The sequence below is a fragment of the Diuraphis noxia genome, unplaced genomic scaffold, assembly GCF_037042655.1.
Source record: "Diuraphis noxia isolate RWA-SAM2 unplaced genomic scaffold, SU_Dnox_SAM2 contig0003, whole genome shotgun sequence".
Lineage (NCBI taxonomy): Eukaryota > Metazoa > Arthropoda > Insecta > Hemiptera > Aphididae > Diuraphis > Diuraphis noxia.
The window spans coordinates 8,253,222-8,397,400 of record NW_028301713.1 but is presented as its reverse complement, the minus strand read 5'-3'; the positions used below and the strand labels follow the sequence as shown (position 1 = coordinate 8,397,400).

The following is a 144,179-nucleotide window of genomic DNA, read 5'->3' as shown; positions in this document are numbered from 1 at the left end:
AAATTGTCGGAAATTAAAATTTAGTAATATGAGTGTCTTTAACGCGAAAAGTTGCTTATAAATTAGGTATAAGCTATCCGTAAAAAATAAATCATTGTCTTGTTGAGGATAAATATTAACTATAGATACCTGCCCTAATATATATTTATTATTGCACAGCTAGGGCTGGAAATATTTCATTTTACTCTAAGACTTTTTTTGAATACTACCTGTATCCAGTAACACATCGAAATACATACAAAGACGTTCGGTAAAAATGAATGTCACGCTACAATGATTTATCTTCGAAGAAGGTTTGATTCTCGTGGAAATCTAGTAAATCAGTGAGGTATATCTACTTAAATTTAAAAATTAAATTAAAATTAAAGTATTTTATTATCCAGACAAGGTTTTTAGATTCATGTCTACGATTTATTAATTTAAATAATTGAATAACCCTGAATTCTGGTTATTTAATAAGTAATAACGGAAGAGTCATCTACCGACTTCGTTTTATTTGTTTTACTCGACACTCGAGCGTTTGTCCCTAGATAGCGGCGAATGGTGATGTTGCAGCAAAATATTTTTCATTTAATTTTTAAATTTTAATCAAGCGATTCAAACGGCAATTATAATTTATGACAGTTGTGTTCATACTATTTTTACTTATAATTTAAATCTTATTACTCTTCAATAAAAACGTTTTGTTTATAATTATATTATAATTTCTGTTTTTATGAAAGTTTTCAGCATATCAAATGCCACCTTATAGTTTTAGTCTTAACACACCTAATTCACAAATAAAAACAATTTAAATAATTTGTAGACTGTAGTAAACTAATAATGATAAATAAAGATGATCGATACTGCGGTAAACTATCAATAACATAATATATCCACTTAAAAAATAACTTAAAACTTAAAGATCAAAATATCAAATAATTAACAACAATGTAAGATTAATATCTCATGAAACCATGAAGGACATTGCTGTCTGCTGATATATACAATATATATACCTATATATTTCAAATAACGACGCAAAGCCAACACGAAAGTTTCGATAACATGACGTACAAATGCCACATGCCCACATAATAATGTTATTATTGTTATTTTTTTTTCATAGATAATTAATTATTATTAACCTTATATGACGTTGTTGACTTGTGTAGACTTCCGCGATTAAAATAATATCTTATTAGTTATTATTGTAGGAGATGGCCACAATCGACATTCGTTGTCAGAATGTTTTAAAAAAAATAAAAGAACAAAATTAAATATTTTGAAGCATAATAACATTATAATATTATAATAATTCAGCGTACGCTCCGAACAAGGCAGGCGGCTAAGCGATAACGATACATCAATCTATTAATAAAATAAAAATAAAAAATTGTATAATATTTAATAATAATAAGTGGTTGTCGTGACGGTCGGCCCGACGCACGGCGCGATAGAGCAACCAGACAATATGTAATTCAGTACATTTAGATATAAATGATATAATTCGAAATTCGACCATTCTATAATGGCTTATTTTTATACCACAAAACAATAAAAAATATTTTTTAATAACAAAATATTTATTTTGATTTCAATTCTAAAGATCGTAATTTTATACGAAAAAACGGAAAATGTTCGGGGGGGGGGGTCCATGGGGTCTGGGCCCCCACCCCCTGGATACGTACCTACAGAATAATATTATGATGTGAGTCACATGTAACTGTAATCTGTATGCAATGATTCATACTATTCATAGTTAGTACGTAAATTCGCACGTCGTTCTCACAAAATATATCGACGTCAAATAAACACAGCAGAGTTGACGGTATGCGATATTACTGTTTTACTGCAGTGATGTTACTATAATTTTTTTACGAGGTTAAACTACGCTGAAAAATGCCAAAATATTGATATTTATTTTTTTTTTTTATGATAAAAGTATTGAAGCTTTGTGCGAGGTTTAATTTGCAACCAACAAATTACAATTACAATTTTAATACATCGAAACAAAATAATATTTAAAAACGAATTACTTAAATAAATGATTGTACATACACAATGACGGGAAATACCACCGGCAACGATTGTTGTGAGATTAATTTTTGTGTAATATTTAATATTTTTACATATATCTCAATATCTGCATTGTTTAAATATACAATTGTATATTTAATCAATGATATCTGTATAATATACTTAAAAGTACTGGTCAATATTATCCGTGACTTGTTATTGAGCATTGCTCGACGTTTTAGTAAAAACCAATTTATTCCTTACAAATTACGATTAACCCTAATTAATATCAAATAGTACCTATTTAATAGGTACTACTTAGATTTCAACTATAAACAAGTGTAAAAAAGTTATGTATTTTTTTTTTTTTTTTTTGGTTTTTTTGAGAGCACGCCATACTATTTTTATATAAAACACTACTGTGTATATTATAATAAGTTTATTGCTTTGGATAATTATAAAAATATGTTGTAGTGTTTATGCTACATTGGTTTTGGGCTGGATAGTGCTGGAAAAACCTCGAAAATTTGGGCTATTTGCATTTCAAATATCCGTGCACTATCGATTCGGTTATTCCTATCGTTTTTATGTACGAAAACGCTCACGCGCCTACAAACCGTGCGGGTCGACACTTCGACAGACCATCAGAGATCAGCCGCGGTGGACGAGTTGTATTATCCTGTGAATATTGTGGTCAAATCGCAAATATTGAGATATCTTAAAAAATGCGTTGGTCACTGGACAGAGTTGTATCCAAATTCCAAAGTCGTGATGATCTAAATTTAGAACGTGTTTTACGACTGCGGTATTAACACTATCAGCTGCCGTCGACCGTGAAGATGATAACGAACACGTAGTTTATTCTTCCACGGATGGTATGATAAGCAATATCAATCTTTGTATTTTTTATTTCCGTTCGCTACGGTTTCCGTTTTATTTTCTCCGTTGTTCTTGTGCACCGTTACATGTGTAACTGTTTGTCTGTGATTTGCTCAACGACACTATCTAGTATCTAATTGAATTTTGAATTTCGAACTACCCGTAAACTGCACGCCTGAAATCTGAAAACAACCGATCCGCCGATCACTGGTTGTCGTCAACGTTTATTGGCGCACGCTGCCGAACACTAAGGTTAGTGGACCATAATTTATTGAAAGATTTACTTATCGATGAAGATGTTAAAACATACTCGCGATCAAACTTCTCGATACTTCGGTTTTCGCAATATTTTGCCAACGAACTTGAATGTTTGGACGTTTTTTAGATGGGCACACCAGGTGACAGGGACAGTGACAGCCCCAGTCCAAATGCTCTTGGTGATTTGCGTTCGTTCAGGTTCATCAAGAAGCCAAATTTCAGTCACGAATCTGCCGCGTCTGGATCAACAGAGTTCGTTGACGATTCCCCAGGTAATTATTTCTTTATAATTATTTACTAATCGTTATAGTAAATAGGTTTTTTTTTGCTAATTACCTCTTTACTTTTCATCTGCATTAATAAATGTTTAACCTAATTATTTCACAAATTATGAAATAAGAACATAGTTAAAAATAATAGAAATTGGTATTATTTATGGTTCCGATTTAATTAATGATAAGCTAGTTTTTTAATTATTTTACCTAAATATTATTGAGTCAATTTTAACTTAAAATAAAAATTTTGTTTTCTATGTTATAGTATTCGTTAGACAGAAAAAGTTTCATACCATTATATTGTCATCAGACGATGAAGATAATGATAACAAAGACTCTCTCTTAAATGGAGATGGATCTCATCTCATTGAAGAAGTAACTATAAAATCATTATTAATCATTCTTAGTATTCATAAGCTTATTATTATGTAATATTGATTTGTTGAATTAAGCTTGAATTTGAAGATACTGCAGGAGATCATAATGTATCTAGTGATGCTAGTAGTGATCATGCACCAAACAATGTCAATGGCTCAGTCAAGTCTTTTAACAATTTAAATCCAAGTACAAGTAATAAAGAATACATGAAAATAACAAAAGTTGAATCCATAAAAAATAAATCAAAGGCTACTCCACCACCACCTGTTGCAATGCCTTCTAGAAAACGTTTACAACCACAAACTAAAAGTAAAGTCAAATAATTTAATACTCTCTTATTAAATGCTTTGATATAGGTGCCAGAAACAGTTTTATTTATTGAACGTTGAATATTAAACCCTTTTATCAATTTGTTTGTGGGGGGTTACTTTATAGGTTACTCCATGAACTACTTAAAGTAATTATTGCAATTTTTATACGTTTTAAACATTAATTTTATTCTTATTATAAACATTAAATGTTAAAATTTAAGAATACCTTATGTTTTGCACAATAGAATGGTTGTGCGAATAACATCTGATTACTTAATTGCTATGCTAATATTAGTTATAGAGTATAACTTTTTTAGACATATACTTAGACCTAGATGCCTGCTAAGAATACTGTGGCCAATTAGGATAAAATACATAAATTATGTACTAACAAATCCTAGTCATAAGGTTAATAGTAAGATTCTTGTACTAGCAAAAGCTGGTTGATCCATAACAGAAAATTAATAAAATGTATTTACAAAAAAAGTTAAAACTCAGTTATAACTAATCATAAGTATAATTATAATACAAATTAGCTTAAATTACTGATATTTATTTAAATTATTTGTAAAAAAAACTTATTTATTTGCGCTAGGTATATAATGATTTTGGAACCTACTACTTTATAGTAAATTTTGATGCTAAAAAAATTGTGTGTTCCAAATTCAAATATTTCCATAAACATACATCAATCTATTTCTTAACTTTAATTGTTATGTGGGCAAAGACTAATTGCACGCTAAAATGTACAATTGTACATCCAACAATTGGAATTTTCTTAAAAAAATTATACTAAATAATAGACAATAGTATATTGTATTTTAAAAATATCAATCATTTGTTCTAAACATATTATAATCTTATAAATTATAATTTTAAAACAAAATAGATTGATGTTAATTAAATATATAACTTAGATTAACTTCAAACTTTAATTTTTAAATAATTATTTAATTTTATTTATTAATATTAAACGGCAATTCACAGTTACATTGTAATAAGTAGAGCTTACAGTAAGATACAAGTAATGTTAGTGATAAGAAGAGATTTTACAGCGGAAAACAATGGTGAAACACAGTCTTAATTCTTAAATGATAAAACTTAAAACTAAACAATAATCTATCATAAAGAGTAAACATATTAAAGGACTATACAACTAAAAAAATCCTAATTTTTTTTTATTGTGTGAAAATTTAGTGCTTAAAAAAAGCAAAATTTTAGTGGTATAAAAATTTTTGTCGGACAATTGCTTCGGTGTTTATTTATAAGTCACGTAAAACGCGTGACGTCATAAAATCACACCGTCCGCCGGGCCTTATCTAAAATACACGCGTTGTAGTTATTTCACTCGATTAAAATAACTATAGAGAAAAATTGATTTAAGGTATAAGTTACCAAAGTACATTTATAAAAAGGTTATAAATTTCTTTAGATGGTCATATTATTTTTTCAGTGTTAAAATTGGTTTCAGGGTAGTTTACAAGAAAGACAAAAAATTAAAATATAAAATATATTATATTAAATAATATTATATAAATTTTAATATTATTTAATTAAAGTTTAAACAAATGTGTTATCATAATTTATAATTTATAGTTTAAGAACTAAAATAAATATGTAAAACAAACCTCACAATAAAATATACATATAGGTACTAATCCAAATAAGGTAGGTTCATAAAATTGAATACAGGTAAGTATATAGTATGTTTATACTACAATAAAACAACTTACATATTTGATATTATTTTTTTGTATAGTATATTATTAATTATAATGTTAAATGTCTAATGGATTGTATTAAGTAATAGATTACACGAATTACGCGTTTTGAAAACCAACATATAATCCGTTCTCCTTAGGATAAGTTTCACAATTTTTTTTTACCACGCATGATGGAATCACGATTCTATTCCCTATAGACTATAGTATAAAACAAACACAATAAAGAATAAAATAACTGGAAACATGGTATAATGACAAAAATTATCGAAGAAGCTGAAAAAGAAATTTTACCACTGCAATTTGACGTACAAAGAGAATGTAAATATGTAATACTACATCCCAAAAATTTTTATCATATTTATCCAACACTTTACCTTCCTTATGAAGAATTAAAATCAAAGAGATATTAAAGATTTCCTTGAAAATATAATTTAATTAGCTAAATTAGCTATTATTATATATTATAATAATTCAATTATGTATAACATACCTATGTATTTTTGTTTGAATTAACATATTTTATTGTGAGGTTTTTTTTTCATTTTTATTTTAGTTCTTAAACTATAAATATTATAATAACACATTTGTTTAAACTTTAATTAAAAGTGTATAATATTATTTAATATAATATATTTGCTATTTTTTATATTTTAATTTTTTGTCTTTCTTGTTAACTACCCTGAAACAAATTTTAATACTGTAAAAATAATATGATAATCTAAAGAAATTTATAACCTTTTTATATGTACTTTATTAACTTTTACCGTTATACCTTAAATCAATTTTTCTCTATAGTTATTTTAATCGAGTGAAATAACTACAACGCGTGTATTTTAGATACGGCCCGGCGGACGGTGTGATTTTATGACGTCACGCGTTTTATGCGACTTATAAATAATCACCGGAGCAATTGTCCAACAAAAATTTTTATACCACCAAAATTTTTCTTTTTTTAAGCACTACATTTCCACACAATAAAAAAAATTAGGATTTTTTATTTGTATAGTCCATTAATGAATTAAGACATTCATATTAGTTTTCTGTTACGGATCAATTGGCTTTTACTGTCATGGTGTGTAAAAAATGATTTTAGCAAAAGACCAAATAGAATTATATTATGCGATTGTGAATTTTGAGATCAATCGGGCTAATTAGTTGGTCAAATATATTTACAAACATCTAATATGAATACTTAAAATAACAGTAATAGTGCATTGTTTCAAACAGTCAGCATTTTATTAATAAATAATTTTAACTTTAATTAGTTTTATACTCCTAATTTATTTTGAAATATAATTTACTTATTCTCTCTTATAATATTCATATCTAATATGATATCATGCTTTTTGATGATACATTATTTTGAATCAGTAATATAATTTTGTTTATATATTTTTAGGAAGAAAGCGTATAAAAACTTCTGATGGTGAAAGTGATTCTGATGCTGAAGTTGATGATGAATATAAAGAGTGTGTACATTTTTAAATATAACGCCTACATTTTATATAATCATAATTTTTATCATTCTTATTTCAGTGAAAAAAATTTTGTAAAAGACAGTTCCTCAGAAATGCGTCAAAAAGCTTTAGCTTTGTTAAACACATCCAATGAATCAGAACTTAGAGTAGTGAAAGGTATGACGACTAAAAAGTTTGAGGCTATTGTAGCTCTTAGACCTTTTTCAAGTTGGTATGATGCTGTAAGTAGAAATTATGATAATTTGCACATAGTTGTAACTAAATTATAATAATATATAATTTCTTAAAATAGACATGTAAAGCGAAAAACTCTCGCTTAATTGGTGAACAGACTTTACAAAATGTGATGCATATGGTCTCTTGCCAAGAAATTGTCACACAGTTAATGAAGAAATGTGAGATATTAGCATTAAAAAATGGAAATTCTATTACTACTACTAACATGCTTATAAAATCGCAACCAGAGAGTTTAAATAAGGAGTATGATAATTTTTATTTATTTTATAGTAATGTTGTTAAACTAACACAAATGATAGGTTACAGCTTGCAGGATACCAGATGATAGGGCTTAACTGGCTCATGTTAATGAATACACAAAAGCTCAATATGATGTTAGCCGATGAAATGGGTTTGGGTAAGACTGTGCAAGTAATCGCATTCTTAGCTCATCTCAAAGAGACTGGTCGCACACATCCCGAACTGCCTCAGTTGATTGTTGTACCTGCTTCAACTTTGGGTATTTTGCTTGTAAATTAATTATTGTTTTTCATGATTACGACATTGTTTTTCTCTATTTATAGATAACTGGTACCAAGAATTTAAAAGGTGGTGTCCTACCATGGTAGTTGAAAAATATCATGGATCAATGGATGAAAGAAGATACCTGCGAACAAATTGGATTAGAAAAGGATTTGGTAACATTGATGTGGTATTGACTACGTATGTTTAATAATTATTATAGTTTTTAATATTATTGCATATTGATTCTTGATGTTACTCTGTATTTACAGTTATAGTTGTGCTGCCAATTCTCCAGAGGAAAAAAAGTTATTTAAAACAAAAGAATTCCATTACATTGTATACGATGAAGCTCATAAGTTAAAGAATATGACGTCACAAACTTTTGAAATTTTCTCAAATTTCAATGTAGGACATTATTTAGTGTTTTTTTTTTTAGATATTCATCTTTAAAATTATTGATTTTGTTATAGGGTAACTATAAGATATTGTTAACTGGTACACCCCTGCAAAATAATTTATTAGAGTTAATGTCGCTGTTAATATTTCTTATGCCAACATTATTCCGAGGAAAAGTCGATAACATAAAATTTTTATTTTCTAAAGGAACAGTAAGTACCTATGGAAGCAGTTTGAATATCCTAATAAATGCTATCCCTTCATGCGTTTTCTTCGTCTTACACACGTTTGACATCGACTAAGCGTGTTTATGCAGTGTGAATAGAACTTTCTCAATTTCAGTTTGAGAGTAAAAATTCTGTATTACAAAATTAAATTGTGATAATATTTTCGAGAGCAAGGCGGTGCGATTTTTCCATGATTCCCAATATACTGTTCATTATATTGTTTATAAATAGCAAAAATATCAATATTTTTAATGACCTTTGACTTTATAAAATTTAAATATTTTTAAAAAAAAACACCGTCTTGCCCTCAGAAATATTATGATCATTTAACTTTGTCATAGGTATTTTTATTCTAGAACCAAAATTGAGCAAGTCCTACTCAGACTGCGTTAACACATTTAGTCCATGTTTTACATGTGTAAGACAGAGAAAACATATGCAGATGTAGCGTCCTATTAAGTCTAATATATTATAATAAAATTATATAAATTTAAATAAATCAAATATAGAAAAATACTGGTTCAAAATATGAAATGCATCGTATTGAACAAGCAAAACGTATCATTGAGCCATTCATGTTGAGACGTTTGAAAGCAGATGTATTAAAATCTTTGCCTGTAAAAACGATGGTTGTGAACCATGTTGTCATGACTGAACATCAGAAGACTCGTTACAATACATTGGTAGATGAGATTAAAGAAGCAAGCAGAGGCAAAGAGGTAACAGATAACAGTCATATGATGTGGTTAATGATGTTGAGAAAATTGACTAATCATCCACTTTTATTGAGATATCATTTTGAGGTAAGTTCAAAGTTGTTTGATAATGTTTATTCTGCTATTTTCTAAACATCAATGTTATTTATAATTTTAGGATGATAAATTGTATAAAATGGCCAAGTTATTAGCGATAGAACCAACATACAAACAAAAAAATGAACAATACATTGCTGAGGATTTATCATTTATGTCTGATTTTGATTTGCACAAAATGTGTACAGAACATATGGTATTTCATTTTTAATTCTCAATCTTTATTGAATAATTATTCTTTAATCTGTCTTACAGTGTCTAAGCAAATTAGGATATGACCTTCCAATTCAAATGTTTTTGGATTCTGGCAAGTTCAAAATGTTAAATGATATTTTGCCCGATCTCAAAGACAGAGGCCACCGTGTGCTCATATTCAGTCAGTTCCTACAAATTTTAGATTTATTAGAAATATATATGTCACATTGTGGCCATTCATACTTAAGGCTAGATGGTTCTACTCAAGTTCAAGAAAGGTAATAAAATATTTCAAAATACAAAAATATAATATTTGTTAGAAATGGATGTTAATGCACATATGTTTGATAAATAGACAGTTGATGATTGACTTATATAATATGGATGAAAGCTTATTTGCTTTTTTGCTATCAACCAAAGCTGGAGGACTAGGAATTAATTTAACAGCTGCTGACACTGTCATAATTCATGATATTGACTATAATCCGTACAATGATAAACAAGCAGAAGATCGGTGCCACAGGGTTGGGCAGACTAAGTGAGTTTTTAAACAAATGTTTTGTTTGGCTTTTTTAGTGCCACCTCTAGACTAATTTTATTGATTGCTCCCTCTATAATATAAATTTCCAATTGTTTTACAGTGTCCTATCCTAAAATTTAATTGATTCTATTTCTGTTTGATTTGGTTTTTTGATATTTTCCCATTTATTAGCTGGTACAAACTGTTAATGTAATCCAACTGATTCTCTTTGAGTTTTTGGTTATTCAGTCATTTCTTTAACTATTATTAACAATAATTCAAATATTTAACATTAAGACTTTTAGACAAGCATCTCTAAAAAACTATTGTTTAGTGTTGATTTGTTTGATAGATTTTGATATGAGTATAATGTAGAACATCAATATTGTATACTGCAAAAAAGCTTAATTTTGGGGTGATATTTTTTTTTTGATTCTTGGTTGTAGTCCAGTATTTTGTTCAGATATGTTGCTTACATGTAATGTAATTATTGTATGCATTTTTTTACCCCTTTAGTCGTCAATATTCATTTAAAAATTTTTTTTTGTTTATATACGACAAGAAACTTCACAAAGTTGTTGAGATTTATAGTCATAGCTTGAAATAAATGCTGAAGTGTGTTTCACTGTATTACCTTGATAGACTTAGCAAAAAATAAAAGATGACTTATCACTTATCAGTATAAGAAAAATCTAGCGTATAAATAAAGAATCTAACAGTATAGTCAAATAATAGTTATTTTTTATTTAATTCATAGTTGTAGATGTTACTTTTTCAGCCATAAGTTGTTTAAGCTTCTCAAAAATGGTAAAAGATAAATATGAAGTTCATCCACTCCTTATTTCCGTGTTTTGCAATACATTGAAACATAAATAAATTCTATTTAGTTAGGTAGCTGATAAATATTAACTAGGTTCTACTGTTATAAAGTTATGAATATTTTCGATACATTGGTTACATCCTAGGAATAAGCCAGTGATGACAATGAATACATAATATTGTTACTATACTCCGTACCACGAGAGAACGCATACGGCTGGCGCATCCGAAAGATTGCGCTCCGTTACGTGCTCCGAGGCCAAATTTCCCCTACCATACCACCAGAGAACGCATACGGCAATCAGCTCATGCGCGAAAACGACGAGTTTTGGTCGGCCGCCGTATGCGTTCTCTCGTGGTACGGAGTATATAACTCCAGTAACTTATTAGTTCAATATTTATGTGCTGTTACTTGTTTCTCTATGTGATAAATTACAAAAAATATTTTTACTATACATCATAATCAAAACACTTTTTATGATAAAAATAGTATGCATGAAGCATAACATTTTCCCAGCCATCAAACTTATAAATGCTAGTAGACTGAATATCTTATCCTATTATACTTGTCTTATCCTAAAGTTGTCACATTGACTGCTGTTAACTATACAATATGTTTATTGACACCCCAAATATATATTTTTTTGAAATTCATAATTTTTATCTACTATTGTAAGAAGTTAAAACAATATGTTTATAACATCAATTGAATTATAATTCTTTTTACTAAAATATTACTACCATGCCATGGAAAAGTTAAATAATTTAAATCCATATTCATTTATCACTGCCAGTCATGTGGCATGGTAGTAATAATCAACTATGGGAGCCGGCGGTTACAAAAGTATTCAATATGAGTATTACAGATCTGGCAGTCACTTTGTGTCAACATGTTAAATGCATCACTGAATAAACAGCTGCTATATTTGTATTTTTCAGACCTGTCAAAGTTATAAAATTCATTAGCAAAGATTCTGTTGAAGAATCTATGTTCAAAGTAGCACAAGATAAATTAAATCTTGAACAACAAGTAACAGGAGGTGGAAATGGTATGGTTAATTAATAATTGTATTTTGTATTTCATTCATCCAAGAACATTTTTTATGTTTTTTTCAGATGATGAAGAGCCTGATAAGAAAACAATGGCTCAATTATTAAAAATATCTTTAGGAATTGAAGATGTATCATCATGATACAATTTTTATTTTTGTTCAACTCATAACTTTTGTTTATTACATAAAGCTGGTTTATAGTGTTTATGTACGCTTTAAGTGTACTTCTGCCAACTTTTACTAAATAAACTTAAAGTTTTTTTTTATGATTTTAAAATTTAAATTGAATCAATTTTGTTTATTTTTTTTAACTTAACATCTTTTTATAATCATATTTATAAACAAGTGTACAATTTATGTTATGTATCTTATAAAAAAATGTTCATAGGCGGCATTGTCATTGGTGAATTGGGATTTTTAATCAATGTTATTTATACAAATATTGGTCATATTAAATTCTAAGCATTAAAATTATGTGTATATACATCATATTATGATTAAATTAATATTAAGTATCAAATATTTTATAATAACTTGTTTAGGACTAATTAAAGACAAAATGCCAAACTTTAGGGAGTGCCAGTAGAACTAATTTTGTTTTTTTAGATGTAATATTAATTAATAATTACCTATAATATTAAAGTAAAAAGAAATTGTAGTAGCATAGCTTAGCTAATTATTAATTGTGTTTTAGTTTTATTTATATCATCTTCTGAAAAATATCAAGGCTGGGCAAGTTAACTATTTTTTTAAACTCTTTAAGTTAAGTTAATTTGGAAAAATGTAAGTTAAGTTTAAAGTTAAAAGTTACTTTTCTTTTTTATTTAAATTGTTAAAGTTACAAGTTTGTTGGAAAAAAAGTAACTTAACTTGGTTAAAAATAAGTTACTTTTTTTTCATTTAAAACTTATAATTACACCATTTACACCTAATGTTAAAGATTTACAAATAACATAATATTATAATGTAGGTCTTTATATCTTAAAAAAATGTATTTTGCTGTAGATTCTTATAAATTATGAAATCCAACATATTGCCATATTGGGTTTGGATAATATATGTTTTTCATTTCTAAATAATAATTACCCGCATGCCACTAATCTTTAATATCTAGACATAAGTACTATATTTTGTGAATAAGAAATAGTATAAAATATTATTCTTTATTTCTCATAAGTCGTTTACTCGTTTCGTATATTTTGACATTTTGTAAGTTCCATTAACTATAAGCATTAAATATACAGTAACTATAATATTATAATTTATTTAATCAATGGTAGGTCTCTACTTGTATTTAAATATGTTATTTTAAAATCCAGACATAGTGCAGAACACATCGACAGTCTATAGTATTTAGAATACAAGATACCTAAATAATAATATATAGCAGAATAATTTATATTTAACATAATAATTATTGTTATTATTATTTTTATTTTTATTACACAAAATGCTATAATAAATCTTAATGGTTCGTACAAAGAAAAAAAATAACAACGTGACTATAAAATAAATTAACGCGTTAAGTTAGAAGTTACTTTTAAAAAGCGGCTAAGTGGGTATCGCTCTGCTGTACATTGAGGGTTGGGTGGACCTCTGACTATGGTAGGTTAAATTTGAATGCAATGATAGATATCATTGTATACGAAAAACGATTCTGAATGGAGACGGTTTATCTGTCTAGGATATATTATAAATTATTCAAAATTTTCAAATCTTAGATTTAAAAAGAAAATTTTTTATAAATTTCTAGCTTAAAATAATTTGCGAATTTTCGTGATTTTTACGTATATTGTCAAAATTAAAATTTAAATGCTTGTAAAAAAAAATGTGACTATACATTTCTTTTATTTTTCAACTGCTATTGTAAAGATATTTTAGGAACCTTGTATTAAACTTTCAAATCTTAGGTATAAAATGAAATTTTTTTATGAATTTCTAGGATAAAATAATTTACGAATTTTCGTGATTTTTACGTATGTTCTCAAAATTACAATTTGAATGCATGTAAAAAAAAAATTGTGGCTATATATTTCTTTTATTTTTCAACTGCTATTTTAAAAATATATTATGAGTTGTATTAAATTCTCAAATTTTAGAATTTAAAAGAAAAACTTTTATGAATTTCTATCTAAGATAATTTGAAAATTGCCGTAATTTTTACGTATTTAGTCAAAATTTTTAACTGTAAATGCTAAAAAAAAATTTGTGACTATATATTTCTTTTATTTTTCAAATGCTATTGTAAAAATATGTTAGGAGCCTTGTATTAAATTTTCAAATCTTAGATATAAAAGGAAAATACTTTATGAATTTCTAGTTTAAAATAATTTGCGAATTTTCGTGATTTTTACGTATTTTGTCAAAATTCAAACTTTGAATGCTTTTAAAAAAAAATAAGCATATATATTTCTTTTATTTTTCAACTGCTATTGTAAAAATATGATAGGAGCCTTGTATTAAATTTTCAAATCTTAGATCTAAAAAGAAAAACTTTTATGAATTTCTATCTAAGATAATTTGAAAATGGCCGTAAGTTTTACGTATTAAGTCAATATTTGAACTTCAAATGCTAATAAAAAAAAATCGTGCCTATGTATTTTTATAATTTTTTAATCACTTTAAGAATAACTTATGAGGAATTTTGTGTTAAATTTTCAAGTATTTTGATAGGGCCAAAACAATTTTATCGACACTTCAAAAAAAATTTTTCAGAAAAATTGTAAATTTCAGTTGTCTATAAATACCTAAAAAAAAAGTCAAAATATTTTGAAAATTAAATCATGTAAATAAAATGCCAATATAAATAACTGGTAAAATTTTCAAGTATCTATGACTTATACTTTTTGAATAATAATAAATGTTTAAAATTAAACTGTATATACATAGATAACACTAACATAAACATTTGGTAAAAATTTCAAGTATTTACAGATTTTTTTGAAAACTGTTGGAAAATGTTTACTTTTGACCTCTATAATGCACCAAGGATATTCACTTTTACATCAGAAACCACCCCCAAAGTTTGAAATTGAAGGATTATTTTAACTAGTTATGCTGTACACAGACACAAAAAAAAAACACCATTGTAAAATCAATACATTCATCACTTCGTTCAGAATTTAAAAAAAGTAACTCGTTAAGATAGAAGTTACTTCTCAAAAAAAAAGTAACTTAACTTTAACTTTTTTAACTCGTTAATGCCCAGCCTTGAAAAATATGTATACCTTATCCTATTTTTTTTTTTTTTTTTTGCTACTCTAAATGATAAAACACTTCTTTTTTCGGAAGGTGGCCATGGGATGATCATAACATAATAACTAATACTATAGTACTTATCATCCGTTGGTCGAAATTCGACCGTAAAACGATAATTATTTATTATTATTATATTAACTGTAAAATCAATAGGCTCTAAAATATTGGACATCCTATCACACGCACAGCATAGGCGCAACTATAGAGGCCAAACACTGGGGGTGCTAAAATTATGTAGATGAAACAGACCCGTGGCCCGTGGGGGTTACGCCCCCACACCCCAAGTTCCTACTTCGATTTTATAATTACTATAACCAATTTTAAATGCATAAAAACATAAGCACACAAATATTTACCTCATAAATACATTAGGTATGATATATTATACCTATATTATTATTTAGGTGATTCAAATAATGACCTAGTATAAACAGATAAATAATATTATTTTTTTTAATAGCTGATGTCAAAATAATTATACAATTTACATTTTTAGCGGTCACTTACATGAGGCACAATCATCTCAAAGATTAGGCAATAATACTATGTTTACATAATATACAATATTATAGGTCCATTTCAATGGCCCCCCCACTTTAAAAATTTGAACTTCTGATCTAGCCAATCGTTTGTGCATCGTTTGTGCAGAAATATGCACCAGGTCCCAACGTTTGTGCACAAAAACCCTTGGCGTTATCTCAAAAACAAAATGGGGGGCTATTGAAACGGTAGCCCCCCACCTTTGAAATTTGAACTTCTGACCTAGCCAATCGTTTGTGCATCGTTTGTGCAGAAATGTGCACCAGGTCCCAACGTTTGTGCACAAAAACCCTTGGCGCTATCTCAAAAACAAAATGGGGGGGCTATTGAAACGGTAGCCCCCCCACCTTTGAAATTTGAACTTCTGACCTAGCCAATCGTTTGTGCATCGTTTGTGCAGAAATGTGCACCAGGTCCCGACGTTTGTGCACAAAAACCCTCGGCGCTATCCCAAAAACAAAATGGGGGGCAATTGAAACGGCACACCCCCCTTTTGGAAATTTTACATTGTATATGCACCAAACGTTTGTGCATCGTTTGTGCAGAAATGTGCACCAGGTCCCGACGTTTGTGCACAAAAACCCTCGGCGCTATCCCAAAAACAAAATGGGGGGCAATTGAAACGGCACACCCCCCTTTTGGAAATTTTACATTGTATATGCACCAAACGTTTGTGCATCGTTTGTGCAGAAATGTGCACCAGGTCCCGACGTTCGTGCACAAAAACCCTCGGCGCTATCCCAAAAACAAAATGGGGGGGGGGGCCATTGAAACGGCACACCCCCCTTTTGGAAATTTGATATATTTTTTATGTTAGTAAATATTATTTAGGTAATACTGCAGGTTACAGGATTTTTATATAACCATCTCATTTCCTAGAAATAAAAGATATATAGTATTTTTTTAAATGTTGTGTTGTATGAATTATATGTTTTAAATATTAGTTTGTTTGAATGGAATATAATGTACTAATAATGTTATTAAAGTTTTGTAGAGGTACAATATGCAATGTGATCAAAATAACATAAAATAAGAAACAATGAATTACAAATAAAAATATTTAAGTCAAAGTAAATACCTATTTATTTACTATTATTATTTATTGTATTACGAGTATATTGCTTTTTTAGAATTTTATGGCACTCGTTTAGATATTTTTTTCGATTTTACAGGTCTTTGTTTACGTAGCCACGTGGCTATACGCATCACACATAAATAATAGAAGAATAGATAGGATAGGATATTAATATGCATATACCAGTTTCATATGGGGCCTTGTAATTTTTTGAAAAACAATGAACTAACAAAGTTAGTTTAACAGCTGATTCTGAAAGTGATTTCAATTGCCATCTGATATCGCTTACACCATAGCCCGTCAGGCAACCATTATATCTTTAATCGTCCCTTGAACACTGGATCCAAGGTGGGCGTGAAATACTGAATAGTTATCGATAAACAAGCCGACCACGTGATGCGTACCCTGCCTACGAAGCAGTAAACGCTTGCATAATACGGGTGACCTTAGCTCTAATATTATCATGTAGGTGTGGTAAACGTTTCCATGATTTTCGGAAGTTCAGAGTCTATTCATCTATTGCTGAGCATTATTTTGACCAATCCGGATTACGAATTACAATTAATTAATCAAAATTTCGGATCCAATCCGTTGATCCGGATTTCGGATTCAATCCGTTGATCCGGATTTCGGATTCAATCCGGCTTCATTGTTTTTGAGATAATCAGCTATTTTTTCATTATTATCAACCTAAATAATACGAATTACGACCTCAGATCTATTGAAAATTGACTCATTTATAAGACCGATAATAGGAAATAGGTACACCAGGGTTTTCGAGTTTTTCACAATTTATTATTAGACATCTACCTATGCAGTAGGTGAGTAGGAGCTAGGATTTAGAAAGTAACAAGTTGGTATTTACTATTTTTATTAATAAAAAATGAATTTTTTATGTGTGGGTATAGTATGTAAGCAATTCATATCTAACGCCATGTGGTTTTGAAATAAAAAGCAAAGGTGTTTAAGTTTATTTTATTGATTTGTCTAATAAATTAATATTATTTTCATTTTTCAATAGTTACTTTTAAGAAATATATGTATGTTTCACTTTGTAATATAGATAATATGTAACATTGGGTTTTAATCAAAATTATAAGGAGGTCCCAAACCTAACCTAACACTCAACAATCAACCATATCATACAAAAGCATTGGTCATTATCATGCTCACACATTTAGGAATCCGATTAATTCGTGGCAATTGTATGACGACACTAAAGACATTGTAAAGCAGATAAATGAAAATACAAAAGTGAATCTCCAAATTATATTGTACACCAAGTAATTTAAAATATGATTTTTTTTTTTTGTCTTAGATTAAGTTTTTATTACTAAGGTAATTATATTTCTTTTTTATATATTAAAATAACTATGAAAATTATTAAAATTTTAAAGATTTTTTATAATGTTTTTATCTTTGTGATAACTTATAGTATTAATAACGTATTGTATATTATGTACTTTGTATATATATATAATATATATAACATATAATATTTACAAACAAGAGTTACGAAGAACTTTATTTTATTTTTTGAATTAATGTATAGTCTATTGAGTATTTTTTTATTTTTTTTTTTTATTATCACGTTCGTAACATAATTATTATATTGTATAATTTTTTTTTTTTTTTGTTTTTATTTTTATTTTTATTTTATTTTTTTTTATTTTTATTTTTTTTATAATAACGTTATAATGTTATATGACAAGATTTTGTATATTATGTTCATTATTATTTTTTGGTTATTTGAACAGTTTTTAAAGTTTTATTAATAAAAGAATACAAAAGCAAAAATGCAAATAAATAAATAAAGTGTTTCAATAATATTATATTCCATTCAAACAAACTAATATTTAAAACATATAATTCATACAACACAACATTTAAAAAAATACTATATATCTTTTATTTCTAGGAAATGAGATGGTTATATAAAAATCCTGTAACCTGCAGTATTACCTAAATAATATTTACTAACATAAAAAATATATCAAATTTCCAAAAGGGGGGTGTGCCGTTTCAATGACCCCCCCCCCCATTTTGTTTTTGGGATAGCGCCGAGGGTTTTTGTGCACAAACGTCGGGACCTGGTGCACATTTCTGCACAAACGATGCACAAACGTTTGGTGCATATACAATGTAAAATTTCCAAAAGGGGGGTGTGCCGTTTCAATTGCCCCCCCCCATTTTGTTTTTGGGATAGCGCCGAGGGTTTTTGTGCACAAACGTCGGGACCTGGTGCACATTTCTGCACAAACGATGCACAAACGATTGGCTAGGTCAGAAGTTCAAATTTCAAAGGTGGGGGGGCTACCGTTTCAATAGCCCCCCCATTTTGTTTTTGAGATAGCGCCTAGGGTTTTTGTGCACAAACGTTGGGACCTGGTGCACATTTCTGCACAAACGATGCACAAACGATTGGCTAGGTCAGAAGTTCAAATTTCAAAGGTGGGGGGGCTACCGTTTCAATAGCCCCCCCATTTTGTTTTTGAGATAGCGCCAAGGGTTTTTGTGCACAAACGTTGGGACCTGGTGCACATTTCTGCACAAACGATGCACAAACGATTGGCTAGATCAGAAGTTCAAATTTTTAAAGTGGGGGGGCCATTGAAATGGACCTCAATATTATACATAATATACAATACACTATTTTACACTAATACTATTTTTCTTTTATTAGTGGAATTGTAATATAATTCCAATATTTCTGAAGAAGTAATTTTATTAACAACATATCTTTCAATATTTAAACAACCTTACGTAAAACAAAAAAAAACTTTTTCATATAATTTTTCCATTTTTGATGTTTTTGACCTAACCTAACCACCCCCAAGCACTCCCCTAGTTGCGCCTATGACGCACAGTTCGTCGGTACTTGTCGACGTTTGTTGATCTTCTCATTTTATTCGTAAGAACGTTTTACATTGGTCAAACGTGTAATGCGAATCTTATAAAAGAAATAAAATTGTTGAGACTATATACAATATATGTTGCGTATTGTTATTATTTTTACAGTTGTAGATTTTGATATTATGATAAGTATACGTATAATCGTATATAACATATTCATTTTCCAATTCACCGTATAAAGCCAATATTATATTACGACGGATATGTAGGTACTTAGTATAGTTATTTTGTTAATTATAATACAAATTATACCTTTTTATTTTGACTGGTGTCCCAGGGGCATCATTGCAGGTTTTTTTCGGTGTGCGAAGTTTCAAGCAGGCCATTTTGAAATTTCACCAGGCCGTATATAAATAAATATACATACGTATATGTGTATATTATCCTGCATTCAAATTATTTCCATGCATTAAAGACCGGTTATTACAATTTGATTTTAAGCATATAAAATATAATTGTGCATTCGTGGCTCGTGCATTATTTTAGGCTTCAGCAAGGCGCAGGCCAATTGTAACATTCTAAAAGTAAGGGGTGCAACCGCACACCCTGCCACCCCCTCAAATGACGCCCCTGTGGTGTCCCAGCCAGACCTAGCCTATGCCCATAATATTTTCATACCTAACGATAAAGACTTGAAGCAATTAATGGTTACTTATACACGTGGGATGGTTAAGTCAGGAATCCACCGATAGCCAACACACAAAAACTGTTTTATTTGGTGCCATGTTATTTTAGAATACCTAAAATCAAACATTGCGTGCAAAACCATTAAATATCGACGTGATCATAAATGTATCTAGATTCTAATTTCTAGATAGGTGTTGTATTTTATTGTGTTGTATTTTTGCATAGATCAAGGGTGGCGAACTTTTTTTTGATTTAGTGCCAGAGTTTTCCGATCAAGGGTTCAACAATTTTTCACGTGATGCCCAAAGTTTGTAAACACTAAATAGAACATGCAAAATATAGTGATAATATTTAGCAACATAATCAATTTTACATATAGGAATAGGAAATTATGACTTTTAAAATGAATTTATTTATTTGAATTTTTTACAAGCAACATTTTAAAAATAGCATAATTTTTCTCAATTTAAATTTTTGGCGTGCCATTGAAATTTGACAAACGTACCACTTTTGGCACAAGTACTGTATAGGTAGATGTATTTTATTAATATTTCTGGAAAAAAAACCGTACCACCAAGTAAGAACTTATCTTGAGTTATCTTATTAGGTCATCGACACTGCCACACTGGTCGTTTTTCCCTTGCCCCTTTCACTGGGTGTAATTTTCGATCGGAAAACAGTCGTCGAGAACTCAATAATTATGTGTAGAGAGTCCATCGGCCGTCGGGAAAATTCTCGATCGAACCAAATCGCTAAATATGTTACGTCACTTGTCCACAGTGGCGTAAATTGGGTGGGCGGACATTTCCAGTTTCCAATTTGTTTAGTTTTTTTTGTATGAATGTCAATAATATTTTATTTTTTGGGTAAAAAAGATTGACAATTTAATAGAAAGCTCCTAATATATTGTTACAAAGGCAGATGAAAAATATTTAAAATATATGCAGTCACATTTTTTTTATAAGCATTTCAAGTCTTCAAGATCAAATTAAAAAAAAAAATAATAACCGTAGATTTGTCTGATAAATACACGCTTGAAACTTATACCGAGTGATTTTTTTATCATTGAACACTCATTATTTCAAAAATTATTATTGTTTTTTTTACATTGTTTCAATAAGTTGTTTCGCTTGTCTAAACTTTAAATGCTTATAACTGATTAACTACTCGTCCTAAATTCGATTTTTATGAATCAAAACACTTGAAAAATATTCCGCTTTGGAATATGAAATTAAAACTCTATGTTGTAATTCAAAAAAGTAAAATACTTAAAAAATGATAAGGATAAAAAATATTTAAAAATATAATTTTTTAATAAAAACGTTCGTTTTTTAACAACCTGAAACTATGTAAAAAAATATTTTCAAAAACATTAATAATTTTTGAAATAATGAGAGTTCAATGATAAAAAAAAATCACCCGGTATAATAAATCTGTTGTAGTTAAATTATTATCTGCGTGTTTCATTTATTTTTATATTACTATTCACGAATTAAGATATATATCATAATTCGTGGTACTATTGGCACTATCTACTTAAGATAGTATCTAGGAATCTAAGATAGTTTATTCAATTATAATTATAATAACAAGAAGTTAACTAGATATTCAAAATTAAATCACAAACACTATTATTTAAATACCTACACCATCACTTTGCCAGCAACTAAAAAATCATATTTTCCTTGGTAGGTACCTTATTATCTTGTTTAGTGTTAAATAATATACATATTGAAGATTTTCACACAGTTATAGCAAATATGATGTATGTATATTAATTAATTAAACATTACACGAATTAAATACAATTTCTAAATTTTTTCTTTTCAAAAACGTTACTTGAAAAATAACAATATTTCCTTATATTTGTTACACTAATTTCTGAGTACAATTAGGACACTAGATTACTATAGATAGGTAAACAATTTCATGGCACGAATTTCTAAAGGAATTTAGAGTATTGGTGGTTAGGTACCGAAAGTAAAATATTTCTTTGCACCACCAGAAATTGAGGCCAATTTACGCCACTGCTTGTCCACATACATTTTTAGACAAAATAAAATCATATTCGCAGATTTACAGTTTCAGGACGAATGAAGGACCGAGGACGTATTAACGTTTATGATGGCAGTAAAGGTCTTCGGAGGCAAATTGATAGATAACCTTTATCTTTTATCATAGGCTTATATCATATGAGGGAAAAGGTAAATAAAAACGCTCAATTCAAAATTTACTGAATTCTTACAAAATATATTATCTAATAATAAAAAATAATAGGTATATTACAATATTTATTATAAATTGTTACTTAAAAACGTAGTTTCTTCACTACATAATAATATACAGTTTAGTTGGAATAAAAATATATTTTAATTATTGGTACATATTTATTTTTTTGTGTATTTATACAACAAACAAGCGCATATTATAGGTCATTTATATATTGTTAAATTAGATACAAATCATGCGTCGAGTTCGTGTATTAAACATTATACAAGAAGCCGTTATAATTTAATGTCAAGACCGTGTAAAAAGAGCAAAACGAAACAAAAGTAAAATCGATACAAACATTTTATAGTACATACTATATGTTTCCTATTTTTGACTTTCATTCAAAAAAATAAATAAATATAAATATATATATATCTATCAACGTGTATAGAATGGGTGAAATCGGTTGACCCGGAAAATACGTCATTAACTACTGTTGCAATAGATATTGTTTATGGTCATCATTATTATATATAGGTAAAATTATTGTCACGCGCGGACGAGGAGGACCGGACGCGGCAAAAGTGACGACTGCGACGACGACACGTTTTTACAGGAGCGTCAGTCGGACAGGCCTGTTGAAAATCGGCTTGTTCTGCAGCGCCCGGACAGCCCGGGCGGCGTCCTGCGGGTTCCTGAGGTTGACGCGCGCCTCGCCGGTCGGCTTGCCGAAATCGTTGAACCGCCGGATCACGTTCTGGCTGTGCAGTTCGAATCCTTCGAAGAAATCCACGATCTGCTGCACGTCGGCCCGGTACGGCACGTTGTCCAGGGCCACCACGCATCCTGGCTGTCCGAAACCGTCGGGACCGGTGTTCGGGCCGGGTCCGGGACCGCGTATCCTGGGCGTGTAACCGCCGCCGCCGCGGCCGCCGCCGTTGTTCATGTTGAACTGTTGCTGTTGCGGCCGACCGCCGTACGGGCCGCCGCCGTACTGCTGAGACTGCGGCGGTCGTTGGTGCCTGGACGGCGCACCGCCCCACGACATGTCCTGGTTGTTGCAGAGCTGCTGCATCGGCTTGGTGATGGCCTGGATCATGAGCGACCGGTTGATGGGCTCGATGCACACGACGTTCTGGCCCATGTAGCACTGGTTCTTGGCGAGCGCCGCGTTGGCCTGTTGCGCGTTGCCGAACTCGCAGTACGACTCGCCGGTCGGACGGCCGTACTTGCTGAGCATGATGTGTATCTTGTCGGGCAGTGCCGCGCCCGAGAAGAACTGAGTGATGTCCGTGTTGGTGACGTTCGTCGGCAGGCCGTACACGTATAGACAGTTGGAGCGGGTGACGGGCGGCCCGCCAGACACGTTTGGAGGCGGCGGCGCCACCGGAACCGGCGAATGTTGGTGGTGATTGCCACTACCGCTGTGGTGGTGGTGGTGGTGGTGGCCGCCGCTGTGGTGGTGATGACGGCTGCCGCCGCCGCCGCTGTTGCTGTTGTCGCCGCCCGAAAACCGCCTGTCGTCGCCGTCCGATTTGCGCTTGATCTGTGAATACTCTTTGTAGGTGCACCGCAACACGGGCACCGGCGTCGAGCCCAACAAGACGCAGTCGTACCGCTTGAGCGCCGATTCGGCCGCTTCAGTGCTAGTGAACTCGAGCGCGGCGCCCATGAACTCGCCGTCCGGGTAGAAAATCACGCGGCGCACGTCGGTGCCGCCGTCGAACTCGTTCATCACGTCCTCCTCGGTAACCGTGACCGGAAGCTGTTTGAGTTTCAGATATTTGGTGGGCGGATCCTTCCGCGGCTGTTCGTCGCTGCCGCCTTCGACCGACGCCCCGTCCTTGTTCGCGATTTTCTCGCACACCACCAGCTCGTTGTCGTTGTCGCTTCCTTCGTCGTCGTCGTCGTCGTCGGTTTTAGGCTTGTTGGATTTCTTCTTGTCCGACTGGTGGTCCCTTGCCGCGCCTTCGTCGTCGTCCTCGTCGTCCACCAAGTCCACGTGATCAACGATGTTCGGCACGGGCGCCGCCGTCGCATTCGGATACGGCCGATCGTCCGTGTTGTCCCGCTCGTACGCCTCGTCGTCCAAGTGTTTGACCACCACATGGTTGCCCTTGTATGCGGTGCCGTTGACCTTTAACGCCAAATTCTTGTTGTTGTTGCTGTCGAACCGGACGAACGCCACGCCCTGCCGGTGCTTTTGGATCTTGATCGCCGACCCGTCGATGTGTATGCCTTCGAACAGTTTGCGGATGTCGCCATACGAGAACGGGTTGGACATGTTGTTGACCTCCACGCACAGTCCTTCGGCGTGAGGTACCTGCGCGTTCCGTACGTCGTACCTGTACCGGTCGTTGTACCGGGGCGGCATCCTTTTGCAGGAATCGTCGAATTCGGCCGACCGCCCTTCGTCATTGTCCGGCCGGTGTGGCTGCTGTAGTGGTGATACTTGATTGAATCTGGACGGTTTGCCGTTTTCGTTGATCGAGGAGAACCTGGACGGTCTGCCTCGGCCGCCTCCGTCGGGCACGTTGTGGCCGCCGTACCTAGGCGGCTGTTGTTGCGGCTGCTGCTGATTGTTGAACCTGTGCCCGCCGCCGTTACCGAACTCGTCGAACGGTCGCTGACCTCCCCCGCCGCCGCCGCCGCCGCGATTGTGCTGACCCACGACAGGCGGAACGATCTGTTGCGGTTTGTGAAATCTCGGACCTCCCCGGTTCGACCCGAACCCTCGTTGCTCGCGGAAATCCTGTCCGGGCGGCCCTCTCCTCATACCCGGGGCGGAGTTTTCATTGTACTTTCCGTGGAAATTGTTGTTGTCAAACTCTGTTTGTCGATCGTCCTCGTCATCGCTACCACCGCCGCCGTATACGCTTGCGCGAAAATCATTGTCGGGAACGTACGGCGGTTGTTGCTGATTCGAACGGTTTCCGCCACTCGGCGTCCATACGTTATTCATCAACGGCGGCGGCGGTTGTTGTTGTTGTTGCTGCTGCTGTTGTTGTTGCTGTTGCTGTTGTTGCTGTTGTTGTTGATGACGGAAAGAGGAATTCTGAGGAAGAATGACGGGGATGATGGGCGGCTGGGGAGGAGTCCTGAATTGCCCGAACCCGCCGGGCATTACGTTATTGTTCATCATCGTGGCTGCAGGCTGATGGTTTTCTGTCACCGGCTGCTGTTGCTGCAAGTTGTCATATTGACAGTTCCACGGGTTGATTTGAGATTGTTGTGCGGCCGGCAGCGCACCGTCTGTCGCTCTGTTGACGATCGGCGACCGCGACCTTTGCGATTTGCCTCCACTACCCCGGCTCGACGAGCTCCTGCCATCTCCGCCGCGATACCTGTCCCTGGACCTGTCCCTTCCTCGGCTCCTGTCCCGCCGCCGCCGGTCTCTAGACCTCGACCTGTCCCGTCTACTGCCTCCACTGCGAGACGACTTTGAACGCCGGTCCCGGGATTTCGATCGAGACCGGTCACTACGTTTGTGACTCTTGTCGTCGCGATCTCTGCTCTCCTGCAACGATTTCGGAGACAAAACCTGTTGCTGCATCTGCAGTTGCTGTTTGTCTTGGGGCATAAGAACCGACATGTTGTCGATTAAAGTTGGCGGCCTGTGTAACATCTGTGCACCCTGTCTCGCCTGTTGTTGTGGCTGTGGTAACACCTATATAAATATGTGACAGAAAAAAAAAACATCGACATTATTAGCACTTGCTCGAAAGAGCAATGTTTAATTCGTCGTCGTACAGCTGGGTTGTCATTGTCGTCATTCGGATGCGAATGTACGCAATTATTATATACCTTGGCAGTCAACGGTGGCAACGACCCGACTATGGGGATTTGTGGCTGCTGCATCAGATTTTGCTGCATGTAGGCGTTGTATAAGGTTTGTTGTCGCGCGGCATCGATGACCTTTTGCATTTCGTTACGCGAGCTCAACAGCAGTCTGATCTGCACGTCTTTGATGCACCCGCCGTCCGAAAGCATGGCCTGTCTAGCGTCTTCGTCGGTACTGTAAAATGTTCGAAACGACAATTATTATTAGAATATAGGTACAACGCGATAAAGCCTAACGCAGCTAATAATGACGATTCGCATCACTGTGCGTCATTGACACGATCGATCATACGAAAGTTTACCTGAACGAGATGAAAACATCGCCCTTTTCACCGCCGACGATATGAACTCCACCTTCGGGTATCGACAATCCTTGGAAATACTGTCTGATATCCGCGGCGTTGGCCGCCCAAGGCAAATTTTGCAATCTAATTATTACACTCATGATGATTACTGAAAAAACACAAAAATTGCCGTTACAGATATAATATGCCGTTTGAAAGCAATGTCTGTAGAATAATACAATATTTTATTTATCTGTTACTAAGACTTTTTTTCCTGATTACCTACTATATAATATAATAAACAATAATTTTGTATCTACACATTTGCTTATATCGTAACGAAAATAAAATAGATTTATTTAAACGTGGTAAATGATAACACTGAAATTGCAATTTCGCAAATCATTTAAACCCAAGTACTACCAAAATATTAAGCAACGACCGTTATTGGCACAATATAGCGTTTGAGTTTAACCTGCAAATTACAATACACGCTTAACTGTGTTAATTAATATCACATTTTTTTTGTACATTTAATAATTCATACTCAGATCAAAATTTTAAAATCAACATAATTCATGAAATATATTTTCCATGATTCAATAAAATTAAATATTTTTTTACTGCAAATTTAAAAACTAAATTTTTGTTATGAATTGTCTATACTTATAATAATATATAACTACTGTACTGTGGTGAATCGACGAACTATAACTATAGTGATACCTATATAAGTACCTAATGTTTAATTTTCGAATTTAATACCACAATTTATGCTTCATATCAAAAATGTATTTTTATAGTTTAACTAATACGAAAAATCAATATTGTTGCTTATTATAGTTAGTCATTTGTTTTAGCAAATAACTTGGAAACAACGCCATATAAATGGATTCGATAAAAGAATAAACCACCATGATATATTCACGTGAGTACCTATACAATATTGTTTACTATATATTTGACATAAATATTATAGAAATTTGAACACTTTTCAATAGATTGATAACCAGCGGATTACCAAAATAATCAGTTTTAAGCATCGTGCGTCAAAAATGACCAAAATTTGCAGGCGCAGATTTTGTGATGATGCGAGTCTTTAGTTCCCTATTTTTGGACATTTTATAAATTGTGTATTGAGCTTTGAGCCCATACAGGAGTAACAGAAAAAACTAACGAATGAAATAGGTAATTTTTGTTTTAAACAATATTAAAACATTTTTTACGTACTCAATCAGATTACAAATGCGAAATATTTATATCATCGGTATATCCTAAATTCAAGGTCAATACTAAAGCAGATTTTGTATCTACGTGTTAAATAAAAAAATGTGATTGTTTTTGAATTGTATTTCAATATAAAATTAATAATTAAAAAAAATATTTCATACAAAATTAATCATAACAATATAAAAGAAAAATCTTCAAAATAAAACAATTTACAAAGTAGCTGGTAGGTATTTAAAAAAAAACATTCATTTAGCAATTTTTAATAAAAAATAAAAATAAATAGTATTAAATATTTATAGATATGTATTGGATTTAAGAGCGTTGTCGTGTCATTGGATATGTCTGCTCTTAAGTGAAAAAACAAAAATCCGTAAAATTAAGACAGTGGTTTCCAACCTTTATTTTTATTATACGCATTCCTGGTAAATTTTCAAAAATCTCTCCCCCCCCCTTAAATTAGAATTTTTTTTTAATTTGCTTTTTATTATAAAATAATTATAGCAAAGAGAACAGTAAATCATAATTAAAAATGCCTTTTTTGTTTTAATCATACGAAATAATTATTTTTTTAATATAATTAACGACATACATTTTTTTATCCATTATCGTTATCAGAGGCCGACAAATAGTCAACGAATCAATATTAGATTAGATTATTATATAATATAATGTTGTACCTTTTAATATTACATTACTTGCATAGCTAATTTATTTCACGTTGGGTTCCATCTCTGGTTGGCCTCCCTCTTCATATCATTCCAGTTAAACATGTACATAAATTGTCCAATTTACTTATTGTGATGTTAAACACAGATTGTAAATATCATTATTAAAAAAAAAAAGCTAATTTATTGTTTTCAATTTTATAAATAAAATATTTCTTGTTATTTCATCATCACTAAATTCCCCCCTAGGGGGAATCCACCGCGGTTGGGAACCACTGAACTAGGATAAAATTTTATTGGTTGACGCCTAGGGTTTAATTAATCTGTTTATTTTACCAAAGAAGTCTATGTGAGTAAATAAAATGTATTGTTTTTATTTTACAACAATACCTAATAATATTAATAGGTACGCCATTAATTAAAAACTATACAGCTGAATAAATATTTTAAAATATATAGGTCTACAGTAAAAAAATTCTGTCGATTTGTTAAACATCGTGACAAAAGTTGAACGTTTAGTATAGGTACATTTACAATTTTACAGTCCCTATTTGATCGCACAATTTCGTAAAACTCCGGTTTGAAAATCGAGACGTCTGATGAATAATGACAATTACAATATTGTCATATTTATAGACTGCGCAAGTTTTCGAAATATACTAATATTTATAAGATCTTGCTTGAATATGATTTATGATTCAATCTATAAGCAATTTTCAAAACGCTTTTCGATTTTTTTTAACTGCTAAGATTTTGATCTGTATGATGCCTTTATATATCATAAACATTTGTAGCTCGGATTCAATAGTGTGCGTAAGCCAATTCCACTTCTTTCAACTTATGAAACATCATAAAATCATCACTTTAATTTTATGTTTTATTGCTAACGAAAATAGTGGCAAATAGACAACCCTGCGTGTGTTTCTGACATCGATCAAGGTATAGGTAAGACCCAAAAGATTGATGAGTTGCTCGTAACTCGTAGTCCAGAAATCTCCGACCAAATTTAGACATAGGTTAGATTAGGTTAGGTTAACCTAATCTAACCTATGTCTAAATTAGGTTAACCTAACCTAACCTTCCCGATGGAAAATTGACAAATATGTATGTACCTAATAAATTATTATATTATTAGTAATAATTAGAGGTCGGATTTATAATCTCTTAAAATCCTTAAAATATGATGTTTTTATGTCGCATAAATTAGGCAATATATTCTCTTAATATTCTTTTACAATACCAGATATATGATGTTTTATGTCCTTAAATATGCAAAATATTCTTTTAATATTAAAAAAAATTCAGTTTAAATTTATTTTGGCTAACAAAATAACCTACGATTAATTTTTATTAAAACCCAGAAATTTATTATTTATAAACAGAATTATTTGGTGAACATTATTATACCTATCAAAGTGCTGATAAACGTGAAATATATTCATTATATGCCGATATTACTAAAATATTCTCAAATATTCTCTAACCCATAAAATATGCTTTTTTATGCAAAATAAATTTTTTCCTATGAATTTTGTGTTTCATGAATCGTAAAGATTTCTCACTCCCATTTAACTGCATAGACTAGAAACAAATATGTAAGATCATAAAAATCCGACCTCTAGTAATAATATAATATTTATAATAACTGTATTTCTCAATTTTAGATAAAGCAATTTGACATTTTTTAATTTATGTATTTAAAAATACTGTAATATGAAAACAAAATACATATATTTATATATGTGTGGAGACAGTTATAGGAAGTTATAGGTTTAGATTATGAGTAAAATTATTGGAAGTTATTCCTTTCCGTCAAAATAAAAATATTGGTTTCCGGTAAAGTGAAAAAAGGTTTGATTTTTGTACTCGCTATTTGCTATAGATATATACATATATGCATAGAAATGTGTCAGGTGTCAGGTAATAGCTATAGTTATTGTTTTCATAAATTCCATACGGGTAATATTGTTACTTTTTAGTAACAAAACTAAAACCTGCTAATGCCACTGATGCATAAATTAAACGGCTTTGAAAAGGTATTTATCATATTAATTTATATTTTTTTGAAACGTTTATTTGTTTATGTACATGAGTTTGAATATTTAAATTACATTTTTTTTTTTTAAACATCAATATTAGAATGCGATTTGAAAAAATGTTGTAAGATATTTTATTATTACTGAAATTGAATCACACTATATATATGGGTGGAAAAAACATACTAAATTCGGTCATTTATACTTAAATAATTTCCAGAATTTAATTAAACAACAATATAAAACCAGAATTATGATTATTATAGTGGTTGTCAATAATAAAATATTAGTTAATATAAAATAAGTATTCCTATCAAAATTTTAATAGTTAAAAATGCATTTAAATGACCACAGTACTCTAGATCCAACAGCACCCCTTGTGGGGCCAAGGTAACACCACTGATCTAGTGATATGCACTGTATATCACTGTAATGCACGTATTAAATTTGAATAGAATAATATTTATTTTTAAATTAGTATAATACTATTGATTATAATTATAAATAATAGTTGTATTAATTTTTGCCGTAAATAACACATATATTATGTTGCATGATATTTACTTTAATATTATGTCACATATATTGCAATTTGTAAGTATTATTTTACCGTAACAATATTTTGTTCCCAACAGAATCGCATATATCGCTTAGTATTACTAGTTGTAATTACAACGTAATAAATCTTTACTTATTTAATTATTTTCTAATTTTCCTATCTGTTATCACACAAACTGATGTATTATTATCTTATAGTTTGTTTTTAATCGCCGTTTAAGGTAAAATCTATAAACAAATACTGTACGTACCGTAGTGAAAACGGTGTAAGTACATAAGTTAGTAGTATAGATAGGTTAAATTTAATCTAAATATATGCCTACTTACAGAAAATAATATATGAAATGGTAAAAATACTAAAAACATCCAAGAACCTACGATTACTGATGTGTTTATATAAAAAAAAAAACGGGAGAGTGGATATCGCTATACAGTAGGTTACAAGTGGGTTACTGTAATGGATGGAATTAAATTTGAATCCAACGATATTATATTATTGTATACGAAAAACGATTCTGAGCGGAAACGGTTTATCTGTCTAGGACATATTATTATTAATACTTCTTAAAATATTTGACTTTCCGGTGGACATTTTTTTTTTGTTTTTTGATTAAGGTAGACTGCACACCTTTAAGGAACTTGAATTAAATTTTCAAATCTTAGATTTAAACAGAACATTTTTTTATGAATTTCTATCTAAGATAATTTGAACATTGCCGTAATTTTTACGTATTTAGAAAAAAATTTGAACTTTAAATGCTTATAAAAAAAAATCGTGCCTAGGTATGTTTAATATTTACTCTTATTAAAACAATATGTTGGAAGCCTTATATTAAATTTTGAAGCAATTTTATTGGCATTAATAGAAAAAAGCGGGTAAGTCGTGGATGCCGCTCTGCTGTACAGTAGATTACTGTAATGGATGGGTTTAAACTTGAATGCAATGATAGGTATCATTGTATACGAAAAACGATTCTGAATGGAAATGATTTGTCAGTCTAGGATATATTATATTTAAATATTGTCATATATTCTATTTTGAAACAAATATTGTATTTTTCAATTAAGACGCATTTTGCATAAGGCATGGTTAATCATTTTTCCAAAAACATTGCATGTAATACTTTATATTATCATAGATATACCTGGTTTGAGGATAAATCGTTATCATTACGCGATTTCATAAAAATTTAAAACTCAAACGCCCAAAACATTTTTCCTATATTGACGCTTCAAATTTTCTCTATAGCTATTTGAAGCAAAACTTATGGAAAACTTAGTGTTAAATTTTATAACCTTAGATATAAATACAAACAATATTATAAATTTCGAACTACAAAATAATTTGCAAATATTCATGGTTTTGACGAATTTTTGTCAATATTTGAAATTCAAATGCTAATAAAAATTTAATTTGAATTTCCGGTGGACATTTTTTTCTGATAAAGATTGACTAATTTGTAAGGAATCTTGTATTACATTTTCAAATCTTAGATTTAAAAAGAAAATTTTTTATGAATTTCTAGCTTAAAACAATTTGCGAATTTTTGTGATTATTACGTATTTTGTCAATATTCAAAATTTCAATGCTTCTAGAAAAAAATTGTGACTATGAATTTATTTTATTTTTCAACTGCTATTGTAACAATATGTCAAGAGGCTTGTATTAAATCTTCAATATTTTCTACCCAAAAAATAAATTTTTATCGATATTAATTTAAAAAAAAACTAATAATAATTGAAAATTACATATGCCTATGAATAGTACAACATAAGTCAAAATTTTTTGAAAATTTCATGGCGGATAGAATATACTAAAAACATTCAGTGTAAATTTCATGTATCAATGGTCATTTGTTTTAAAGTTACATCAATAATCAAAATCGATTTTGTCGAAAACTGATTGTGAGTAAAATTTTCCGTTTTTCCCTTAATTCTTAGTTTGTTTATCCCGATTATTTAGAAAAGTATAAAGAATTTATATTACCAATGTATATTTATTATACCAACTAGATTCACTTTCTGATCGAATAAGGTACTGAAGTCAAAAATCGAAGCACTTTTATTGCCCTATACGAGATGACAGTCACAAAAAAAAAATATTCATGGGTTTTGACGAATTTTTGTCAATATTTGAACTTCAAAAGCTTATAAAAAAAAATTGTGCCTATGTATTCTTATAATTTATTAAACACTATAAGAATTACTTATGAGAAACTTTGTATTAAAATTTTAAGTATTTTGATTGGGCCAAAAAAAATTTATCGACACTTCAAAAAAAAATTTTCAGTAAAATTGAAAATTTTAGTTGTCTATAAATATCTCAAAAATATCAAAATATTTTGAAAATTAAATAATGTAAAGAAAATGCCAATCTTAATAACTGGTAAAATTTTCAAGTATCTACTACATATACTTTTTGAATAATAACAAATATTTAAAATCGTTTGAGGATAAATCGTTATCGTTACGCTATTTCATAAAAATTTAAAATTCAAACGCACTAAAATTTTTTCTTAAAAGTTTCGAGTTTTCTCTATAGCTACTTGAAAGAAAACTTATGGAAATCTTAGTGTTGTATTTTTAATTCTTAGTTATAAACAAAAAAAATTTATGATTTTTCAACTTCAAAATTACTTGCAAATTTTCGCGATATTTCGACAGATTTCGTAAAAATTTAAAAATTTGAAATATAAACGCTTATGAAAAAAATTGTGACTTACGATTTTTAATTTTTTTTAGCTACAATAAGAACAACTCATAAGGAACCTTGTATTAAATTTTCAAGTTTTTTTGGTCGTCCAACATAATAAATTGAAAATTTCAGTGGTCTATAAATAACTCAAAAAAGACAAAAATTTAAAAATTAAAAATTTAAGATTAAAATTAAACTGTATATATATACCACTAACATAAACATTTGGTGAAAATTTCAAGTATTTATAGTGATTAGTTTTTGAATTACAACCATATAAAAAAATCAATTTGGGCGAAAACCGGTTTTGCGTAAAAATTCCCGTTTTTCTGTCATTTTTTTTTTTTGTTTTTCTTGATTTTTTTGTAAACTTTTGGAAAATGTTTACTTTTGACCTCTATAATGCACCAAGGATATTTACTTTTACATCGGAAACCACCCCCGAATTTTGAAATTGAAGCATTATTTCGACTAGTTTCGAGTAGAAAAAAAAACACATCATTGTAAAATCAATACATTCATCACTTCGTTAGAATCTAAAAAAATGTTTAAAAATTAAAACGTCAGAGTAAACAGCTCAAAACTAATCAAAATATTTTGAAAATTTTATCAAATATAGAAAACGCCTATATAAACATTCAGTGAAAATGTCAAGTATCTGCGGTAATTTGTTTTAGAATTAAAAAATAAATGCGAAATCTTGTGAAAATCCAATGTTGTAAAATTTAAATTTCAAACGCTCATAAAAACTTAAATTGACTTTCGGGAGGATATTTATCTTATGAAAAAGGTTGACAAAACTTGTAAGAAATCGTGTATTAAATTTATGAATTTAAATAATATGCGAATTTTCGTGATTTTTACGTATTTTGTCAAAATTCAAACTTTGAATACTTTTTATAAACTAAATTGTGACAATAATATATTTCTTTTATTTTTCAACTGATATTGTAATAATATGTTAGGAGCCTTGTATTGAATTTTCAGGCTTTTCTATACCCAACAAATAAATTATGGATATTAATCTAAAAAAACTAATAATGATTGAAAATTGCATATGTCTATAAATAGTTCAACTTAAATCGAAATTTTTTGAAAATTACATGGTGGATAGAATATACTTTTAAAAGTCAAAATATCTATGGTAAGTTTTTTTAAAGTTACATCAAAAAACCAAAATCGATTTTGTCGAAGATTGATAATGCGAAAAATATCCCGTTTTTTCCTTAATTTTTAGTTTGTTAATCCCGATTATTTAGAAAAATATTGATTAAAAAATGTTTACTTTTGACACTTAGTTCACTTTCTGATCTAACAAGCAACTGAAGTCGAAAATCAAAGCATTTTTAATGCCCCAAAACGTGATGACAGACAAAAAAAACACACATTATGGTAAAGTCAATACATTCCTCGCTCCGCTCAGAATCTAAAATATAGATAACTATTTAATCTTATTTTCATTTTAAATAAAAAACCATAAATATTTGTTTCACTCCATCACATTATAATAATATATACTTACTTTTTCGACGGTTTACTTTCCCCTATACATACATAGGTTTGTCTAGTTGACAAGATGCTGCGAAAAATCACTGTGTGGTTTTTTATAATAATAATACGCGTGTATAAGACGTCCAGAACTGTTAACAGTCTCGAGCCTGTAAAAACGGGGAAAAATTTGCTGATGGTCCAAACGGACGACATAATATATATCATACCTATTACAAAAATGCATGTACAACATATAATATATACATCGATATAAACGGGTATCGGTCGTATCTCGTATCTATAATATTATGTATAACATTTCAGGACATTTTTAAATTATAATACACACTCATACTGCAATACATCATTCTGCTACGTTATGTGCAGTGTTCTTTGTATTATTGATTAAAATATCGTCATGTATAATTAAATTCAACGTTTAGTTACTAGTTTCACAGCAGACTGCGTCTATAACTTAAAAATAACCTCATTTAAGTGCGATCAACTGTTAAGTTGTCTATATATTATGATCAATATCGAACAACATAATATAATCGTTTCATGAAACAAGTCTGCAGACAGCTTGTCTTCGCCCAGCAAGTTCCGCCCCAGTAACATTGGTTAAAAACAAATTCCGTTCCCAATAAGAAATACAATTGTACCGATGCATACTCTAATTGAGTCCTATACCTGAACGAAGGAAAATAATATCCTAGCTGAGCTCCGGTATAAAAGAAAAAAATATTTACAAATCGAGTTAGCCAATTGGAGAACAATTTTATCTCAATTAGTCTCAGTAAAATAAATCAATTGAGTTTGTTGATTTTTTTACTTTTAAATGTGTATATTATGGATTTATATCATATAACTATAGTTCTATAGTTGGAATAGGAATACCAATTACCAACACTATTAATTAATACATTAACCGAATCTAACCGAAATAAATTATTATATCATAACAAAACAAAAACCAGCTATTACAATCAAACAAATACCAAGATTTGAATACAAAAAAGGGCATCGTCAAGTTTTTATTGTTACCTAAAAATTACAATAGATATTAAGAGGACTTAACACGGACATTAAATGTCGTCTTCGTCTTACAAGTTCGTAACGTAGAAAATTAACACACAGTAGATCACATGCAATTTCACTATTTTAAAAATTTAAGTGAATTCCTTATGAAATTTGATGGTAAGAACTTCTGAGTTTGTATTATGTATAGGTTCTTTTTACAATAATTCAGTTTTTAAGTGAGTTATATGAGCATTTATAATTTATTATATATTATATACATGCGAAACTTGCTAAAAAAATTAACCATCGTAAAAAATCCACACACATAAATAGATAGTGTTCTTACTATTATGTTTCATTGTATGCTGACCTAACCTATGTTTCACTTTAATTTTTCAAACGAAGCGCTACACGTGATCTGCTGAGCGTAAATTTGCTACGAGACGCACTTGTAAGACGAAGACAACAGGTGCCAGTGTTAAGTCCTCTTATATGCCTTCATTTATTATTTTACTCAACTAAACTAAATAATAAGTTCAATACATTACAGAAATTTGTCAAATATTTCCTAACTAAAAATTTTTTTTTAACCATACCTGCATGTTTTTTTTTTCAAAGTTTGGCGAACTCAGTTACTATTAAAACATAGACTGCTTAATGTAGTTACATGGGCAAGATGGGCATTGCTCCATCCATAGTATAATGTATACGATATACCTTAGATGTATCTGAATAAATTGTAGGCAAATGATTTTTTGTGTTCAACGTATCGGCTGACATACGTACCTACAAACGATACGGTTTGCAACGAAGCAAGTCTTCCGTTCATTTTTATATTATTATGATTTAAGGACGGCAGCGAAGTATTACGCAATTAAATTCCGTACAAACAAACCACACTGCAAAAATATATATTTTACACTCGGGACAAAATTGTGATAAAAAATCACAGTGGCCAAAATAAACTTTATGCACGCGTGACACGATGACGGCGTAGGTGTACTTATATGTTTTTTCTGTTTTGCGCACTTCGCAATAATATTGTAAATTTGTACAGTTAGTATACAGTTATTTTAGCTGTAGACATAGGTACCCACAACCTACGCGCTAATAGTATGCAATGTGCATTATTATTAGCAAGAAAACGATCTGTATGTACATAACATGATAAAAACTTAACGTGCATTAGATACTCAAACGTTATTAATCTCATTTAGCATTGTAATCAAAATATCATATTTGTACCATACATGAATACATAATTATTACAAGCGTCAGATTTTTCAAATACGACAAACGCATGACGAGTTCATTACGTTTTTGTTCATACAAGACGTATATGTGACTAAGTATTAATTCGTATATTTCAAACACTGCATTATTATTATCATAATCAGCGTTTTAATATTTATATATAGCACTTATGTAATATTACACAACTTTTAATTTATATGTCTACAGCATGAATATTTTAAAAGTTAACTTTTTTTGTCTACTTATATTAAAATATTTATGCCGAGTTGCGTTAGAACAACCATTTATTTTAATTATTATAGTGAGCTAATAATTTTTATAAAGATAATATACTGCAGGCCTATAATTGGTCTGTTTAATTTTATTGAACCATTAAATTAATTATTAATTTTCCATGTCGTCCGGTAATAGCATATAAGTAATAATTAACTCAATTGGAAGCAAGTTCAGAGGTCCTAGAGTCCCCTTCTCCGAAATTTTTAGACGTAGAAAAATGTTAGCAGTGAAGTTCTATATTTTTGATAAAGCAGTAATAACGAGAATACCTTAGAGTATTCATATTTTGTATGTTAAAAATGATGTGCGTATTCCAATATTCATAAAGGTAAATATTTAACAATTTTGGACCCACTCATGAACTTAGTTTTTAGTGAAAGGTTTGAATTAGCTGTAAAAAATATAGATCAGTTCAATAGGTACTATGTATCATAAATATACGTAGAGGCACACTAAGGTTTTTTATTGAGGCAATTGACTTAAATCTAAAACAGGTGTGTGTGTGAGTGTGTGAAAATTTTATAAATACTAAAAATAAAATTTAGTTTTTATACTGTATACAAAAGTATACATTTAAGACACACAAATTCATATTTTGGGTAGGTCGGTTCTTAATTTTTTGTTTTGACTTCATTGTTTTTATAAACAATATTATGCGTTGTATATTTTATGAGCTAGGTTTTATTCTTTTTTGTATTATCCTATGATTTTTTTTGTCTGTATTACCTTTTGATGCAGTAAAAATGCTTTGATTTTTTAATAAATCATCTCTTCTGGTGAAAAAGCGAATCTAGATTTAAGATGGTACTACTTTGGAAGGTAAAAAGTAAAAAATTCATAGTAGTTTACAAAAGCGACAAGAAAAACAAAACAAAAAAAAAAAATTATGAAAAACGGGGATTCTTACACAAACAGATTTAACAAAATCGATTTAGTTTTTTTTTTAGTGTAACACAAACCAACAACCGTAGATACCTGAAATATTCACATTATAAATGCCAATTTACAAAATAAATATTTTTTTGAGCTATTCATTAGATCTATTTAGTAGAGGTACTTATTTTAATTCTCATTTAATATTTATGTTAGCATTTTACATACATCATACAATTTACTAAACATTTTGACTTTTTCTCCTATAAATATCAATAAAAATTTGATTGTTTCAAATAGCTTGAAAGTTGAATATATAACAGCATTTATAAAAGGTAAGCGGACAGATTTTTTTTTTTTTGCGTCAACATAAATAAGTTGGAATTTCAAATGTAGATGATAAAATTCATCGAAATCACTAATATTTAATAAATAATTAATACTAAGAACAAAAAAATCTAAAAAACGTAAAGGTAAACCTATTTTTTTTTTACAAAAACATTAACTTTAAATTATATATTTAAAAAAAAAATGATTTAAGTCCTTTTTTTTAAACTTAGAAATATTATTCGTAAATACCTACTTAAACAATAAAGTATTTATCCTTACTAATAGTAAAACAAATTACTCAAATAACAATATAATTTACTAGGTTACAATATAAGCTAACAGATTGTCTTCATTCAGAATTGATTTTCATTAAATTTATCATTAAATTCAAATTTACATACTGTACAGTGACTTAGGTACTCATCGATTTAAAGGTATATCCAGAATTACTCTACAGCAGAACAAGTCAAGTTTCATCAAATCAAGAACTGTTTCCTCTTTTTGTTTTGTAGGAGTAGATAAATGACATAAATCTTAAACACAGAGTGGTAAAAGGTTGAAAAAGCTGGTACTTTAGAACTTTGAATTAAAAAATAATAGGAAAAAAACGGAAATATTCAGCAACACCAGTTCTGGAGAATTTGGTTTGATTAATATTTAATATATATAATATATATATATATATTATGGTTAATTTACGATGAAGGTAACACAAAATATTTCGAACCCACAATCCAGAATTTCATTTGGGATTTTATTTTACCAGAGGAAAGATTAGATACACATATTTTGAAAAAATGTTATGCAAATGCGCATTCATGTTATCATAATGCACTCCGTTTTTTTAAGTTTGAATTTAAACTACTTTAATATTTTCAAGCAACTAATAAAGTTTTCTTCTACACTATTATTAAGTGAGTTTAAATTTTAGATTTGTTTAGGTTATTATCCAAAATTGTACACTACGCACTGAACCTATGAATAAATAATTTAATCACACGAAGTCTTCCGTAAAAGACAGCCGACGATAATTTTATATAAATAATGTTAGTTGAACTTTGGTAGATTGAATATGTCAGCGTACCATAATGTATACAAATCTAAGTACCTATAATCAATAATACAATTTAATAAAAATAATACTGCAGTTTTTTCTCGTAAGAATAACACTAAAAAAATTCAATTTATAAGAATTTTGATTGCCCAATGACTAAGTATCATAAATATTACATCCTCGAAAATACAACTAGAGTACCTCTGAAAATTATTGTACGTTCATAAAAGTTTAAACAATTCACTGTCTTAAAGCAATATAACAGTACTTCTCAGATAAGACTGTACACTTATTATTATAGAAAAATTATTTTAAATTGTAATGTTCGTCAATAAAATACAAATAGTAAAATCCCTAATCAAAATAATAGTATAACGAATAAAATACATTTTGGTTATGTCATTATATTAATAACTTCCATATTACGAAATCACAAGGCCACCTTCAAAAAATAATCGAAATATAGAAATTTTATTTTAAATATTAGAATCTTCACTGTATTACCTATAATAACTTATACATTAAATTATAACCCATTATAAAATGTCACACAATAGTAGTGAAAAACTGATGTAAATCAGTATTTGAGACATGGGGTATTTATTTTATATATTTTTGGTGACAGGTTTCGTTTTTTTTTCTATACATAATCTTTAATTACAATTTTCTGGATATGAACAATTGGTCATTTACTATTTCTTTTTGAGTTTATATAACGACTTCATCGCGCGTAGTCGGTACACGTTGTGCGTATTGTTTCTTACAACACGTCGGCGGTGATGTCTGCTGTCTTAAGCCTTAACTGAAATCCTAAATTAGATACCAGTAACGGCAGTAACGATGGGTGTTACAATTCAGGTGGTACGTCTATTACCAGTTGCCATTTCATCGAACCATCTTAATTATCGATCGGACTGAGTATTGTATGTCAATATTTTGTAGATCGGAGTCCACACTTAATAAAAACCTAGGTTTTTTTAATTATAACATTTTTCAATTCAAAATGTATAAATCAAAATACATTTTTCAATTCAAAATGTATAAATCAAAATGCCACTTCAACTTCTAAAAATACAAACTACACGCGTGCCTGATGATTTAGTCTCCGATTGATTACTCGAACTGCTGCAAGAACTTGACGCCTGCACTGCTCCAACCTTCAGCGCGTAAGACGTTATTTAAATGCAATATACGAGTATCGAAGTATCTATTTTATAACAGTGCAATCATATTATTATGCACTTGAATTATGATTTCTGAAAATATTTTGATTTGACGTTAAACTATCGTTTTGCTGTGATGCCAATTTTATTATTACAAATATTAATTTGTAATAAAATATAACATCAAGTAGAAAGTTGAAAACACTGAGCCACAGTTTTTATTTAATATAAGTTGTTTTGATATAATACTATTTAAATAATAAAAAATGATTTTCCGCTATAATAATATAATATACCTATAAGATAGATAGTGTAGTTTGAACGATGCAATTGAACCAATAATATTTATATTTTATCTATTAAAAATTCATAACATAATAGTCCATATCCTATATACATAACCTTCCTTAAATTAAAATGCTTGATTAAATTTTTTTGTGATTTTAAATAATAAATATAATCAAACACTTGAATAGGTATAATATTATAGTACTTTCAATAAAAAAAAACATTAGCTATTGCAGGTTAAAAGATGAAACGAGAAAAAGTATTGATATTTAAAATCAATATTGCAAGACCAAATGAAAATACTATTAGTTAATAGTATACTTTTTGTTTGTTTATTTTAATACTCAGGGTAAATCTTACATTTTTCAGCATACATACTGTGGATTTAAAGCCAGTGGTAACATATTTTTACCAAGTAAAAAATTAGAGTAATTACTTCAAATAAACATATTATGTTCATAAATTTATAATCTAACTAAAAGCTGTTTAATAACTCATATAGGAGTAATAGCTGAGTCTATATGGATGATATTTATAAATAAAACCTTAGTAATTATAGTGAGTTAATTACTAGCTACTACTGAATATTAAAATGCATTATACTTAACAACAAGGGAAATTTTATGTACTATATCTATCAGACTAAAAACTATTTTGAATTAGAAAAATAAAGGTTAGGCATATACCTAAATATATATAAAAAAACAAATTCATATAATTAATATATGCTGATTTGTACCTATGAATTGAGTTAGCTTACACGTAGTAAGAAACTATTCGATTGATATATATTAAATGTATTAAAATTGATAAAATTTTCAATTTAGAGAATGTTTGAAAATCACAAGTATAACCTTTATTTATAATTTTTTTATGTCTATGTATACCAATGTGATACCATGTATACCTAATTTTATAGTCATATTTGTGTAGATGGTTTACAATAAATTACCTCATCCATAATTGATGTTAGTTTCTATGCATTTTAACTTGAGTAGAACAGTAGAATTGGTTATTGCTTATTACTTGTTAGTTGTTAGTCATTTATGTGTTCTAAATCGAATCGTAATACTTGGTAGAACTACACCTCAATTAAAAATTAGTCATCATTTCATCAGTTAATAATATAAATAACCAAATGATTGTTTAAAAATATGAATAAAATTTATAATTATTATTTTATTAAATATTTACTAATGTTGTTTTTGAAACATTTATCATTGAGTATAGTAAATTATAAATTGATTAAGGAAAAAAATATTGATAATAGAGAACAATTTGAACACAAACCAATATTAAAATTTTATCTAATTTATATAAAAACAAAAAAATGTATATAATCTTTAATCAAAAGAATGTTTGAAAATCACAAGTTTAACTAATTTAATAGCACAATGAAAATAAGTAACTATTTTTAGGCAAGAATCCACTTAATGCACAAAATCACAAGAGAAAATTAATAACAACTTTATTTGTTAAATGAAAAAAGTAGATATGTATTGTATTAATATATTTAATATTTTAAAACCTAAGTAGATGTTTGTCATTTTTAAAACCATAAAATGTCTAATAATATACATACAACGCACATTAAGAACATGATCAGTTGGCCATATAAAATCAGTATTATCCCATTTAATCAGTCTGTAGTACGTGGAGTATACGAACGAGATTTAAATCAATATTTCAAGTTACAAAATAGAAATTCGATAAAATAAACTTAACATTTCAATTTTAAAAATTGAATAATGTAACCATATATAAAATAATACAGTATTGTCTGTTAAACAATTAATTTTAACTTAGTTTTGTCACATACTCTAAATAAACAAAGAATATATCTAATATTTGGCTTAAAAATAAACTTCTTATTTCAAAAATGACAAACAAGTTTAAAAAAATTAAGATATTTAATTCTATCAGACATCAGCTATATTTTATTAATTTATTTATTTTTTAAATGGAAACCTTTATTTTGAATTTTCTATAAAATGTTCATGTTTATAGTTTTGTTAGGCAGGATAGCAAATCATGTTTATGTATATAGTTTACGATAATTGACCTATATCTATATTTTGATATTAGTTTCTATTCACTTAAGCCTAATATAGATTAATAGATTTGCTTATAAATGGAACTAAATTTAATTTCAATGTTTGAAATAGGTAGACCAAGAGCTTTTCTCTTTAATTAATTAATTAATACTCAAACAGGTAACCAAACACTTTTTATTAGATAGACACTAATATTGTATTAAGTGCTAAATATATATTTTTTATATTGGTTATACCAATAGAAACATTGATATTAGTTTCTATTCAAATAAATCTAATGTAGAATAGTAGAATAAGTTATTACTTATTAATGAGTACTAAATAGAATGATTGAAATAACTAGACCTCGATAAAAGGTTCGTCATTTTCAAACACTTTTTTATTTCTGAAAACAAGAATTTTTCAGTCAGAAATAACCAAAATAAAATTGTATGGCAATAATAATAATAACTTTATTAGGTAGGTACTAATATTGTTGTGGAAACATTTAACAGAGTAGATGCCTAAAAGTATATTCTCAATTAATTAAGAAGCGAATATTAGTAACACGGAATGATTTAAATACCAACTAAAAAACTTATGTTTACCAAACATAGTTTTTAGTTAAAAACATAACACTTAAATTATATATTTAATTTAAAAATAGGGAAGCTCTATTTAATAATGAGTATTTTATTGGGAGACCTTAAAATCTTTGTATATTGAATGAAGATGAAATAGTATTTTTAATTACCTTATTTGTCTTAATTGATATAATTTTTTATCTAAGTCGTCTTATCAAGCGTTGTATCCTGAGCAATAAATGGCGATGACTAAACGCCCAATTTGGCAAGTGTGTACGTCCAAATAAAATTAACTAGGATTTCTTAATGTTTGCTTTCTTACAGACTGCAGAAGTGTTGTTGTAGTAGTAGTAGTGGTATTGTAGCTGTAATCTTAGTAGTAGAAGTAGTACAGCAATAGTAGTAGAAGTGGGTATCTGTTGACCGTCATGCAGCATATACAACGGCAAGAGATATGTTCAATGCATGCGAGTTTCCAAAACAACTCTTAATCGGTACGAAATGATAATCAGAAACCAACAATTACTAAATAAACTGAAACACCAAAAACAAATATAAAATGGTTAGAGGATGTCAGTTAACCATTTGTTTACTGTTTCTGAACAGAGTAAATATCCATTTAGCAGAACCAACACTGTTATTTTTTTTAATATTAGAAAGAATTTACTACCTATTCAATTTTGAGTTTAGAACATAAACCTGTGTTACTACATTGTATTTTTTAAATTTAAATTTTTATGCAATTTAAAAGCATTTTTAAATTACAACTAGGTATTTACACACTAATAACTAACGTAAAAATTAAAATATCATAAAATAGTTAATGTAATGACACAGATAATGCACTTAACTCAGAGCTTGATATTAGGTTAGTTTACTCTCATATTAAATGTAACAGCATAGGATTGGTGCTGCTAATTTATTGAACATAAATAAGGTATGTTGCGCACCGAGCACTTGAGCATGGGTGATAGAAAAGAAATAGTAACCTAACCTCCTCAAATAATAATCAAAATAGATGAAACACAGCACAGATTTAATGATTATCGAACATAATAATACGTTAAGCAATGCGAAAAGTTAAAACAAAAAATAAATAATTCGCCTCCTAGGTAGTAGTTTGCCCGACCATGAGCTTATACGAAAAATGCGTAGGTTACGTAATAGCGCAAACAAAATATATTTTACCGAAAGCAAACAGTCAAACAATGTGACATCAACGACAAAAGAATTTTTTTAGGTCAAACGTGTGCATGCAATCGTATACGTACAAAGATCTACAAGAATCGTAGGTAGATGATCAATAAAACAAAATGTTATATTATATTAAAATATGGACGACGATAATCGTAGTACTATTTTTTAGAATACTTACCACTGAGTTGGAACGGACGCGGCAACGGCGCATAGAAAAATACGAGAAAAAAAACATGAAACGCCTCTGCGGTCGAGATAAAAATAATTAAGTTAGTATAAAATCAAAAAAAAAAATTAAATCAAATTAAATAAATTGAAATCAAATTCGCGTACACGCCGTAGAACGACGCGAGTGTCTCTTACAATGGCATTTTACAAACTATATTACTATAATAATATAATATTATAAATAATATGACATTATAATAATAATATTCTGTTTCGATTACGACAACAATGTTATCGCAGGTACGCGTCATGAACAAATGGTAAATGGTAATGCGCTCACTGGCGACTGGCGTCACTGCAACTAAAATGCGCGTAGTGCGTACCAAAACAACACGACCATGATGGCTGCGGTGCAGTGTGCGAACAGGGAAATTATGGCCGTTCGAATAATAGTAATAATAATAATAATAATAATAAATAATAATGATTGTCGGTAAACACGGCAGCTAAACACGTTGTATTGTAATTTATTATATACTATATAGTATTATTATGTACGTCGCATTATTATAGCGCGGTAACACGATCCCTGTTCGACGGGTGGTCGTACGTTGGGCCCGCGGTGTGGGGTGGGTCGATCGGTAGGCAGTGCGTCCGGTGGTCGGCGGGCTGGGGGTCCGGTGTGACCAACGCGATTTTGCGCGGCGATTGACGTCACGGGTCGCGATTTTATCATAGTATAATGAATTGTTTATTTATAAATAAAAAAGTTATTTATTAACATTGGAGAGCAAAGAGAGAAAAAGTCGAAAACCAGCAAGAAGAGAGAAAAAGAATTTTCTTCTCGCAGGCACGACGAACGGCGCTGTTGTTTTCCGTAATCCGTTTCTGGTTTCTCGCGCGCGCGCCGCTGCAGCTCTATAGTCTATTCCACTCTTGTATTTGCCCGTCTGCCGTGTATTTGCCGGCCCGTCTCTAATCCGTCTCCCATTCTGCCGTCGTCGTCGTCGTCGTCTTCTCAGTTCCGGATCTTCATCGCCACACTACGCGATACGAAGACTTCCTGGAGGCTGCTTACCTACCCATACTGACCGCTGTGGTCGCTTAAACGTTTTCGTTTGTGACACACTAGTGTTCCCGAGGCCTAAGGTGAGTGCGAGTGCAGTACATAATTTTGTGATATAGCTCGTCGCCACTCACAAAATCTCCGTCTCGGTCCCACAGAATTTAATTATAATATTATAACATGTATTTGCCATAAACGTGAAATGCCCGTAGTAAGTCACCTGCAGCTGCCTGTCCATAAAAATTAAAGTAGTCCCCCACTAATGTTGTTTAGTTCTAACACCTACGACCATATAGCAGGTACAGCATGTTGTCGTTATTATTATCGCGTGCGTTTGTTTGTTTTGTTTGTTCGGCGATCTGGCCGTTTCGCGTCTGGTGGATCTGCAGGTTCAAACAATGGCCGATCAGAGGTTCTGTTTGCGGTGGAACAACCACCAGCCTAACCTGGTCAACGTCATGACGGGCCTGTTGAACAGCGAGATGTTTGTGGACGCCACAATCGCCGCCGAAGGCCGGAAAATACAAGTGCACAAAGTCGTGTTGTCTGCATGCAGCAGTTATTTTCAAGTAAGATCCGAATTATCCTTGAATGAAAATCACGCCCATCAGTGGTAGACTGTCTATATTCTTGTTTCCTTTTTCTTGCTAATGATTACATCTAAACCAGTGAACGGATGTAGTTGTTCCTGGGGGTCTGTCGTCGATTGTCACCGTTAATGTTCAATGTGCAATGTGCAATGTGCAATGTGCAATGTATGTTATTGATGACCAATTTTTCTGTTGCTTCGGGCAGCCCGCATATGCCGTGTTATAAGTTTATGCTAACTGGATGCATTATTAGTTATGTACATGTTGTTGGTACTTCTTCAGGTCAAATAAACTCAGTCGTTATAATATTTGAATCAAGTCATTGGTAAATAACATAACATTACTCCAAACAGATATTATCAATAATACGTGAAAATCTCTGTAAATAATTAATTAATTAATGACACACTGTAGTGCGATAAACAGTCTGGTAAATTTTTAAACTACTATCATGTAGCAATTAATCTTTGATTTAATAATATTACTATTATAATCATGCACCTATAGAAGCTGCTACTTTGGTAGATATGTTATAAACGTGTCTTATTATTATATTTTGAATTATTTTATTATTATTGGTATTCAATAATTTTAATTACTAAAGCATTAATATATTATCTAGTACCTACCTACAAACAAATAAAACATCTTTGAGTGATACATTTTCAAAGTAAAAAACAACTGATAAGAAATTCTATTCAAACATATATATATATATATATATATTCAATATAATATAATAAAATGTAATATTATATATATTTGTATTACACAATATTGTTATTTTTTCTCTCAATGATGACTACTTTTTATTACTATCAGATACTGTGTGAAGATTAGGTATCTAAATATTAATATATCATTTTATATACATTTATTTGTTATGGTATTTATTGATTTATATTTTATTTTACCTATTATTAGTATAGGTATATATAAAATATATTATTATTTTTTGGAGATGTTATAGACTTATTTATTTATCAAGATGTTTGCATGATATTTGTTATTTCTGTGCAACAGACCCTTCTCTACTGTGGGCTCAAAATTCGGGGGGGAAAGTATTTGTGTAACCCTGGAAAAGGGTGGAGAATGCAGTTTTTAGTAAAAAATAAAAATATTAAAGAAATTATTTATTAGCTTAAACTTGTTAGTAGGGAACAGATTTTATCGTGATTACTTATTTTAGTTCTAGTCTAATAATATACATCTGGGTAAATAATTTTAATATAAGTAACAAATTAAACAAGTATATTATAAATTATGTTACACATATTTCCAAGTTAGTTGGAGCAAATAAACATTTTTAAATACATATTATTCATATTTATATTTATTTGGAGGGATTTTTCGTTGTGACGTGTTTTTAATTTTACTTTTTGTACTTTATTATCACACATTACTGTTCTTTTTTTGGCTTGTACATTGACTATAGAAATTTTATTCATTTATTTAAAAAAAATTATGTATATTTTCCCAAAGTAAAAATGCAGATACCTTTGTTAACTTATCATTTAGCTGAATATTTAAATATATTTTCTTATGAAATATTTCAAAATGATGTAAAAGTTATATATTCAAATTTTGTGAACAACAATGTTATCATTATCAATATGTCTATGCTTTCTAGCAAGTCAAAATATTTATACTTCCAAGTGGTGAAGAATATAAGGAGGTAGATGATAGTTACGTAGGTATCTAATGTAATTTATGGTAAATTGTTTCTAAAGAGTAGTACTTAAATTGTGAGTAGATAAATAAATGCATACATAAAACTAACAATTTAATGAAATTATTATAGCCTGAAGTCATTAAAGATGAAAATGTATTATTATTTTTATTCTGAATTTAATAAATTACAAATATTTGAATGCAAACCTATTTTTATTTATTTATTTCATTGTAAGTAATTACATACTTAGCCTTTTATTACTATAAAATCTGTTTTCTACCTATACAATTTTAATTTCAAATACAAATTCTTTATGAGTAAATATAGAAGTTGTAAGGCATTATATTAACAATTGGTAAATGTTGTTTTGCTTTGGACAGTTTGGCTACAAAATGAAAAGTGTAAAGTTTTATTTTGTTATAATAAGTGTGTGTGTGTGAACAATTTTAATGGAATTCAAATATGACTTCCTGATAAAAGGATCTCTTTTCGTTCCAACTTACTGAAAAATCTAATTAAACAATAAGGATTCCTAGCTTTATCTTCTTTAGATCCTATTAACAGCTTTTTTCTAACAAATATTCAACAGTTAAATGTTAATTACTTCTGAAGATAAATAAACATATAAGGTTGTTAGTAGGGTCGGAAATAAACATATATTTATGTCAGTTTTCCCATATCAAAATCATTTATGTGTTATATTGGTTTAATAAAATGAAAATTTATCAATTATACCTAATTATTATTACGTATACAGAACCTCTTACAAATGAATTGTTTCAAATCCATGAAACAGATCATTTGAAATACAATTTATGAATTTTATCTGAACTTGTGTTATAAAAATAATTTCATTTTATCTTTAAATCAAATGTGTATTTACTATTATAGATGCTTTTCAATGAAACACCTTGTCAACATCCAATAATCATCATCAAAGACATGTCTTATAATCATTTAAAAACATTAATTGAATTTATGTATTATGGCGAAGTTAACATCTCTCAAGATCAACTCCCAATTATTTTAAAAGTAAATTATATTTTATTTATTGTATTTTATTAATTAAATACTATTAATCAAAATATTTTTTAAGGCAGCAGAAAGCTTACAAATAAAAGGGTTGACAGAGAAAACCATGTTTCCATTTGCTACAACACGACATGCAGAAACTGAATATAGTTTGTTATCACCCTCGGCAAAACGAAAAAAAATGCATCTCATGAAAACATCCAGTGATAAATCTGAACATAACAGTTCTATCGAAGATATATCAGTAACTGAACAAGATAATATGTCAACTGTACGAATTGATTAATATAAAGTTAATAGATTTTGTGAACGTATATTCATATATTATTTATTAATTTTTTTACAGAGATCTCAACCTACATCACAAGGACAAGAAACATCAAAACCTATTAGTAGTGTAAGCAAACAATCTTCTACAGATAATCATTCAACAATTGTTCATCACAAACCAGAAGGTATGTTTAATCATAATTAATAACAAGACTTTTGTAGTTTGGTACTTATTTACTGTTTATAAATTAGTTTAAGTTTAATACGCAATTTATTTTTGTAAGTTTTGATTCTGTTTTGTATTTAGTTCAAAATTTTAATGAAAGCATTATTTATATCTCAAAAATAAATGTATATAAAAAAAGCATGTTCTTTTTCACTTATTATACAGTTTTGTAGGATAATGATTATTTTTGCTAAGTGAATCCAAAATATGAGTAACTATTTAGATGAGTGAATAGTTTCAAAAACGTTCAACCTGTAAAATGCTCTCTTTAAAAAGTTGCTTAATTGCATAATAAAATATATCTTAAAATGTATTTCTTCTTGAAAATTTAATATTTGTGTCTTCTTTTCTTTCAATTTTAAATATCTTATATTACCAGAAGTTTTTATTACAAATTACAACATTTGCTAACAGGTTGGTCGTTTTTGGAGCAGCTCTCTGATTGCCCGCCTCACAGTGTCTACGCCATACCCAAAGCCAAAGCAGTATCCAAACCAGAGAATAAAGTACGCAAAAAACGAGAACCCGGCATACGGGAGAGTGATCGTTTTAAAGAAGCTCTTGAAGCTGTACGTGTGGGCCGTATGGGATTTTGTCGTGCTGCTCAAGAGTATGGAATAAATAACCGTACCTTGTGGCTCGAGTACAAAAAAAAAGGTTATCCTGTTCATCGAAAAGGTCAGTCTTCATCGTCTATTCCAGTACCCTCGCCAGCATCATCAATCAATGGTCAATCATCGGAACAAGTGTATCAAGCACCACTGTATGAACCTTCAACATCTCAAACTTCGGCAGTTGATCATCCTGCTTATGTTTCACAAATGTATTCACAGCCTCTGACAGTGATTAACCCATGCTATTATTCTTCACCAGCACCTTCAATATTTTCAACAGACAACCATACATAAATAACTGATTAATTTAATTATTAAAAAATCATATTTTTATTTTGTTTCCTTTTATTTTAGTTGATAATTTCACTCATGCTGGTTTGCACAAATAGTTTATAATTATAATTTAACGATTCATTAATATTTGATGACACATCACAGTCATCACAGTTCATTTTTTATTATGTTTAAGGGATTGTTAAGTATTTAATGACTCGTTAAACCTCTGAAACAGATGATTGTGCAATCTGGTGTTAAACTTAAATTATTTATTTGTATAGAAATTAAAATTATAATATATTATTAGGTTTAATTTGATTTGTATAACAAAACTATTTTTAAATGTAATGTACATCGAAATATAACTATTGTATTTTGTATTTCCGTTGTGTTTATTTACCTTGAATTTAATAAACAATGATAATAATAATGAGTAAAATCAATAGTGCTATCAATTAAATATTAAAAATGGATATTTTAATTTTCCAGTTAATAAACGAGTTAGGACTCTAGTACGGCAACCCCATATAAAAATCAATGATAGTGACTTGAGTACAGATACATCAATGATAATAAATGAAACAAATGATGATTCTGAACCTGTAATCCGAGTGCTTGAGAGGCAGTGTTCAGAGCCAAATCCGTCTTCAACCAACACACTAGCTGTTCCTAAACCAACCATAGTCAAACAAATTTCGCAGCCATCTGAACCTAGTCTAACAGCCAAGGGCTTCTTCAACGATGATTTGCCCACTAGTGCATCACAGGTAATCTACACATTTTATACAAATATTTTTTATGTGTATTAGCATGATATTGTAAATGCAATGATAGTTACTGAGTTATTGGACAATATAAACTGTATTATAGGTAAATACAAATGATTCTTATAACGGATCAACACGATCTGACCACTGCCCATTGTTACGTTCGGGACCAGCTCTTGGATGCAGTTTCTGTTGGAACACAATAGATACCCGTGGAAGGTTCTTGAGACGCAAAACTAAATATCACTGCCCTGAATGTAATATAAACCTTTGCTTGGTTCCTTGTTTTCAGGTGATTATTTATTTTATTTTGATACAATCATTTAAGAATATACTAACTTAATCTCTTCAGGAAAGGCCATACGTGCTCATGTTGTTTTATTTTTTGAAAACAAATATAACATTGGCAAGTTTGAATTTTGAATTGAGTAATCAATTAAATCAATTAAAAATTAATAACAAACATTTTTTATTTCATTTCTTGTATTAACAATCTGTTATATAATGAAATTGAACAATAAGTGAATAAAATAAGTGGCTTGAAAAAATAACAGATTTAAGAAGCCTTCCAGTGAAGACACTTTGTCAATTGACTTATATACATTTTCATGAGTACAATAAAATTATAAATACAATTGGGTAATTAACTAAATTAATTTGTCCCAACACCATTGCCTTTTTTTTATCATTTCCAGGATTGTCGGGTATATTCACTGACGCAAGTCTTTTGATTAAAAAATTAGTGTGGCTACACATAAGTTTATGACAAATTACATTTTTTATTTATCATTATTTACTTTTAATCCATAATATTTTGTCTTTTCTTAACTGATTTTGCACAACATAATAAGTATTTAATTATTTTAACTATTCTGCATTTTTGACTAATTATAACATATTATTATTAATCTTCATAGGCGAACGCGAAACTATGGGACCTTTTATTGATTTAATAAAATTTAAAATTTAAAACTTATTTTTTAATTAGTATTATAGTCCCAATAATATATTCTAGTTTCACTTATGGTGATAATAATAATACTTTTTTTAAGACAAAAAAAAAAAAAAAAAAAAATGCATTTTGTATAATTTGGATAACATTTATTTTTTTCAATATTTAGGAGTTTCACGAAAAACAAATTCAAACAAAATCTACTGATATTCTTACAACAGATCATCCTCGAACTCAAAAGATACCAGATGACATAGCAGAATAATTTTTTCCTGTGATTATCAATTTGTTATAACCTAAGATAACTAACAAAGTGTTACCATTTGTTACTACTTAAGAATTTGTTCTGATTTTATTTTAGTCTAGAACAAAATAATACTAGTTATATAATATTATAGACATTATTTTTTTTGTGTTCAAGATTGTAATTTTTTTTAAATTGAAAAATATACTGATAATTTTGAAAATATATAATGATGCAGATCACAATTATTGATATTACCTAACTATCTTTACCTCATTTAACATTTCACACATGATTTCATTGTAATTACACGAATTCTAACCACTATCAGTTAACATTACCATAAAGAATTAAAACACAGTCTGTTTGAAGAGAGTGCCTTGGAGACCAACTTCTTCAAGCTTCATTTTGTTGCTAAGATTAGATTAGGTGGGTGATGAGTGTAACTGCCGCCAACAAAAACTGGTCTCCGAAGTACGTTGTGAATTTGAAGTCTCTAGGTTTAATTTTTTAACATATTCATCAAATTTATTTCAGTACCCAAGAATTTTTCAATACAAAAGAAAAAACGTTAAACTTATTTAAAATTTTCTACATTCTATCGTTATTCACGATTAGGATCAAACATGTTTTCATGTTTCTATATTATGATAAATGACACTATGACATCATGAAACAATTCTATCAATAGTTTTATGTTTAAATGAAAATTTAGACCCTGAATCACTAATTTATTACCAAAACAATAAAATAAAAATGTAATTAATATCAACAAGTCGAAATTATTATTTTATGCTGTCTAGGTACCCGGGTGCTCCGTAAGTTGATAGCAAACTTAAACTACAATAATTCATTAATATTAAATGAAAATTATGCCTGATGCATTATTTTAATTGACTTGAAACGGCTTTTCACATGTATACATTTTTCTAAAATGTTTCTATAAGTTATATGTATCAGAATAAGAGAATATTAGTAGTAAATAAGAATGCATACTGATTGTAATGTGCTTACATTCCCACTACCATTAATGGCTTCAATGACATAGATGTCCATGTATGAATTGGTAGTTATTACTTGTCAAGTTTTGATTTCAGTTGAGTAGAAGACACAATATCTACACATTTGTAAAACACTAATATAGCGTTGTATGAATATTTTATATGTGTTAAACATTAATTGTAATTGATCTCAAATCCCATAGTTCACAAAGGGCTTATAAGATACCCTTATTCTAACTTTAATGACACTGGTAAAAATTTTTAATTTTAAGTAGGAGAAGATCAGATCCTTTTTAAGAATATAGTGATTGACACATAGAACCGTGTAGTAATCAACAACAAAATATTCATCTCTATATAAATTAACCACATCAACAAAATATCCGAGAAGTATTTAAGAAGACGTAATATCCACATGTGTTGTCTCCGTCTTACAAGTACATAACATACGAAATGTTATGCTCACTCAGCAGATCACATTAAGCTCCATTAGTTTAAGAATAAGAGTGAATTTACCTTTTATAAAATTTAAAGGTAAGAATATTATTTAGATAACTTCATAGAGTTTTTACTGTATTTCAATATTGAAGCGAGTTATACGTATTTTAAAATGTGCAAATTATTTACAATTTTAAAATACTTATAACTCGCTTCAAAATTGAAATATAGTAAAAACTCCAGGAGGTTATCTAAATAATATTCTTACCTTTAAATTTTATAAAAGGTCAATTCGCTCTTCTTCTCTTAAACTAATGGAACTAAACGTGATCTGCTGAGCGTAAACAATTTGCCATGTTGCGCACTTGAAAGATGGAGAAAACACTTGTGGGCATCACGTTCTCTTAAGGATTTAAGGAAGTGTATAATAAACAACATTTTTTAATAAAATAAAAATTAAAAACTTGTTTTGTTTTAGTTCAAATATACAATGTATATTTAAAGTAAATGAAATAATATATGGAAATTAACGGTTAGACTTGGCCACACGTTCGAGTTCGTCTTTCTTTTTGATAGCATAAGAATTCGATGATCCCTGTAAAAACAAAAATATTTAAATGACTCAATATTATACTATTCAAAAAATTAAATTTAACAAGGTATAATTGTAACTGACCTTAGCAGCATTGATCAATTCATCAGCTAAACATTCAGCAATTGTTTTGATATTTCTAAACGCAGCTTCTCGGGATCCCGTACACAATAACCAAATGGCTTGGTTAACACGTCTCAATGGGGAAACATCAACAGCTTGACGCCTGACTGTACCGGCCCTACCAATACGTGTGGAGTCTTCTCTGGGTCCACTGTTAATGATGGCTTTAACGAGTACTTGCAATGGATTTTCACCGGACAACAAGTAGATTATTTCAAAAGCGTGTTTAACAATGCGAACGGCCATCAGTTTCTTTCCGTTATTACGTCCATGCATCATCAAAGAGTTGGTCAAACGCTCAACGATAGGGCATTGAGCTTTACGGAAACGTTTAGCAGCATAACGACCAGCAGAGTGAGGAACATATTTGGCGTATTTCTCTTTGACAGCAATGTAATCCTATAACATTTAAATATTCCAATTACTACGATCTTTAGGGTTTACTCAGATATACTTTAAATGTGAATGGTATCAAAATTAATAATATAAAAATATTAATTAAAATTTAGAAGGAAGTTATTAAATTTGAATTAGACATACTTGCAAAGACATATCAGAAACTTCTACATCATCACAACTCCATCTGCCAAACAACTTCACTTCTGGTAATTCAGCTGCAATTTGTGTTGGTGCTGAATCTACATTAACTGTAGCTCCAATATCTCCCCAGTCTTCGTCAGCCATGATGATTCTAAAAATAAATACATAACTTATAACTAAATAAAACTTTATTAAGTGTCAAGGTAACAAAATAATCTCTTGTTTCTCTAAATGTATTGGTGTATTTAGTCAACCAAAATTCAATAAGAACATTATTAATACCTACAACTCCCCATTTAGAATAAAATGTGATAATCACAGTCCTGCAGCAAAATTGAGAAAATAATGTCTCTTTAAACTACCTTTAAAGTTATAGATTATCTTCAAATCAACCAATGCCAACAATAGATAAACAAAGCAAATACCTGAACAGAATCGCATCCGATAGAAATCGTACCAAATACAATTATACAATGTTATTTTAAACGATTGGCTGGACGCGAATAATTAAGCGTAAACAAGATTAATAAACGAATATATAATGTGTAGGGAAAAGGTACTACTACCTCGTAGTGAAAAACCTTAACGAAATACCTACTAGGGAAACAGTTGATTGAAAATCGATGGAACAAATCCAACGAAATCACTAGATTTTATGGAGCAACAATAACTAATGTGAAATATTAAAAAAAAAAATTGTTGAGTTCAGAGTCGACAGATTTACAATTTGTTTTGAGGTTAGACATGTGTGATTCTTGTAGACTTTTAAACTTCAGTCGTAGTCACCAAATCAATGAAAATGCAGATGAATGTGCCTGAGCGGACTTCGATATTATTGACAGAAGTATTTACGAAAAAATTCTTACCTGTATATTCCTTGCTGATCAAATTGAAATTTTCCGAATCCGGAACGTCGGAAACACGGTCAAGCTAAACAATAATTCCAAACGAAAGAGAGCGGTCGGCAAGACGGCGACAGGACACGGCGACGAGGCGATATCGAGATGACTTCTTGTTGGCGACACTGTGAACATCCACACTATGTTCGCAGTATCGCCAACAGATCAATGATGGCCAAAGACGAATGCGTGCAGACGACGTCGTGTTCGACTATCATGATTCCGGTTAATCACATATAAAATTAATATTTGTTTTTTCAACTTTCATATCATAGTTTATGGTTTTTAACTGTTTAATGTTAAAAAGTAACGATGACTCAATTTTTCCGGAAGTAAATTTGACGATAATCATTATTGTTTCGTAGGCGTGATTGGCTACACCGTTGGCTTTGCATCCTGCATAGTGATAAGGAGATTGTGGTAACGCAATAGCTGATAATAATTATTAAATTATTATTCTCGATAACAAGTCACTGTCACTACAACCACGATTCAAATTCTATTTGTAAATTGTAATTATTTTCAATAGTTTACAATCGAACCATTGGCCATGTCTCTAGCAGAACCCAGAAAAAGACGAAAGAATCCTATGCACAGTATTAATTTGTCGTCCCAAAATCATTGGTCGAATGGTAAGTTTAATTAAACTATTTTCTTTTTCAGCAAGGTTGTTATAAATCATTCCATTGGTACAAAATAATTCATTTCCAAGTTGCTTTTATTCTTAGATAGATTAAATATTTACTTTTGCATTACGTGCATCTTAACATTACTGTTTTTTTTTTCAGACGACTCAAAATTTGGTCAGCGGATGCTTGAAAAATTTGGTTGGTCCAAAGGATCTGGTCTTGGAAAAAATAAACAAGGAATATCAGAAAATATAAGAGTTGTACATAAGGTGCAACCTACAGGTAGTTAATTAAAAATTGTTTTTTAAACTTATCTTTCCTGTAGAAATCTAGTAGTCTAGTCTCAATTTGATTTGGTTATTAAAAATGTACTCATTTTTCATATTTATCTAAGCTCATAACTTGGTTTTATTTGAAGGAAACTTTTTACACTTAATATTAAATAACATATGACAATTAAAACAAATACCTAAAACTAAATAAAGTAAATTAATTTTAAAGTTAAGTCCAATTTATTAATGAAAATATTTTTCCTTTTTCAAGGCTTATAGTTTTGTTATGTTGAGTTAAGTTATTTTAAATAATCTATGTTTATCTTTTAAATAAATATCTAAAAAAAATTTTTCCGTGCATTGCAGACCTATAGGTTTTGTCCACTAATTTATTATACAAAAGTTATGTATATAATATAAGGAACAAATTGTACCTATCTTTTCTAAATTTATTTTTTTATGGTAAATTAATTCTTAACTATTGCATTACTTATTAATACAATGTACTAGTTTTTAATTTAGTAGAATATCTAACAATAGGAACCAACTTACTTATTCTAATAATAATAATAGTATTTTTTCTTAGTTGTTAAGTGTCACTATTCAATTTTCAATATTACATTAAATATAACTAGCGGATTGCTTAAGTTATTTTACTAAATTTAGAGTATTTGCTAATATTGTATCTCTAAAAGTTATATTAATTCTGTATATAATTTTAAAAATATTACAGGACTTGGATTTGTAGCAAATAATGCAGATGATTGGTTCAAAGCAGGCGAAGAATATTCACGCTTATTATCACAGTTAACAGAGAAGTTTGACCAGTATCAAGAATTATCAGAATTAAATGGAGATACAGCTTCTAAAAAATCACTTGTTCAAAATTCTTTGAATTCAAGATCAAGAGTTCAGTACGTACTAAAGAACAAAAATGTTTATCAAAGAATTAGGTTTGATAGTTTTATTAATTCCATAAATAATTTTATGTGTTTTTCAGTTACCACAAATTTACCAGAGGCAAAGACTTAACACAATACAAAAGAGAAGAATTGACATGTATACTTGGAAAAGGTGTTAAAGATGATGGTCAAATTTTAAATGGTTTGAACATGAAAGAATATTTTAAATCCAAAAAAGAACGTTCAAAAATGCATAAAGATAAACATGATACATCATCAAGTGTTGAAGATAATATGATTAATAATAATGACAATATGCACAAAGAAATTATTGTTAAAGAAGATAAAGAAACTGAAACTGAAATTGAATTAAATACAATGCTACTGAAAAAAAATAAACGCAGAGCTAAACAGATGAAAGAAACAGAACTTGTACTGCCAAATTATGATGACATTCAGTTAGAGAAAAAAAAGAAAAAAACGAAACAGCTCTCTTGTGAAAATGTTGAATCGTCAAAAAAAAAAATTAAGAAAAGTAAATTACCCATAAATGAAGATTTAGATGATAAATCAGAAAAAAACAACAACAAAACATTAGAAGAAAATGACCTTGATGTCCAAGAATCGAAGTTAGTTTTGACACATAAATATCAAAATTTAGTTGACCTCTTGATAGAGAACAGTTCTGCTGGTAAAAAATATTGCAATGATTCAACAAGTCCTTTATTCCAGAAGAAAATGAAAGAATTTGCAGATAATGTTAAACACCAATTTTCGACCACTGTTTGTTCTGCTGATATAAAATCATCAAAAAAAGATACAACTCTTAAACCAATAATTTTGAATCCAGACGACAAAAATTTTATTAACGACTTTGAAGATCAAAAATCCAAAGCTCTTGAGATTATATCTAAACGTCAACAATTGGCGAAATACGTAAATGAAAAATCTATGTTTATTGCCAATCATGGAGATGTGTTATTCTTTGGTAGTAACATAAATGATATCAAAGGGTATGGTGAATGGTGAATTATATTATTTAATAAATAAAGATATTCTTTAATATTTATTTTTTTAATGGGTTCATAAGTTATACATATAACTATTTAATAAAAAATAATAACAATTTTTGCTTGTTTATATTGTATATATTATGTATAAAAAGTCTATCTTATAAAATGTAATAGAACATCTAAAAAATGAATATTTATTTCAAAAATTATACTCCTGTACTATGTAGAGTTTTCCTACTACACAAAAGAACTAGCCAACAAGACTACCAATTTACTTGAATCTTACCATTTAAAATGGCAGTTGTTTAATCCAAGTCCATAAATTTATATTTTATTGAAATACATAAAGGAACACCTAAAAAACTAAGTACATGACACTCGAAAAGATGTAGTTATTGATAATGGAGTATTAACATGATGATAAACACTACCTTTACGCACTTTTTTTTTTATCACTATACAACGCAATTTTCAGAAAATAATTTCTATAGAGAAAATAAATTAGTTATTGTAAAATTAATTTTACTAAATAAATGTGTGTAATTGATTGTCGTAATATTGCTATAAAATGTTAGTTTAATAGAAAATGTAGAATTTAAATATTTTTTTATTGTCTTAATTCCAATTGTAATTCAAAAGCTTTGAATTTCCTTTTTGATCTCTAAATTGTATTAACACTAATACATATATACTATGTAGCTAAAACAGAACAGACCTATAAAAAATAAATAAATTTATTAAATTCACCTAAATGTAAACTTGTGTAGATATTGGTCACAATTAAGTTATTTATGTGTGATTTTTATGCATTCATTAAACTTGCACATCTAATGAGACTCATGTTGAATATAATGAAGCCACCAATCGATGCATAAACATTTCTAGAAGTTGCTCGGACGTAAAAAATATTTACCTAAACAGAAGAATATAATATTAGGTTGGTAGGTAATTTGTATTTTATAATGAATGATGATTTTATTTATTTGTAACCTTATTATTTAATATAATATACTAATAGAATATACCATTTATAGAACTAACCGCTTTTTTTAATTTCTATATTCATGTAAAATTTGTTACGAAGTTTCAGTTTTTTCAAACTTGCTAAAATTCTTTTGGACTGAAAAAAATTAAACAGCTATAAATTATAGTTGAAAGAGAAAAAACTAATATTTTTTATAAATATATGTACCTATATTAAAATAATTATAAGAATAATAATTTGCATAGTTTAAATAGCTTTTTGTTTTGATATTAATATGATTCATGAAGTATAGGTTCCAAAATATTTAAACAACTTATATGTTATATGATGGATTAAAATCATGACTCAAATAGCATACACTCAATTGTATCTTTGTGGAGAGGTAAGGGGTTGGTGAATAATATTTTTAAAAAAAAGCACACATTACTGTTAAACAAATATTGTTTTCTTTGCTCTTAAGGTTCACGTGGATTGTGGATATATTTCTCGTGGGTAGGTCCCTTACGGAGGTGCAAAATGTCTAAACGAAGCATACTGATATACAAAGTATGTTCATTATACATTTAAAGCTTGAACTCTAAAACAGTACCTATACAAAATGATGTAGTACCTACCTACACAACTATTTCTGATTACAGTATTACAACGTACCCGAGTAACCTCGGTTTTGAGGATAGTGTTTGAAGACCACTAGCATTGCGGAGTACGATTAAAGCAATTTAATATAATTTATAGTAAATCGACCAGGAAAATACAATTTTAAATCGAAGAGTTTGCTGTTGCTTGTTTCTACCCGATCTATCCAAATCATACTATATCAAATATTAATATTAATTATCAAACATTAAAGACGTTCTCCTGAACAATTTCCATTATTTTTTTTAACTTAAATTATTATAAGTAGGTAGTCGGTTAGGTTAACCTAGATATCTATGGTTTTGGGATGGTAGGTACATATTTTTTTGTTTCGTAGTTTTTGTTGTCATGATGGTTACTTATACTTATTGATAAAAACAAATTATTATTTATGATTTATATTATATATTATATTCTTCGTGGTGAAAAAAAATTATCGAGAAGCGTGCTGTATGTATTGTTTTTTTCTTCTTTTTAGTTATAGCCCTGCTTTAAAAAAATCTGCACTGGTAGGGCGGCAAACGTTAGAATCAGTGACCCTACCTTATATTAATTGTGGTGTTGCAAAATAACTAAAACATTTTTAGGCGAGGTGAAACCGTTTTTTCAACTTTTCAAAAATATTAAAGTTTGTGATTTTGTAGGTATATTTTTGAACGTGGGTTGTGCGATCATTTAATATGTTATTAATATATTTATTTATTTGTACGTACTTCGCGGATAGGTAGGTATAAGCTATAGAATGAGATATACGCCCGTTAAATGTGTATCATTTAAGTTGAGATTGTTAAGAATCATTAGGTATAGCTTTTAAATTCTAATTTAATAATATGTATTTAGTTTTCAATTTTCTTTTTAATCTGGACTTTGGCTTTTATATACCTACATTATTGTATTATAACCCAGTCTTTTGAGGGTTTAGAAGAGAGTTGCCTATACTCTATACAATGATATGCGCAGACACGATGATATTAGAAATACATAAGCAGGGGCGTACACAATAATTTTTATTTTTATTTTTTTTTTTGGGGGGGGGGGGGGTGGGATGGGGGTGGTTAGTTTATGCATTTTCATATTTATATAATCTAACCTGAAAATAAGATTACACAATTTCAACTATAGGATTAATTATTTCTCATAAGAAATTTGAATATTTTAAAACGTTTAATATGTTGTGGTAGTATAAAAACATGTACCTAATTAATTATACTTTTATAATATAAGATATATAATATTTTAAAAACTCTAATCTAACCAAGATCTTAACGAGAATGTGATTCATAATACAATGGAAATATTGGAAATGCAGGCTGCAGGGTTCTCTGTATTAAAATTTTTAAATATTAAAACTTTTAATGCTATCAATAATAGAACTATAGTAAGTTATATTTATTTTCTTTATATTGACAAAAACTGCTTTCACCCTATATGAAAACGTAATATTTAATAATTTTCCTGAAATTTCTGGAGGGGGGGGGGTTGAAACCCTCAAACCTCCTATTGTGTAGGTGCGCGCCTGGTAAACAGGTATATAAGTACCTCGGCGGACAGGCGGTCGCCGACCGTGCACACGCACGACGTGTGCAACACAAAGATGAACAGGTCGCCCAAGTGCTGGACCAACAGATAAGGCGTGTACTTGGCCACGGGGCTGTCCAGCGAAGACACGATCTCCATCAGTCGGAACACGACCATGATGACGCGGACGATGTTGTAGGCCCACTGGAGCAGCATCTCGGCCGCGTAGGCCCGGTTCACGTGGCCGGCAAGCGTGCACAGCTCGTCGTAAACGCCGGTCAACCGGGCCAGCGATTGGCCCGCGGACGTCGGGTCGCGGGCCACGTCCAGCGCCTCGACCATCATGTCGTTGACGCGGCCGAACCCGCGGGCCAGCACATAGTACTGCACGAACACAAGTATGTAGACGACCATCTGGCCCACGCCGTTGAACCAGTGCGCGACCACCACGGTCGGCGGCACCAGTATCGTGTACAACTGCGAAAACGACGCGTACGCGGCCAGCGACGCTGGCGCGGCCTAACAGACGGCCCGGGACAGCTGGTCGCGGCGGTTGGCCATCGACACCGCGTCCCGGGTGTCGTCCAGGAACTGGAGCGTCCGTTCGGCGCCCGCCGGCCCGGCGAGCTTATGCCACCGCTCGTAGAACATGGAGCACATCACGTTGGACGACGGGCCGACGTTCCGGTTGAGCAGCTCGATCAACGCGAAGCAGTATACGACTCCTCGAAGCACGTCCGGAACGATCCGTCCACGTATACCGCACGCGCTACATTCCACGTAGTTGTAGTGCACCACGAACACGTTCAGACACGCTTACAGCGTCCACACTGGTATCACCCGCTTGTCGAACGAATACCGGTACCGGTACGCGTCAAACGTACAATTTTTATCAGACTCGCGTATTCTGCGATTTATAATTTCATTAAAACTAATAACTTTGTTGGTGATTTTTCCAAATGCTTAGCTAATGACCATATTACTATTTAGTAAATTATTAGTCTTATGTGATTTTCTGGGCGTTATCCGCAAATAAATATATAAAATATAAATAATGGATAATATTATAATATAATATATAAGATGTTTTTTCAACAGCGTTGTGATTGTTGACAGTTGTGAAGTATATATTATATTATTATTTATTACTTTTGAAAATCTAAAATCGAAGGTTCCCTGCAGGTATTTCATTTCTACGCCTAAGTAAAAAAAAAAAAAATACATTTCGAATATCATCAGAAATATTATAAATTAGGTATATCACTTAACGTTCGACGTCGAATGCGTCTAATGTCTATATGTATCTAAAACTGATACATACCTATTAATTCTATACAGTTACCTAAATATTTTGATTATTAACTTGTTTGCTTATACCATTAACTAATTTATATATACAATGAGCCAGTGGTGCCGAACACGTATTTACTTCAGGTTAAAATTTGGGTTCAATTGAACTGTTCAAAATTATATGGATGGGTAAAATAATAGAGTACATCTCCTAGTCTCGCTACTATAATTTTATTTAAGACAGATATGTCATTAAATTAATTATATGTAACTATAATTAAGCCCGTTTCTCATTTGTTTGAATGGGTGAGTGGGTCAATCGAACTATTTGAACGGCCAGTTTTAATTGCATTCGGCGCCACGCACCAGCCCAGTATTATTGGTCATAAAATATAATACTTTTGATGAACCCATCATCATGGCAATATTGGAGGGGTTTGGTAAGTTCCCACACGAAACATAGCAGGCAAGCGAGTACATATGTAAGTTCCCACTCGGAAAAAGTTAAGTTATTAAGACTTAGGAATGACAACTTAAAATTTGTTTTGTTTTTGTATTGGATAAAAAAAATCCAATTCAATTTTTTTAGGTATAAAATAATAATTATATTAGAAAAAAAAATCAAATTTTATTTGGTTTATTGCGAAAGTTCAAACACTTTACATAGTCATAGTGTGATACTGTGTATAATTATTTTTAAGTTATAAAAGTTTTATAAGTTATTTGTCAGTCCTAAGTCTGAATAAAGTGGGAAGGAAGTTTGTGTTTGGCAAGGCTGAGCATTAACGAAATAAAAGTTAAAATTATATAAGCAATTTATACAAACATTATTATGTGTCTGAAATTTTTTATTTTGAAAATAAGAAAATTTTAACTTTAAATTAAGTTACTTTTCTTTGCCCAGCCTTGGTGTTTGGTATAATTTTTTTTCGTGTGGGAACTTACGTACGGATATCCAGGGGTAATTTTTACCTGCTATATCTCGTGTGGGAACTTACATTTGCCCATATTGGATCATTGATTTTATTATAACATTATTAATGTATTTACGATGCTGATCTGAAGTTTTTTAATCTAAGTTACTTTTATAATCTACATATTATATCTGAATTCTGAATACTTATAAAAGTTATAAATATCAGAATAGCCACGTTGTATACATTCTTACATGATGTACGTTTTTAGACCGAAGCTATTGTATAATATGATTTACCTATTCTTATGATAACTAAATCGTCTAAATCTAATATATTATATTAAAATATAATAATGCTATATATCAACCTAGGTAACTATAGTTACTTGTATCTTTGACGTTATTGTATACCTACCGGCCAAATGTCCAACGTTATCATTGGAGTCGAAACCTTTTATAATTTTCCTACGATTGTACGGAAATCCGAAACATATGGCGATCACGTGGGGCAACCACAAGTATTTGTAACTGTCTGAGTTATCAATTTTCATTTTCAATAATGAGATGTAATGACAATAATAACAATAGTAAATAGTTATATAATATTATAAACCTAAAGAGAAAAAACGATATATTTTTTTAAGCTATTACAATGATATTCTCGTTATTGTGCTACTACAATGAATGAATGTTAATACGTAGAATGTTATTGTGTATATACCTAATAGCCTACAGTCGTATACTATTGTTAAACGGTTTTTCATTCATCAGTCGTCACAACAATGTTCTATAAGTCTGTGTATTTTACAATACGCGTACAAAGCAATTTCGTTAAGTATATTATTGTGTAAGTATTACTATGTGACAAATTAAAAAAGAACCATAAAATAAACCAACTCAATTCAAATAAATCTGATTATTATAATATAGACTTAAACATTTCACTTGATTAGACTTTTTTACGTTTATCGCTTTTTGTTTGTTTTAATGATATATATATTTAGGATTTTAATAATATATGGTTCTATATTAAAATGTTTTTTATATTAGTACTTATTATGTGTAGGTATATACCGTGTGTTCAATTTTAAAGGTAACAGGAAATATTTCAAACGCATGACCTTGAATTTGATTCGGGTTTTTTTTACAGGATACAGGACATAATATAAATACATATTTTTTTGATAAATTAAAATTTTTAACTTTTTTTATCTGCGCATGCGCAGTAACATAAACATTTCTTAAATAGGAAACATTATTTTTGACACTGGATTTGGATTGCTCTATTTTTTTTTGAGCAACTTAAATCTTTACAGTTTGTTGATATCTTCAAAATTGCCATTTTTATGACTGTCGAAAGTTTTAAATCAGTTAATTCGTAAATATCGCATTTTTCAACGAATAAATTATAATGATATTTTTTTATAAATTCTATGTAATAATAAATACACATTGTAGTTTTAATAAAAATAAATTGTTATAATAATACCTATAAATGTGTAATTAAGATAGAGCATTGAAAAATGCGATATTTACGAATTAAAACTTTCGACGGTCATAAAAATGGCAATTTTGAAGATATCAACCAACTGTGAAGATCAAAGTTGCTCAAAAAAAAAAAATAGAGTAATCCAAATCTAGTGTCAAAAATAATGGTTCCTGTTTAAGAAATTTTTATTTTACTGCGCATGCGCAGATAAAAAAAAAGTTAAAAATTTAAATGTATCAAAAAAATATATATTTATATGTCCTGTATCCTAGTGTCCTGTAAAAAAACCCGAATCAAATTCAATGTCATGCGTTCGAAATATTTCCTGTTACCTTTAAAATTGAACACATGGTATAACGAAAAGTACGATATAAATTGCATGATATGATTATAGGACATGTTTTTCAAAAAATATAGCAATTCAACCTTGTAAGGTTAACTGTTAATTTAATTTAACCTAACCTAACTCTATCTCTTTCAAGCTTTATCAATTACTCATTTACAATATATGGTATTATATGCTCGGAGTCACACATATATTATATAATCAACATTTGTTGATATTGTTTCATAAAAAAACATTAATTATTTGCAGCAACATACCATTATATTTTTTTTAATACAGATTTAAGGTTTGAAATTAATATAAAAAAAACACAACTATTTTTTGATCAATAAATTATGTTGGGAAAGTTTTAAAAATTAAATTATAATTTTTCAATGCATGATCAATAGATATAATTACCTACTATATCCATATATTACAATATACTATAATTCACTATTTATAATCAGATACATATAGTTATAAGTAAACCTAAAATTGCATTCTAGTCGTTGTATTCATTTGATATAATAATATTATATTCATGAGATACCGGGAAAACGGACCCACAATTTAGCCGTGTAACTAAATAGCCTATGCAGAACGCCGTGATCATTATTTTGCTATTAAATGTCAATTTAACATCATATTTATCATTTTATATATAAATTACGATGCTGGGAAATGGATCTGAATTAATATGGAACAGTGGTGACGAAGTAATGATTACTAACCATTGGATTTTGTATAATAATAAAGAGCTGTGTTCTAAAAGGTTTTATTATAAATAATAAATTCTACCAAACTAAATTATGTATCAAATAATATACGATATATCGAGTAGGTATTGAACAAATCACATTATAATACATTAATATTTTAATATACATAATACGTTATAATAGGAGCTACAGCTGTCACGTATAGAGTCTATAAATAATACAAATTTATTGGATAAAAACACAAAGAAATAATATACATTTTAGTATAGCATGGTTATTTTTTTGTGAACCGAAAACTGTTCGATATATCCATTGGACAATTGTTTACTAATATGCTCTACTTATATTAAAACTATAAAACTTTGAATATTTTTTATCGATGATAAAAACAAGTGTAATATTATAAATAATATCTTACAATCTTTGTGATATAAAAAAAGTAGAAAAACCAAAAACGGTCTTCAAAAAGTACTATGAACTTTGGATTTTGTTTAAGTCATATCAACGTTTCTGCGATAAGGTTTCAAATATTTTAATTTCATTTGAAATGTTTGTATGCCTATACAGCCCAAACTAGGGCTCAATTTACTGCAGACTATAATTTTGTATGAGTTATTGTTATAATTGACCACGGAGATGCTGATAATAACATATGCATTCATTTTAATTACTTTATACTGCAGTATATCCAAATTTATAGTTTGTTGTTTTATTTCTCGCGTGTTTCGTAAAAAAATATATCCTGTGTGCCTTAAAAAATCTGTAGATTAAATGCAAATTTTTGATTTGTTAACGAATAGAAATCAGGACTATATTAAACATATGAGCATACATCACACATATTAAATATATATATATATATATATATATATTAATCATAAAGTAATGTTAACGGTTTAATGGCATACTTCAGAGTTCAGTCAATGGATTTACTCACATAAAATTTTATACTGTATAGAAAAATGTTAAATACCATTATTTTTTGAGAAGTCACAAATTATGTCATATATTTTTAAGATTGTTGTTGTTCTGTGTGCTAACCATGGGCGGATAGGCCATTTTTGGCCTACCGGAAAATTTTAAAAATGGGCTCCACATGAAAAAGAATTTAATAATATATGATATTAAAGGGCCTCATTACCGAAATATGAAGGGGGGCCCACCGGGAAATTTTTCGTTTAACAATATAAATTCTTAGTATACGATATTTTACGATAAAAACTTTATGATAATATAGATACTTACGTAAGCGTAAAATGTCGATTGCGCACACTATCGATAGGTATTTTATGTGCTTCTGTTTATAATTTATTATTGCTCAAACGTATATATACCTACCTAGTTAATTTCCAAAATAAACTGTCTAAAATATTCTGTTATAAGAATTAGAATTGTTGGGGAAAACATCTTATTGTAAACATAAAATAAAATGTAGGTACCATTATATCAGGAATGGCCTCGTGGGCAAGTTACTTAAAATATAATAAAATATGTTCTGCAACAAATGAGTTACACTAAAATTGTGCATTTTATTTCAAGAAATACTTATCAAATTTGTCACTACTAGTTAACATATTATTTATTTTTTTTAAATAGTGAAAATAATACATTTTTGTTAGTAGCTATCAGGGAATCGCAAGAAATATGTATTGTGTAAGTAATAACTAAAGTATAAAGCGTGAATTTAGAATTTAAAAAAGTTTACTACAAAATGTAGTAAATGTATATGATAAAATCATAAAGGATTAGTAGGTACAAAATATGTAACTTTGATACATGTAAGTATGTAAATAACATTAATGCCAAACACTGTGTACGATATATTAGTTTCAAATTAAATATTAAATTGCAGCTTAAACAAATTGACAAATAATTAATAAAAAAAAACACATATACAGACTTTTGCAGCGCTGTAAGTACTCGCAATTTGAAAGAACATTAATTTATTTATTACTTTAATATTTTCATGTAGTGTAGTACAACGTTCTTTCATCCTAATTATTTTGAGGTAAAATATTCACTAAAAGTTAAGACAAAGTGTTTTGTAATTACTATTTTTGTTTATTACTCTTATTTTAAGAATATAGTTTCCTTATTTTTATTCGTACTTACCCAAAACTTTTGAAAATCAGCTCATAAAATTTACATAAAAATAATTTATATTTTTGGTAGATATTTAAATTAAATTAATGTAGATGTATCTTGAAGATAAGTTTATTTTATATGAATATTATGAATTTATTCACTTTGATATTTTTATTCCACACACATATAATAAAAACTTTTGATAGGTACACAACATATTTTATCTTCGATTCCAATATATATATTTTTTTACATGATTTAATTATCAACATGCCTGATACTTATTGTATCATTATAGGTATGTCAACACAATTTCACTTTCAAATCACACCTCATAAGAATATGAACATACATATTTTGTGTACAGCACCAATATATAATAATAATATTGTTTTTTACTCATATTTTTGTAAATAAAAACAATATTAACAATATATATATATATATCCAGATAACAAATCAATAGAATTTTTATTAGTAGGTATTACGATAGATTTATTCATATGAAAAAAAATACAATTAAGTCAATCGAAAATATGCAATGGCTTGGAGACACTTTTTTGAAATTTAAGTTGTATAAGCACTAAGAAATACGTTGCAATAATACCGCAAATCTAAAAAAAAAATAAATAGTTTGAACTCACAACATAACTTACAAAAAATTTTTTACAATAACTGTTTCATGCATAAAATAATAGCATTTAAAACCAACATATTATGATAAACAATAATTTATACTTAAATTTTATTATAGGTATATAAATGAGATTATAAATTATAATTAATATAATACATTTGACGATGTTAAAAGATGTTGTTAGGTATATAGATTCTAATTATCACCCAATCAAACTGTACTATAATATTATATGACTTATGATATAAGCTTAAAAAATAACTATTAATTTAAAGATCACAATAATTAATTGTTATAAACTATAATTAAATATTAGTATAATATTTTATAAATAAATGTCAATAAATTCGATTTATATTATGAAAAATGTATAGTTTGTAGAATTTACTAAAAATACAATATTTCCGTTGACTGTTCTTAAACATCAATTTAAAGAGACAACGTCGTGCTGCAACATCTTAGTGCTGACCACTATGATTGGATTAATTACAAACAAGTTTGAGTTTTTTTTATGTCGTACGACGTATTATTATTATATATATCAAATAACGAAATAACTTACATCATTAAAACATTACTTACAGCTTTCATTAAGTCCATGTTAATATAAATGAATCCTCCAATTGTCGCGTTCACTTTTCTCGCACTAGCTTGTATCCAAAAAATGTTGATCTAAAACCGCACAAGTCATACATGCCGTAGCTATATCATGATTTCTATAATATACACATAATATACTGTGAAATGATTACATTTTTTTTTATGCCCAAGTCCAGCTTAGATCCATGATGGTGTTTTAATCTCTGTAGACTTGCGAGAGTTCTTTTTGCCTGCAGGTTATTAAAAATCAGTGATTAATCGTAACGTATAATTTTAAATTATAGCGCAGTGTACCTATATAATGTATTATGAATTTATAAATTATTATTTGTATTAATAATTGCGTTGAATATTTTCACTTATATAATATTAAACTATTAACCATCATACAATTATTGTACGCTATTATGATGTATAGCTATATAATATAGTCTACGTAAAATACACCACTCCTCTATGGGAGCCGAACTTTTTTCACTTTGCTGAGCCCCAAAATTGCTTACCCCCTCATTATTAATATAATAACAACTCTATAGCCTTAACACTCGTAACGTACCTCGTCGGACAGGCGGGTTCCCGTTACGCAGAATATGGTGAGCTGTTGCAAGAACATAAGTATCTCGCCCACGTGTTCGACGATCAGCGCGACGGGCTTGCCGGACATCGGATTGCCGTTTCCGGTGTTCACAATCGCTGCGTACTCGATGATGCGGAACACGAGCATGACCAGCCGGACGACGGTGTACGGCCACCGGAGCAGCAGGCCCAGTGCGTACGCCCGGTTCACGTGGTCGACTAGCCGACCGAGTTCGTCGCAAGTGGCGGCCAACCGTGCCACGCAACGCGCGGTCCGTGGCCGTTGGGCCGCCGCCTCCAGCAGCCAATTGACGCGAGCGTAACCGCGGCCCAGCACGTAGTACTGGAACATGACCAGGTTGTACAGGGCGGTCTGGCCCAGGGCGTTGACGCAGAACATGGCCACCACAGCGGCCGGCTGGACGACTGTGTACAGCCACAAGCACGACCAGTACGCGACGATCACCGCGGCCGAGTAGTACTTGGCGGCCGGCGACAGTAGCGCGACCGCGTCCTGGTCCGTGTCCCGGATGAACGCCAGCACGCGCTCGGTGCCGGCCAGCGCGGCCACCTTGTGCCGCCGTCCGTAGAACATGGTGCATACGAGCGCGGAGAACGGGCCCACGTTCCGGTTGGCCAGCTCGATGACCGCGAAGCAGTACGACTCCTCGAAACAATTCCGGAACGACTCGCCCACGTAACGGGAAGACGTCAAGTAATTGTAATACAACACGTATGCGTCTAGGGCCATGTGCGCCAGCCAGACGGGTGTGACGCGCAAGTCGAACGAATACCGGTGGCCTACAAACAGGTATTAAAATAAATTACTAATGCGATTATTTAAATTTGTTTTATGATTATTTTCATAGAATAATGCGATGCTGGGTCCGACCTGATTTTTTTCGCGTCCAACAGAAAATTTTCAAAGTATATCGCGAACCTGAACCGAAAATCATTCAAACGAATCCGAACCACAACGAACTATAATTGAACTGCAATTTTTTAACCAACTAAAATTTGAACTCTGCGTTTTATTTTATTTTATCATCATATAATCGTTAATAACATAAAAATAATAGTTAATCAACTCTGTTACGATATGTCGATATTACTTACATTTTAATTACTGTAAATTGGAGAAAATTAATTTCGGATGTTGTTTTTGAATATTTTCAAGTTAGATTTTCGAACAGTAAACGACGATCGATAATTCGGTTAGTAATTTTTTTTATACTGAGTTCGAATTTCGACCCATCACTATTATATGTACCTATATACGAGTACCGGAGTATAGTTTTTATGGTAAAAATGCGGGCAGAATATAATTGTTCGAACATCGGAACAACTTCACGTCGCGCCGATATTATCGGCGGGTGCTATCGTGCCGTCGGCGTTGAAGTTCACCGAGCACCCTACCCCTCCTACATCGGTAGACAACTCGTCGCGAGTTAGGACAGATTCGCCGGCCGGTGCTGTCTGTTTTCCGCGGTTGAGACTGACGGACCATTTTCCTCAGCTCCCGCCGACTACGCCAGCGTGCTTGGTTCTCATTTTTGGCTAACGTGTGTCTTATTATTATAATTTCTACCACGTGTCACCTGGTGATCGGTCGCAGCATATCTTGTATATATTATACAAATAATATACACATATACCCGTACTTATTACTCTCTGCGGAGATCGCACAGTTGTGTACCGCGTGCGCGGTGCTGGAGTCACGGTCACTCAAATTCATATTTCGCCATCAGCCCTGGAGCTTCCTGTCCCGTGACCTGCCTGCCTGGGAAGTGTACCACCCGTTGCCGTCACTTATTGCCATTCAATCAGGATATATTATAGCTCGTCGGAGTGGAGACGTGCGAATGTCGCTGTCAGCCGTCAGGTCGTAACATTATTGATTTGTATTCATTCTTAATTTATCGATTATTATATCATAATCATTGTAACGATATATTTATATTTTGTATGATCGACCACTTTGGTCTGAAAGTGTATTATTATAGTATTGTGTATTATTCAGTATTCTTAAGTATATATATTGGGGCGCCCGCTAGGTAGAGCTTTTTTTATGTATTATATATTATAATCATGTCACGATGTTGATATATATTATTACTATTATATTTGTATGAGTGTACACACACATACGTGGTTAATTGTATTTATAAATATTGTGTATTCATTTGGTGACCCGAATCCCTAACGCCGCAAGTCGATATAGCCAACCGCCGAACTTGTAGGAGCTATCTCGGCGATCAACATTTTGGTAGCAGAGCGTGGTTTTTCCGACCTATTGGGGGGTCCAGTTAGCGGTGTATTTGGGATTCGTTAGTGTTTCCACGTGAATCGACTTTGTGTTGCGTACAGTGTTTAGGAGGTTGGTTATTATAGAATTGTTACACCACCGAACACCGAAGGTATATCGGGTTTACCCACTGACCTCGTAATTAATTGTCACGGACACGGTTGTTAGTCAGTATAATTATAGTGCTAGTGTACTTATCACCGTCATGGGTGACGATAAAGAAATTGAACGTATTACACGTATGGCCGCGCGTGCTGTGGCAAAACGAACCGCGGTTATCTCGCAGATAAAGTCTATACACTCGATGGCATTGCGTGTATCGGGTGATGCAAGTTTAGCATCAACATTCTCTGTCCTTGCTGCGGATTTAGATTCACTATGGTCTCAATTTAAGAGCGAAGACGAGTCTGAATTAGATTGCCTATTAGTGTTAGATAAAATAAATGATTATTCCACTGATCTATCGAGTGAAGTGAGGAAGTTGATAGGTGAAGCTAAGGCGGTGGCCACCAGTCTCATCCCCACAGGTGCGGAGGCCATTGACCTGTCATACATAACCAAGACAGTACCCGCAACAGGCGCCATGACAAATAGCGGTGCGGCGTCTACCTCCAGTACACCCTCATTCTCGCGTCTACCGGAGATCCCGTTACCGACGGAGACTTTCGTTATTGGCCTACATTTCGAGATAGGTTTTCGGCACTGGTGGACTCGCGTTCTGATGTATCAAATATCGATAAGATGCATTACTTAATCAGTTGTTTAAAAGGTGCAGCGGCCGACGCTGTTCGCGGTATACCAGTATCTGCGGATAATTATAGTTTAGTCTGGTCCACACTGTCTGCTCGTTTTTATCGACCACGCCTAGTGGCTACGTCTCTGGTCGATAAGTTGTTGCAAACGTCATATATGACTCAGGAATCTCACCGAGAACTTAATGAATTTGTTAACTCGTTTACAGGAAATATGTCGTTACTAAACGCACTGAAGATACCGGATTTAGGGTCGTTTATATTATTTTCTATTGCGTTTCGCGCGTTGCCGGTGCCCACTCGGAAGTTGTTCGAATCAACCACTACGTCAGAGTATCCGTCCGTAGCCCAACTGTTAGAGTTCGTCCAGACTCGCGTATCGGTTTTAGAACTCGCAGGTGAGCCGCGTAAAAAGTTAGGTGCCACTACGTCCACAAATGTCGGTCAACCGGCACATCAGTCGCGTAAGGTGGGAGAACGATTTGTAAAGGCGGAGGGCTTCCGACCTGTTCCCACTTCATTAGTTACGTCGGATTCGAACAAAGGTTGTCCATGTTGTGCGGAGCATCATAGTTTGACAGCTTGCGCGCGGTTCAAGTCCTGGTCTGCCGACGCGCGGGCGCGGTGGACGCAAGATAAGCGCCTGTGTTATATTTGTTTTAGTAGTAGCCATTGGGCACCAAAGTGCAAGTCGAAAAATCGTTGCCGTGAGTGTTCGCGTAGGCACCACGTCCTGCTTCACCCTCCCGCTACAGGTGCCGTTGAAGTCGCTGATACCCCCTCTCATACACCTTCTCCGGATACATCCGTGTGTGCCGCCGCGTTACAGCCGCCGCAATGTGAATCGTCCGCCGTATTATTAGGCACAGCGTTAGTGCATGTACGTGATCGTTCGGGTACCTGGCAAACAATGCGTGCGTTGGTTGATAGTGCATCACAGATAAGCGCAGTGACAGGTGATTGTGTTAGCCGTTTAGGTTTAAAATGTGAGCGGTGGACCACTCCGATTAGCGGGTTAGCGGGAGTGCCGGTTGTGAACGTTCAGGGCCGCGTAAATCTTGCGGTGCAGCCACGCTTCGCAAATGAGCCCTTACTTGACGTAAACGCTTGGATTTTGCCATCTATTACGGGAGACTTGCCGCGAGAGACGCTTCCGCGTGAACTTCTAAATCACTACTCAAACCTCGCGTTGGCTGACCCTATGTTTAATGTCTCGTCGTCAATCGACTTGTTGCTAGGCGGTGACGTATATGCTGCAGTTATGGATGGGCGGAAGGTGACTATAAGTAGTACTCTCCCTGCAGCATTTAGTTCCATTTTCGGATGGATTTTGATCGGCCCCCTGTCTCATGAATTTACGCATCCACACCAATCTTTACTCGTGTCGTTGACCGTTTCGCTAGAAGGGTTAGTAGAAAGATTTTGGCAAGTGGAGGAGCCCGAACCTGCCCCCGTAATTTTTACCGATGAAGGACGTTGTGAACGGATATTCCGTGACCAACACGTACGTTTGCCTTCGGGCCGATTTTCGGTGCCGCTTCCGTTCCGCGCACAAGTGTCCGCCGACGCATTTTCCGGTTCACGTGACATAGCTGTGCGCCGGTTCGAATCTCTCGAACGCAAATTGATAAACAACTCGAAACTTAAATCATTATATGATCAATTTATGTCTGATTACATTTCATTGGGGCACATGTCGGTTGCCGCGTCACCGGGTCGGTACTTAATTCCCCACCACGCAGTATACTGCCCTGAGGTGGACGATAGTAAAATTCGAGTAGTATTTGACGCCTCCGCGCGTGGCTCTCGCGGGCCGTCGTTGAATCAGGTCTTGTTGCCGGGCCCTAAACTGCAGTTAGACATTATCGACGTATTAACTCGTTTCCGGGTCCATAAATATGCGTTTACAACTGATATATGTAAAATGTATCGGCAGGTGTTAATTTTACCCGAGTACAGGCAGTATCAACATGTATTATGGCGCGCGTCTCCACATGACGAATTAATTGAGTATGAATTAAACACTGTCACATACGGTGTAAATTGCGCACCTTATCTCGCGCTGCGTGTGTTACAGGTTATTGCGCGAACTGATTGCGATACCTGCGAGCCGGTACAAAATGCACTAACACGCCAAACCTATGTTGACGACATCTGCGACGGCGCAGATACGATCGATGATGTAGTAAAATTACAATTAAATTTAATTTCGATTCTTAAAAAATCGGGTCTTGAGTTAAAAAAGTGGGCTTCTAACACTGATGTCATTTTGGACGCCGTTCCGGTCTCCGACCGTGTAAGCAAACCGACATCGTTTGACGACGTCGACGGTTATGGAACAAAAGTTTTGGGGTTGGAGTGGCACCCGGGCGGTGACTACTTTTGTTGCGCGCTTAATGTTGATAAACCACCAGTACTTACAAAACGAGGTATCCTATCCCTCGTGGCGCGTATTTTTGACCCGCTAGGTTTTTTTGGACCGGCGGTTTTTATGGCAAAAACTGTTATGCAGCGGACGTGGCGGCAAGATCTATCATGGGATGATCCCCTACCGCTGGACATTCGCGATGAATGGGTCGCGTTCGTGTTCGACCTGCCGTCGCTAAGAGATATAAAAGTACCACGCTACATCAGCGCGAGCAGTGGGGCACCGTGTTACCTGTTAGGTTTCTGCGACGCGTCGTTGCTCGGGTATGCTGCAGTAGTGTACGTGCGGATGCACGACGCGCCGGCGCACCAGTCAGTTTTTTTACTCGGGACCAAAACTAAATTAGCGCCACTGAAATCGATATCCGTACCGCGCTTAGAGTTAAACGCTGCGTTATTGTTGGCCCGTTGGCTAGGGCGCCTCCGTAACGTTCTGGAGCCGCAGCTTAACGTGGTTGGAGTCCGCACGTGGTCAGACTCCATGATTGTGTTGTCTTGGTTGAATGTGCCCCATGAAGCTATAAAACCTTACGTGTCAAATCGCGCATTTCAAATCCAATCGTTGTTGCCTGGTTGTAATTGGCAATACGTAGAGTCTCAGTCAAATCCCGCCGATTGCGCGTCGCGCGGTCTAATGCCGTCGGCATTAGCACGTTGTAATTTGTATTGGCAGGGGCCGCCTATCGCGTATGCAGATCCGTCGGAGTGGGTCACCTCTCCGCCACTGATACCTTTGAGTGAACTTCCCGAGATCAAGCCAATTTCTTGCGCTGCCCATATCGTCACGACACCCACTGAGCGGTTTGAACGTTTTTCATCATACGACCGATTGCTACGTGTAGTAGCTCGGATGTTGCGTTTTGTTGCCCGTGTGCGTAATAAGGCTCCACGCACATCACCTTTCCTACACAAATCTGAACTTGATCGCGCTGTGCAGGTGTTGGCTATCGAGTTGCAGCGAGTACATTTTGCCGTGTTACATCACGAGTTGTCTAATGGCCGTCGGATATCATCTAAGTCGATGGCGCGCCTGTCCCCGTTTATTGATACAGACGGCGTAATTCGCGTGGGAGGTCGCTTGAGACATTCTTTGTTGTCCTACGATTGCCGGCATCCGATATTATTGTCGAAACGGTCTGTTTTTGCGTTTTTGTTGTGCCGCCGGTGGCATTTGATCACATGTCACGCCGGCCCCCGTGTTTTAGCGGCGCTTATTTCACGGCAGTTTTGGATAGTTTCGTTGAGGTCTGTGTTACACCATGTATTAACTTCATGCGTTGTTTGTGCGAGGTTTGATGCTAAACCGCCATCTCCGTTCATGGCTGATCTACCGGCAACGCGAGTTCAACCTCAACGCCCGTTTTCCTACGTAGGGGTGGACTATGCCGGCCCATTACAAATGCGCGAACTTCGATTGCGTAAATCGCGTGTGTACAAGGTATACATCGCCGTATTTATATGTTTTACAGTGAAGGCCGTTCACCTCGAGGTGGTGTCTGAGTTGTCGACCGATGCGTTTCTGGCCGCATTTGACCGTTTTGTGGCACGCCGCGGTCTGCCGAGCGATATATATTCTGATTGCGGTACCAATTTTGTGGGGGCCGATAAGCAATTAAAAAAGTTAATCAACAGCCCTGAAAGTCAGGTCGCTATTGCCAACTCACGTTCTGCGTGTGAATGGCATTTCAACCCACCCAGCGCTCCTCATTTCGGGGGTCTGTGGGAGGCTGCGGTGAGGTCGACAAAGCGTCTACTTATACGGTGCATGGGTACACATATTTTCACATACGAAGAGTTAAATACAATTTTGTGTCGGGTAGAAGCTGTCCTCAATTCCCGCCCACTCACACCGGCCTCTACTGATCCGCACGACCTAGACTGTTTGTCTCCGGGACATTTTTTGGTAGGTCAACCGCTGCTCGCTGTTCCCCCTCGATCAGGCCCTGACACGGGTCGTACTTTAGTTAATCGTTGGAAATTGTTAGACCAATGCCACCAGTCATTTTGGCGGCGCTGGTCATTGGAATATTTGACCACCTTACAAGAAAGGTCCAAGTGGACTACTCGTACGCCTCCCATCAACATTGATGACATGGTAGTTGTCGTTGATAACCAGAGCCCGCCCCTTGCCTGGCGTCTAGGACGCGTCGTCGAATTATTACCCGGTTCGGACGGCCACGTTCGTGTGGTTCGTGTACTCACCCGTGCTGGCACTATAATTCGTCCTGTAGTTAAATTAGTACCGTTGCCTTCTGGTAAGTAGGTGGATAATATTTATAAAAAAATAATAAAAGTAATATTAAAAAAAAAAAAATAGTGATATGTAATATTTATTTGTCCAGTTATATATGTATACTTCCGAACGAACACTGTGCGATGTGACTTGAACCCATATAAACCGTTAGGACCTACTCCTGTGTTTTTTTTTTTTGTTTTTTTTTTTTAGCTTTATGGCTTTCATTGAGCTACATAGGTATATGTTTTTGTAGGTGTTCGGGACTAAGGTGATGCCATAATGAATTTTTATTTAATGTCGAATTTATATATCTTATTTATTTATTTTGTATTGTATCTATTATATTTAATGCATTTATTGTAGACCGCGCCTACCACTCCACGTCTATACTACACGTCGAAGGCAAGTTCCTGTTCTCACTTATGGATGGTGAGGCAAAGCTCACCGGGGGGGAGGATGTTCGAACATCGGAACAACTTCACGTCGCGCCGATATTATCGGCGGGTGCTATCGTGCCGTCGGCGTTGAAGTTCACCGAGCACCCTACCCCTCCTACATCGGTAGACAACTCGTCGCGAGTTAGGACAGATTCGCCGGCCGGTGCTGTCTGTTTTCCGCGGTTGAGACTGACGGACCATTTTCCTCAGCTCCCGCCGACTACGCCAGCGTGCTTGGTTCTCATTTTTGGCTAACGTGTGTCTTATTATTATAATTTCTACCACGTGTCACCTGGTGATCGGTCGCAGCATATCTTGTATATATTATACAAATAATATACACATATACCCGTAATTATTACTCTCTGCGGAGATCGCACAGTTGTGTACCGCGTGCGCGGTGCTGGAGTCACGGTCACTCAAATTCATATTTCGCCATCAGCCCTGGAGCTTCCTGTCCCGTGACCTGCCTGCCTGGGAAGTGTACCACCCGTTGCCGTCACTTATTGCCATTCAATCAGGATATATTATAGCTCGTCGGAGTGGAGACGTGCGAATGTCGCTGTCAGCCGTCAGGTCGTAACATTATTGATTTGTATTCATTCTTAATTTATCGATTATTATATCATAATCATTGTAACGATATATTTATATTTTGTATGATCGACCACTTTGGTCTGAAAGTGTATTATTATAGTATTGTGTATTATTCAGTATTCTTAAGTATATATATTGGGGCGCCCGCTAGGTAGAGCTTTTTTTATGTATTATATATTATAATCATGTCACGATGTTGATATATATTATTACTATTATATTTGTATGAGTGTACACACACATACGTGGTTAATTGTATTTATAAATATTGTGTATTCATTTGGTGACCCGAATCCCTAACGCCGCAAGTCGATATAGCCAACCGCCGAACTTGTAGGAGCTATCTCGGCGATCAACAATAATTTTCGACTTAAAATGTGCACTTGATTTTGATAAATTGCAGCTAATCAAAATATGACGTGGATATTTTACTTTATTTGATTTCGAGCATAAAAAATGCAAACAAATATTGTGTGATCAATTGTAATAGTATTCTGGTACAATAACATCGGAGTCAGGAAGTACCTACCTATACATCAACATGATGGAACCAAAAAATCACAATATAACATTTTGGTGGTTAAAGATGTCGCCTAAATTGTGCACGATCATTAAATAAGTATTAACTCTTATTGTAAAATATAATTTACGATAATTTAAATCACTGCTTTGTAGTGCTCGAGTCTCTCTAAAATCAGTGACCCATGAGACGCCCCCCACACTCCCCAAAAGTTACAAATACTTTAAAACAAAACAAAAAATAATAAAGAAGAAAATTATTATTGAACAAAAATAATGTAATAAAAACTTTTATTTTGTTCATTACAGGGCAATTAATGTGCATTAAAATAAATTGAAACATTTTTTCATGTACATCGAATATATTAATCATAGTCGTATAATGAGTCTAGTTAAAAAAAAAAAAAAATAAAAAAATATTTAAAGTATTAAAAACGTAAAAATATATATAATATTATAAGACGTAAATTATTATATTTAATATAGGGGTGTTAATTTGACTTTGGGAGTGCTAATAATTTACGGGCACAGCATGCAGCCAAAGCGTTACCTTGCACGTCACCGTCATGTTTGTAGCCAATTTTAGTTTTCCTACGGGTGATTGGAAACCCCCAGCACATGGATATTATATGTGTCAGACGCATGTACGCATAACAATCGTCGCTGCTATTGGTTTTCATTTTTCACACTCGAATGCGCCGTACATATCACTGGCCACTGCAGATATTATTATTATGGTATAATATCGACGACCTTGCTGTCATTCATTAATCAAATAAATAAAGCAAATAATAAGTCAAAGTACGACCACAATATTATTATTATGGCGATGACCTACCATTTTTATGAGCGCTACGCGAACGGTCAATATAATTTCGTTAAATGTGTTATTAAGAAAGAATAATAAATCAGTATATATAAATATAGCTAGTTTTATACAACTTCCAGTCAAGTGCCATTAGTTTGTGGCTTCTTACTCAAGTACTCATGTATTATCAGTGGCGTAATTAGGAATTTGTCTTAGGGGGGGGGGGGGGGGGATAAACATTTTTTTCCACACAAAATACTTAGATTTTCAAGTACTATATCTGGGAAAACTATTTCATCAAAAAATTCTTAAACTAATATATATGTACACAAAATGTATTAATAAATGTGCTTTAAAATTCTACACAATTTAGTACCTATACAATATTATAATAATTTCTTCAAAATGTAAATTTTGAATATATTAGAATTAAAATTTACTTTTAAATTAAATAATAATTTATAGATTTCTTGATATTAATTATATTTAATATATTTCGTCGTGATGTCAGCACGATAAAACATGTAATTCCATAAGCTTCAAATTAATATATAAATATACACATTATATAGGCTCTGGGGGGATATATCCCCCTCATCGCCCCCCCTTAATTACGCCCCTGTGTATTATTGTAACCCTTATCAAATATACTAATTAGTAATTGTGCATAATTGTACATATTGTATATATTATTGTGTAAATAAAAAAAAAAATGTGTTATTATTATTAATATAGCGATGGGCAAAATATTATGATAATCGAGATGGGGTTCGGATAACTTACGACTGGCTTAGTACATTATTGATACACATGGAGTGGTCTATATGTGGGTAATAACTATATAGGTATTATAGGCACCTAATAAACTGGGGGCCAAGCGATGTGCAAACAGTTCACCCCCCCCCCCCCCATACGTGGTGGTGCCATAATCACAAAAAAAAAAAAAATATTAAAAAAGGTATACGTTCATACAATATGTAATTTATATTATCAAGCGAGTTTATCAATTATAAGCAAATAACTTATTTCAGATTTTATGAAAACCATTTTTTCGCTAATATTTCCATCATTGCACAATGAACATCAACAAATTTGTCCATGACCATTATTATGTTTGTGTAATTATGTATATAGAATTAATATCTCGACTCAGAATAAAATTAAGTCGTAAAAATGCAATAATCTTTGTCATTGTAATATACACCGGATGAACACGACTGTATTTTTTCAAAGATATCAAGGGACACAATAAGTCGTCCCAGTGTAAAGATCGTTATTATTATTTATTACATGTATTCGGAGGCTACAGGTAACGTTAGAAGATTTTCAGAAAAGGATGACTGAAACCAAATTGTATAATATTATTGCAGTATAACAAATGTCAAACGATTTAACACAAACCGTAGTCATTCATCATCTTATAACACGGGAACTGAACATTTATTATTTCCGAAAATAAAGAAAAACACCTCTGAAGTATATTATTATGACAGGTATACAGGGTATACTCGATAAGTGGATCACGACTATACACGAAGTATAGCTTTCGATACATATAAAATTATGAAATATTGTTAACACAAAACAATTTATTATTTTTCAATAATTGTCGTTGAAAAAAATGTTTATTGAATAGTTAAGTAACTAATATTTATTTATTTATTTATTATTGATCAAATGAAACTCGGGAATTATGGCCATTAGTTACAATTTAAGTATGGTAGATATTTACATAATAAATTCCTTTATTAAAATGAAAAAAAAAATATTTTTGTCCAATATAAAAAATAGAACGAATACTATCAAATGAATAATTAATAATATTATACGTATAAAAATACTTAAATAATAATAATAATAATAATAATAATAAAAAATGTATTAAATAAATCAACTATTTTTGCTATAATTATTTTCTAATAAAAAGCAAATTAAAAAAAAAAAATTGAATGAAAAAGAAAACTTTAAGTCACAATTCAGAGATACAATTTTACAATTGTTTAATACTAATTTATATTATGGTAGAACTAATTCAATTCCAAATATAATGCAAGGGTTTGGATTTACCTTTTCGACTATTGAATTAGACCAACACAAGGAAATATGTAACGATGATACCACAAATCTAAAACAAGTATTATAATTTCGTATTAGAATGTTATAAAAATAATTAATTTGTATTGATTACAATATTTAACTCTGCGAGTCATGTAGTGTGACGTGTGTTATATATCGGACAACTTAATTATAATTAATAATATTGAACGATAAATTATTAATTTCCAACACTGATTATTATTGTTTTTACTCAACGCTTTAATTTTGACTTCCATTATCCAAATTATACTATATTCGGGGTTTAAAAAAATAGTATTAATTTTATTCGGGTTTATTATAAGTACCTACTCAATAAAAACTTACACCGACATACATCATCGTTAATTATTGTATCCAGATAAGTGATTATTCAGGAATATACCTAAGTAATGTATATATATTATATTAAATAATATATACTAGCATTTTATCGCGTAACGAAAAATGTTTTGCAACAAAAAATTAATGTGACGCAAATGATTTTTTGAAGTAATCTTTAAACAAAGTCTTAAGATTTTATCTATTTGTGTAGACAAAGTACAATTGTTAAGCAGGTTTGATTGAAAAATAATAAAAAGTGGAAAATCTCATAGTTGTGTATCGGTTAGAAGAATTTTAATTTCTATTGTCTTTAGAGTTGCACAAACTACTAAAAACTAGTCGGACGAAATAATTTGAATGCAATCAAAATATTATTATAGTTTTAAATAATTTGAATTGTTTCGATTTTTCTGCTAAATTGTTTTAATTTATGTTTCAGTTAGTAACGAAGATCTTGTTAAACGTACAAGTCTTAACTTTCAGCAGTTTCAACGATATCATGATTTTAACTGAATATTAAAATGCAAATCGCAATATAATTTTTTTTTTTGAGAAAATATTTTGTAGCGATATTTAATTTATTTTAAAACGTGGATTTCGAAAACAGTGATAGGAAATAGTATAAACAGATGCAAGAGCAATATAGGTATTTAATAGTAATATTTATAGACAACCGATTATATACAATAGGAGAAGTCTAGCGATCATATTAGTATATATCTGGTCAAAATAAATAACTAGTTAAAATACCACCGCAAACGTTCTAAGACTCTAAGTGATAAGACGTATTGATTTCATTAGATTCATGTCAATAATGACAAAACCTCCAATTGCGGCGTTTATTTTCCTAGCACTAACTTGTATCAAAAAAATATTTACATGAAATCGTAATCACAAGGTTAGGTATAACATCGGAATGTTACGATAATACTTAAACAAAATATATATTAATATTAACCTTCTTTTTCACGTCCGAGTTCAGATAAAGACTTTGTCTCTGACAAAGTTTCAATTTTTGTAAGCTCGCCTTCGTGTTTTGGGCCTAGATAATGCAAATTATAGATGGTATTATTAAAGTATCGAAATAATTATATATTATGATATCGGTACATTCAAATTATATTTTACACTATATAATTGACGTGTTTTGCGGACAAATTGTTGATGATATTTTTTCAAATCGCTTTGTCGGAAAAGCATCAGACTATAATTTTGACTTTTACTACTTTTACTTTAGCTGCAGAATATTGTATATAAGTCCAAATCTTTAGTCTTATGATATCACGTGGTAAAAATTTCGTATTCGTATATCGCCTAACATATTTCAGTAATAAATTAAAATCATTCATAAGACCTTGTCTTACTTAATCAAATGTCATTATATGTTTAAGTTTTTGTGTTATTAGTTATTATTTATTTGTAGAGTTTTTTTATTTATTTTATGTTCCGAACGGAACAAACATTGTATGGGTAACTAATAATTTTAAAATTAAATCAAACTGTTTTATTTTGTGTCTGACTCAAGACATTGGAAAAACCTTCCAAAAATGCTGTGATAAACAACTCGTGTCTGGTATAGCAAATCGGATCAAATGCAGCTTAAATAATATGTGCATTTCCGCTTACAATGGCATTAATTTATTATTTGTTCGATCAGTTTGGAGGTAATATTAAGGAGATATATAGGTGCCCACGTAGCAAAAACTAAACAGCTGCACCAGGAACAGGAGTATCTCGCCCACGTGTTCCACGATGAGCACGGCGGCCACGATGGGAAAACGGCCGGTCGTCTTGCGCACCGGCTGACAACTCGGTGATACGGAATACGACCATCGTTATGAGTACCATACTGTAAGGCCACCTGAACAGCAGGCCCGGTACGTACGCTTGGTTGAGGTGGCCAACCTGCCGGCCAAAATCGTCGCTAGTGTCCGCCAGCCAGGGCACCAGGGTGGCCAGCGACCGACAATCGGAAGCCTGGCGGCCGCATTGGCCCACTACGTCCGCGGCCATCTCAAGCAGCCCGTTGACGCGTGCGTAACCACGGCCAAGCACGTGGTACTGGAACGTGGCCAGGCAGTACACTGTGGTTTGGCCGAGAGCGTTGAGCCAGATCACCAGTATGACGTACGCGAGAACGGCGGTCACGTACAGCCATATGCACGCGGTGTACGCGGCCATCACGGCGGCCGAGTAGTACCGGAAGTCGGGTGGTCGGACGTGACGGCCGCCCGCCGCGTCACGGTTGGTGTCCCGGATGAACGCCAGCGTGCGCTCGGTACCGGCGACCGTATAGAACATGATGCAGACCAGCGACGAGAACAGGCCCAAGTTCCGGTTGGCCAGCTCTATGACGGAAAAGCAGTAAGACTCTTCGAAACACTTCCGCAAAGACTCGCCCACGTAACCGGAAGCCTCCATGAAGTTGTAGTATATGAGGAATGCGTCCAGAGCCACGTACGCCAACCACAAGGGCACTACGAGTGAGTCGAACTTGTATCTGTACCCTGTGGGTCACAAACAAATGCAAACTATACGTCTTGTTATGGTCTTGTTCATCGATTCAAAATAAATGTGACTAGAGGGACTTTAATGAACTAAAAAAAAAAAAAAACGTCAAAATATACATCTAAAAAATATAATACGCACCGAAAAACGCATCAAATGTTCTTGAAATACGTATTATGTGTATATTGGGAAGTAATAAACGATCAATCAATCTTTACTGGCTGTTCACAATGAACATTTTTTAATTTACGAGTAGATGGGTACTATACGTACATTGTCGATACATACTTATAACGTTCAAAACAACAAAGGTTAGCCGTCCAGCATCAGACAAGGTTTTAAAATGGACGGGGGGAGGGGGTGTGGAGGTCAACTGCAGTTAGACGATTTCATATTCCGCAGGTTTGTCTCAATTCGAGCTTTAAATTATAACAATCGGTCAGGCTGTATACTGTATATTATGATGGAACTACCTTACCGTCGTGGACATCAGCCGAATTTCTTTTGCCTTTGACGTCATCGACGGTGATTTGTCTAGGAATTATGGGCATACCCCAGCAGACGTCCAATATGTGGGTCAAACGCATGTATCCGTAACTATCACAGACGATTTGCATTTCACCAGAGAACCATGTGAGACCACCCGTTGCGCTCGCGATGTGTACAGCGTATTGGTATTCCGCGGAACGGGTGGGCACAAAGGCACGACCCAACAACTATACCTCTAATAACGCGTCAAGTCCAACGACGGATGTGGATAATGCTGTGGCGTACTCTTCATTTTGTGTCACCCACACCCCCACCCACATATAGGTACATTTAGCGTTATTTGCGCACACGGTATAAAATAATTTCGCTAAACGTGATAATATATTTACTATTTAGTTTGGATATAGCAATTTTATAATATAATATAATATATATATATATTATATATATATACGCGTAATCGGTTGGTTTTTATTATGGGTTTCGATATTGTTGCCTCTCAATAAAATAGACGTTATTGTTTTATTGCGACCGATTTTATTAACGAAAGTAGTTTGACGATAATGTATTCACATAATATTTGTCCTCGTATTTGCCAAAGTCTTAAAAAAAAATTATTTTGCGTAAACAAAAAACTAGGACTGGATGGGAACTAGGTAATAGATATCTATAGGTATATAATTTATGTGCAATACATACATAATATAATATGAGCTACCAACAGTAATATAAAATGTTATGATGTATTGTTTAATTTTACGAATGGAAATTGATTTGAGCGAAACTTTGAGTTAAATAAGGTTATAAGTAACGAAAAAAAAATAAATTAAAAAACCTATCCATTTTATTTGCGGTTTAATTAGTTAATAATTGAAGATTTTAGAGTTTGTCTATAATAATTATCTGTTTGGATACTTCAGCTAAATTACAAGTTAATAAATCACGAGTATAATATCAGTTATAATATTTTTTTTTTTTTTTTTTTTTTTTATTCATAAAGTTTTACTGACGAATGTCATCTTAACTTACTGTTAATAACATTATTTTTTTTAACATTTAGAAAATAAATAACAATTAAAAAAAAAAATACATTAGTGATATAAGATACAAATGACTACATATATGTAATATTATAATAATATTATAATTTCTTATTAAATTAAATTAAATTAAATAAATTAGTTATAGGCGTTATAGCAACAAGTCGTGGGGACGTCCACGCTTGAGTCGGCGTACAGAAGGAGGGACACTTAGTTTGTAATATTTCGCACTGTGAGCAGAGTTGATGTGGCCGAAGAAGTTGATTGCTGATTTTTTTATGAACTCAACTATTGTGGGTAGCTGGAAGTCTTGATGAAGTGCATCGTTGCGTACAAACCATGGGGCATTAGAAATGGTTCTCAGAACTTTTGATTGAAAGATTTGTATTTTATGTATGTGGGTTTTTGCACAATTTCCCCACACAGGGGATGCGTAAAGAAGTAATGGTCGTAGTATTTGCTTATATAGCATAAGAGAGCATCTCCAGCTTAATGCAGTTTGACGGTTAATCAACGGGTATAGAACTTTTAGTCTTTGGTAGCCTTGTTGTAATTTAGAGGTGATATGAGGATTCCAGGTTAATTTCCTGTCCAAGATTACACCGAGGTATTTGATATTTGGTGACCAAAGAATACTATTACCGTAGTTATAATATAAATTTATACACTTTATTAAATTTTTTTTTTTTTTTACTGTCCCGCTTAAGTTACTTATTATATAATACGCGAGTATTAAAATTATTATAATTGATTAATACTTTATCATCGGTCAACTTTTTTTTGTTGAATTTAACATTTGAAAACTAATTAAAATATTATAGAAAATGATATGGATAATTTATTTTATAGTTGTATACATAATTTGTAAATTCTGAATATACATAATAGATGTTGATTTTTCATATTATTATTGTAATAAATACAGTTATGTCAAACAACTTTAAATTCAAAAACTTAAAAAAAAAATTGATTTATATTATGTCAAAGGAATATACTCGTATATTATGAAAAATATAAAAATATAATAATTGACGTTGAAGTAAATGACCTAATTCCAGATGAGAAACAATGGTTTGGATTTGCCTTTTTGACTTTTGAATTGAATTAGTACTAGAAAATATGTCGCAATGATACCACACATCTATAAAAAAAATATGTAGTATTATTTCGAACATAATAATTTAAACTAATAGTTTTTATGGATCAAAGTCAATCACGAGATATTTTCGTAGGCTTACAGCTTTCATGAGGTCCATATTAACGATAACAAATCCTCCAATTGTTGAATTTATTTTTCTAGCATTTATTTGTATCCAAAATATTTCGACCTAAAGTTGCAACTCACAATATACAATTTATAATTACCTACTATTCTGTAGTTTTGTGATAATAATTTATACATTTTACCGTTTTTTTAACATCCAAATCCAGATGGGATCCATGGTGGAGTTTGATTTTTTGTAAACTCGCTGCGGTTCTTTTGGCCTGCAAGCGATAATATAATTTTGTAATTAGTATTATTGTATTAAGCTCTTACCATACGGCATACACACTCTTAACATTATTGTATCCAGAAATTATGTTAAATATTACTTAGAACCCCATATTATTACTGAGATAATTATGTTAACAATGTATTTTCATTAATTTTACATTTTTTTTTTCTTGTCTATTTTTTATGGACTTGGGAACTTAAAAATGTCTACAATAAAATATATTAGGTACCTATTATTAATCATGTTTCTTGAATTTTCAATACCATTTGCTTATAATATTGATTAGGTACAGAAAAAGTTGTAATTTTATAAATAACAATATTAAGGTATTATTATTTGCGTCCATTTTACGCCATTTTTTTCCGCCAATATTACATTTTCATAATATATTATTCAGGCATTCAGACACTTAAAAAAATCATACTTAATAATATTATTAGCTTATTGTTTGTTATATGGTTGTCGTTATTGATCAGGGGCGGTGAACCTTTTTTGCGTCAAGTACCAAATTTTGCCAATCAATTATTTGAAGATTGTTCACGTGCCATTAAGTCGTAAATACTAAAAAGCAGTACAGAAAAAATAGCATAATTTTTATAATTTTAATTTTTCACGCGCGCCATTGATATTTGCAGACCAACGTGCCAACCCTGTTGTACGGACGCATAAAACACTTGCCTGGCTAGACAATCGGGCGCCCGTGTAGCAGAAATACGACAGTTGTACCAGAAACAGGAGTACCTCGCACACGTGTTCGACTATGAGCACGGCGGCCACGCGGGCGAACGGCCGGTCATCCTGCACGGCGGCCGATAGCTCGATGATGCGGAACACGACCATGATGATGCGGACCATGCTGTACGGCCACTTGAGCAACAGGATCATCGAATACGCCCGGTTGAGGTGGCCCACCTGCCGGCCAAAGTCGTCGGACGCGCGGGCCAGGCGAGCCACGCGCGCGGCCAGCGACCGGCGGCCTCGATGATGCCCCTCCGCGTCCACGGCCACCTCCAGCAGCCGGTCGATGCGCGCGTAACCGTGGCCTAGGACGCCGTACTGAAACGTGACCAGGTTGTAGACGGCCGCCTGACCCAGCGCGTTGACGCAGTACGGGAAGACGACGGTCACCGGCACGGCCGCTGTGTACAGCATTATACACGCAGCGTACGCGGCAATCGTGGCGGCCGAATAGTACTTGGCGGCCGGCGACAACAGCGCGGCTGAGTAGTGTTTGGTGGCCGCGTCTCGTTCCGTTTCCCGGATGAACGCCAGCACGCGCTCGGTGCCGGCCAACGCGGCCGCCTTGTGCCGGCGCCCGTAGAACATGGCGCAGACCAGCGCCGAGAACGGGCCCAGGTTCCGGTTGGCCAGCTCGATGACTGCGAAGCAGTACGACTCCTCGAAACACTTCCGGAACGACGTGCCGACATAACCGGAAGCTTCCAGGTAGTTGTAGTACATGATGAACGCGTCCAGCGCCGCGTACGCCAGCCACACGGGCACGACGCGCCAGTCGAACGCGTACTTGTGTCCTGTGGGTTAGAAACACGACGAGAGAAAAGTCAAATCACAGGACTTGAGTTTCCCACCACCTAACCACCCCCCCCCCCCCACCAAAAAAAAAAATCGTGACCGATGCAATGACATTTGCAACAAAATCAGTTACGTTAAAGTCTATTGAGTGTTTCACTATAATTATTGTTATAATATCTTATCCATTGCAGTCATGTTTACTGCTATTATAGTGCATGACTGTTAGATCTACTTTTATATTTTTTTCATGTCCATTCTCGTCGAGGCGTGTATATTGTCTTTTTTTAAACGATTGAGGTGTAAACGCTCGTGAAAAATGTTTACGATTGTAATGCTGCGTAATTTTATAGCATTTAAAAAAAATCTCATCTCTTTTTTTTTATTTTGAAGTTTTTATGAGCAAAAACATCGTTTAAAAATCGACGTGTTTAATCATCGTGTAAATTAATGTGGAATGAGATGATGCACAATACAAATATATAATAATTTAATAACTTTTAAATCAATTACATTTTTAGCAACACAATTAAACTTATATTAATTATACAAAACTATACTTACGACCCAGTACGTGAAAAAACTACACGCATTCATCTAAAATGGCACACATTTATCTGACACGTTTAGATTTTGCGTTTTTGCGTTTTTTCAGTACCTACCGAATACGTGCTGGGTATATAAGGATCGATTAAACCAATTTTTTTTTTTCATTTTGGATTAATTTTTTTTTTTTCATTATCGTTTGCAGAAATTGCGATTCTATGACCTTTGAACAGTTGTATTCTTCTGCCTAACACCTGTGTACATAATTTGTAGCGATATATATATATATATATATATATATTATAGCTCGGATGTGGCAGAAATTCGAATACATGTCGTATTTCGAGGAGACAGCTTTGATAATTAATATTTGACACTAATTAAAAATAGTAAAATGTTTTGCTGGACACATCGCGGATCTATCACGAATCAATCGATCTGATAGGTAAAATATTACCATACTATAAAAGTAAAACAGTTAAATGGCGCTTGCAGAGTGACGGCGTTGGAGGTACACGGTACTGACATTAATCATAACTACGAAAATAAAAGTCATAGTCATATAATAAAATATATTTAAGGGGTATTATCGCGGTGTTAAATGTTACGGCGTCGAAGAGTCACCGATAACTGCAGAGCTCGAACTTCAATAATACCTATATGATTATCAGGGTCGGGCTGCAGTGTCTTCGATACAAGTAATACTTGATTATTATATACGTATCACAAAAATAATAAAAATTGAATTCCGATATAGTTACGGGAAACGATACCTAATCGAGTAATTTCTGTTGCGATACAATTTTAATGTCTGATATTTTCCTCGGAAAAATACTTCGACACGCCGGATCTCCCCTTCCCTCATGAGGCCCTGCAGTGGAAATAGTTTACTGTTGAATCTCGTCGAAATGCAAAAAAAAAAAGCAAAAAAAAATCGACATAATCGCTGCTGTTGTTCGACGTGTTTTGTACCTCGCACTACGTCCGGGTCTCCGTCGCGTCCGGCTCCACCGGCGCCAGTTCGTCTGCGAGTGATGGGCAATCCCCAGCAGACGGCCAACGCGTGCGTCAGACGCATGTATCTGTAACAGTCGTCGTCGCCTTCGTCGGTGCGTTTATCGATTGTTTTCATTTCGCACCCCGAAAAAAAACGCAAACGGTTCGGCGATAAAAAAAATTATCGTGTTGTGTGTGTGGGTGTGTGGGTGGTCTCAAGTACACGGCGGCGATGGTGCGATTACATGTCCCGAAGATTTCTGCGACAGTATTATAGCAACAGCTGTGTAGGTATCAGGGTTTTAAATAAATAAATTGTCATACAGTCGGTCGGACGACGGGCTAAAAACGCAATAATTTGTGTCACGTCAAACGGGTTGACGATAGGTAATAATAATTATTATTATTATTATTATTTTTTTTTTTTCATTAAACCTTCACAATCGTTCGACAATATAGTATGTTTTTTCGAACGTCTTCACTCGTGGAAAGAAGAGGGAGCGGTATTACAATAACGACGTGTGGGCGTGTGCACGTGCTGTCCACGCTGTGCCGTATTACTATATATAGGTACTCTCTGCAACACATTAAGTCAATATATGCGTATTTCCGGCGGAAATATTTTATTGTGTAGCAATACGATAACGACACTTGAATCGGACAACGAATATGTACATAGTGATCGATCGGCGTGCGTGTGTATAATTTACGACCGTATATTATATTATACATATTATGTATATGTATACATGACATATATATTTTGTCGTTATTAAATATTTAAAAGGCACATTGTTCGGCGGAATTAGTATTGACTTGAATTTTGGCTTTTGAAACGATGGCGCCCGCCCGCCGCAGTCTGCTCGCTTCAAATGTTTTGATTTAAACATTTCAATTCGTCTTGACGTTTTCAATATTATTATTTTTCAGCTGCATAACGTCTAACGTATAATTGCATATCATTTACATATTATTATCGATTTAAATTAAATTACATTTAAGTATATTATTATTGAGCGTAATAGAGATTTTAAAAAACTTCCACATAATTCCAAATTATGCTACCGGTACTTACATATACTTGATTAAATAAAAAATGTTTACATTGAATTGTATTCATCATTATGCAAGATACTTCCATGCACCAATAAGAGTCGAAGAAAATGAAAAAATGTGCACTTAAAAATACTAAAAATGAATTTTTTTTTATCAGATTATAAAATTAAATCCATAAGTATGTTAGTATTATAGGTAGATACTTACTAAAGATCCATTTTGAATTTTTAAATAAAACTTTGTTAAGATTTCGTTTCTTTATTTTATTATAGCTGCTGGAATAGTAAATAGTAAGCCGATCTTGAATTACGTACACTAATATTTTTTGTTCGTATTTTTATTCATAGACAACCGATATTGATGACAACAATTTCAATCTAAAAAAAAGTATTTAAATTTGGAAATAAAGGTCAAATTTTTACCGTCAAGTGGTTCAATGTTCACTGATTAGAATTATGACTTATCTCGAGTTAAAACAAAACTTTAATACTATAAGAACATTAAAAAAAAGCGGGTAAGTCGTGGATGTCGCTCTGCTGTACAGTAGGTTACTGTAATGGATGGGATTAAATTTGAATGCAATGATAGGTATCATTGTATACGAAAAACGATTCTGAACGGAGATGATTTGTCAGTCTAGGATATATTATATTTAAATATTGTCATATATTCTATTCTGAAACAAATATTTTATTTTTCAATTAAGACGCATTTTGCATAAGGCATGGTTAACCAATTAGTGTAGTTATCATGTAGTAATCATAATTCATAATACCTTATATTATCATAGATATACGAATACCTGGTTTGAGGATAAATCGTTATCATTACGCGATTTCATAAAAATTTAAAACTCAAACGCTCAAAACATTTTTCCTATAATGACGCTTCAAATTTTTTCTATAGCTATTTGAAGCAAAACTTATGGAAAACTTGGTGTTAAATTTTATAATCTTAGATATAAATACAAACAATATTATGAATTTTGAACTACAAAATAATTTGCAAATATTCATGGTTTTGACAAATTTTTGTCAATATTTGAAATTCAAATGCTAATAAAAATTTAATTTGAATTTCCGGTGACATTTTTTTTGTGATAAAGATTGACAAATTTGTAAGGAATCTTGTATTAAATTTTCAAATCTTAGATTTAAAAAGAAATTTTTTTATGAATTTCTAGCTTATATTAATTCGCGAATTTTCGTGATTTTTAGGTATGTTGTCAAAATTTAAATTTAAATGCTTGTAAAAAAAAATGTGACTATTTATTTCTCGTATTTTTCAACTGCTATTGTAAAAATATTTTAGGAGCCTTGAATTAAATTTTCAAATCTTAGGTATAAAAGGAAAATTTTTTATGAATTTCTAGGATGAAATAATTTACGAATTTTAGTGATTTTTACGTATGTTGTCAAAATTAAAATTTGAATACATGTAAAAAAAAAATTGTGGCTATACATTTATTTTATTTTTCAACTGCTATTGTAAAAATATATTATGAGCCTTGTATTAAATTCTCAAATCTTAGAATTAAAAAAAAAATCTTTTATGAATTTCGATCTAAGATAATTTGAAAATTGCCGTAATTTTTACGTATTAAGTCAATATTTGAACTTCAAATGCTAATAAAAAAAAATCGTGTGTATGTATTTTTATAATTTTTTAATCACTTTAAGAATAACTTATGAGGAATTTTGTGTTAAATTTTCAAGTATTTTTATTGGGCCATAAAAATTTTATTGACACTTAAAAAAAATTTCAGAAAAATTGAAAATTTCAGTTGTCTATAAATACCTCAAAAAAAGTCAAAATATTTTCAAAATTAAATCATGTAAAGTAAATGCCAATCTTAATAACTGGTAAAATTTTTCAAATATCTATGACTTATACTTTTTGAATAATAACAAATGTTTAAAATCGTTTGAGGATAAATCGTTATCGTTACGCTATTTCGTAAAAATTTAAAATTCAAACGCACTTAAAATTTTTCCTATAATGATGCTTCGAGTTTTCTCTAGAACTGATTTTTCTCGATTTTTTTGAAAACTGTTGGAAAATGTTTACTTTTGACCTCTATAATGCACCAAGAATCTTCAATTTTTCATCGGAAACCACCCCCAAACTTTGAAATCGAAGCATTATTTCGACTAGTTATGCTGTACACAGACCCAAAAAAAAACACACGTCATTGTAAAATCAATACATTCATCACTTCGTTCAGAATCTAAAAATAACAGTTGTAATAAATTACTTAAATAATGTGAATGTAGGTCATTAATATTATTTGATAGGCTGACTTTACAGTCTTTACACATACTGTTGATTTGCTTTATTTTTGTTTCTAAGATCTCTACAAACAAAAATCTATTTAATATAAAACGTACTTACTATTTATTATAGTCTATGCTCTATAATGAACAATATAAATTTTCAAAAAATCTACTTTTAATGTTTTCTTGAAGAGAATGTTGCAGCTGTTATAAAATATAAGGCCGTTATCATATCCATTTACAGTAAGAAGTTAACACACTAACACTACAATTCTAATAATTGAGACTTGAGACAGTCTGTAATGTACATTAAACATTTGAAACAACGCGATATTGAAAAAAATAATGATTATAACTAGCCATTGTAAATACAATGATACACTGAGTATAAATGATATATATTTTTTCATTATTTAACAAAACACATTTTAGCTATTGATTTTGTTAATTATAAAATTCTATTCGAATTTTTAGTTTGATTGTCAACAATTATATTATCATCTAACAAACATATTTAAAAAATTTCAAATGTTCTTTAATTCTTTTATATATTACCTAAACGATTATATATTATTATTATTTATGTGATATAAAATATTTTTTATGTTAATTAAGATACTATACAAAAACTTGCACTTTTATAGAATACATATTATGTGATTTATAACACCTCTTACAAACTCACGATTACAGTTTACATTCGTAATCAACATTGTGTTTCAGATGAATTAGCACACGTTATATTATTACTCTAAATACGATTTAAATATACACCAATATTGTATGGTATAGACTTTAAAGTATTATAATATTATAATAAAGGTACCTATTTTGTTTTATTAAAAGACGATGATCGTATAGAAGCCGCATATAAGGACCCAGAAAAATGATAAGTCAAATGACGGAGAAGACTGATTTATTTTGCAATGTACATATTAATTTTCATACATGTTAGTGTAATTACATATTATTGTAATGTTTTGGGCTATGGCATTTTTGAGTTTGTATTGTATATATGAACTTACATGGTGAATTAACAGTTCTGAAAAAAAAAAGAATAAACAATGATATTGTAATAAATATTAATCATTAATACGTAAGTTATAAATTATATATATGTAGTAACAACTATTTACTGGAAAATAACTTCAACACTTGATTCACTGAATCGCATATGCATTATAGTTATAAATTAATAACTACCTATATGTATAATATTATGTTTGCAATGCATTCAGTAAGGTACTTGGAGCATTCAGCACTAAAACAGCCATACTCGAACTGCGGCACATATTTGTATGTGCCTCCCCTCAAAAAATAAAAATAAATAATACTCGTTGCATCGATACAAAACGTTTTAAAATTTTAATTTAAACCTAATATAATTATAAATATAAATATTATAAATCACACTAACTTAAAATAAATATTTTTTTTTATATAATACATAATAACATATAAATGTATTTTTAATTTTTTTTTCGAATTCCCTTTCCATTTCTACTCGTGATACGCGTAATGTTTTAGAATATATTTTTATGTGGCCAATTAAAAAAAAAAGTTGAGTATGGCTGCACTAGACTATACATGGCTACATATTTACCATCAATTGATTGGTGGCTGGTGCGGCCTTGGCGACTGTGTTGATGGCTTTGAAAGATTGAACTTGTCCAACGACAACGATGTTCATGGATACCTTTTCAGCGCCCATTTTTGATTTTGGTTGGTTTTCGTGGAGTGAAATAGAGTAAAGACTGCAAAAAAAAGAAAACAAACGAATAAGTTTTTATCTATAATATACCTAGTCTCAAAAAACTTGTATTGTCCATGAATATTGTATTATGATAATTATTGTTCAGAAAGTACTCACCAAAGAATAGATTTGCACGAAAAATGCGTTATGCTGGGATCGAGGAGCCCGACGCCTTTTTATACATAAATTCGAGGCGGACAATGAAAGTGGGGCGCCGTGGCGCGATTATTGTGATATTATCGTTGTAGCAAGATGATACGCGCGATGTGTGAATTGTACCTATATTATTTGTATAATTCCAACGAATTAACACGAATTGTACATTTTTAAATCACATGTTATATTATGGTTAATATTTTAAATTTTGTGCATAAACAATGACAATTTATTGTATGTCGATGTATTAATATTGTACCCATAGTACAATTATACTTTATACAACATAATTTTAGAATAAAATATATATATCTAGGATGATTCATAAAGGATGATTCATTTTTAAAAATTAATTTTAACTAAAAAAAATAGCCTTATTAGTTTATGAAATGTTAAGACGTATAGGTTATTGTACCTAATAATTATAAGGGTGAAAAATATTAAAAAATCATATATAGTTCTAGAACAGCATGGATTTAGATTTTGCAAAAAAAAAAAAATATGAAAAAGTAAATAGTTTTTAGAATTAATAAGTGTTTTACGCCTCATGAATCACCCTGTATATTATGTAAAACACGAAACCAGTGAGAAATATTTGAGGAAAAAAATGTCATAAATTAAAACAATTATTAGCATATAAAAAATTATTTTAATTGAAATTCAAGCCTCCCAAATCCAAAGGCCCGCAGTTATGCCTATATGATCCCGTACTTTTGAAGCATATAATAAACTATATCAATCTATGGATAGCAATAAAACCTTTACCGGTGTAACAGGCGATTTTTACCCCCCTGTAAATTTTACCGAGGGGGTAAAAATCGCCTGAGGTAAAAATCGCCTACCGTAACAGGCGATTTTTACCCCCCTGTAAATTTTACCGAGGGGGGTAAAAATCGCCTGAGGTAAAAATCACCTACCGTAACAGGCGATTTTTACCCACCTACAAATTTTACTGAGGAGGTAAAAATCGCCTGCGGTAAAAATCGCCTAACATAACCGGCGATTTTTACCCACCTATGAATTTTACCGTAGGAAGGTAAAAATCACCTGAGGTAGAAATCGCCTGTTATACTTAACTTAAGTTAAGTAAGTAATTTTTACACCCTAGCCACCCCTAGGGCCTAGATAGTTATAGCTCCTTTTCTTACTTGAAACAGTTACTTTATTATTTTTAAGACTTCAATTTAAGGTAACTTGTAGGTACTTATAAATCGTTTCATCAAACTTAAATTGCAATATCGAAAATATGCCATCTTAGTAGCCTTTATATAGTAAAATAGGTACCTATAAATTACATTTATATTATTTTTTTACATATGAATAATTCTTTTGAAAAATGTTTACCATACGAGTATAATCATAAAGTATTTTACCTTTATTACCTTATTAGTTATTAACAGGGTTCGGGACAAAATTTGTCTCAATAGAAAATTGGATATCCAATATCCATCATAGATTTAGTGAAACATTGTAGATTATTATACAAATGCGTTTTATAGTGCGGGAAATTCAACTGTACAATTTTACTTTGTTTATTTTTGATTTATTTGCTATATTGACGCATATTTAACTATTTTTAACAATTTATGAATACCTAATAGAATTGTTTAAAATATATTAATTAAACTGTTGAACAATTAATTCCAAAAATTTGTTTTAAGCATAGTTATACTATTTGTTAATTATCTGACGCAAAAATATTACACATTAATGTGATCTAAAAATACTCAAAAAAAGCAATTTGAATTAAACGATAAAAATAATGTAGTTATCCGAGCTGGATATAATCTTAATAGGAGAGCTTTCCTGTTTGAAAACATTAGAAAACATCGAATACTTCAATACAATCACAAAGGTAAAAATTGTATTAATAACAACAAATTTGTAGTTAATATTTACGCACATATAGTAATATTATATTATAACAAATTATGTAAAACAAGAATTTTAAAATTAAATAACTATACATAAAATTATTAATTATTGGAAAATACATCATAATAATATAATAGATATGAATTGAAAATAATAAAATAACGAATATCTCTTACATTTTTTTTAAGTTTGATTTTTAAACATCTAATTAATAAGCTTACTTTAGCATATTTGTTCACTTAATAAATTAATTACAAATTTTTTTATACAACACTTAAAACCACATCAAAGTGTACGTTACCTATATTTCTTATATATATACATCTTTCTGTATGATAAATATTTTTTTTTAAACTAAAGTTTTTGTTAAAAAGTTGCCAAGTGTTCGTTGCTGTTGTATAAACGTAAATTGATGTTTTTAATAATTGAGTTGCAGCAAAAATCTCTACATCAGTACCCCAAACACCTACGAAAATAAAATTTACATGATCCATAATGTTATATTATATATTTAAAAAATGTATATCCATAAAACATAAGTTCTCGATAATTCTGTTGTATTTTTGGTTGTATATAATACATTAGTAAAATAAATCTTACCATCATTATATATTTTATTTTTTTCTAGATAAATATCAATTTCATCCTCCTTGCCAACGTATTTATGGATATTTGTATTAGTCTTGACCACCTAGAGTAATTTAGAAACAAAATTGCTTAAAAAAATATTATTTACATAGATTTTTTCTATTAAATTTGTACATTACATACCTCAGCAATATGTTTACGTATTTCTTTATGGTTTTCCTCTGTGCCTGTTATCCAATATGATAATGCCCTGTATAAACAATTACCATCTCCTAAAATGTTTTTTGTTTCTGCGGGTTCACTTAAAAATTTTCCTCTTCCTTTGAATTTCAAGACTTCAGTTAGGTTTAATTTTAATTGTTCGCATTTTAAAATCTGCCATGGTTTTGCAATTGGATTAAAAACTCGACTTTTATTCATTCCTGAAAGGCTCACCGTGTCATTATTTAAAACCATTTGACTATTTTCTTGTTTTTCAGTATCATCTTTATCTTCATTAACTTCTGTATTCATATTTTCCTCTAATATCTGTCCTTCTAAATTATTTTTTAAATCAACTTCTTTCATATTATCAGATTCTTTAAAATGTTTTAGGTTACTAAGATGTTGTGTTTTGGCTAATGTTTTATTTTTGGATTTTAATGTAACTGTATTTCCGTTGTTAATTGACACAATTGTATAAGGTCCTTCCCATGGTACATATTTCCAACCACCCTTTCTGTCATCTCTCTTTAAATTTCTTACCAAAACTTTGTCATTTTTTTTAAATATTTGACCTGTGTTATGCCGCTTTGAATATGACAGTCGTTGACGTTTTTGGGCCTCTCCGATATTTTTATGTGCGTGATTTTCCATAACGTTCCTCATGTTTATCATTTGATTTAACGTCTTATCAAAATCGTCTTTATTGAATGGATCTTCTGTCTTACATTTATCTTCTTCTTTTCCTTTTTCAATACTATCATCTAAATCAATTGGTAGTATAGCTTCACGTTGGTATAGCATTTTAAATGGGGAATAGCCTGTTGAGGAATGCTGAGCAGTTCGGTGAGCAAATAAAACTCCTTGTAAAATAGAAGGCCATTTATTTACATTGTCTTGTAAAACTTTGAGCAAGCAATTTTTAATTGTTCGGTTTTGTCGTTCGACTAGACCATTTGCCTGTGGATGGTATGCAGATGTAACCCTTTGTTTAGTTCCTGTAAGCCGAGATAGCTCGATGTTAAGTGAATTCAAAAATTCCCGTCCTTGATCGTTGATTTGAATCCTGGGACACCCGTGTCGACAAATAACATCGTCATACAAAAATCTTGCTACCGAAACCGCAGTTTTATCATATAACGGCCTAGCTTCGGACCATTTTGAAAAATAGTCGATAGCCACTATAACATATTTATAACCGTCCACCTCAGGAAGTGTCATTAGATCGACTCCAATTTGTCGGAACACCTATAATAATATTAAATTATAAATTTATATTTCTCAATATAATTAATTTTTAAATTGTTGTTTTGGATTAATAATGTATTATTGTTATTTTTTGAAACACTATGCAATAAAAAATAGTTTTATTTTAGTGTCGAACTTATAAAAATTTCAATTTACCTATTTATTGAAAATAATATTTTCCATTTTTTAATGGATACTTAGGTATAATAATAATTAATCATTAAAATATATAAAGTTACAAGTTCAACAAATTATTTACTATAATATATTTAAAAATTATTTTTCTTCCAGACTATCATATTATTGGGTCACATAAATATTGAGTTCTCATGTGAAAACCACAGAATATAAAAACATAAAACAACCAACCAAAAATATTATTATACAATAATATAATACCTAACTATCACGGTCCGAGATTAAACATTTTTTTACATATTATTTAGTGGTGACCATATGTTTTCATTTTCCAACAAGGCTTTAAATTTCATAGTTTAAATTTTGAGTGAAATGATGAATGTATTGATTATTTTAATGATACCTATGTTTTTTTCTGTTATCATATTTTGGGGCAGTAAAATTTTTTTGATTTTCTACTTCAACATAATTTATGGTAAAAAATTAAACAAAATAATGATATTTAGGAATAGTTAAAAAAATTCCTATGAAATTTGTTTTAACAAAAAAAATTGTGTTTGTGTTTTAGTATAACTAAAAAAAAAAAAATTATATTAATAATACCCATAAATATATGACATTTTCTTCAAATATTCATATTAGCTGTTTATATCTACCATGAAATTTTCTAAATATTTTGACTCTTTTTGAGCTAGTATTGTACATAATCAAATGTTTTTATTATTTTATTTTTAATTTAATTATTATAGATAAAACAAAATTCCACTTGGTTATAAAACATGAAAATTTAATACAAGGTTTCTAATTAGATTTAATTTACGTAAAAAAGTTGAACGTAAATCCATAATATTTTTTATGATCATCCGAAACTAGAATTTTAAAAATATTCGCCAAAATCGTGAAAATTTGTAATTTATTTTGAAGTTGAAAATTTATAAAATGTACAATCAATTTGTATAACCTAGGATTGAAGAATTAAAACAAGGTTTCTTATAAAAAAAAAAAATACTGCAACCAATAAATCTAAAAAAATTGTTTACACAATTTTTGTGTAAACAAAGTAAATATAATATGATCGGTGGCGGAGAAATGCATTATTGCTCTCTTGTACTCCAATGAACCTCTGCACCAATAACTACATCGAGGAATATTTTAAAAATATTATTTTGTCTACATTCAGGTCTGACAATATAACTTATAAATTTTTATATGTATCATATAATCTTAACTTGTTATCACATTACCTGTTTTGGAACTTCGATGGATTGCATTTCTGGAACAACTTTCAAAGTAGCTGGATTTACTTTCTGACAAGCAGCACATTCTTGAATGAAAGTACGAACGTCTTCTGCCATATGAAGCCAATAGAATCTAAATATTTATGTAATATAACAAAAAATTACATTAAAAATAACAGATTATGTATTAAAATATGTAGATACATACTGTATAAATATGCATTAAAACTTAACACTAACATATTTTCTTTAATATTTCGTAAAATATCAATTAAATTATGCGAAAGCAAAAATTGCTTATGTTGAGTCGTATGTAAAAATTAATTAATTTAATATTTCAATAAAATGTTAACCTTTTTTTTATCAAGCGTTGTGTTGTGTCTCGTCCTCTGTGAGATGATAATGCAGATGATTCTTCACTTTCGTTGGATCCGCAATGAATCATTTTAATTATTTTAATTTTTTCGGTATTATCGAATACAACACGTGCTTTAGTTTTCTTATAAATTAATATTCCATCTTCAATAGCATAAGGTTTGCACTGTTTCCGAAAATTTGATTTATCATTCCGTTTCTGTATGTACGGTGGATAATTATTATTTATTAAAAATTGCATCACATCTCTTAATTCGGCACGCTTATACTTTCGTTCCGTGTCAATATCATTATTCTTTGCAGCATCAATGTTATCGTCAAATTCTAATAAAAATACATTAAAATGTTATAATATACGGTATTATATAATTAAACTACTTTAAAATTTAGCAGGTCACGTGGGATAATTAATAACATCTAAAAAAAAGTAGAGTGTATATTATAAATATTTGGTAAAAATATCAGGTGTATATAACAATTAATATTTTCTGAATTAAAACAAGAAAACTAAATTTATTTTATCGAAAACCGATGTTGAATAAAACAAGGCTGGGCAAGTTAACGATTTTTTTTAACTCGTTAAGTTATTTTAAAATAATAAAGTTAAGTTAAATTAAAAGTTAATCATATTTTTTTCGTTAACTCGTTAAGTTAAAAGTTAACTTTGAAAAAAAAAGTAACTTAACTTAGTTTAAAGTTAAAATTTTCTAATTTGCAAAAATAAAAAATTGCACACATAATATTAGTTTTTCTACGCTCAAGAAAATTACTGGGGAAATTTTGTACAATGAATAATATTTGATACATAAAATTATTAACTAGCTATCAAAAAACCTACTTTTCCAAAATAAACCTCATTAATAATTTGCATTATTCTTTGCATTAAATCTTTAAACAAGACGTAAGTACTTACTTTTAATTCATCTAACCTATAGAAAACGAAAACACTCTAAATAAATAATATTTATTCCCATTTTTTTTAGTAAAATAATTTATCGATATCTTCTACTTCTACATTATTTCTATTTATAATTGCATATTTTGTATCTTTTTCCATGAATACACAATTATTATTACCTTTCTTATAATTGCAATCTTCTAAATTTCCATGTAGCACATCACTATACATATCACAATCGACAAAATCCAAAGAATTTAAATTCTCCCCTTCATTTTCATTTGTTTGTTTGATATCATCCCATGGACGAAACATCCTGCTGAATCTTTATAAAATTAAAATAGAAATTTTTTGTTTTTTCCGATTTTTTTAAAACTATCGCAAAATTTTTACTTTTGACCTCTGTAATGCACCAATGATATACACTTTACGTCTTTACATAATTTTAAAATCTCAATACATTCATCACTTCGTTTGAATCTAAAAATCAGTCTATCCGAATTTGGTATTGAAAACACCGGTTACTATTTAATCCAAATTGTATGGTTTATGCATTTACCGAAAGGGTTAAATATTTGAAATTTATTTGAAAAGTGTATTTATATATCATTAGCTCGTAAAAATATCGATTTATTCCAATATATTTCGGCCGAGAAATTCAGTGTTTCCGAAATTATTAGTGAACACTGCGGTATACTATGCCTATAGTATAATGTGTACAAGTACAATTCTATAAGCCCCAACTAATAATGCCTTTGAATTACAACGATTACTTTCCATTAAATATAATATAAATTTAACACTTATGACTTTTACATACATAATGGTAAGGATAAATATGGGCTCGGGATAATTTACGTTGCTATAATAATTCACTGAATAAGTGTATAATTTTAAAATTGTTTATTGAATACCTCATAGGTACTATATTATTTTTAAAAAAAGCCAAACTGTTGAATTGGAGGTCTTTGGATTTTTTTAACATTCAGCATATTCTATACGACTATACCTAGCAATTAAAATTTTTACGTATTAAAAAATTATTTTACTAAATAATTGATTTAAGGGTAAATAATCAAAAACTATTTTAAAATATGCAATAAAAATCAATAAATCTTAAAAATATGCATTTGTAGAAATAAATCCCAAAATATGCAAAAATATGCACAATAAAGTTTTAAACTTTAACTCCAAACACCACAACACAAATTTTTACTAGATCAGATTTATTCTTTTTACTTCCCGAACAAATATACAATTGCATAAATACCCGATCCCTGGTTATTACTTATTTTATTTAGTTATATTAAAAGTACATTAATTATAATATAATACCTAATTAAAATATTTTTATTTAGGTACTTACCCTTTACGGAGATTATAAATGAAGATTCTGATAAAAAAAAATCGATAATTTAAATATCGTACGCACAACACATATGTTTACATTAAAATATACACATTAAAAATTTGTAACACCGTGTTGAAGTCTTCAGAACGAAGGTGAATACGGGAATGAAAATAATAATCTGAAATTAGTCTAAAATGTCTTTAATGGGTCCTATATTATTATTTTTTGTCCCCTTCTTCCCTCATCTCTAAGATATCAGATATTGACATTGCATTACTTTTTTTTACCAAGAAGTTATAAGCTGTTAACTATAGTATAGTTGATATGGGTATGGGTTTAATGTTTATCAACATTTTTTGGTATGTTCTTTATGCATACTAAGCGCGTCTAACGCGTATGGCTCTACTTACTGTATAGTGTATTGTCACAAGTAACAATACATAACAATAGTCTATCTACCTGTCTAACTATTACGAACCGTTGAGTAGTATACGTATAGTAACGTTTTGGTTATCGCCAACCGCCATTATCGGTTACCTTTGACAGACGGGTCACTGTGACTCATAGAGTATTCTATGCTGTGACTGCCGTACCTTTAATATAATCCAAATTAAATTTTAACCTTATACTATTCTTTGAATTCTTTTTCGTAATTTATTTTATTGAAGTAGTATTTGTGGCGATTTTATTATTATAATACAGGCACATAGCATTGCATAATGTTTTTCACTTTTAACTTGGCTTTCAATGATTACATTCTTTGACAAACAAGACTATAGATTTCTGTTGCGGTTCTCCAAAGTGTCTTGGACTGTTGGATATTAGTTAAAAAGTTATCTAAAACGTTTGCATTTGTTATATATCAGCTATAATACATATGCTTTTCCGGTGTACAATTAGTACACACTAGATCAGCGGTTCCCAATCTTTTTCCCATCACGACGCATTATTATTAGTTATTATAAGTCACGGCACACTTTGGATAAATATTAGATCGTATATAATCAAGGGTTAAGTATTATCTACTTATCGAATAATAAGTTCAAATTGTCACGGCACACCTTTCAAATTTCACGACAAACTAGTGTGCCACGGCACGCCCTTTGGGAAACACTGCACTAGATATAGGTATTATGTTATGCAGTTATTACAAAAGCCAAGGGATAACCATGTTAAATTTGTAACATTAATATGAATATTTATTTATTTTTTTTTTTTTTATTATGATCAATTTTATTTTATGTTTTAACAAATTTTATCATTTTTTTATCGGTAATTACTTACCTAAGTATAATATATTATTGTAGGTACCTAGATACCCTACCTACATAAAAAATCAAATTAAAATGTAACTAAATGGTCTAAATGTAATATTATGAAAAAAAACCATAAAATATTAAGCAAAATGTTAAAATATTAAGTAAAATTGTGTTCTTAATTTTAACATTCTAAACTTCAATAATTGATGTTATAAAAAAAAATTAAGTACATGAAATATACTAAAAAAAATATTAAAAACGGATAAGTTAGTTATAAGTTATAACTTTATAACATAAGTTGGATAGCCACAATAATAAATTTAAGTAGTTCGCTAATTCGATAATTAGGTACCTACTATTATTAGTATTATTCAAGTATTTGGAACACATTAATTAATTTTTGCAGTTTTGTATAATTTCTGGTAAGTAATTCAAAAAGAAATGATCTATAAAAGTAGGTTTTTCTCATAATCTTCTTAAACGTTTAAAAATTAATCGATTAAGAAAAAAAAATTTTTCCAGTGTTTTCAAGCTTAATAAGAATAAAATCGTCAAACATAACAGGCGATTTTTACCTCCTCAGTAAAATTTTACCTCATGTGATTTTTACCTCCCTACGGTAAAATTTATAGGGGGGTAAAAATCGCCTATTACGGTAGGCGAATTTTACCTCAGGCAATTTTTACCCTCTCGGTAAAATTTATAGGGTGGGTAAAAATCGCCTGTTACGGTAGGGGAATTTTACCTCAGGTGATTTTTACCCACTAGGTAAAATTTATAGGGGGGGTAAAAATCGCCTGTTAGGGTAGGCGAATTTTACCTCAGGTGATTTTTACCCACTAGGTAAAATTTATAGGGGGGGTAAAAATCGCCTGTTAGTGTAGGCGAATTTTACCTCAGGTGATTTTTACCCACTAGGTAAAATTTATAGGGGGGTAAAAATCGCCTGTTACGGTAGGGGAATTTTACCTCAGGCGATTTTTACCCCCCCGGTAAAATGTATAGGGGGTATAATTCGCCGGTGACACCGGCTTTACCGTATGTACATATACATACTATTTATTAGGTTTATTAAAAAATACATTATTTCAATATTTTTTAATGAGATGATTAAATCATAAAAATCCATGTTTCTATTATTTTTTTTGGTAACTATATGTTATTACTTTTTCGGTAGTTATTGAGTTATGGTATATAATGTCTTTAACACGAGAACCAAACGATGGTTTGAGATTAAAACTGTATGTCGCAAGAACTTAAACAATTGTAAAAATATATGTATATATATTAAATTTGTTTTTAACGACTCGAAACCATGTGCATATATTTTTCTTCAAAAACATTATTAATTTTTGAAATAATGAATGTCTTACGTTAAATAGATTGCTTGATATACCTATTAAATAGTGTATAGTAAGGTTCCTATAATAGGTATTAGGTATATGGTTTATAGTAAGTTGTACTAAGTCGAATTCTTATTTTTCCGTTATGCATTAAATGCCGCAAACACTTATTGAATCAATATTTTTAATGGACTAGATGTACTGATGATGAAATTCACCCATTTCAAGATTTTTTTTTAAATATACAAAAAAAAAATGAGTGATGTCTATAATACTCATATTGTACACTTAATATTTTGTAATAAGTTAAATACATATACCTAGGTATTATATTATTATAATTAAATTACTAATTTTTAATTTGAACAAAAATTATATATTTTTAATAATTTTTTTTTGCATAATTTATTTATAAAAACATGGTATGGTGGAATCTGACCAACACATCATCCTAAAAGTAAATATATTTATTTGACCAGGATGTAGATTTAAAACGTGATGGTTGCATTCGAGAATGGTCTTAGAAAGCTTATGTAGATTACCATTGTGATATCAGTGAATTACATTAACTTATTCTCGAGACTTGTAGTTCAATATAGTTCTTATATGCATAAAAATTCTAAAAAAAGATTTCGTTAATTTATTACTTACGAAACATTGAGTATTATAACTCACTGTTTGACGTTTTTTCCGATAAGATATCGAAAAATGTGCAGTACACAATTTTTAATGTTGTCATTGTAAAATCGGACCTACTACCCCTATATAATTATATTTTAATAGTAAGTATACAAAGCTGATTATTGACTAGTTAAAAAGTTAATTTTTTTGCTAACTTAACTATAAGTAATGTACTTATTATCTTATTGGATTTTCTCATTTACTTAATATCGCATAACTAGCTAATGAAATCATTGTGACAACTTAGCTTTTTCCAGTTAATTTAAAAAAAATCCATGTCGAATTAAAATCGTTTTCATTTTTCATATATTATATTATATTATATATAATTATGGGTACCTTGTTAAAATTAATTAGTTATTTTTTCTTTAGTCACGCTGTATACAATGACTAAAAACAATAATTTTTTTTTCTATATTAAAGTATAAATGAAGTATAGAAAACGATTTTATAGGAATCAGAAACAAGACTTCAGATATAATTCAAATCATAAAATTGACGTCCAAAAATATAACTTCTGTGTAATAAATTAAACGACGTGAATCGATAAATTTGAAATGCTGATTGTGAGAGGAGGGAAACAATTCTTATAAAATTAATATAATAATAGGTAATTCAAGGTTTTTTCAAAATCATGATAAATTGGGCAGCAAAAAAAAAAATAAATTGGCTACAATCATACAACATATTTTTTAACGACACGGTTGAAAAAATTAGTCGGCGTATCAAAGTGTATAGAAATACAAAAGAAAACCACACGATCACGGATCAAGTGTAAACTCTGCAATGTTGTCATTTATAATTTTGAACTATATTATATAAAAAATAATTATTTAAATAATTATAATAACTAAAAAAATGGCGTAAAGGTTAAAACCGTTTTGTAAAAGTCTCCGATAAAATTATTTTTATATTATTTGATAAATGAACATTTTCAAATATTGATTTTTATCATGTAGACATAGACATTATTTTGTATTAAAATACTTGTTTTAAACATTTATTATTATAATTTTTTATTAATTTAAATGCAAATTGTATTGCTTGTATAGTGACGATAATGATCAAAAAATAAACATTTATAATTTATTAATTATCTAGTAACACTGCCGATAAAGCTGGGCTGGGCTCACTGCTCGCGGATCGTTTAAATTTGATATCATAATAATTGGTGTAATAATACGTGAAAATAATAAACTACAAAATGTTGGCGATCTGAATGAGACTGCAACGTCACATAAAATATCCATGAAATGCTCAATCGTTTTGCTAAGAGGGTATTTTTCTCCATCGTGCTTTACCGAATAAATGTAGTTGATTAGTTTTCTATTGACCAAATTCAACCCTCATCCCTTCATCCGTTGTTGCTTTTGTCTATAAAACCTATTGATTGGGTTCGTCTTGCAAAGGGTGGCTAAAGCCTATTATCGCATCTCTGGATTCGCAGTTCACGATTGTTATACAATAAAATTATTCACCGTGACGATATTATACTTACGTGAAATTACGACGATGTGAATATCTAAAATTAATTATATCATACTAATAATATTATTGTAATTTGTAGCTGATATCATTTTTATTTCCTTAATTTCGTTATCATATAAATTCCCTTTGAAATCTGTCACGTAGTCTAATTCGACTTTATAACATAAGGTTATTATAATATTATCGTCAACTGTGTTGAACAGCCCAAACAATATTTGTGGAATATATTGTTATATATATTATTTTACAATAATATATTATTATGACGTAGAGCAATAATAATATTACATGGACCAAACTTATCGTTGTGCGAACGTTTACCTACCCAATCTATCGTAATGCTGTGTAGCATTATGATAAAAACATTAACAATACATCAGTAACGGCGGCGTAAACACAATAACAATAATACGTCGAGCGCAAGGTCATGGCACCACTCTGTCGACGACCAACGGACGTCCATCGTTATTCGATCACGCCATGCCATCCGACGCTAATCAGTGGTATAAATAGGACACAGATTCTTCGATTCCGGCATAACACATTTTTTGTGCAAATATATTCTTTGGTGAGTACCTCTCTACCTACGAAACAATATCGGCAATTTTTGTATTTTGTTCTCGTTCTATAAAACTTTAGCGTTTGTTTGATTTTTTTTGTTTGTTTTTTTCTTTCAGTCTACTCTATTTCACTCCACGACACCAACCAAAATCAAAAATGGGCGCTGAAAAGGTATCCATGAACATCGTTGTCGTTGGACATGTTCAATCTTCCAAAGCCATCAACAAGGTCGCCAAGGCCGCACCAGCCACCAACCAATTGATGGTGAGTTATTGACTCAATAATATCATGTATAATATCTACATACACACTCTAAGTACTTACATAATTGGTCTGTTTAAAATATTCGTTCAAAATAGGTGCAAAGGGTTTCATTTGATATTATATTTATTGAGTTGTGTATGAGATTTTAAAATATTCGTTGGAAACCCAAAAACTCGTCGGGCCGTTTGTATCATATGAATAATTACAATAAACTATAAAATCACAAGATATTATTAGGTAATCGTTAATTAAATCAATTTTTTAATTTCTAAACAATCGATGGAAATTGTGGAAATATCAGACTTTCTAATTTGTAGTCTATTAGTAGGATATCGTTGTCCATAAATATTATAATGATCGTTGATCATTTTTTTTTCGCTATCGACTTATGATACACGAGTAAAATATTATGGTATAAGTTATAACCTAAACACAATTATTATTATTATTAGGTACACATCGTTGTGTCTAATTTTTTTATTTAACACTATGCATGTTTATTTTGTTTCAGAACTGTTAATTCAACATGTAATTCATTCATCGCAAGCTCAAAAATGCCATAGCCCAAACAATACATGTATCTAATCAATAACATGTATTGACATTACAAAATAAATCAGTATTTTCAGTAATTTATTTTTGTTTTTGATTACCTTATCATGCATTTATTTAGTTTTAAGAGACGGTATCGAAATAATATGCCAAGACGTTAGAGATGCTATTTTAATATTATTTTTACAAGACATTAAAAATATTGTTGATTGTTTATTGCCATTATAATTTATACTGTACGAACAATGCAGTTTAGAATGTTTCGACCATACAATACATCCTGTAAACAAAAGTGTAGTAGAATTAATATAAGTAATCAAATACAAATTATACACAAACGTTTAGTGATAAATTGTATATTCTTATTTATTATATCGTATCAATAAACTTAATATCGATGGCCTATAATAATAATATTAATAAAATGTAATTGAGCGATGCAACACGATTGTGCATTTTTTCCTTTTTTGGCCCGACTAATTACACCACGATTGCGCAAAAAATTTTCAACACCATTGCGCTCCGATCCCTTTTTACCTGTTAAAATCACAACACGATTGCGCACCAAATTATATGTGTATATTATAGTATACATTATAAGTACTATGTATAACAATTTATATACAAAATAAAACAATATATAAAATACAAATTGTTTTTTTTCTAAATTACATGTATGCTAAATGTTTAGGTTATTACGTACCTATATCTACTAGTGTCTCACTGTGGCCACCTCTCCCCTATATATAATATAATTCACAGGAGCAATTTTCTAAAAAAAATTTTTTTTAAGGGAAAAAATAAACAAAATATATCTATTTTAAATCGTATTTCAACATGCAATATACAACGATTGCGTGCATTATCTGTTAAGAACTGTAAGATTAGATAGGTAAGTAAGAATATTTTTAAAAAGAAGGTTACAAAGTCCCAGTGATAAAAAACAAAATGTTCAACCCCCCCCCCCCATTGAAAACTCCTGAGTACGCCTCTGATGGACGCGCTATGTTATACCCGAATGACGCCTATTTTTTATTTGTATAATAATATATCATTATATCGTATCCGCATCAGTTTTGTTGACATTGATTCACGATTTATATTATACAGAATAATATTTATTTCGTGAATAATTTGATCGGCATCCGTATAAGACATGTATCTCTTGCAATATAATATAATATATATATATATATATTTGGTCACACGCGTTGTCGGATATAAGGTCTACGTAATAATATAATGGGCCGGAAATGGTAATTTTCGAACAAATGGTGTCTACTTAGACAAATGTGCGCTTCGTCTGTGATGAAAATTGTCTGCGGTAGACGCACCCGGCAACTTGTGAATTTTGAAATTTATATTATAATAATATTATACAATAATATATTATACGCTCGCTTGAGTTGACGCACCCGCAGCTAACTGTCATTCAGTTTCGCACGCGTTTAAATTGCACGTCATATGTTTACTATAAAATATGTTTAGTCTACTACAAAATAAGTACATCCTCAACGACATTTTAATACGATATAATTAATATATTTTTTTTTAACGGATTAAAATATTCCGCGCCGACAACGTATTAAAAAAAAAAAAAAATACAGCTCTTAGGTACAATTTAAAATTCTGAGCAAACCGATAAAAATTTATTGAATTTATTACGAATTGTCTTAAGTTATTTTCAATTTTATTATTCCATCTGTCATCACATTTTCGAGGAGTGAAAATATATCGATATTCAACGTTGTGAAAGGTTATTGTTGTAGAATTTTTTTCTAGTTGTAATTTGACAGCAGACATGGAAAATAAAAAATAAAAAATAAAAAATAAAATGTTAAATGAAACAGTGGAATTTTTAAAATGTTGATTTTTAAAATTAATTTTCTTTTCTTTTTTTGATGTAAAACAAATTTGAATAATCTGTAAAAGTTAAGAATTGTTTAGTAGATATTTGAGTTATAATATTAGTATTTAATAGACATGGAATAAATTATAATATTTTCAAAATATTTTTGTGCTGTTTATGTGTATTTTAAATTGTATACTTTAGATTTACCTATATTTACATTAAGCAACAGAGCTGGCTAAATTAAACCATAATTAGGTCATTGACTTAGAGAGTACTCAGGTAAGACCATTGCGGGTTTAGCACGTGTCACATAGTACAGGCGATACGACAAAGTGGCGTCCGACGTTGAGCTCGAAATTTATGAGATTAATAGTCTCGTGCTTCACTCACTGAGCTTACCAGACAGGTTAGGTTGTTTAGTGCAGAAAATGTCACGGAAATCTACAACGATTAAGTAATGCACAGATTAAATTATCTCTCACCATTTTATTATAATAAAAAATCCTAGTTTTAATGACATTCGTTATAATTATAAAATAATAGGTTTTAAAAAGATCGTAAAAATAATTTTATGTCCATGTATTTTATATTACATTATTATAAATTATTCACATAAGTCATTTATTTTTTTTAAATGATTATTATTGTGAACATGAAATGAGTGTCTTTACTATTATTAAACATATAAATAAAATCACTGAATTTAATTGTTCTATACTACGATATAAGAATATTATTATTATTATGATTATTTTTATTTTTTTATTAAATATAAAGAAAAAGACAATTTAAGAATACTATTATATACCTAACCTTCGAGCCAAGCATATAGAAGTACAAAAAATATTTCTTTAAAATATCACATACAATTTAAATTACATATATTTTTACTAAATCTAAATTGTAAAACTGAATTACTTAATGCACTATAAAACTGTTAAATATGTTTGAAAATATAAATTGTCAACGTATAACAGTAAAAAAAGTACTTTTAATGCTCATTAAAAGTAAAACTACGAAATTTGTTTTCTAACAAAAACATAAATAATTATGTTTTTGATTATTTGCTTAAAAAATACTTATTTATATACAGAAATTTATAACAAAATTTTTTCGACGTTAAAATTGTTGATATTCTACTTTTCAAAATGTTCATATTTCGAGTGTTAGCCCGTGTTAAATAACAGTATACCTTACCAACCTGTTTATACAATTGATTTATTTTTACTGTAATTTTATTCGTCGTAAATGGTGTTTAAAACTACATATATTTTAAAATAATTTATCAGTTTATACACACAAAATAATAAAAATCGTTAGTTATTTTAACTCTAAATGTAGTTAATGTCCAATACATTTGAATGTTGATTTTGATTTATCATTGGGACATTAATTTTTAAATAAATGACTAAAAATATATTGTTGTGACTTATATTGTTATTATCATAATGAGGTATAAAAATTAAAAAAAAAATTGTGGTAATTTGAAAAGAAGAAGACTCGTAGTATTAATATGTTAAAATCTCAAATTTGAAGTTAATTTAATATTTTATTATAGTTTATAATGATGCTACTTATTTTTACCATGACATAGTATCAAAAAATTATTAAATAATTAAAATCTAAAAAAACGAAAATATTTAATAAAATTACAAAAATCTTGTCTGTCCATGTCACCATGTCCAATATAATATTATGCTAACCTATTTGCGTATTGTAACATTTTTTTTTTTTTTTTTTATTGTACAGATAAAATTGTAAATGTTGCTTATTTATTTAATTAATTAAAAATTAAAAAAAATTATTTTCGTGTTAAATTTATAATAATTATTTATTGAAATGATTATGACAATTGCTTGTTATAAAGGTTATGGTAATTATAAAGGTTAGGTACATTTGACATTTTTTGGTAAGCTGTTGGTTTTACGTCATAATATTATTATTATTTCTTTCACCGGAATATTTATATAATATTATTATGTTTGGAATGCACGTTGAAAATCAATAACTATGTAGGTATATTATTATGAATTAAGTATAAGCAAAACGAGATAGATAATTTTTTTACGAAATTGTTATCATAAGCTGCGTCTTTTACTAATTGGTTTGTATCATAATGATATTATATGTGCATTGTATACATCGTCTTATTGTGAGCGCTGTGTATAAAGTATCATATAAAACATCAGTCCACAACAATAACATCAAAATCACGCCACGTCCTACCCATAAAATCATAATCACGCCACGTCCTACCCATAAAATCATAATCACGCCATACTGTTCGTACCACTACTATATCAATCCTCGAGAGATTAACGTATAAAAGGGCGCTCGGGATCTCGATTTCGGCAAAAAGCATTTTTTGTGCAATCCTATTCTTTGGTGAGTGTAAATGTGATTTATGACAAATTATATGCATTTCAGCTGAAGCCTTTCGAATGGCCATTAATTCTTGTTTTTTTTACTTTTAGTTTTCACTTCGTTTCATTCCACGAAAACCAACCAAAATCAAAAATGGGCGCTGAAAAGGTATCCATGAACATTGTTGTCGTCGGACAAGTCCAATCTGCTAAGGCCATCAACAAGGTCGCCAAGGCCGCACCATCCACAAACCAATCGATGGTAAGTACCTATACTAATGTGTTACAGTAATAAAAAATAATGATAAAAAAAATAATTGCAGTATAGGTGCCTATAACATACTCTTTCGATAATTTTCATTTTCGGTAATCGTAGCAATGATCTATACCTAAATATTTTGTTTTAATAATTTCATTAGTAATCAAATCACATATTATTATTATATTAATTACTATATACACATGCGTTCATATTAAATCATAAATATCGATTCATAATTAACGGATATAAAATATAAATTATATACCAACGACAAACAATCTCTCTAATTAGGTTAAGAAAAAAAAATGTCCACTATGTAAGACAAGCTTGTAATTATCCCGATAAAAATGATCTATACTTAATATATTTATTTTATCAAATTTATTAGAGAGATTTATGTCATTTACAATCATGTAAATTTAATAAATGTTACAAAACACGAGTTACATAGTTATAAAAATAATAATACGTTTATTTTTGTTTAAAAACTGAAATGTACACATAACCTTGCACAAAGTAAAAGTATTTTTTAATAACGAAAGTCTGCTTAAAACATTTTATACCTATCATATTAATTATAGTTGGATAGATATGTAGGTATACCTACTTTGTCATAAAAAATACCAGCTTGTGCAGAGCCTTAAACCGAAAAATTAATTAATTTTTCAAACACTTTTTCATAAAAGAAATGTGTAAACAACTTAGTATAATTAGTTACAAACGTCGCTTATTGTATAATTTAGCGCAGTATTCTAATTAACTTTTTAATCCTTTAAATTAATAAATCAAACATTTAATGTTTCTAGAGCTGAAATATATTGTAGGTACGTACATAATATCACATATATTTTCTTTATTCATAATAAACTCTCGGTAGGAAAGTCATTAGAAAGTGGGTCAGATGACATATTATTTATAAAAAGTTCAATAAACAATATGACAAATAAAATAATGCACACAAATATATGAGTAGAAATAAATTTTATAAAGTTTGAGTTTAAAGATCAATGATTAAAATGTATTAAAAATCATGAAATAACCGTAAATTTTTTTTTTTTTGTTTCAGATCAGTTAAATAATGTAATGTAGCCCATCCATTTCAAGCTCAAAAATGCCATAATCCAAACAATACATGTAATTGATGTATCATATGTGTTGCCATTGCTAAATAAATCAGACCCTTCCGTTAATCGTTCGTTTCATTTTTTTTTTTTATTACTATTATAGGCTATTTATTTGTTAAAATATGTCAATCATGTAATATTGAATGATAAACCAATACAAAACAGTAACAAAGATTTTCCGGCGTCTGTGATATTTGTTTGCAATATATTGTCTTAAATTAATAATATTATTAATATCAAAAGCATTCGAGAACAATCCAAATAAATCACAAAATTATTTATTTATTATCGTACTGCTTTGATATTAAAAGAGTATTGCAGGAGAGTGATAATAATAATATTTATAATAATACGATAAAAAAACATAAACAAAACACAGAAACACGTCAAAAATAAAGAATAATTTCTGTGCAAATATCTTAGAAACGTGATAACACGCGTGTTTATCATATTTTGTTTCTATGTAAATAGGCACATTTTCGTTTCTACACACTCTTACATTAACACTTCGATTTTGTTGCGTTAAAATACTAATACAAAATGGACATCTGTGTCGATCCTTTCCCGATAGTAAATATCTTTAATCTCGATTACTTGTTTCAAAAATGTTTAATGTGCATGAAAAACAATTACCACGATTGCGATAGGCTGTGCAAGTACATCGGACAGATAATACAACTATCCACAAACTGCAGTCTAGTAAGTCGTATTTTCGTTAGTATTATCGCGGAAATCATTACATTGCAGTTATATTATGTACGTAAACAAATATCCTGTTAGAATTATTTTTTGTCGCAACGATTTAGTGCCTATAAACAACAATTTTTTTTTTAAATATAAAATTTAACAAATTCATCGTAATTACAACCTCAAACACATTTAAAAAGAATTATAATTAATTTTATAAATATTTCACTCGACTAGTGGTTTTTGTGTAAGGAACGAACTACACACGCACGCTTTAGGAATACCTTAAAAAATTTACTTTTTCGATTAGTTTCACCGAGCAATTCGATTTTAAAATCCTGTCCGATTTATATAAATTATATACGCAATTCAAATCGCGAGTCGATTATCCAATTGGTTTTTACCTATTTTTGTTTTAAATGTCTACTGTAATTCGCAATAGGTACTTAAGACGTTGTACTTTCTAATGCCAATATATGACATAATATTAACGCTTCGGAATCGAATCGAATACACTTAAACGTGCACGACTATATAATATATATACATATATGTGCGATAAAGTATTACGTTTAAAAATTGAATACCAATATATTTTATTTGTACAAAATATGTATATACCATCAATGTTTATCTAATATATGATATAAAATATTATGAGCTTTTATGGATCATTTACCCGATCGCAATAAGTTATTACGGTTGTCAGATAATAATAATATGACGTAGTATAAGCAGGCAATAAAACTACGAGTTATTACGGACCGATATAAATTACGCTTATAAGTCCCATACCTTACGGCCTATTATATATTATTATGTAAGTTCACAATGATATTAATAACCCTCGTCAACGAAAAGCCTATGGTTCGAGTTTTTGGCCCGAGTGCCGAGATCGACGACGGACAAAGCGAAAGAAGCAGAATACCCATAAGACAATAATAATAATAATAACAATAATGTAAATTTAAAAATGCAGTAATTGCAGACCGATTGTTTTCGCGCGTTAATAATATTGCATAAGACCACGCATCGATGTGGCGCGGACAATCGATTCATAGAAAGTTTTAATATACCAGCTAGACCACCGACCTGGTATACCGTATCTGGACTGAAAATATTATGTGTTCGAGTAGCTACTTTTACACGTAGTCGTTCTTTTATTTTTTTTTATTCAGTTTAGAAATCAAAACCCGTATAGGTACCGCACACACAATATAGTCAATTTAAAATCGAAGTTGTAATCGTTTATTTCTTTTTATTTAATTATTTTCCACAACGAAACACAAAATAAACTATCCGGTTAAGACGTATACGCGTATAATATTAATACGACTAAATAGTAATTTTATTTTATTTGTATACGCTGCAGTCGATTGACCATCTGTTTTATGCAAACGACATAATCGAGTTTTTGGCCGAAAACTTTTCGACCGAACCGAAATATACACAATGTCTCGATGGGATGTTGACCCTGTGTTTGATGCCGCCAACCCTAAACTTTGTGACGGAATGTTCGAAAGAACTACCGATATTAATACGGTTCTACGACGTAATGGGTGATGATAAAATATTATATTACTTTATACTTGTTTTTGGTTATCGAAATTGATTTGGAATATATATTTCATCGTTAAATATGGTTATCATAACAAATAATAAAAAATCACGAATCCAACGAACGGTGACGTAAATGTGTACAATACTGCACTGTTATCACAGTCGTAGCCGCTCATAATGGGGGGGAGCGGTGCTAAGAGCCCCAGAATCACTCCCAGATTTCAAATAAATAACCGCTCCCCGTTTGCTTATTGCATTTTTAATAAATATTTTTGTTTTTGAAGTTAATACTTCCGTTTACTACCGTTTAATTTTCACGTATATTATAAAATATTTTTTGTACTCTAATCAAAGATAAATATTATTCACTTTTACTGTGCACACCAACTTATGTTTCAATGACTTCTATTTAGAGATTTAGGTGGGTACACATATTTTAATTGGTAACAAATTGAAAATCTTAATTATTATCTCCTATACAATTCTATAAATACGCTATTGTCCTAAATTATTATAATTTATTTTCCTATTTTTTAATAATTGGTTCATAATAATTATCAAGTTATTTGTTCGTTGTATTAATTTATTGAAGTCGATATTTTTATTCAAATTATCGTGGAATAATATGAGGGACCTTAGCACTGTCTAACTTTACATCTGGTGTGAGCCCATGCATATACTTTTAACTTGTACATGTGTAATGCGAAATAAATAAATTTTTTTGAGAAAAAAACAACATTAACTTGTGATCCCGTCGTGTGTTTAAACCGAAGCCAAATGCATTTGGCTGGTCCAGGCGAACGACGAACTCAATATTCTTCTGTTCGGCGTTGTCCAGTCGTCGGTACTCAGGCGCCAAATCGTGCCGGAAAACTCGATCAGCTTGCATTGCTGTCACGAGGCCCTAGGAATGAGTGATTTACCGAAGACATTGATGGAACTCGTCGGGAACGTCACGAAACAAACGTTTCTCGACGATTTATTGAAACTCTCGTATAGCGTCGCTGCTGTGTCCGATCAATCGGGTAAATATATTATCGAATAATTTACAACATTGCCACCGCCATCGACCTACAACGATTGTTCCTAAACAACACTGGCGTGTGCCTATTAAATAGGAGCCATAATAATGTAATACATTTATTTCGGAAAATTAAATATACCATTGGAAATCGTAACAGAATCTTATTTGGGACGAAAAATAATTTACCTGCTGGTTTTAGATAGAGACGAAATTTAAGGGGTTTTTCGTGAATCGCGTTGGCACAGGACTCGGATACTGCCATACTAATACCGTCACGGGACATACTTTATATACTTTTATTAGCACCTAATATTTATTAGTTCGGTAAGTTGGCCTAATTTTCAACGTATCGCCCAATACTGATAATTGGTTCGTGTCGTTCCTTGTATACAAATGGCTTACAACAATCATTATAAATATTTTAAACAATTTCATAATGACTATATATAATGATGTACATAATGGTAGTAAATACATTCAAGTGTCTAAGATTCATATTCATATTTTTAAATTAAATCTAAACCACACCACACGTGGAATGGTTTGATGAAAAAATATAATTTTTGGACTATTCCGATTTCATCAAAATTTGATTTTCAAGCACTACTGAAAAAAAATACCTTTGCTAATAAATGCGAAATATCGGTGAGTACAACTTAATCACGTATGACAAATTATTTTCAATTTCTTTGACAAATTTTTCAAAATTATAAATTAAAATGGTTATAAAAAAGGAGATTTTGGCTTTGTATTTTTTAAATTTAGTAAACATTCGTTTTGTATACGGTACATACGAAAATTACAAATATCTACATAATATACATTTTTGATACAATCGTTCGGTGGAAATTTCAAATCTTTAGGTACAATCATTCCTTTCTGAATCACATCAATAATAAAATCGACTTCGTTAAAAACTGATGTTTAGAAAAACTTACGTTTTTCGTAATCCCACCATTTTTATTTGAGTTTTTTCCTATAACTTTAGGTAAAAAAAAAAAAAAAAAATAGAATTATTATAAACGACGAATTTCATGACAGTTATGTTTCAGAATTCAAATGTCAATGATTTTCCTATTCAATTCCAAACAATACTCAAATAGTATTGTAAGCAGCAGATTATCGCTAATTGTGCTGATTTGCACCAAAAAACTACCCCTTCATCTTCACTCTGTCCATCGGCAGGATTGGGCAGTATTTTCGATACAAGTATCTTGTATCGCGATACTTCAAAGCAATGTATCTCGTATCTAGTAGGTATCTCGATACTGCTTTTTTAGTATCTTGCCCTTGGAAATTATTTTTCAGTAATACTTACCGATAAATCATAAAATTATAAACTATTATTTATTATATATTAGGATTTAGGACATTATGTTGTTACTAAAATTATTTTTTTTATGTATTTATATAATTTTTAATGGAGAATTATTATTGATATAATTATAATTATTTAATTGTTCTGTAATTGTATTTTGGTTATTATTGCATCGTTGACGAGACAACGAGATTACGTTATGTCGTAATTGATTTGTTTTATTATTATTGAATAAGTGTCAATTTTTACTATTTTATTTGCCGTGTTTAACGAAGGTGGTCATCCTCATCCCCATAATAATAAACATATTTTTTTTTTTTAAAACCAGTCACTAATTTTATTAAAATGTATCGAGTATATTTTTTAGTATCGTGATACTCCAAAGCCAAGTATCGAGTATCTGGTATCGCGATACTCCAAAGCCAAGTATCGAGTATCTGGTATCGCGATACTCCAAAGCCAAGTATTTAGTGTCTTGTATCGCGATACTCCAAAGCCAAGTATCTTGTATCTAGTATCTCGATACTGCTTTTTGTGTATCTTTCCCAACCCTGTCCGTCGGACTTGTCTAGATATACGTTCGATTTGACTGTTTAAAACCGGACGGTTTTCTTTCTCTTTAGCGATACGAATGATGCAATCGGACGGTGTACGGATACTGGTGGACACGTTAAAGCCGAATTTTCTCTGGATGCCATTGGTGTCGTTTGATCGTTTTACCGTTTGCGAATTCGTGATAATGTTGTTGAATCGAATGTTTTCTGTGCGAAGTTTGCAATCGAGTACAAGTGACGGCGATGACATCCTGCAACCACCGACACGGGTCGCGCGGAACACCCTGGAGTGAGTGGTCTCATATTAATATAACATCTGTTTCATACGAATTATTATATATATTGACGGCGACGGCCGTAAAGTTAAACGTATTTGAGACGACCGTAGTTTGTGTTCCGTGCCTACAGAATAATACTTTGCAATATAAAAATCGAAACCGAGAGAAACAACGAGAATGGTATGAAATTGAGAAACGATTTTTGCTACTTGCTCGGCGAGATCGTGGAAAATTGTTCGATCGACGAAGACGAATATTCCGTAGAAATCGTCACGGGTATTTGCGTACATAATATTGATCTAATACCTAAAAGTGTCGAGTGAAAACATTATTAATTTGGTTTTAAACTTTTAAAGACATGGTCATGTTATGCGTTTGGCCGGAAATCATACACGTCTCGCATTGGTTGGAAGACGTGGCGTTCAATCCGGTCAATGAAAATGTTATACTCAAATGTATCATGTTAGACGTAACTAACAAAGTGTTTATTAATTTATCGTCAAAAATCGAGGTGATTTATACAGTCATAATAATATATTTTTTTTTTTCAAAGTTTATTAAGGCTTCAACAACACAGGTTTTTAGCCTACTTTAGTTAAAATTTATACAAGAAAAAGAAAGGAAAATATATATATGTATACATTAAATTTTGGAATGCATTTTATAATATATTTTATATAGGCATTATTATAGTCATTAGGTACATTGTGGTTATTTCAATTTATTTGCAAATACCATTATAAGGTGTGCACATACTATAACCTTTATGTATTTTATTTCGTGATTTGGATTCCATGTCGCAGTTTCAACAACTCAACACGTTTTTGATAAAAGAATTTATAATGTTATTGAACGTCGAGTATTCAAAAGATATTTATGGCGATAATTTACATACTATTCTAAACCGATCGTTGTTAAATTTACCGTATTTATTGCTGAATTCCGTCGACAGTTCGATAAAAACCGAATGCTGCACTGAGTTTAGTATTTTATTCATGTTTGATATATTATTATAATATATATTTTGTGATCATTTTAATAGTGAAACACTCATCATCTCAAAAAATATTTATATTTTCGATATTTTTTAAGATCACTTTATCATTTCTAAAAAAAATTTATTATACCTGAAAAATAATTATATTTTATTTATTATGTGTGTTTTTTTTAATGAATTTTTAATCTTAAATTATAAACATTTTTCTGAGAGACTTAAACATTTAAAAATTAATATCGATGTGAACTAATAATAAAATGATAGTTATTTTCCAAGCATTTAAATAATAATTACCTGATGAAATAATGAGTGTTGATTGTTAAAATTATATCACTTACGTCACGACAAGGCAGCAGTGAAAATATTATTTTGATTACACACAGGTTACTGGCTTTGATTAAGTCATTGGAGAAACAAAACAATTTTTCCTGTACTATAGTCAACGCTATAGTTTGTATAGGAATCATCTCAAACGACGATTACGATTTACTTCGAAAGTTTAAGACTCTCAAAGCAGACGTATTGATCAATTGTAATCGCAGTCACGTATCCACTTCAAAGTGCGGAAACATTAAACCGTGCTTGTTTTTTTTTTTTATTATTATTGTTACAGCTGTCATATTGGACACGCTAAAAAGTCAAGATTACAGTTATCAAGACATTAGCCTGTACGGTTTGAACACATTGAACGTGTTTTTTCGAGAGAACCAACATAATCCCGAAGCTCAACCGATGGTATTCGATATGGTGACGAGGATGCTCGAACTGTACTTTGTCGAAGACTTCGATAGAAACATAAATCAAAAGTACGACCATCATTATCATATATTATTATTACATATTTTACCTATAATATTACAAAAATTTAAGCCGAATAAATCGCACGCGTAACGGTATTTTCAGTATTCTATTGGATCTGTTGCATTTCATTAAAAATGCTATAATTCGTTACAACGACCAAGTCAAACTGTTTATCAAAGCCAAAGGAATAGAACACATACTGAACGCCTTAACCGTAAGTAACCTTATGGTCAATATTGTACTTATCCATGTACTTATAAGTAGGGCTAGGATTTATATGCATTGGTATGTTTTTTTTGTAACTTCTGATTATTATTTTGTAAGTAATGTCCACGAATTAGCTATTGTAGCTGAGGTAAATGGTGGTATTTTTATTTGTCATGTTTTTGCATATTTTGAACAAAATGAATATTTTTTATACATTTCGACTACAAAAACACAAAAAGTGCATGTTTTATAGTATATTTCATTACAATTTGTAAATCGTTGAAAACAACAGTCACCAAATCTAAACTTGGCCAAAACAAATCTCTGAAAAAATATAAAAAAATGTGTTAGAAAAAATACTGGGCTTAAATCTATGTCTACGATACGTAATATTTTAAATGGCAACGATGTAGATGAAGATTTTCCAAATCTAACTCTTGGGGAAGTTACAAAATTTAAATATGCAAAAATTAGGTCATGTGATGTCGAACGGAGTTTTAGCAAATATAAAAACATACTAAGGTCAAACAGAAGATCGTTCATTTTTGAAAATTTAAAACATCATGTAATTCATTTGAGTAGCTTTATCAATTTTATATCAATTAATATTTTAGAGATTTTAGAATTTTTTTAACGTTTTTATATTTTAAGTGTTTAACATATTTATTTTTATTAATCGGTATGTAAAAAAATTTATAGAAAATATGTTTTTTAAATAATATTTATTTGGTTTATTTAAGCATATTTTTAATAAACCAAATGCATATTTAATCGTTTTTTATTGCATATAAGCCCTACTTATAAGTATTATTTGAATTTTTTTACTGATGGCATAATGGCAACGACAATACTATTTAATAAATTCTTGTCTTTAAAATATTTATACATCAAAACTTAAACTCTGCACGTCGTGAAATGTGGTGAAAGTGCTGAAGTAAATACACGCCGACAATTTTTTTGATTTTATTAATTTAAATTGTTGTTATATTTGACCAAAAGAATAACATAAATAATAATAACCAAAAGTGCAGTATTCTCAAACGTGTACAGAGCAAAATGATATGTAATGCGCACGTTTGATTTTCAGGTTTCCAAATATCCCATACAGCTCGTGATGCTGACGACACTCGTGGATTTGGCCGTATTCAAATCAGCCAAATGTCACATCAAGAAATGGAGATCCGCCAAGACGGGAAAGGGCTACCTGGAAGCGGTTTGCGAGATTTGGAGACGCGAATTAGTCCGGTTTGACTTCATAGGTCAAGGCCAAGAAGTATACATAATATAGATTATATAATATAGTGACGTCGTTGTCTACTCGTACACGAAAACAATGACCCAAAACGATATTGAATTAATTTTGACATGAAAGATATTGTCTATTTACAGTGCTGTTAAGTATTTTTGAGCTAATAGGCGTTGTTTGAATCATTTATTAATAGACACATCTCATAAAAAAAAAAACATATCTCAAAAACAATTTATAGTTTTATTTTAAATTTAATTAAAACGCAATATCATAATATTTATCACTATAGCGCCAACACTTGTACGCATTTGCATATTTTTATTGATTGGTTCAAAACATAGCTAGTTTATAAAAATTAATCATTTTATTAAAAATAGAATATTATACTTACAATAACATTTTTTAAAGCATATTTTAAGGGTATATTTTGGTAATTTTTAGGGTACAACTGCATTCATATTTGATAGATTTTTAGGGCATATAATTGTTGGCCATAGTTATCCCTCTCCACGTTCGACCGCCATCATGGATGACTTTTTTCAATGTGTTGTTAATATTGGAAAACTTGCTGCAGGTTCATATAACTATACCGTCTGTTGTACAGCCATGCGTATTTTACCGTATTTTAATTATTATGGTAACCGTGGTATACTGGGGATTTTCCGAAGTCGCGGGCCGAGCTCAAATTTTAGAAACTACACGACAGACGACCGCAGCGTATAATAGCTGCAGTTGGTCCAGCTTTGAAGAGCACCTATGCCATATTCACGTCTCTAAACGTTTCATTATTATTTATTATTATTATCATTATTATTATTATCGTCCGGGTTTGGTTAGGTTAGGTTAGGTTTTATATGAAATCAATGAACCTTATCGATACATTAAAACCCGATAAATCGAGTTCGTCGATAACGTCAGATCGCGACCGTTGTGGTTGCAGACGACGAGTTCGTGTTCCATGAGCAGCGGGACGCGACCACGGCGGCGAACTTGGCCAGTTTTTGTAGCCCGACGGTGGAGTCCATGTTCATGTGCGCACAACCGAAGATTTATCTGCTCGTGCACCTGGTCGAGTTCACAGGATCGGAAAATGACGGGTCGTACTGCAGAGACGAGTCCGACGACGACATCGAGGAGAGCACGATTCGGGCTTGCAGTCTGGTGCCCGGTCTCCAGGACAAGGCCACTGTGGCTCACATTTATCATTATTTTTCGCTGAAACTCGGAGAGATCTGGCACGAGAACGATATCGTGGCGAGGAATGCTGGTGACGTCGACGGCATGGAAACGACGCCCATCATATCGCAGACTGTCGACGTCATGGCGACCAGGCACTCATACTTGATCGCTTTGATTACGATGATCAAAAGTCGTGTCACTGACCTACACGCGAGCGAGTCGGTAAGTCGCAAACGATATGATATTGTTGTATGATAAATCCGGTATGCGTGTGTGTGTGTGTTAATTATGGGCATTAACGGATTAAAAAATTAAATTCGAGTTAAAATTTCACCTGATGGATTTTTGATGTAATATGTTTATATTTTAACCAAAAATTAATAAATATTATATTAAAATTATTATTGATAATACACAATAGTAAATTAATAACAATGTAATTTTCAAATTTACTTCTTGTTTCCATCAGCCAGAATTATCAATAAAAATAGTTTATTAAAATATTTTTAAACACTTTTAACATTGAACGTTTTTAAATTCTTTCGATCAATTTAAGTTAAAACTCGTATTAGTGCATGAGCAAAAGCTTAATCTCTGTTGCAATATTATACCTTTAGCATGCACCTCTCTTAGGTAGGTGGCCGGCGCGCGGCGGCCACAAAAATGGATAGAGTCGTTTTTTCGACAGTTTGGTCTAAATGAATTTCCATCGATATAGTAAAATAGAAACATCTAAAAATTTGAAATAACAGTTAGAATAATCATATGAGCGGAGAATAAATGAAAAAGAATGCAAATTACACGAAAGCTTAACGAGATTATCTATCCAGTAACAAGTATAGTAATACTCGGGCACGATAGTTGTCTAGTTAAATATGAGTATAATTATGCATAATATATTTAATTGGGGTGCAGATCAGACCCTCAAATCCTTTTTCTATTTGAGTTAATGAAGAACACCTCATGTCAGTTGTAGTACTCGCATTATATTTAAACACAATTAATGTCAAACATAATACGTGCGATAAGGTGAAGCCCAAATTACCATCATGCAATTCGAATCGTTAATTTAATAATAGGTACTACTCATAAGAAAGTTTTGAAACTTTGTGGTGATTTTAATTTTATTATGATAATGATGATAAATTGTAAACCAATGGTAAAGTTTCTGAAGATTACGAAAAACAAAAATAATAATAATCATCATCATTATTAATACTATTGAACGCCGTTAAAATAAAAGATAATAATAATAACAAGAAGTTTTCTCAAATCAGCGACAATGTTAATATCATTAGTTTTTTTGAAACGATTGTGACTAATTTTCTAAATTAAATCTTATAAATATATATATTTTTTTTTATAGGAAATCGAACTAGAAAAGAATCTTTACGAAGAAATAAGACAATATAGTAACTCAAAGAGCACTTAACTATTAGTAGTTACAAAATACATACAAAAAATGTAATGAAAATAATAGTTCGGCGATTTATTAAACCTATACAAAATGCCGAAGCCGATCAATTATAAATAATAAATTATTTACGAGTTAATAAACTTTTCATAAACGAACATCTATTGTATGTAAATTATACGTCTTATGTCAATCGGTTATGTTTAAAGTGTTATTTATTAGTATTGAGCAATGTATGACTTATGTATTGTGTTAAGTCGCTTAAGAGGATATCAGCTCATGATTTGTCTCCTCTTTATAGTACGGCTAATAATAATTCAAAACAATTTAAAAATCATATAAATTTACAAAAAATAAAATATAATTTGAAAGTCGAATACAAATTCAAATACAATAAAAAAGTATAAAACCAATAGGTATATGTTATACCCTCAAAAATATTATTCTCTACAATTTTTGTAATAAATAACATTATTTTAAGATGACTCAAAAATCATAAAATAGAAGGCGAAAGCGTTTTATAAAAAGAAAAACGGTTCGTTTTTCGATATGAAGTGATTTAAATTTTATATTAAAATTGAAATATAATATATTAATAGCACTCACTTGTAACGTACATAAATTAAATAAAGTTCCATATCGTATCCATAAATTCAACAAATCTTTAGATATTAACTAATAATAATTATGAAAAAAAATTAAATGTATTGTATCCTGCTATAATTTAATTACATGACTGTGTTCTTGCGATAATGTCATATGTTTTCCGTTTTTAATTAATAATTTGTAGTCGGAGTAATTAATAAAATTCATATCATTAAAATTATAGTGTAAATATATTTATATGATACAATAAACAAGTTATTTAAGTATAACTAATAATTTTAATGTTATAATAGTTTATAAGTTGAGCTTCGTGTGTTGAAACAGAACACATAGCTGTCGAAATAATATGAGAACGCAACTTAACTGTTGTACAACAACACCAATAGATTATGCTAATTATGCTGGTTTGGACCATTTGAGTGATGTTTTTTTAAAATTGTATGTGATTACGATAAGGTTCATTTAGTTTATAAAATATATATATATTGATTATTTTTATTTTTTTGTATTAAGTGTGTTAAATTTGCGTGTATTATAACAGACATCGTGATTGATTGCTATGGTTGATGCAATATTGTTTGCGTTACTACGATTAAACGAATCATATCTTAAATGATATTCGATACCTGACAGAACGAATTATCCTGAAACAAAATTAGTAAAAATATATACATATATTTTAAATTGCACCAAAGAATATGTGATTTCACATTCTTTTTGAAAAAAATATAGCAAGTTTAATTTAATTAAAACATTTATTATTTAATTTCAGTCAATAACTATCGGTTATCAACAACATTGAAAATATATTATAAAAACAAAATTGCAATAATTGTCTAAGAACATAATATGTGTATACACAATATACACGGTACGATACAAATCTTAAGTATAATCTCCGTCAATGCAGTGCAGTCGCTGCATGGCAATCATTCGACTGTTTTATTTCTTGTAATCGAAACTGTGGTGGGCGTCGTGTCCGTAAGAAGACAGACTTCCGCTGCTGTATCCCAAAGATCCGCTGTACAGGCTTCCGGAACCGTACGAAGATGCGCCGTAACCGATGGCCGATGATCCAAGTCCGTAACCGGAACCGTAACTGGAACCGTAACCGGAGCCGTAACTGGAACCGTAACCGGAGCCGTAACCAGAACCGGAACCGTAACCGATTGCAGACGATTCAAGTCCGGCGCTGTAACCTGTAGAGATCAACGGGGCTGCTTGTTGGATGGCGGGCACGACGACCGGGGTGGCCACTGGCACGGGGACTTGTTTGACGACTGGCACTGCGTATGGCTTGGAAACCGGAACTGGAACGTCGCGGACTACTGGCACCGGGTAAGGCGATGGCACTGGATGGGGAACAGGCCTGTCGACTGCGTACGGTACGGGTCTTTCGACCGGAACTGGGTATGGGGCGGGTACGTGGACTGGGTATGGTTTGTCGACGGCGTAGGGCACTGGGTGTGGCACGGGTACGGGTACGTCGTGGGTGACTGGCACTGGGTATGGGGCGGACACCGGTTGGGCGTGTTTGTTGACGATGTGCACTTCCTTGGAGATCTGTACGATCGGGCCGGTTGTCGGTGCAGGGGCGGCAGCAGCAGCAGCGGAGTATCCTAGTCCAGAACCGTAGCCAAAACCGGAACCGTAGCTAGAGCCGGAACCGTAGCTAGAGCTGGAACCGTATCCCAGACCGTAGCTGGAGCTCAGGCCGGAACCGTATCCCAGACCGGAACCGAAGCTAGAGCCGGAACCGTATCCCAGACCGTAGCTGGAGCTCAGGCCGGAACTGTATCCCAAACCGGAGCTGTAGCCCAGACCGGAACCGTACTTCAAGCCGGAGCTATAGCCCAGACCAGATCCGTAGCCGAGACCGGAGCTGTAACCAAGACCGGAGCTGTAGCCGAGACCGGAAAGTCCGTAGCCCAAACTTCTCTTTTCGTGTTTCGTCGTCTTCTTGTCGGCGCTGGACGCGTCGGCCCGGACGAGGGCTACGACCGCCAAAGTGATCAGAGCTGTTGCCTGTAAACACCGAAATTCACAAACGTTTAAAACATTACACTTCAAATTTTGTTGAGAATGTTATTATTATTAGTTGATTTTTGGCGGATTGCAGGCCGTTACGTATTTTTGTGTTGTACTTACGAATTTCATGGTGAGTGTTGTGTTTTGGATGTGATTCCGTCGAATGATGATTATTGGACATGGTCGGCGGACTATATATACAAGTCTCCAGATATGCGTTCAACCCTCCCACCGCGTCGTTTATCGGTGAAGATTTTAATCCAGTCAGACGAACCTGTACTGGTTTATTGTGTCACATATTTTGTATAATAATAATACAACTTATATATTACACAGCGATGAGCAACTATTTTAATATCATGTGTGTGTGTGTGTGTGTAATATACATTAAGAAATCTAACGTAACTCTCAAATTAATTCTTCTTTTTTAAAAGAGTCAGAATTTTTCATTAAAAATTATTATTATTTTTTTTTAAAACCATCTGTTTGATATTAAAGTATCTTCACTCGAGTTGGCAAATCGATGACCTATTTCTGTAATAAACTGGGTAAAAAATAGATGGGCAAGTGGGCACTGTTTTGCCGTAGGAGTCGAGTGGATATCATTGTATACGAAAATTGATTTAGAGCAGAGATGGTCAGCGAGCATATTTCAAGTATGTTTCATGATGTGTTTACCATTTAAGCAAGTTATTTTGCATTTTAGTATTATGTTAGGGAGATTTAATTTTTGTTACAAATGTTGCATTTTTTGTATTAATTAATATTCAATTATTATAATACTTAAGGTCATAACCTATAACTAAATACGGTTCTAATAATTGTCTTGAAATTTCATTGCGTATGGTAAAATCAATAATAAACGTAAAACAATCAAGTCCATACAAACCGTGTTTTTGAATTAAATCGTTATTCTTCGTGTAAATATATAATTTTATCTAAATAATTACGTAATAGACAAATAACTTTTTTAGTATTTTTGTTACAATATATCAACTACTTAAGAGAAACCGAGTTTTAAATTTTCAATCTTTTATCATAAAAATCGAACGTGTTTTACTATAAAATAATTTGTACATTTTTGTGATTTTTGTGATTTTGATTTTTTTGATTTTTTTTAATTGAACATTAAATGCTAGTAAAAAAAAAAAAAATCATAGCTATGTATCTTTTATATTTTTGATTTTATGTTATTAAAACGTATAATAAATCTCTCATTAAATTTTCAACGTTTTTTACCGAGTGAAATTATTTAATGATATTTATAGCGAAAAAAGTGGGTAGCACTCAGCAGTATATTCGTGTCTAGCAAGAGTCACTGTAATGGATGTGTTAAATTTGAATTCAATAAAAATTGTATAAGAAATACGATTCTGAGCAAAAACGGTCTGTCAGTTGATATATATTATTGTAATTAAAGTAATTTATTTTTACTATTAGGCATTAGTAATACAGCAGGTTAATTTAATTTTCGTCGAAAAAATTGCATTTTAAAATGTCCTAGTATGGATACTGTATACAATATTATAAAAATGCACTTTTTGAGTCCAACGAATCATATTTTTTTTAAGTTATCACAAAATAACTAAAATCATTGATCTTGATTTTAATACGTGATTTCGTTTAAATTTTAACTTAAAACGACTGTGAAAAATAATGTTGTGCTTATATATTTTTTGATTATAGCATGAACTATTTTCATGAGAACCCTTATTTTTAATTTTATATTCTTAGCTATAACAATTGAAAATTTTATAATTTTTTTGTCACAAATCATAACAACTCATGACGTAGGTACGATTAGAAATTAAAAATTAAATTAGTTTAACTTTTAATCTTATGCTTTCGAATATGTTTTTCTTTTAAAATATCGAACTGAAATCAGTTGAAAAACTTGTGTTTTGTATCTGTATGAGGATTAATATTTTATTTCTGTAGCAATATTATATACTTTTGCGTCCTTGCTTTGAGTATAGCCAGTATATGTGGCGACGATAACGAACCATGGCTATACGGCCAGTATAAGTACAGTTCTGGAGCTTATTGAATTGTGTTTTCGTTTTTGGAATGACACGCGAAGTGACAATCTGAAATTTGTGGACTTACAAACCATTATAATACATTACGTATTATAATGACGTAATACAATTTTAATTTGATCGAATAGTGATGTGATTGTAAGTTGTAACCCAGTCTTGGGTAGTATTCCGAATAAAGTATTCCGAATACAGTATTCGGAATACTATTTAGGTATTCGGAATACTTTTGAAAATACTTTTCCTAAAAGTATTTTACGCAGTATTCTGAATACCTTCGAAAGTATTCCAAATACTATATTCGGAATACTTTAATAGTATAACAATATATTTTTTTAGGATTTTGGTTAGGTATACAATTTAAAATGAAAAATAGAAAACGTATAATTTTTGTTGGAAATTTCAAATTTGTAGGTAATTCAGTAATCGATATTTGATAACATCTATCAATAATATTTAATATCATACATTCATACAATAATAAAATTATGACCGGTATTGGTTTATATCATGTTTAGTGTTTACTGATTAGTGGTTACCGATCAGCGATACCGATTGCAATAACAAGAATGCTATAAATAAATTTGTATATTAAAGACTAATGGGTATTGCCGTATTGCTTATCTTTTATATTTTATTTACTGTGACTGAACGTCTGTCTCTGACGTATCTGTAGTCTGCACATCGTTGTACCCATACTAACTATGGTCTATGGTCTATGAAAAGCCAATAAGCCATTTAGAAATGCAGAATGAAGTGCGACAGTGACACATCACACATTATATTGACATAGTATATTATTAATTTATTGTTATATACTATTTTACGTATTTTTGTTTTCAACGTGTTAAATCATTAATTTGCGAGTTCACAATTATGGCAGGTAAAACTTTAAATAGTGTAAATAGTGACTACCGTCTTCCTTGGATTAAATATGAAAATATATTTAAAATTGTAAAATTAAAAGAAGATTTTGAATCATACCAAAAATATTTGGTTCGTTGTAAATATTGTGTATCAACTAAATTATTAACAGCAGACACAAGGACATGTTCAAATCTGTTAAAACATTTAGAAGTAAGTACTTATTCCAACGATTAATACTTTGTATCTTTGTCCTACTATTATTATAATTATAATAAAAGTTTAAACAGATTATTTTCGGAGCATTGTATAATATATTACTATATTAGGAATATAATACCTATTACCTAATACCTAAAAATTATAGAGAGGTTACCCAATTTATTTTAGATGCAACATAAAAATGTTTGGACTTCGAAAAATGACGAGACTGTCGAGACTAAAACCAAATTGAAGAGAACAAGTGATTATGTTACAGAAGAAACAAATGAGAGCTTAAATTTGGTGAAAGAAAAGAAATCAAAAGTTACTATATTAGATTTTTCTAGAAAAAATACTTTGACATCTCAAAGTAAGTCAAATTTTAGTTTTAAATTGTTGATTACAAAATATTTCACCCTTTGCCCACACTATTAATTATAATTTCCACATTTATAAATTGGGTAATTTATTTGTATGGCAAACGTTTAACTCATTTTTAAATTAGACTAACATTCATTAATGTTGTGATTGTAATTTTTTTATTTTATATTTATTTGTCATTGTGTTTGTTGCTTATTTTTTACTACTGCTGTAAAATTATATAGTTTTAATTGTTTATAAATATTCATATTTTAGAGGAGTTAAATTTGATGATTCAAAATCTAGTCATTAATGCTTCATTGCCATTTAATTTAGTGGAGCATGAAGACTTTAAAAAATTGATAACAGTTGGATATAATGGTTGCCATGTATTAACAAGGAAAACATTGATGAAAAATATAACTGTTCAACATGAAAATCTCATACTTACAATGAAAGATGCATTTTCCAAAGTCGAATATTTGACCACAACAGCTGATTGTTGGTCTATTTTTAAAAGGTGTGGCATTAAAATAATTATGTACATTAATATATTATAAACTTATATATAAAATGTTTTTTTTAGGTCATATTTAGGGTTGACATGCCATTGGATTAATCCAAAAACTCTTGAAAGAGTATCTTGTTTGTTGGCCATTAAAAGAATAAAGGGTAGTCATACGTACGATATATTAGCTAAAGAAATGGAATCAGTATATTTGTACTTTAATATTAGTGATAAAGTCATATATACAACTACTGATAACGGATCAAATTTTGTCAAAAGTTTCCAGTAAGTTTTGTTCAGTGTTTTCTACTAAAAATATATTATTTTTATAACCTATGTGGCTATGTTAGCCATTAGGTATTCTAAAACTTATGGTTTTACTAATCTAAATGTTGTATACAAAATTGCAAAAGTAATTTCAGAAATTCTTTTTATAAATGCATACCTAATGGCTAATACCAAGCTAATAGCAATAATACCTATTGCCTATGATTTATGATATCATATATTTTTATAATTAACTAGGCGCCCAGGTAAGACTGGTAAGATGTAACTTAAACTAATAAAAAGTTACTCACTTAAAATAGATAGCTTAATTTGAAATAGTTTTTTATAAACTAGAATATTATAATTCAAATTGGTACTTGTATTTTAAAATAACTGGTTAACTAAGTTTTGATGCTGAATAAATGCTGGATTCAATTATTATTTATAAAACTTTGATTAGTATACTGTATACCTATTAATTATATATAATAAATAATAATTACGATTCCTATTGGTATGTTTGATGATAAAAATGTGAATTATTTTCAGAATGTTTGGTCAATCTTCAGAGGTTCAAGCTGTTTATAATAACCAAAAAGAAAAAGAAATACTTAATTCTTTGGAAGAAATGAACGAAGAGGAAAATGTACATGACAATGATGGGGAAAGTAATATTGAAGAAGAACAAGAAGAAGACATTGAGTTTTCTAGTATACCAATTTCTGAAGTTCTAAATAATGAAGAATTTAGTTTAAACCAACAAAGCAATTCTAATTGGGAAGACACCTTACTGTATAATTTGCCCAAACATCACCGATGTGCTTCACACACCCTCAATTTAATCGCTACAGCTGTAAGCTACATTTATATACCTATATATTATAAATTAATTCTTATTTCTTATTTCTTTTTTTCAGGACATTGAAAAGGCTTTAAAAGGTAATGATGACAAAAATGTAACCAACAGATGTTTATTGGGAGCATATAAAAAGCAAAGCAGACTAACATTTGCAAAATGCCAAGCTATTTGGAACAAACAGAACCGTTCTAGTCAAATGGCTGACATAGTGAAAACCAATTTGGATGTATACTTAAAAACTCCTAATGATACCCGTTGGAATTCCTGGTTCGATGCTATAAAATTTCTTATTATTCATTTTAAAAAGAGCCCTTCTAAATTTTACAAGATATGTGATGCCCTTACGGTTAATCGTTTTTCTAAAACCGATATAGAATTTTTGGAGGAGTATTTACTAGTTATGGAGCCTCTGTGTGTGTGTCTAGATGTATTACAAGGGGAAAAACATATGTATTTTGGTTACTTATTACCATCTATCACATCACTCAAACAAAAATATGATGATATACTATCGGAAAAAAAATTAATTTTTTGCGATTTTCTGGTTATTTGTCTTAAGAATAGTGTAGAAAAACGTTTTAATAAACAGCTCAGTGATCCATTTTTATTGTCTGCTACACTTTCTCATCCATACTTCAAAACGGCTTGGCTTAATAATAGCGATAAAAAAGATACAGCTTTATCATTTTTTAAGCAATCGTGTTTAGAAATGTTTGAGCAACAAAATGTATTGGAATGTGAATCATCAGACAGTGACGATACAAATAATTTTTTTGATTGGTCAAAAAATAAATCGAAATTAACTCTACCTTTGGAACAGGAAATATCAAATTTTTTTACCAAAAGTCCAACTAAAAGCTTAGATTCTTTAGTTGAAACTCCGACAATAAGAAAAGTATTTGCAAAATTCAACACACCACTGCCAAGCAGTGCAGCTGTAGAACGTGTCTTTAGTGTTGGCAGTGCCGTATTGACTAAAAAAAGAGGAAGAATGACAGATGAAAACTTCGAAAAAACATTAATGCTAAAATGTAACAAACATTTAATTTGAAAATATTTTAATATTTTGTTTAAATAAATACTTTTTACCTAATTTAGTATGTATTGTTTTCAACTGTGCCTGTCCTGATGAAAGATTTTATGCTTTGATAATATAATTAATATTATTCATAGAAGATAATAATATTGCAGATAATTATTAATAAATATTATAATATAATATTGTAAATCATAAATAGTCATAGTTAAGTAATACTGTAATAGGTATATTATAATTTTAATTTACAAACAATATATTATATATTTAAGCATTGGCTATAGTTCCCCCAAAGCAGTTATTATTTTATTAATATCTAAAAAAAAATATTTTAAAAGTATTTGGAATATTTTTATAGTATTCTAAATACTTTATTCAGAATACTATTTTTATGATGTATTCGAATACATATTCGGAATACTATTTTTCCTGAGTATTCGAGTATTTATTCCAAATACTTTTAAAAAGTATTTTACCCAAGACTGTAATGTAACCTTTGAATTGGATTGTTTTTGTGAGAAGACGATCAGATCAGATTTTTACTATTTTTCTGGCTATACATGCATTTTGTGGTAAATTTGCAAATTTTTTTAATATGATTAGTTTTTTTATTTTGATGTGATAGCCGTGTAATAAACGGCTAAGTCGAAATCTAAAATAATTTTTCGTAAGAAATTGGATACGTCAATAAAAAATCAAACTTATTTTTTTGTTGGCACCACTTTTTTTTTTTTTTTTGTTATTATTTAGTTTTAATATTTTTATTTTATTGATTTTAATATTATTTTTAATACTAAATTATTTTACAAACTCAATTTTTGTTTTATGATTAAAAATAATTGAATAATGCCGACAAGATCCAACAAAATTATTATAATAATGCCCAGTAAGTATCTAGTAGAAATTTTTTCCAGTAAAATCAGATTTTAATCTTAATACGTGTTTTAATTTTATTAATTCATCGTATTTATTGTGACCATGTTTATACCATATGCAATCTATAAATAATGTATTATAATATTAGGTTGTATTACATAAAAATGTTCAATTATAACATTTACAATATATACGATGTGTCCATTGAACATACAATAAAAAAAAATTAACAAATCGAGAAAACAAGTACAGGTTTACAAAAACTCGCTGAACAATTTTATGAAATCTATAAAGGAACATAAACGCGGTTTAAAAACTCGCGTAGGTATATCAACAGTAAGTAAATAAATTAAGTTATAACTAGATTATCAGTATAGCTATCAATAGTAACATGGTATTTATCATGAATAATAATTTTATATCTCCATCAACGATATTAATTGTTATTGCCGTGTTGGGTGGTTAACATATTATTAGATTGGTAATAGTTTTCATGTTGCTGTTTTGGTTAAAAAATCTTTTATTCCAAACTTATTTAGTAAATTGATGAACCTGTTGAGTTTACTCTAATATATAATTTATTTAATGTTTTTATATATATATTCAATCAATAACACTGATTAGTGAGATAACTGATTTTAGTTTAATAGAACAAGATATAGGTATGTTTATGTGATTATTGGTAATCCTTTCATTTTTACAAGCAAATTGTATAATTTCATTATATTATATATATTTACTTTTATTTTACGTACAATAATATATCTATATCATCTGACTGAATAATTACCTCAATACTTGACAAAAATAAATAAATGTTTTTTCCGTAGATATGTAGACTTTGATTGTAAATACTTTAGTTTAATTTAAACATTTGTTAATCAGCGTAAATTATAATACAAACGAAAATTAATATAATAATTACCTTTTGAAAACATTAAAAAAAAAAAAAAAAAAACGATAATCAAAATATAAAATTTATCTAATTATTATTATTATTATTTTTAAATCATGCATGTCCCAAATATTAGTGCATTGTGCATGTATCTTGTCCAGACACTATTAGGTAATAGCAATAATAGATAGGTAATAAAACAAATTTTAGATTCTGATCTGGATCATAAATTGTTTATTGGTTTTACAATGATTTGTTTTTCATTTGTTTCTGTGTACAAGATAAGTAGTTGAAATATTGCTTCGATTTTTAACTTCAGTATCTTTTTAGATAGGAAAGTGAATACAGTTGGTGCATTCGATTGGTGTAAATAAAAGAATTCTTAGAAGTGTTCAAAAGGACTGGGGAAAACAAAAAAAAAATTAACTAAGGAAAAAACTGGAATTTTTGCACAAAATCGGGTTTCCCAAAATCATTTTTTTGGTTTTTAGTATAACTCTAGCTATACCAAGCTGATTAATGCAATTTTCATTGAATATTTAAATTAGTATTTTATATACATCATGCAATCCTCAAATCATTTAAACTGGTGTTGAGATATTTATAGGCATATAAAAGTTTTCAACTTTAGACCTAATTTCTGATGTACTTATACAATTTTATTTCTGACAATATAAGCGTAACGCGGTCAGCATCCGAAAGATTGGAAATAAATGTACCACAAAAAATATTTTACTTGAATACTAATTTTTTTCATTTGCATAGACCTGAAATAACTTGTTTAGTAAAAAAAATATTTCAAAAATGTCATCTCAAATCGTCCAGACCTCTTTAAAAATTAATTACCTGCTCTATTATGTTAAAAAAAATAAAAATTACTTGTGCCTCAAGTCATTATTTTTCTGAAACACTGCAACTTGACTTACTTACTTAAATTAATTTGTATTAAAATTAACTTTAACTAAACTTAGTTAGTTATATAGGTACATACAATATAATTTGTTCTAAAAAACGCAAATTTTAACACATTTTGTGCACTAGAAGTGTAATACGAAATACGTACAAAACATGTGATGAAAAGAATAACTCGATGACCTATTAGACTTATTAAAGATGCATTTTAATTATAAATAATACATTATTTACTATGTATACATTATTAATATTACACGTTTTATTATGTTAATCTTATTTATTCGTCCAAAGTGTTATTCTATAGTATTGAGCAATGTATAAATTTTGTATTGTACAAGGTCGCTAAAGGAAAAAAAAATCAAATTATTTTTCGATGTAAAGTAATTTTCATTTTATATTAATAATAAAAATTGTAAAACATGCATTTATAACATGATATGTATTTGTACACGTGCAACAAAGTTCTGTTTCGTATTCATAAAATTTTAAAACATCCAATTTTTGGATTAATAATTACATAAATTAGCTGTATTTCTAATACGCTTAAAACCGTGTAGAGGTACTCGTGCAATGACATATTGTCATATATCTTACTATTGTTTCATTTAATTTTTAGTTTGGGGCGTCATTGAAAATATTTATTTCATATCTTTACAACTGTAATAAAAACATATCGATCAAAAAACATGCGTGTAATAATGTGTTATTATAACTATCATTATTATGGTTATAATAATAATTTATGATTCGATCGACGTAGATAATAAAAATAGTAACGGTCATAATCGGATATTATCTAATTCAATTTTTCTGTTCAATGATCAATTTTTATATTTTTATATTTTAATATATTTTATCATATTTCAGCCGCATTTTGACTGGTATTGTCTTGCAGTAGGTTAAATAAAAAAAAATTAACTTCTCTGGTCATCTCTACGATGAAATTTTGATTCAAATTTGAATTTAAATATCATGATAGTCGAAAAATGCGAATTTTCCTATTTCGTGGCCATCATGAATTAAAACAGAACACGTCATATAGTCACCATAAGACTTGTATGCATACACAAATGGCGTGGTGTGGCGTAGTTGCAATCAATGGTTATTGAGAGTACGCACAGGTCACACACACACACACACACGTGGTGTTTTCAACCCACCGCACCAACCCACACAATAAAAACCTACTAAGAACAACCACCACAAAAGCCTATGTTGCCGCGGGTTTGTTAAGAATAATGATGAAAAAAAAAATCACTTACATTATAAGCGCGTTTTCGCGGAGGTACCGCAAGAGCAAACAGTTTACTAAAACCCGTTTTGGCGATAATTTTATGTCAAAACTGTTTACCGCTTACTAAAATGTTTGGTGCTATCACTAAACGACTATTTCAAGTTGTTTAGTGTTTCTGGTACCTTTGATAATGCTTATAATGGACTTATCACTTTTAGACAAAATCGCGTTTTGGCGATGAACAAATTTGTTATGCCATTAATCAGTAAACAATCGGCAAAGTTGAGCAAACTGTTTGCTCTCGGTATCTTCGCGAAAACGCGCTTATTACTATTTATAATCATTGGTCAGCCCAATTCAGATGGAGTTTTGAGTACTTTTAAATTGGTTTAATATGTAATTTTTAATTATTTATAAATCGTTATATTAGAATATCACGATTTTTTTATGCTATAATGAGATTGTAGTGATGGTAAAGCCAGTATTGTCTGAAATGTATGTCGAAATATTCGTTAATACACGGAATATGATATTTTAAATTTTATGAATTGTTAAGAGTTGTTCTAAAGCGATAGAAATATTTTGAATACATAATTGTATATGTATTGTTTTGGAACAAATACAATCGTATTTCGTCAAATTGTCCCCAAAAGTATTGTAGATTGAATTTTATTTGAGGGCAATACGAAAAAGTATAGGTACGAGCATATAAAATAATAAAAAACATTTATTATTTAATTTCAGTCAATAACTATCGGTTATCAACAACATTGAAAATATATTATAAAAACAAAATTGCAATAATTGTCTAAGAACATAATATGTGTATACACAATATACACGGTACGATACAAATCTTAAGTATAATCTCCGTCAATGCAGTGCAGTCGCTGCATGGCAATCATTCGACTGTTTTATTTCTTGTAATCGAAACTGTGGTGGGCGTCGTGTCCGTAAGAAGACAGACTTCCGCTGCTGTATCCCAAAGATCCGCTGTACAGGCTTCCGGAACCGTACGAAGATGCGCCGTAACCGATGGCCGATGATCCAAGTCCGTAACCGGAACCGTAACTGGAACCGTAACCGGAGCCGTAACTGGAACCGTAACCGGAGCCGTAACTGGAACCGTAACCGGAGCCGTAACCTGAACCGGAACTGTAACCGATTGCAGACGATTCAATTCCGGCGCTGTAACCGGTAGAGATCAACGGGGCTGCTTGTTGGACGGCGGGCACGATGACCGGGGTGGCCACTGGCACGGGGACTTGTTTGACGACTGGCACTGCGTATGGCTTGGAAACCGGAACTGGAACGTCGCGGACTACTGGCACCGGGTAAGGCGATGGCACTGGATGGGGAACAGGCCTGTCGACTGCGTACGGTACGGGTCTTTCGACCGGAACTGGGTATGGGGCGGGTACGTGGACTGGGTATGGTTTGTCGACGGCGTAGGGCACTGGGTGTGGCACGGGTACGGGTACGTCGTGGGTGACTGGCACTGGGTATGGGGCGGACACCGGTTGGGCGTGTTTGTTGACGATGTGCACTTCCTTGGAGATCTGTACGATCGGGCCGGTTGTCGGTGCAGGGGCGGCAGCAGCAGCAGCGGAGTATCCTAGTCCAGAACCGTAGCCAAAACCGGAACCGTAGCTAGAGCCGGAACCGTAGCTAGAGCTGGAACCGTATCCCAGACCGTAGCTGGAGCTCAGGCCGGAACTGTATCCCAGACCGGAACCGAAGCTAGAGCCGGAACCGTATCCCAGACCGTAGCTGGAGCTCAGGCCGGAACTGTATCCCAAACCGGAGCTGTAGCCCAGACCGGAACCGTACTTCAAGCCGGAGCTGTAGCCCAGACCGGATCCGTAGCCGAGACCGGAGCTGTAACCAAGACCGGAGCCGTAGCCGAGACCGGAAAGTCCGTAGCCCAAACTTCTCTTTTCGTGTTTCGTCGTCTTCTTGTCGGCGCTGGACGCGTCGGCCCGGACGAGGGCTACGACCGCCAAAGTGATCAGAGCTGTTGCCTGTAAACACCGAAATTCACAAACGTTTAAAACATTACACTTCAAATTTTGTTGAGAATGTTATTATTATTAGTTGATTTTTGGTGGATTGCAGTCCGTTACGTATTTTTGTGTTGTACTTACGAATTTCATGGTGAGTGTTGTGTTTTGGATGTGATTCCGTCGAATGATGATTATTGGACACGGTCGGCGGACTATATATACAAGTCTCCAGATATGCGTTCAACCCTCCCCACCTCGTTGTTTCTGTAACTTTACAAAACGATGTATTGAGAGTCAGTCGAACCCGTACTGGTTTATTGTGTCACTTATTCTATATAATAATATTAATGTATTACATAGCTGTAATATTATGAGCGTGTAGGTATATATATATATATATTCAGAGTTGCTCGTCGCGAATGACAAAATCTAGAATATTATTATTATTATTATCGCATCCCGTGGTTGTTGTCGTCCTCGGATCACGTAATAATTCGACTATATAGGTAAACCGTTCAAGCGTTTTATAATAACTCGTATACGTCATGCGCGTATTATACACACAGAGTGTAGTTATAATAATTTGGACTTTGACAC

The 144,179-nt window shown here is 31.0% G+C and overlaps 12 protein-coding genes, 1 long non-coding RNA gene and 2 pseudogenes across 16 annotated transcripts; 7 read left to right on the top strand and 8 right to left on the bottom strand.

Moving 5' to 3' along the window:
• Positions 1 to 2,911: 2,911 nt before the first annotated feature.
• Positions 2,912 to 12,746, top strand: Etl1 (SWI/SNF-related, matrix-associated actin-dependent regulator of chromatin, subfamily a, containing DEAD/H box 1). The gene is made up of 17 exons (XM_015518882.2): positions 2,912 to 3,129; positions 3,263 to 3,407; positions 3,676 to 3,785; positions 3,863 to 4,097; positions 7,223 to 7,292; positions 7,360 to 7,522; positions 7,594 to 7,781; positions 7,838 to 8,037; positions 8,102 to 8,240; positions 8,312 to 8,447; positions 8,513 to 8,650; positions 9,175 to 9,468; positions 9,539 to 9,673; positions 9,733 to 9,950; positions 10,028 to 10,210; positions 11,951 to 12,060; positions 12,128 to 12,746. The coding sequence occupies exons 2-17, from the start codon at positions 3,263 to 3,265 to the stop codon at positions 12,202 to 12,204; spliced, it is 2,541 nt and encodes an 846-aa protein (XP_015374368.1). The 5' UTR covers positions 2,912 to 3,129; the 3' UTR covers positions 12,205 to 12,746.
• A 9,958-nt stretch (positions 12,747 to 22,704) lies between these two features.
• On the bottom strand, positions 22,705 to 46,207 carry LOC107169209 (uncharacterized). The gene is made up of 5 exons (XM_015518879.2): positions 45,737 to 46,207; positions 44,532 to 44,895; positions 26,830 to 26,980; positions 26,492 to 26,702; positions 22,705 to 26,354 (listed from the first exon to the last, which is right to left on the bottom strand). The coding sequence occupies exons 3-5, from the start codon at positions 26,970 to 26,972 to the stop codon at positions 23,298 to 23,300; spliced, it is 3,411 nt and encodes a 1,136-aa protein (XP_015374365.1). The 5' UTR covers positions 26,973 to 26,980; positions 44,532 to 44,895; positions 45,737 to 46,207; the 3' UTR covers positions 22,705 to 23,297.
• Positions 46,208 to 46,442: 235 nt separating this feature from the next.
• Positions 46,443 to 53,665, top strand: LOC107169210 (uncharacterized). Of its 2 annotated transcripts, XM_015518880.2 has the most exons (8): positions 46,443 to 46,875; positions 47,182 to 47,361; positions 49,946 to 50,086; positions 50,151 to 50,357; positions 50,433 to 50,541; positions 51,962 to 52,239; positions 52,343 to 52,531; positions 53,361 to 53,665. In XM_015518880.2, exons 2-8 carry the CDS (start codon positions 47,191 to 47,193, stop codon positions 53,454 to 53,456), a joined length of 1,191 nt encoding a protein of 396 aa, XP_015374366.1. In that variant the 5' UTR covers positions 46,443 to 46,875; positions 47,182 to 47,190; the 3' UTR covers positions 53,457 to 53,665. The 2 variants fall into 2 exon arrangements, with proteins under 2 accessions (XP_015374366.1, XP_015374367.1); XM_015518881.2 differs by lacking the exons at positions 51,962 to 52,239; positions 52,343 to 52,531; positions 53,361 to 53,665 and adding an exon at positions 50,997 to 51,852 and having other exon boundaries at positions 46,456 to 46,875.
• A 1,659-nt stretch (positions 53,666 to 55,324) lies between these two features.
• On the bottom strand, positions 55,325 to 57,154 carry LOC107169205 (small ribosomal subunit protein uS7). Of its 2 annotated transcripts, none has more exons than XM_015518875.2 (4): positions 56,996 to 57,154; positions 56,130 to 56,280; positions 55,551 to 55,988; positions 55,325 to 55,469 (listed from the first exon to the last, which is right to left on the bottom strand). In XM_015518875.2, the coding sequence occupies exons 2-4, from the start codon at positions 56,271 to 56,273 to the stop codon at positions 55,401 to 55,403; spliced, it is 651 nt and encodes a 216-aa protein (XP_015374361.1). In that variant the 5' UTR covers positions 56,274 to 56,280; positions 56,996 to 57,154; the 3' UTR covers positions 55,325 to 55,400. The 2 variants fall into 2 exon arrangements, with proteins under 2 accessions (XP_015374361.1, XP_015374362.1); XM_015518876.2 differs by lacking the exon at positions 56,996 to 57,154 and adding an exon at positions 56,555 to 56,576.
• Positions 57,155 to 57,472: 318 nt separating this feature from the next.
• On the top strand, positions 57,473 to 60,880 carry LOC107169206 (uncharacterized). Its single transcript, XM_015518877.2, has 4 exons — positions 57,473 to 57,660; positions 57,817 to 57,939; positions 58,663 to 58,843; positions 58,930 to 60,880. The coding sequence occupies exons 1-4, from the start codon at positions 57,579 to 57,581 to the stop codon at positions 59,858 to 59,860; spliced, it is 1,317 nt and encodes a 438-aa protein (XP_015374363.2). The 5' UTR covers positions 57,473 to 57,578; the 3' UTR covers positions 59,861 to 60,880.
• Positions 60,881 to 70,292: 9,412 nt separating this feature from the next.
• On the bottom strand, positions 70,293 to 72,494 carry LOC149056662 (uncharacterized). Its single transcript, XM_089222056.1, has 4 exons — positions 71,604 to 72,494; positions 71,200 to 71,277; positions 71,030 to 71,119; positions 70,293 to 70,424 (listed from the first exon to the last, which is right to left on the bottom strand). Exons 1-4 carry the CDS (start codon positions 72,372 to 72,374, stop codon positions 70,335 to 70,337), a joined length of 1,029 nt encoding a protein of 342 aa, XP_089078182.1. The 5' UTR covers positions 72,375 to 72,494; the 3' UTR covers positions 70,293 to 70,334.
• A 1,639-nt stretch (positions 72,495 to 74,133) lies between these two features.
• Positions 74,134 to 80,035, top strand: LOC149056661 (uncharacterized). The gene is made up of 3 exons (XM_089223143.1): positions 74,134 to 74,620; positions 74,698 to 79,362; positions 79,707 to 80,035. The coding sequence occupies exons 1-3, from the start codon at positions 74,134 to 74,136 to the stop codon at positions 80,033 to 80,035; spliced, it is 5,481 nt and encodes a 1,826-aa protein (XP_089079269.1).
• Positions 80,036 to 85,792: 5,757 nt separating this feature from the next.
• Positions 85,793 to 86,552, bottom strand: LOC149056660 (uncharacterized; annotated as a pseudogene).
• A 3,697-nt stretch (positions 86,553 to 90,249) lies between these two features.
• LOC149056659 (uncharacterized) lies at positions 90,250 to 91,151 on the bottom strand. Its single transcript, XM_089223142.1, has one exon. It carries the CDS (start codon positions 91,114 to 91,116, stop codon positions 90,250 to 90,252), a length of 867 nt encoding a protein of 288 aa, XP_089079268.1. The 5' UTR covers positions 91,117 to 91,151.
• A 5,804-nt stretch (positions 91,152 to 96,955) lies between these two features.
• On the bottom strand, positions 96,956 to 98,064 carry LOC107169208 (uncharacterized). Its single transcript, XR_001506244.2, has 3 exons — positions 97,927 to 98,064; positions 97,660 to 97,810; positions 96,956 to 97,098 (listed from the first exon to the last, which is right to left on the bottom strand). It is a non-coding gene; the product is annotated as an uncharacterized LOC107169208 (long non-coding RNA).
• Positions 98,065 to 111,060: 12,996 nt separating this feature from the next.
• LOC107170508 (uncharacterized) lies at positions 111,061 to 112,105 on the top strand (annotated as a pseudogene). The gene is made up of 3 exons (XR_001506282.2): positions 111,061 to 111,216; positions 111,326 to 111,473; positions 111,985 to 112,105. The product of XR_001506282.2 is annotated as an uncharacterized LOC107170508 (transcript).
• Positions 112,106 to 116,103: 3,998 nt separating this feature from the next.
• On the top strand, positions 116,104 to 129,052 carry LOC107170507 (uncharacterized). Its single transcript, XM_089225021.1, has 15 exons — positions 116,104 to 116,262; positions 116,352 to 116,502; positions 117,569 to 118,325; positions 119,686 to 119,872; positions 120,647 to 120,898; positions 122,839 to 123,058; positions 123,178 to 123,323; positions 123,404 to 123,558; positions 123,851 to 124,026; positions 124,428 to 124,576; positions 124,658 to 124,850; positions 124,948 to 125,059; positions 126,140 to 126,311; positions 127,242 to 127,702; positions 128,847 to 129,052. Exons 3-15 carry the CDS (start codon positions 118,167 to 118,169, stop codon positions 128,910 to 128,912), a joined length of 2,448 nt encoding a protein of 815 aa, XP_089081147.1. The 5' UTR covers positions 116,104 to 116,262; positions 116,352 to 116,502; positions 117,569 to 118,166; the 3' UTR covers positions 128,913 to 129,052.
• A 1,184-nt stretch (positions 129,053 to 130,236) lies between these two features.
• LOC107170510 (uncharacterized) lies at positions 130,237 to 131,805 on the bottom strand. Its single transcript, XM_015520644.2, has 2 exons — positions 131,649 to 131,805; positions 130,237 to 131,525 (listed from the first exon to the last, which is right to left on the bottom strand). Exons 1-2 carry the CDS (start codon positions 131,655 to 131,657, stop codon positions 130,443 to 130,445), a joined length of 1,092 nt encoding a protein of 363 aa, XP_015376130.2. The 5' UTR covers positions 131,658 to 131,805; the 3' UTR covers positions 130,237 to 130,442.
• A 1,582-nt stretch (positions 131,806 to 133,387) lies between these two features.
• LOC149056658 (uncharacterized) lies at positions 133,388 to 137,716 on the top strand. Its single transcript, XM_089225023.1, has 6 exons — positions 133,388 to 134,641; positions 134,819 to 134,999; positions 135,266 to 135,509; positions 135,576 to 135,782; positions 136,314 to 136,617; positions 136,682 to 137,716. Exons 1-6 carry the CDS (start codon positions 134,441 to 134,443, stop codon positions 137,672 to 137,674), a joined length of 2,130 nt encoding a protein of 709 aa, XP_089081149.1. The 5' UTR covers positions 133,388 to 134,440; the 3' UTR covers positions 137,675 to 137,716.
• A 4,572-nt stretch (positions 137,717 to 142,288) lies between these two features.
• LOC107170509 (uncharacterized) lies at positions 142,289 to 143,871 on the bottom strand. Its single transcript, XM_015520643.2, has 2 exons — positions 143,724 to 143,871; positions 142,289 to 143,600 (listed from the first exon to the last, which is right to left on the bottom strand). The coding sequence occupies exons 1-2, from the start codon at positions 143,730 to 143,732 to the stop codon at positions 142,494 to 142,496; spliced, it is 1,116 nt and encodes a 371-aa protein (XP_015376129.2). The 5' UTR covers positions 143,733 to 143,871; the 3' UTR covers positions 142,289 to 142,493.
• Between the last annotated feature and the right edge of the window lie 308 nt (positions 143,872 to 144,179).

Excerpts from the sequence above, each read along its gene's own strand:
- LOC149056659 (XM_089223142.1), bottom strand. The coding sequence starts at position 91,116 with ATGTACTACAACTACCTGGAAGCTTCCGGTTATGTCGGCACGTCGTTC.
- LOC107169206 (XM_015518877.2), top strand. The coding sequence starts at position 57,579 with ATGTCTCTAGCAGAACCCAGAAAAAGACGAAAGAATCCTATGCACAGT. Across the intron at positions 57,940-58,662 it reads ACATAAGGTGCAACCTACAG|GACTTGGATTTGTAGCAAAT; the intron begins GTAGTTAATTAA and ends AAAATATTACAG. Across the intron at positions 58,844-58,929 it reads AATTCAAGATCAAGAGTTCA|TTACCACAAATTTACCAGAG; the intron begins GTACGTACTAAA and ends TGTGTTTTTCAG.
- LOC149056658 (XM_089225023.1), top strand. The coding sequence starts at position 134,441 with ATGGCAGGTAAAACTTTAAATAGTGTAAATAGTGACTACCGTCTTCCT. Across the intron at positions 135,000-135,265 it reads AAATACTTTGACATCTCAAA|AGGAGTTAAATTTGATGATT; the intron begins GTAAGTCAAATT and ends TTCATATTTTAG. Across the intron at positions 136,618-136,681 it reads TCAATTTAATCGCTACAGCT|GACATTGAAAAGGCTTTAAA; the intron begins GTAAGCTACATT and ends TCTTTTTTTCAG.
- LOC107169210 (XM_015518880.2), top strand. The coding sequence starts at position 47,191 with ATGGCCGATCAGAGGTTCTGTTTGCGGTGGAACAACCACCAGCCTAAC. Across the intron at positions 50,087-50,150 it reads AACTCCCAATTATTTTAAAA|GCAGCAGAAAGCTTACAAAT; the intron begins GTAAATTATATT and ends ATATTTTTTAAG. Across the intron at positions 52,532-53,360 it reads GCTTGGTTCCTTGTTTTCAG|GAGTTTCACGAAAAACAAAT; the intron begins GTGATTATTTAT and ends TTCAATATTTAG.
- LOC149056661 (XM_089223143.1), top strand. The coding sequence starts at position 74,134 with ATGGGTGACGATAAAGAAATTGAACGTATTACACGTATGGCCGCGCGT. Across the intron at positions 74,621-74,697 it reads TGGCCTACATTTCGAGATAG|GTGCAGCGGCCGACGCTGTT; the intron begins GTTTTCGGCACT and ends GTTGTTTAAAAG. Across the intron at positions 79,363-79,706 it reads ATTAGTACCGTTGCCTTCTG|ACCGCGCCTACCACTCCACG; the intron begins GTAAGTAGGTGG and ends CATTTATTGTAG.
- LOC149056662 (XM_089222056.1), bottom strand. The coding sequence starts at position 72,374 with ATGGCCCTAGACGCATACGTGTTGTATTACAATTACTTGACGTCTTCC. Across the intron at positions 71,278-71,603 it reads GAACCCGCCTGTCCGACGAG|GCAAAAAGAACTCTCGCAAG; the intron begins GTACGTTACGAG and ends AATAACCTGCAG. Across the intron at positions 71,120-71,199 it reads ACTTGGGCATAAAAAAAAAT|ATCAACATTTTTTGGATACA; the intron begins GTAATCATTTCA and ends GTGCGGTTTTAG.
- LOC107169205 (XM_015518875.2), bottom strand. The coding sequence starts at position 56,273 with ATGGCTGACGAAGACTGGGGAGATATTGGAGCTACAGTTAATGTAGAT. Across the intron at positions 55,989-56,129 it reads TTTCTGATATGTCTTTGCAA|GATTACATTGCTGTCAAAGA; the intron begins GTATGTCTAATT and ends TAAATGTTATAG. Across the intron at positions 55,470-55,550 it reads AATTGATCAATGCTGCTAAG|GGATCATCGAATTCTTATGC; the intron begins GTCAGTTACAAT and ends TTGTTTTTACAG.
- LOC107170507 (XM_089225021.1), top strand. The coding sequence starts at position 118,167 with ATGGACATCTGTGTCGATCCTTTCCCGATAGTAAATATCTTTAATCTC. Across the intron at positions 119,873-120,646 it reads ACGGTTCTACGACGTAATGG|CCAAATGCATTTGGCTGGTC; the intron begins GTGATGATAAAA and ends TTTAAACCGAAG. Across the intron at positions 124,851-124,947 it reads GATAGAAACATAAATCAAAA|TATTCTATTGGATCTGTTGC; the intron begins GTACGACCATCA and ends CGGTATTTTCAG.
- Etl1 (XM_015518882.2), top strand. The coding sequence starts at position 3,263 with ATGGGCACACCAGGTGACAGGGACAGTGACAGCCCCAGTCCAAATGCT. Across the intron at positions 9,469-9,538 it reads TATTGAGATATCATTTTGAG|GATGATAAATTGTATAAAAT; the intron begins GTAAGTTCAAAG and ends TTATAATTTTAG. Across the intron at positions 9,674-9,732 it reads AAATGTGTACAGAACATATG|TGTCTAAGCAAATTAGGATA; the intron begins GTATTTCATTTT and ends TCTGTCTTACAG.
- LOC107169209 (XM_015518879.2), bottom strand. The coding sequence starts at position 26,972 with ATGAGTGTAATAATTAGATTGCAAAATTTGCCTTGGGCGGCCAACGCC. Across the intron at positions 26,703-26,829 it reads GATGTTTTCATCTCGTTCAG|TACCGACGAAGACGCTAGAC; the intron begins GTAAACTTTCGT and ends AACATTTTACAG. Across the intron at positions 26,355-26,491 it reads TGCCACCGTTGACTGCCAAG|GTGTTACCACAGCCACAACA; the intron begins GTATATAATAAT and ends ATATTTATATAG.